Raw genomic sequence first — 105,237 nt, forward strand, 5'->3', positions numbered from 1 at the left:
GCCATAAGAACTCCTCTTTTACTCAGTATGCTGTTTCTTGGGCTTACCAACACAAAAATACTTCCATTTCTCTAGCTTTTCTCTTCTCTCCTCCTTTAGTAAGAGGCCACATAGGGCCCAGGTGCTGTGGCTCACACCTGAAATCCCAGCACTTTAGTAGGCTGAGGTAGGAGGATCATTTGAAGCCAGGAGTTCAAGACCAGCTTGGGCAACATAGCAAGACCCCGTATCTACAAAAAATAAAAAAATTAGCTGAGCATGGTGCTGTGTCTGTAGTCCCAGCTACTCAGGAGGCTGAGGCAAGAGGATCACTTGAGTCCAGGGGTTTGAGGCTGCAGTGAGCTATGATCCAGCCACTGCATTCCAGCCTGGGAGACAAAGTGAGACCCTGTCTCAACAACAACAACAACAAAGGTCACATATGGGCATGTGAGGGTGTCGTGTAGGTGATACGAGGTAGGAGACCTTCAATTATATATATATATATATATGTATGTTAATTTATCGTGGGAATTGCCTCATGCAATTATGGAGCTGAGAAGTCCCACAATATGCTGTCTGCAAGCTGGAGCCCCAGGAAAGCTAGTCTGAATGCCTGAGAACGGGGGGTGGGGGGTGCCCATTGGTGTAAATCCCGGAGTCTGAAGCCCCAAGAACTAGGAGTTCTAATGTTGTCCAAGGGGCAGGAGAGGATGGAGGTCCAGTTCAAAGACAGAGAGCATATTCACCCTTTCTTTGCCTTTTGTTCTATTGCAGTGGGCTCTCAACAGACTGGATGATGTCCACCCACATGGGTGAAGCTGGATCTTCTTTACTCAGTCTACTGATTCAAATGTTAATCTCTTCCAGAAACAGCCTCGCAGACACACCCAGAAATAATGATTTACCAGCTATTTGGGCATCCCTTAGCCCAGCCAAGTTGACACACAAAATTAGCTGTCTCACAACTTTTTTTTTTTTTTTCTTTTTTGAGACAGAGTCTCACTCTGTTGCCAGGGCTACAGTGAGTGCCATGGCATCAGCCTAGCTCACAGCAACCTCAAACTCCTGGGTTCAAGCAATCCTTCTGCCTCAGCCTCCCGAGTGGCTGGGACTATAGGCATGCGCCACCATGCCTGGCTAATTTTTTTTCTATATACATATTTTAGCTGTCCAGATCATTTCTTTCTATTTTTAGTAGAGACGGGGTCTCGCTTTTGCTCAGGCTGGTCTCAAACTCCTGACCTTGAGTGATCCGCCTGCCTCGGCCTCCCAGAGTGCTAGGATTACAGGCGTGAGCCACCTCGCCCAGCCTCACAACTAACTTTAAAACTTTGAAAACACAAGATGTTTTTAAGTTGGGAGGATGCCTGCTTATACTATTCATTATGGGAGAGGACGATAAGGAAAAATTACTTGTAATAGCATTATCTAGAGCCAAAGGTTGCCTATTTTTTTTTTACTCTACTCCATTTTCCATTAACTGCTTTTACTGTAGCTTCAGAAAGTTTTGAATAAAAATTAGCTAGCACATAAATATGTAGGCTGGTGATTCTAATTACTGGCTCCAGCTATGGCTGTACCTGATTGTTGCCAGGGTGTCAATAGTGGTCAGCTCATATCAACATAACACCTGTTATGCTCTAATGTTTGTGTCCCCTCCAAATTCATGTGTTTAAACCTCATCACCAATGTTAGGAGATGGGAACTTTGTGAGGTGATTAGGTCATGAAGGCTCTGCTCTCACGGATGGGATCAGTGCTCTTAAAAAAGAGGCAGTAATAGGAGCTGGGCCTTGTGGCCCTTGCCTGTAGTCCTAACTACTTAGAAGTCTGAGGCAGGAGGATCATTTGAGCCCAGGAGTTGGGGGCCAGCCAGGTAGCACGGCAATACCCCTGTCTTGAAAGATTAAAAAGAAAACACTAATAAAAGAGGCATCCTTTTACTGCTACAGCAAGAGTTATAGCGGATGGTCGCAAGGACAAACCGAGCTGCAAACGAAGAGTCGGAGAATCAAGGTTTATTTGCTGGCAGGCTCAGAGGGGTCTCACCACCAAATTGAGTCCCATCTAACCGATTTTTCGCGCTTTTATTAAGTTGGGGTGGTCCGAGGGGTGAGGTCTCAGGTGGCTAAGGTAATAGGTTAGTTGATGTGTCAGGTAATAGGTTAGTATTATGTTGATGCACCAGGTAATAAGTTTAGTGTTATGCTGATGCGCCAGGTAATAGATTAGTTGATGGGCCAGGGAATAGGTTAGTATTATGCTGATGCGGGTCTTCCGTGAGGGGTGGGGGTCTCAGGTGGCTGATTCGCCAAGTAATAGATGGGGGTTTTCCTTATCACTACTACCATGTGAGGACACAACTAAAGGCACCATCTATGAACTGAAAAGTGGGCCCTCACCAGGCCCTGAATCTGCTGGTACCTTCATCTTGGACTTCCCAGCCTTCAGAACTATGAGAAATTTCTGTTGTTTATAAGCTTCCCAGTGTAAGGTATTTTGTTACAGCAGTCCAAACTACAATAAAGACAACGCCTATACATGGCAAGTAATTGAAATGGACTGTAATTTATGTGGTTTGGATCTGTTCAGGCATAATTCCAGGTTTAATAGTTCTGAAAAAAATATCAGAAATGGGAGATTTCAAAGAATTTTTTTGACAAAAGGAAAATAAATATTATGGCAGATTATATTTTCCTGAAATGACTGCAACAATATCTTCATTCCTTCCACATGCTCTTCTTACAATGTGACTAACACTCCTCCCATTGAGAGGTGTGGTGTGTGTCCCCTTCCTTTAAATGTGGTGGTTTTGTGACTGCTTCAACAAATTGAGTACTGCGGGAATGATACTATGTCTGAGATTAGGTCTTACAAACCAAAGCAGGCTGGTCCGAGTGCAGCGGTGTTTATAACTAATTGATCACGACCAATTACAGATTTCTTTGTACTTTCTCCACTCCCATGGCTTCACTTGACTAACCTAAAAAAAAAGAAAGAAAGAAAAAAAAAAAAGTCAATGCAACTTCTGCTTTGTTCTCTTGGAACTCTGTCTCTCTTGGAATGCTCACTTTTGGAACATAGCTGCCAGGCTGTGGGAAGCCAAGCAGCCACATGGAAAGACCACATATATTAATAGATGTTCCAGCTCAGTTCCCAGACAGCAACCAGCATCGACTGCCAGATGTGTGAGTGAACAAGCCTTCAGATTCCAGACCCAGGTGGTGACTTTGAGCTACCCCAGCTGATAGCATGTAGAGTTGTCTGAGCCACTAAATTTGTGACGGTTTGTTATGCAGTGATAGATGACCAAACAGGTATAAATAACACTACTATAGACATTTAACATATATTTAAATCATGTCCAATATTTCACATCATGTATCAATCTTAAATTCTCTTGACTCATCCTTGTAATCAGTGCAAAATTCATATAGCACAAAGCCATAAGAATTATGCCACCCTATTCCTGTCCTTGGCCCTATATTTTCTGGAGGCAATCCTTCAAGTCTGAGAATTATGGTGACCTCAGCTGCTTAGGTTATTTCCCGATTCTATTAACCCTGTATACAAGTTAGTGGTATCTTTTCAGAATAGAAACATGAGAGAAGTTTCTCGCTTTTTTCACTCTTAACACTTGCAAAATTTGACTCTTTTTGACACCTTTATCCCAATCCTTACTGGTTATGAATAGGGGATGAAGGTGGGTAAAGGGGTATTTTTAGAACTTACCAAACAACTCTATTTACACATTCTTCTCTAACCCTTCCTAAAGGAGTGTGCTGGGTGTTGGTGAATCATTATTATAATTTTTTGTTTTATGATGATTATAGTGTAAGGGGTTTCATCTTGAAAACTATGCACTCCAGAACTACTGGAAATGACATTTTAAAGGAGGAAATACAGTTACTGTAATTAATTTTCCCTATCTTTTTTCGGGCTCCAAAATGTTTAAAATAACTGCTTAGATTACTATGTGCAGGTATTGTGAGAATCCAAAGATGCACCAGACATGTCCTTTAGCCCTTTCAAGGAAAGTAAGAAAGCGAAACTTGTCATATTGTAGCAGAATCATGCTTGGGGCAACCAAGAGATCACTTTGTAATTCTAATCAATCGGTTCTAGTCCTATCAATTAACATGTCAAAGCCCCGTACTTCACTTATTTAAAAAACACCAGTTTCCATAAAGTCAAACTTAGCAAATCTTTGGTCCTCTTTTCCCCAGATCCTCTTTCTGGATGCCGTACATTTTCCTGTCTCCCGTTTGGCTTCTCCTACTTGACCATTTCTTGTTTATTTGATGACCCCAGCTTCCCAACCTTTTCATGAGCCCGCAGGAAGCTGCTCCCTCCCAACTCGTCCTTCCCGGAATCCAGGCGCCTGCGTTATACTGTGTACATTATAGAAATGAGACTGAATACAAGGGCCCAGGGAACCACGCGCTGGGTTCTTATACTCCATCTTTCTCAAATGCTCCGGCTACACCCAAGGCTTGGCTGAGGGATGGCCTCGCCGCCCAGGTGGCAGCAACGAGTGACCGTAAGCCTGCCGGCAGCCCCTGCTGACTAGACGCAGCGCAGTGCCAACAGTAGTACGGGAAGCGAAGCTCGGGGAGGTGTCAGCCGCAGCCAGACGCCGAAGCTCTGCGCCTCCCACGCTCCCAGCCGAGGCAATCACGCTCCGCCGGGCCAAGATGGCGCCCTCCCCACGGCGGCCTTGGCGTGCGGGCGGGGCCGCGCGTGCCACGTGACCGTCCCCGCCGGCCGCGCGCCCCCGGCTGTCCCAGGCGCGCGCCGGGAGTCTGGCGGCGGGGTAGACGGTGCCCCTGCCACACTAGGGGCGTCCTCTACTTGTCTCCGGCCGGCCGCGAAGCTCTGTCCCGGCGGCCGAGGGCCGGAGTGGGAATACGAAAGGGGGCGCCCGGCCGTGCAGAGGCAAAAAGGGGCTGCGGAACAGGGTCCTTGCAGCCGGTGCCGAGGCGGGAGGTCGGAGCCCCCAGTGAGGCGCTGGGCCGGAGGAGACAGCCGGGCGTCTTGGCGGGCGGCCAGGCGCTCAGGGCTAGCCTGTTGGGGAGACTCAGGGCTTTCCGCACAAGCCATGGGCGCTGTCGGGGACTCGGGGGTCCCCTCGGGGCTCTGGCCACTCGGGTTGGGCATTTCATTGGTTTCACATCGCCATCCAGCCTCGAAGCCAGCAGGATTGAAAAATAGCGTCGGCCGAGCGTTCTCTTCCCTCTAAGGAGTGGGGCCGAGCCCGCAGCCCAGGGAATTGGGAGGGATACCCTGGCCCTCGGGGGGCGGAGGGATCCGAGGTTTAAGGGGGTGGCGGGAGCGGAGAGCACCCTCACTGACCAAATGCCTCCTCCTGTGTTTCATCGCTGCTGAGTGGGCTGGGCCACGCTGACCTCCCTGTAGGAGGGACAGACGACGCTCGGCGGGCTCTGACCGTGCCACCTTCATGTGGCTGCTGACGGGGACCCAGGAGGGAACAGGCATGGGACGCAGTCTCGCCTCCCTCCCTCCCAACCTCCCAGGCGCCGGGGTTGGCAAAGTGGAGACGTGAGGGGACCCGTCGGCTGCCCCGGCTTCTCCAGGACAGCGCCAGGCACCCGCGCGTCCCTCCGCGCCCCGAGAGGGACAGGCTTGTGCAGGGCTCCGAGGCGGGCGGGCGGCGAGCGCAGCGCAGCCCCAGCCTCGACATGGGCCATAACGGGAGCTGGATCTCCCGCAACACCAGCGAGCCGCCTACCGCGTCGGGCGCTGAGGCTGCGGGCGTGAACCGCAGCGCGCTCGGAGAGTTGGGCGAGGCGCAGCTGTACCGCCAGTTCACCACCACCGCGCAGATTGTCATCTTCATAGGCTCGCTGCTCGGTAAGCCACCGCGGGGCGCCTCCGGTCGCACTAGCCCAGGGCACGGCTCGCAGAGCCGGGATCGGGGGTCGCCGGAGCCGCCGTGGGTTTCGGGGTGCCTGGGAAAGTGCAGACAGATGGCTCTAGGAGGTTTAGGAATCCGTGAGTAACTGCAGTGAAGTTAAGCAGGGACGGTCGACTCCTGCCCCCAAGCTGGAGCAGAAGAGTTCGGATGGGGCTTTCTTTTGGACCGAGGATGGTGCTGGAGTCTGTCAGCCCCTCCACACCGCCCTTGGGGAACAGGACTGGATGCCGCGGCTGAGCGCTGGCTCCAGCTCTTGTTTACAAATGTTGAAGAACAAAGATTCTGGGGGAATTTGTTGCTGATGACTGCAAGGAATGTTACACACCGTGTTAAAGATGTGTTTTGCCTTCCCATCTTTTCTCTCCATATAAAATTGGTTTTCAAAGAGCCTTATTTTGTGCGTGTTTTATGGCTTGCTTCTTCGGAACACCGACCTCCTGGTAAACAACCCTGTGAAGTTAAACTCTATGTCGCCTTTAGATGTTTTTAAAACACAACAAAATCCACTTTACTTCCCCACATATGTTTTGTTTGAAGTACAGGATAAAGGCAGAATAAAACACACACACACACACATCAGATTTAGGTATGCTTGTTCAGGTAAGAAGAGATCAGTAAGTTGAAATGAGTGGCTAGTAAAACATTTGTCCACTAGTATGAGAATTACCTGTACTCACTGCTCTTAATTAAATATTACTCTTTATAGCTACTCTCCAAATGCTGAATGATACAATAAACATTCATTTCTATTGAGATTTGTTGAATGTGTTGCATACTACTAAATATCTGGTTTCTCTTGCAGTGTAAATTCTCTGATGTGGCATTTGTAAGGATGTAAAAAGATTGCTTATGATTATATGTGATATCATGGGCAAGACTAGTCTTAAAATTTCAAAGTAGGAATAGGTTACTTTCCTTAGACACTTGTGAATTTACAAGGAAACCAAGATAACTGACATAAAAAAGACTATTTTTTAGAAGAATTTTAAATCTTTGGAATTTCCTTTCATACTTTCTCTAATTGTCATCATTCCATTTCATACTGTCATAGTATTTATTTTCCATTTTTTGGTCACAAGGGTATTTTCAGGAGTAGACATAAATGTGGCTATGTCTAGTGTGTGTGTGTGTGTGTGTGTGTGTGTTAAGATGTGTTTTTATGAGTGAAATGTTAAATGCACATTAATAGAGCAAAAGGCTATGTTCCAAATACTTTCAACATTCATTTAACTAACACTTATTGAATACTTAGATATGTGGCATGATGCATTGTAGATTTTTGTGAGTTAGATTCCAGTATTGTCACACTTACTTAAAGTGTAGGTTATTGGAGTGGCAGTAGAAGTAGCTGTATTTTTATTTCTGTAGTTTTCCCCATGGGTAACTTTAACTCTGAAGAAAGATGATGTTGGGAGAAATTTTCCCATGGACTCTAAACATTTGAGTACTTAAACAGAAGGCAGGGCATATGTGTGTAAAAGACATAGCAAATAGTGGACATTTAATAAATATTACTTCTGCTGCCCTTGTCCTCTCTATTTTTGTAGCTTGCATTGCATTCAGGAATTTCTAGGTAAATTTTACCTTATTTCAGCTCTTTTCCATATGGCACTTGTGAGTGAGTGACATGCAAAACTGCTTTTATAGATGTCTCCAAAGAGATTGATTTCTGCTGGATCTTTGGTGCCTGACTTGACCTGGGGGGACATGTATTCCCCCTTCCACCTTACTTGGGTTCTCCTAAAAGAGAATTCCATTTGCTCCTTTCTATTTTCAGAAAAAGTATAAATATGGATAGCATTTTTGGTTGTTTTAAAAGTTTAGATGAATCATAACGTTGCCTTGTATACTTGTCACCAGTATTCTTGATTCTTAGTGCTCTAAGGATTTGACCCATTCACACGTATCTATCTGCATTTGACTTCTGCTAATGTCAGTTGAGGCTCAGAGCTTAAGTTCCAAAGCCATGTGCCATCACTTAAAAGGCAAGTAAACTTGGAAAGCGCAGTTTCGTAACTGTGCTTTCCAAATAGAGAAAATAGATAAAAATCATAGATTAGGAATAAAAGAAAAGGAATCTGGATGACTGAATAGTACATTGTGGGAGGATCAAATAGTATCTAGAATAAATTACTGATTAACTGATTTAATATACTTATTTTCACTGTTCACAAACATAGGCAATTGAGATTTTTCTTTTATTTTTTCCTTTAAAAAGGAAAAATAAAAAAAAGAATTCAAATTTCTTGTATTCTCTAAATAGTTTTATTTTAATAAGGGATATCCAGAGGCCCATTAGTGTATGAAAATAATTCATTTTTACCATTGATATCTTGCTCTTTTTGAAAAGTGTTTTCGTGCCCTATATTAGGAAAAATCCCTAACAACTTGGAATAACTGCAATATTCCAACCACGAGAAACATTTGCTGTGTTGAAAACGAACTCAAGATTTGTATATAATAGTATTCAAATAATATGCCTTTTGGGGTTTGTGTAAACTAATGTTTCTCAGCCTTCTTTATATTAATACAACATCTTGGGATATCTTTAGATATGCTGTAGATCTTGAAATACAGCCAAATAATTTAGAGTCCCCTTCAGTAAATAGATGGCACCCACCACTTTCAGTATAGTCAACAGTGTGAAATCAAAGACTCCAAAAGATTTGGAATCACCTTTGCTATGGATTGAACTCTACAGTGTTGATCTTTGTCTTTCTCCCACTCTCCTTGGATTCACAACCTGAATGCCTAGAGAGCTGGGCTCCTCTCTGGTGCTTTGAATTGAAAAGCTCAGTGGTTATGATCTGGCCTAGTACCTCTAAGCTTCTCCTGTACAAATTGGCTAGCATCTCTGTCTATCATCATTGGAGGCATAGGAGACTTTTGCAAGTGAGTTTGCTCTTATTTAAAGAAAACATGGTAGATAATACCTGATAAGTATGTATCCTACACTGCAATTTATTTTAAAATAGAGAAATCAGCTTTCCTTTCTCCTGCTAAACTGCCATATATATGGTTTTTGTTTTAAAGCTATACTCCCTTTCCTTACTGTTATGGACTGAGTGTTTATAACCCCCCAAATTCACATTTTGAAGGCCTAACCCCCAATGTGATGTATTAGGAGGTGGGAATGTTGGGAGATAATCAGGTTTAGATGAGATCATGAGGATGGGTTCCTTATCATGGGATTAGTACCTTTATAAGAAGAGACCAGAGTACTTGGTCTCTCTACCACATGAAGATATGGCAAGAAGGCAGCCATCTGCAAACCAGAAAGCGGGTCCTCCCCAGAACCTGACCATGCTGGCACCCTGATCTCAGGCTTCCCAGCTTCCAGAACTGAAAGAAATACATGTCGGTTTTTTTACCCAGTCTATGGTATTTTTTTTTTTGATAGCAGCTGGAGCAGACTAATACACTAACGAATGGTCTGTAGTGAACCAGTGTGAAAATGATGACACCAAGTAAAAGTGCAACTTGTCTGTGGCCTGATTCCATGAGACGGTTATTGAAGTATTCATTTCAAAGGAAAGGTGAGAAACTGGCTTATTGAATCTGTTCAACAGATGTTTGGATGAACACCAGTTTTGCTCATGCTTGTTTATAATCTTTCAGCAAAATCATATGGGACACCAGCAAGGTTCAGGGTACTTGTTTGATAGTGAAGTATACTTGTGCTTTTGATACTAATTGAAATTAACCAGATAATAGCTGGATAATTCTTGGAGTTCCTTAGTTAAATATTAATATTTGATTAGAAGGTGTGTTAACGCTAGTTTGTGCTTATAATTCATGATTACACAGGTGCGTGATTTTTAGATAACAATAATTATAGCCAATAATGATGTAGTGTCAGCAGCCTTCTACATGCTTTTTTCTGTCTTTGGTGTGCCTGAAAAGCTAGCAGACTACATCAAGAATAAGGTGTCCTGGCCGGGTGCGGTGCCTCACGCCTGTAATCCTAGCACTCTGGGAGGCCGAGGTGGGCGGATCGTTTGAGCTCAGGAGTTCGAGACCAGCCTGAGCAAGAGCGAGACCCCATCTCTACTAAAAATAGAAAGAAATTATATGGACAGCTAAAAATATATATAGAAAAAATTAGCCGGGCATGGTGGTGCATGCCTGTAGTCCCAGCTACTCGGGAGGCTGAGACAGGAGGATCGCTTGAGCCCAGGAGTTTGAGGTTGCTGTGAGCTAGGCTGACGCCACGGCACTCACTCTAGCCTGGGCAACAGAGTGAGACTCTGTCTCAAAAAAAAAAAAAAAAAAAAAAAAAAAAAAAAAGAATAAGGTGTCCTGAATTGACCTAAGGAGTAAGGAAATGGTGGGACAAATGGTTATCAGCCTGAGTAGGTGAACTCCTAATGTATTGAATCAAATTGCTTCACATTGTCTTTTATTTCTGTATGATAGACGCATTCCCAACACATTCTTTTATATGTTAGGCACAGAAAATCAATCTGACCTCCATCTGAATGAAATGCTCTTGGTAACCCTGTGTTTCTCCTTTGTTGGCTTTCAAATATTTACCTTTCTACTTTCCAATTGGTCCTGGAAATTAAATTCTCCTGTGAAAACTTTTAAAAAAATAGTGATTATTGAGATAAAATTCATATGCTATAGAATTCACCCAAAGTGTACAACTCAATAGTTTTTAGTATGTTAACAGAATATCGCAACCACCACCACAATGGAATTCCAGAACATTTTTATCACCCCACAGTGAAACCATGTGCTCTTTAGTAGTCACTGCTTATTTTCCCTCAATACCTCAGCTCTTAGGCAACCACTAATCTACTTTCTGTCTCTGTGGATTTGCCTGTTCTGGACAATTCAAATATATGGAGTCATACAATATGTGGTCTTTTGTGAATGGCTTCTTTCGTTTAGCATAATGTTTTCAGGGTTCATCCATGTTTTAACATATATCAGTAATCAGTACTTTATTTTTTTATTGCTGAATAATGTTCCATTGTATGGATATACTATATTTTGTTTATTCATTTATCATTTGACGGGCATTTGGGTTTTTACTTTTTGGCAATTATGAAAAATGCTGCTCTGAACATTTATGTACAAGTTTTTTGTGTGGACATATGTTTTCAGTTCCCCTGGGTTTATATCAGGAGTGGAATTGCTGGATCATATGGTAACTCAATGTTTATTTTTTTTTAGTAACTACCAGACTGTTTTCCAAAGTGGTGGCACCATTTTACATTCCTGCCAGCAGTGTACGAGGACTCTAATTTCTTCACATTCCCATTAACATTTGTTATTGTCTGTCATTTTTATAATAGCCATCCTAGTGGGTAGGTGGTATCTCATTGTGGCTTTGATTTACATTGCCCTAATGACTAATGATGTTGAGCATTTTTTTATGTGCTTATTGGCCATTTGTATATCTTCTTTGGAGAAATGTCTATTCAGATCCTTTGCCCATTTTTAACCTGGGTTATTTGTCTTTTAATTGTTGAATTGTAAGATTTCCTTATATATTCTGGATACTTGACCCCTATCAGATATATAATTTGCAAATATTTTCTCCTGTGGGTTGTTTTTTCACTTTCTTGTTGGTATACTTTGAAGCACAAAAGTTTTTAATGAAGTCCAATTTATCTTTGTTGTTGTTGCTTGTGCTTTTGGTGTCATATCTAAGAAACCATTGCCTAAGCCAAGAGTATAAAGACTTAGTCTTATGTTTTTTTCTAAGAAATGTATTGTGTTAAGTCTTTGTTCCATTTATGTTAATTTTTATTTATGTGTGAACTAGGGGTCATTCTTTTGCATGTGGTGTCCTAGCACTGTTTGTTGAAAGATAATTCTTTTCCCTTTGAATAGTCTGACACTATTGTTGATTCTTTGAAAACTTTTGATGGGATTTCCTCATTTTAGGATTTTCATAAACCTGTGACAAGGAATAAATAAAAGGAAAAGAAATCTTTTTTTTTTTCCTCCTAACAATTTATGTGCTTTAAAAGCGTGATCTAAAAATAGACTTTGTCAGAGTCACAGAGGAGATGAATGACCTATCTTGTGTGTTAGTAGAGACTTACTTGCAATAGAATCAGGCCATTGCTGCTTGCGACTTTCTGAGATTCTTTGACCTAGGCTAGCAAGTAGGCATTTTTCATGTGTGCTAATATACCTTGTCTCTGTTTGGGCCCAATCATTTGTATAATAACTGCTAGGATGGTAATCAATGAACCAGCTGCATCATAACTCTGCTATATTAATGTTTCTAACAGGAAATGCTGTTATTTAAAATAACAAACTTCAGAAATATTTAAAACAATCCCACCTTTACAAATGTTCTGACGGCTGTGAACTCATTGAAGCTGGACATATTTAAACTTTGGTCTACTGTCTTGCTTTCTCTTTACCTGGTCCTGTTTTGTTTTGGACCTTAGTCTGTGGTCCTGTGCTATTGAAATACAGAATCCTTTGCTTTAGGGTTAGAAAAGTGACCTTTGCAAGGATCTCCTTCCCCTGTTAGAGCAGTGTTTACATGGTGTTAAAATGTTCTTTTGTATGTTGATAGTTAAGGTATAGTAGTAGAACATTTTGATGCTGGTAGACAAAGCAACTTACTAGCTTACTGTCTGGATTTTTCATTTTTAGCTACTTTTTTTTTTTTGGTCTCAAAGTTTCAGCTCCAAATATCCCTGGTTCTACAAGGAGTATACTTTTACTTTATTAGGTAGGATTTTGTAGACTAGAAAGAAATTTGTCTCAAAATGGGGACAAATAGACATGGCTCTGGGGGTGTCGATGTCTCTAAAAGTCTCTCTTCCATAGAGTTTGCCAGAGAGTTTCCTCATATATCATGTATCTTAGTAAGCCATTTAGATTAAGTATTGACTGGGAGCTGTTGTGAAAACAGTTTTATTGTCAAGGAGCTTCCATGTTAGCTGAGTGGAAAATCTTTATTAGTCATATAGCACAAAAACATAGAGGTGTTTTTACCTGGACTGGAAGGTAAAATTTTGTATTAAGGATTTACCTTAGGCAAAACTTAAAAATAAGAAAACTTTATCTTCAAAGAATCAACCCTCATTTTCAGAGTTTTTATTCCATCTCTTCTCAGATACCTCTTGTTTTCTTGTTGTCCTTTTGGATGCCGATTACCTTATTCTGAGTTGCTTACCTGTCCTCTCTCTTCCAAACTTGACAGTTACTCTATTCCATTCCCTTAGTGGCATTTTAAATGTAGATGTTAATAGATGTTAGTGTATTGAAGAATTGACCTTTAAGGTTACTTCTTAAGAAGAAGTTTACTGTCTTAGGCAGAAAGGATGACCAACTTGAGCATTTCATATATTTAACGGGAAGTAGAAATGGGTTGGATGGATCTTTTAGGAACCTCCAAACACATCATATAGGCAAGCCTATAGCATGTAAAGCATTTGGGAAAGTTGAGGGTATGGGCACACACCTGACACATAAAGGAGCAGGAAGGCATCGGATAGATACTAGTCTCTTATTCTTTCTTTATGGTTTTAATTCCCCCTTTTATCTCTGTTTTAATCAACTTTTATAGCTTTTGTAATTGATGATTTGCCATCCATTAATCACAGGGCCAAACTAAGGATGAAAATTGTTTACATTTTCCCTGCAATCCAGCTTTCTCAGACTCCTGAAGATCATATTCCAAACCTTCCAACCACATTGTCCCAATGTCTGTGCTTTGCTTTCTGCTCGATAGGGACCACCCTTACCTACCTACTTCCCAACACTATAGTAGTAAAGGCATAGTCCCAGTCCTCCCCCCTGCCTTGGTATGTTGTGGTTTCGTGTGGCTCTGTGTGGCATGATGCAACTCTTGGTTCTGGGGAACTATGAGTAACAAATTTCATTAAGTGGCACTCAGTCTTACCTATAAATTAAATCCCAGGTACATTTTAAAATAATCTCTTTTATAATTTTAAATATACTATTTCAGGTTGTTACCTTGGGTTGCTTGTTGTGTCTGCTGACTCTTGCCTATATAGTGGATCATTTCCTTGTGCATTTCTAAGTTTTTGATTGTGAGCTCATCTCCTTTTCCTCAAGAGTTCTGTGAGATCTTGGCTGTAAAAGTTTCACATTTGCTCTTGCCAGGTGTCACAGGATTATCACCAGCCCAAGACCTCAACCACAGGAAAAGACAGATTTTCTTGTTATCTCTCTGAGGTGAAGGACAGTTTTTTAGCCTCTCTTTCACTGAGGTGGCTACTCTTTGAAGATTCTGGCTTTAGGAAGGGGTTTCCATTTTAACTGTCAGCCTTAGATGAGCCCACAGTTCAGTCCTTATGTGGGTATTTAAACCTGAAGTTAGCTGTAGGACCCACTTTCTGATCTGAAAATCACCCCTCGACTCAAGCATTCTGGTCTCTCCTTGTTTCATGCAACTGGGAATTTACTTTTATTTCTTGTAAGCTCAGCTATGAATTTAAAGATGTTTTGTTTTATCTAGCACTTTTAGGTGTTCATAGCAGTGTTCTGAGTTTGTAAAATATTGGAATATTTATGTTATACAAATTTGGGTTGGATGTGAAGAACCTCTGTCATTTGAGGGTTTCTGGAGGGAGTGAAGCATTTAGAGGTACAGTGAGAGTTTTGGAAAGAGGAGCATTTAAACCCATTTGTATCTAAGGACCTGTTTTTGATATATAATGTGGGACTTCAGTGAATTTTATTGAATGGATATATGAATAAAATTTGTGCTCCTCTTATTTTACACTCATAAAATATTAAAATTATTTCTCTTTCTTCTTAATCCCTTTAAGGGATGTTTCCTTTAATTCTTAATAGTTCCTGAGTGTCTGAAATGTGGCCCCTGGATCAAATGCAGAATCCACAATTGAGGGGCAAAGGGATGTGGGGAGGGACATACGTGAGACTTTTAGCCAAAATAGTTTTGAACCCAATTTTAGTCATTATAATTGAAGTAGTGCTGTGCCTATTGTATAACTTATTGTCTCCAGAACTCCTGTTCCTAGGCTTAGATCGATTAGTAATTGTAGAAATTAATTGTATGGTTTTGATTTGTACAAGTTTGATTTTACTAAGATTTTATCACGAAGCTAGGGAATTATAAAGGATTACTGACAAAAGGATACTAAGTACAAATAACTCCCCCCTTAACATACTGTAAATCATGACCAAAACTCAATAAGCTAAGTATGTAGCCCTGAACCCTCTGAATCATAATTATCAGTAACTGCAATACACAGAGATATTTCTTCATGGCCTCTAGTACTGAAAACTTTTGAATGCCGCTGCTCAGAAATTTGTTATTGTTATGGTTGTTTGCTTTTGCATTTGCAGGCAATTTCCAGAGACATGCTATCACGGACTTGAGCAATATTTTGATTTGTGGCCACATTTGGTTCTGAGGAGCCCTAGGAAACAACTCCTTCTGGCCTGTGCTGAAATTTTGCTTCATCATATCTGATACACTCTGAAAAACTTTCACATTCAGCCACAAGTGTCTAGGCACCTTGGCACTGCAAACAAGTTTCTAATAATGGTTTTTTATCAGTTTTAGAATTCATAGTTTGTTGGGTTTTTTTGGTTTTTTTTCTGAAGAAATTTCCTCCTTAGGGACAAAATTATAGAGTTTGAAGCAAAGCGTGAAACCTATCCAGTCTCTCTTTCTGGCTCCCTCACTTCTATTCTTTTGAGGGCTTTTAAAAATACAGGAAAAAATATTAAATTACTCTAAACCCACCATTCAGAAATGACAAATGTTAACATTTGTCATATTTGTTTCATATATTTTCTGTTTGATAAAAATAAAATGTTACAGGTACAACTGAATCTGCCCTTGTGCCTGTCTCCTCAACCCATTCTGTCCAAGTGATGGTCACTTAGGAAGACAATGTACATGGGGAATTTGGGAAATTCTTAGAGGGTCTCTGATGAAGACAGATAAGGAGGGTTTTGCTAATGGGAGATGAATGCTTCCTGGGTAATTTAGGTACCTTTGACGTACCTGCCAACATGGTAACTCCAAACCAAGAATATTACATTAGCCTTACTTTTATACTGGGCTTTATAGTTTATAGCATATACCACGTTATTTCATTCAATCATCATAATACCCTTGTGAAATAATGGAGGGGATATTTTCTGTTTTTATTTTCTCACCCCCTCTTCCTCCTAACAGCACAGCTCTGCTGCAACGACACGTGCATGTCCACTGGTGACCTTCCCTTCCTGTATTCCTCTGGGTTCTTAGTTGCAGACAACAGAGTCTACTGTTAAAAGAAGACACAGCCATAAAAACATTTAAAGAAACACATTTATTAATACTTGTGAAGATGGATTGTAAGGGAGTTCAGGCTTTAGAAGGACTGACTTGTCAAATATATAACTAGTATTTAAAAGAAAACCTCAAGATGACCGAGTTTACTATTATGTTCATTGTGAAAAAAGGTAGTTATTTTACATGAATGTTATAACCTGAAAGATTGTCATCTCTTCAGATTATCAGCATTGTAAAAGTCAATAAAGTTGCAAAACAATAAAGTTGTTTTTATTAGGAGTCAGTAACTTACAGAAAAGGCTTAAGACGTCATTTATTTTGAGAACCAGAACAAGTTAGAGTAATCTTGGTTTTTTTAAATGTATATCTTTTTGGGGGAGAGAGGAGGGGCTCAGATGCTAAGGGTTTTGCTTTTCTGTAGGGCATAATGTGCACGTTTGCATGATGCAGCAGGGCAAGGTGTTAGTTTTAATTCTACACCAAACTAGTCATTTTATGAAGAAAGAAATTTATTACAGGGTAAGTATTAGGTTGCTTTTAGAATTTATGGGAGGGTCTGGGAACCAAGCTTAGATGCCACAGAGCTAGGGACACAGTCAAGAAACATGCACTGTCATTCCAGTGGTTCTAGCAGGAGCCATGAATCTGTTGCCGTGCACCGCCTGTGGTGTGAGGGATTAGGCACAGAACCCTAGAACACAGCTGGCCCAGAAGACCCAAAGGCATCTGTCATCTCCCTGTACTTACAAAAAAAATCTGATGGCTCTGCATTCAGCACTACCCCATGTTCATGTTAATCATGTCCACTTTCCCTCGGGACATCTGCTGGGAAGAACCTGGATCATAAGCCTGCATCCTCACTGCAAGGCTGTCTGAAAAGTGGGGTTTTTAACCTTCCAGTCTCTGTAGCAGAGGCTGGCAGATGGCTGAAGGATTACAGAGGGAATATTGAGTGAACCCAAGTGTAGTATCTGCTGCTTTCTACTTTGTGTGGTTTCTTCTATGACCGCTCCTCACAACACTCTGAATAGTCCCTCTCCCACCCTGGGATACAAGGGTGGACACACATCCAGGCTCTGCTGATCCCACTGTCCCAGTCCTCTGTGATGATTAGAACAGGGGTGGTCATGGGATCCGAGTTTGATCAATCGAATCAGTTAAAGTCCTTGACATTGAGATGCCAGTAGAGAGGCCTTCCTTTTCCAAAGGGTTTGCCAAGCAGGGATAATGGAAGCCAGGAGCTGTCTGCTCATGAGAGAATGAGGACGGAGAGAGCAGCAGAGGTGAGGGGGAGACAGAGTCACAGGGAGTAGGGGAGAGATTGAATACTGATGATACTGTTTGTGTTCCGGGAGCCTAATTCCTTCATTTTCCAATTACATGAACCAAAAACCCCCAAATCTCCTTTTTTTAACTTGTTTGAGTTGGGTTTCTGTCACACACAACAGAAATGTCCTGACAGATACATGTAGTATTTTTGTCACTATGCATATCCTACATGTGGGTACACAAGTTCAGAGGGTTGGTGACTTGCTTAATAGCACATTCTCGCAGCCTGGCAGGACCTGATGCCATGGAGATCGGATACCGGGGAAGAACGGCAGCTGCAACCCAGAGCCTCGGGAATTGTGCAGGAGCTAGAAAGGCCAGGCAGCTGGAGGATGCTCCTAGACACTGAGCAGGACTGTAAGGTCTGGCAGTGGAAGAGGTCAGGAGTGGAAGGTCGTGCTCAGGCTCTGAGACCCCAGGCGTGTAAAGCCGGCTAGAAGCTGTGGGGCTGGCAAAGGCTCATAGGTGTGCAGAGGCAGAAGTCCAGAGGAGATTATACTGGACCAGGAAATACTTTGGCAACTATCCTGTATCAGCTCATAGCCTCTGATTCTTTTTCTCTCTTGGTTAAACATCTATTTTTTTGTTGTTGTTAAATTTTAGAGACATGCTTTTGTATGTCTCCTAGTCTGGCCTTGAACTCCTGGGCTCAAGCAATCCTCTCACCTCAGCCTCCCAAGTATCTGGGACTATAGGTGTGTCACTGTGCCAGGCTTAAACGTGTATTTTTAATCAACAGCTTTTTATAAATATTTATATAAATAGTTACTGGCAATTAATGTGAAAACTTAGTGGCAAGTGTTAGGACAGGGAGCTCCTGCCGTTGTTAGGTGTAGCTGCCCAGCAGAGGGTGTACTCCAGTCTCTGGGTCATAAGCTGGCTTCAGCTTTCCTGAGTGTTGGTGAGAACTTCCGGGAAGTCAGTGGCCAAGGCTGTGGGTGAGTCCTGGGAAACACAGCCCTCACGACGGTCAGCTGTGGGGTGCGGATGATGTCCTGGAAATCAGCACGTGTACGATTCGGGAAATGAGCTGCTCTGTGTTTTCTGCTCCGAGTGCAGCTCTCAGGGATGTCAGAACAGAACACTTCTGTGGGGGTGAAATGAGTGTCCTCAGCTGATCCACGCCCTGAGCTTCAAGGAGAGTGGGAGCTTTGTTAGCATAAGGTCCAGGCATCCAAGTGCAGATGAGAATCTGGGCCATAACAAGTGGGCATTGTCAAATTAAATTGACAAGGCAAAGGCAGAAGGCACCAAGCAGGTGGTGAAAGGTGGAGAGGAGGAGCAAAGCAGGGAGATCCCACACAGCCTGAGAACCACATTCCAGTTTGTTTAACACATCAGACAAGCTCAATACCTGAAAAGGCTGTTGACCTTACTGTTCTCTCTGCCCTGGAATGTTCTTCTCTAGACGCTTTCCATGGCTGACTTGTTTCTTTCTTTCTTTTTTTTTTTTTTTTGAGACAGAGTCTCACTCTGTTGCCCAGGCTAGAGTGAGTGCCGTGGCATCAGCCTAGCTCACAGCAACCTCAAACTCCTGAGCTCAAAGGATCCTCCTGCCTCAGCCTCCCGAGAAGCTGGGACTACAGGCATGCACCACCATGCCCGGCTAATTTTTTCTATATATATTTTTAGTTGTCCATATAATTTCTTTCTATTTTTAGTAGAGATGGGGTCTCGCTCTTGCTCAGGCTGGTCTCGAACTCCTGAGCTCAAACGATCTGCCCACCTCGGCCTCCCAGAGTGCTAGGATTACAGGCGTGAGCCACCGCGCCCGGCCTGGCTGACTTGTTTCCATCCTTTAAGTTGCAGTTCAAATGTCACCTCTAAGGGGGCTTCCCCAACCACTTCTATCACATCATGTTGTTTATTTCTTCTGTAGCAGTTATAACTCCATAAATTATCTTGTTTGTGTAGTGGTCTGTCCCCCTCTATTAGAATGCAGTGTTGTGAGCACAGGGACTTTGTTTTATGCACTGCTGTGTCCCCAACATCTAGAACAGTGCCTGGCACATAGGTGGTGCTCAGTGAGTAGTGATTGATTGAATGAAATGTTTGGAGACAATTAAATAGGACAATTAATTAAATAACTACTATCCTGATTTGCATGAAATGAATATGAATTTGGCCATAGCCAACATTCAGACACACGTGGCCACGTCCAGTGGACTGAAGCAGTGCTTACAAGAAAGACAGATATCTAGAGAGACAACAGGTTTCTTGATAGCAGATCCACAGCGACAGAAGTTAAATCCTGATTTAAATTAGAGTGAGCCTATGAAATAAGACAGGTAGCATTTTGATCCAGGCAGCATAATGTGTGTGGGGACATCTTTATCGTCTTTGGAGCCTTTTGGATCCTAGATAGGTCAAAAGTTTTGCCAGAAGCAGCTTGGGGGCATGACCCTTTCTATGGGAGAGTGGCTCAGAGGCACTGTTGTCATCAGGGAGCTACAGGTGACATTTGGCTGCTTCTGCTGACACACATGTCTCCCAGGAGTGTGGGATCAGAGTGGTGCCCTTGAGTTTCTGTCAAATGTTAGGACACCACCCCTTCCATCTATCTATTTGGGAAGGTCAGCAGTGGGAGTCGGGGTGTGGAGTAAAGGCTGAAAACCAGAGCATATTTTGACTCTAGCCAAGGTGGCCAGCAATTGTTAGGTTGAAAACCCTGATTTTTGCACGACTGAATACAGTGGGTTTTACAAATAAGTCAGACAAACTATCTTCTGCTGATAGAATGTGACTCAGTGAATAAAGGCTGGTCACTCATTCCATCCACTTGTGCACACACAGCCTTCAGCATCTCTATAGAATTAAACTGGTTTTACTTTCAGATAATTGTAGATTCACGTGCAGTTGTAAGAAATAATGGAGAGATGCCTGTACCCTTTATCCAGTTTCTCCCAGTGTTAATATCTTACAACACACAGATATGTGTATTGGTTTGTGTGTAAGGTGGGAATGATAACACAACCAGGATACTGGTGTTGATATTAATATTTCCATCACCACAAAGATTCCTCTTGCTTCACTTTTATAGCCATGCCCACTTCCTTCCCACCCCACCGCCTTCTTAACCCTTGGCAACCACTATCTGTTCTCCATTTCTGTAATCTTGTCATTTCTTTTTTTTTGTTTGCTTGTCTTTTTTTTTTTTTTTTTAAGAGATGGGGTCTCTAGGACAAATTAGGATGGAAAGAAAAAAATAAAAAAGACACAGGGTCTCTCCCTGTTGCTCAGGCTGGTGTCGAATGCCTGGCCTCAAGCTATCCTCCTGCCTTATCCTCTCAAAGTGCTGGGATTAGAGGCGTGAGCCACTGCGCCCTGCCAGTCTTGTCATTTCAGGAACATTATATAAATGGTATAATATGGTGTGTAACCTTTTGGGATTTTTTTTTCCCCACACAGTTCTCTGCAGATTCATCCAAATTGTTGCGTTTATCAATTGTTTGTTCCTTTTTATTTTGATTCGATTTATATGACCTTCTTGAATGAAAGCATGACAACTGCAATTTTTTGCTTATTCTTAAGCCACAAAGCACTCTCAATTTAGTACATAATATGTGCAGTCCACTGATGAAAGAGTCAATGCACCAAACTTGATTTAAAGTAAAGAATTCTCTCCTCCCCCAAATCTTTAGTCCAGGCCTGTTGCCTGGGAGAAGCCTGAAGTTTGGTGGTGGAGTCTGGTCTGCTTCCTGCCCCATCTTGAGCTCATGGCCGAGTTTTCCTGGCCTTCCAGGATTGGAGTTGGCCTGGGGTTGGTGTGTAGGGGGTGGAGGAGGGAGTTATATGAGGGGCAGAAAAGGGCTTATGTGACTGATGCTGTTGTAAGTGGCTTCACACTCTCTGGCCTGTTGCCTATTTCTTTGATGTGGTGATGCTGTCTTACATTCTGTCTTCAGCCCCCATGTCCTGACATGCCCCATGCCATTTGTTTGACACCTTGCCTGCCCTGTCACGTGGGACACACGCATGTCCTTTGCCCTGGTACGTTGTGGGAGTGCAGGCTGCCCCTCTGTAGCCTCTTCTTGAGCAGTGCATCAGCCCATCCCTTCCTCTTTAGGTTTCTCCGACAGGAGCCAGTCACAAATTCACTGTGAGTCCCAGTTGCTGAGGACACAAATCAAGCATCTGCATGAATGGGCTTGCTGAAAGCCCCTACCTAGGATTGAGGGGAGAGATGGGCACCCCCTCTCTTCCTTCCTGGGGGCGTAGGACTCACAGTGCACTCACAGCTGTCTGTCTGTTCTTTTATACCATCCAGGCTGGTGGAGATTTGAGTTTTATAACTCCTTGACCATGGCTTTGAAAAATTTGCATCTTGATCTGACATCTTGCTTTGGTATGCCGTGGCTATTGTGTCTTGATACTTTGGTAGAATTTTCTGATTCTAATGAAGATACTTTGCTAATTTAGAAATGCTTTTTTCCCTAAAATTCATGAAGCGATTTTGTTCAAAGACTGCATGTACCTCTTTGACATCAGTACCTGCTTTGGCTGGAAGCATTTTGGAGCCATCTTATAGTTTTTTGGGACTCATGATCATTACTTTAAGCTGTGTGAGTGAGACACCACACTTAAAAAAAAAAACTCATGAATGATGTGGTCACTAAAAATTTTACACTGAGCCACAAGTAACCATTTTTATTTTTTTTTAGGACAGTTTTTTTTTCTTTTCCCTATTTGTCTAGTTGCCATTCACAAACTCCATGTATGGCTTTTAAAATAGAGCTTATAAAATTTGCAATTGTGAACTCACACTCAGGAATGATGATATTGCATCTTTTTCTTTTTACTTTCATCCCATCAGATGACCTCTTCAGTAGGCCCAAATTAACATTGACTGAGGTAATTTTAGGTCATCTTGCCTTCTCCAAAGTTCCAAATAAAGTAAGTTATTACTTGTCCCTCCTTAACTTATGATGGAGTGTCCTGATAAACCCATTGCAAGTTGAAAACATAGTAAGTTGAAAATACATTTAATACATCTAACCTACATCACAGCTCAGCCTCACTTACCTTAAATGTGCTCAGAACACTTATATTAGTTGGGCAAAATCATCTAACACAAAGCCTGATTTATAATGCATTGTTGAATATCTCATGTAACTTCTTGAATATTGTACTGAAAGCACATCACTTTCACACCATGGTAAAGTAAAACAATTTTAAGTGAAATGAGCATAAGTTGGGGATCGTCTGCAACTGAGAGAAGTGCCTTGCATTAAGAGTGACTTTGTATTTTCTGAGCAAGAATGTTTGAGGATACCTCTGCCTTGTATCAAAGGGTATGTGATATTTTATGTGATATTTACTCCCTGGTTCCCTGGGCATCCCCGTGTGTGCTCATTTGCACCTTTAATTACAGCTACTTTTTCTTGGGGCTTCCTGTGCAGTTGCTTAGGGCAAGAAACAGTTTCAGAGGCTGCTAAATGGAAAAGAAAGAATTACTCTCCGAAGTCAACCTGAGTGTGAATTCAATTTCCAGGAACACAGAGTTCAAGCGAGACTCAAGCAGAGACAAAATAATCAAATTTCGGTTTCCAGACCCTCTCATTGATTAACGGGAATAGCACCTCTTGTGCTTGTCCCGTTTTTTCTGTGGCCTGCTCCCAAGGTTGCAGATCTTCAGCAACAGTGAATCTACAAATGATCATAAGCTCTAAAATGAAGCTTTCTGCCTCTGCCACATGAAAGGCAGGATTAGGGACTAGAGGGTTAACTGCCTATTTCTCTGCAGGGCGCTGTTATTGTTAAGATTGGATGGGACTTTTCTCAGAAGCGCGCCAAATCATTTTTCTTGTTAGTAACAAATGAACGAGCTTTAGCTGGTGAGGATCACACCAGGTGCTTGGGGCCGGTGAATTCTAGCCTGGCCCTGCTGCTGAGGGGTAACTGCTGGTAAATCACTTCGCCTCTCTTTGTAATTGTACTTGCAAGGCAGAGATTCTTAAACCTAGTGGGCATAAAAATCACTTGTTAAAAATGCAGATTCTTGAGTTCCACCAACAGAAATGATTTTTTGGTGGGTTTGACATGAGGTCGTGCAGTCGATATTTTTAGTGAACACTGTAGGTGATTTTAATGCAAGTGCTTCACATTGGAGCATTGATAAGGGATGGCCTGACCAACTTCTTAGTGTCTATGGAGATGACAGGCAGGCATCAGGGACGGTCCCAGGTCATAGCTGGGGAGTCAAACAGTGAGGGGAGGTGTCAGAAGGAAGGGAATTGAGAAAGCTGTTTATTTAAGATAAGTGAGCAGGTTATCAGAAGAGTTTTTATTTCATCCCAGGGGAGTAATGGCATTGCCTGCAGCTAACTTATTGTTGCAACCAGAATGGTTGAGATGGAGAGGAAGGAGGAATTTAACACATTGACTGCCACACTAGAAAAAATTTTTTTTCCTTGGGACCACAGTGTTTCATTATGAAAATATAATTAAAACTTTGAAAACAAAATGATCATTTCTAATTTAATGAAAAATTTGTTTTTTTATTGTTTTCTGTGCATGAGTTACGTGCAACTCATGCAGTGCTAGAACAATTTTTGCACTGCATGCCACTTGAGTTGTATGTGACTCATGACATACTTATTGAATTTGTTTCAGAGAATTTAGTCTTCATGTGCTTCATGAGGGCTCAAAACTATGGTGAGTTAAATACAACTCACATGGCAGGTAATGTGTTAATTTTGGGGTTATTGGTACCAGTTCTCCCCATCTTTTAATAACTAGTGGTGCTTAAGGTCTGAAGGTAATATGGAGAAAATAGAGACCCTAATATGATTAGGCAGGGCCACTTCTCAAATCTGACTTGAAGAAATTTACCTCAAAATTTTATGAATAAGATCATTGAATTTCCTACTTCTGCCTCTGCCAACCATTTCCATATCAATCCATATTCTAGAAGTAATAACTATATTATTTATTCAAAAAAGGCCAGAGGGGAATTCTGACATTTGCCTTTTGGGATATATCTTGTTATGGGGGCAGCTTGGGGTTATGTGCCTACTCCCGACGATCTCCGGGGGCTTGTTCTCTGCCTTGAAACCTAGTATCTCAGCATGGAAGACCAGCTGGAATACTCGGCTGTCAGAAACATGATAGAGCTGTCTGAAGCTACATAAATTGGAAAACACTAAGTCATTATTCTACTTGTTCTTGGCAGAATTTTTTTAAATTCACGAAATTTTCACTGAAATAGAAGTGAAAAGCTCAGGTAATGTGCACCATCTTGGGGGACCCATCATTCACCACTCCTAGCGTGTTGGGCTCCTCTCCCTTTTGGCCATTTCAGCCGTGCTGTGTTCTACCTTCTTCTAGGACTGTTGTCAAAGGTCATTTTCAGCTGGGCACAGAAGAAAACAGAGGGGCAAGTGGGTGATCAGAAGGAACAATTAAGGGCTATTTGGCTTTGGGGAGAATTGTAACTGATTTAGCATGCAAATCCCTTGTTAGAATAGGACAACAAGGGAGTATGTGGGCAGCTTTAAAAGTACACTCCACTTTGGTTTGTTCTGCTTATCAGGCCTTTTTACTGTTAATATCAGGCATCTTTAATTTTGACTAAATTTAATTTTAATGAACACTCTAGGTGATTTGAATGAACACGCTAGGTTGTTTGTATACTGTTTCAAGACATGAATACAAAAGCTAGTTTAAATCTCCACTGCCACCTTTTAATCTTAACATGAGTCCTGTGTTGTTGGGGAGTGAGCAATGTAGGTTTAACTGCATGCACATATTATCCTATTGACTTTGCGTTAACTTCATTATGTTGATTCATATTGAATTTAACCTTTACTAATGCTCCTAAGCCTTTATTTCGTGTACTGCTGTTATTACTTCTTTTTCACCATTCTTGTCTTTGTTCAATTTAGGGGCCCAGATTAGTGCTTTAACAGTATCATTTTAACTTATCTAAATTTTATCATTTTAATCTACCTAGATTTTACTAAAATGTTTTACTTTTTTGTATCAGCATGCTAATTTTGGGGGGACTTGATTTTATCATGTAATATTATTGCTCTCAGTGACACTACTTATGTATCTTTTAAATTTCATCTAAATTATCAATAAAAAAAGAGTTCAGTGGTCAGGAAGAGAAGGTTGGAGATCTTGCCACTGGAGTTACTCTAGGTTGATTTTAATTCACTAGTCAAAAGCATTTTGGGGCCGGGCGCGGTGGCTCACGCCTGTTATCCTAGCACTCTGGGAGGCCGAGGTGGGCGGATCGTTTGAGCTCAGGAGTTCGAGACCAGCCTGAGCAAGAGCGAGACCCCATCTCTACTAAAAATAGAAAGAAATTATATGGACAGCTAAAAATATATATACAAAAAATTAGCCGGGCATGGTGGTGCATGCCTGTAGTCCCAACTACTCGGGAGGCTGAGAGAGGAGGATCGCTTGAGCCCAGGAGTTTGAGGTTGCTGTGAGCTAGGCTGACGCCACGGCACTCACTCTAGCCTGGGCAACAGAGTGAGACTCTGTCTCAAAAAAAAAAAAAAAAAAAAAAAAAAGCATTTTGGAATAGTTGTTAAACCAATTATGAATGTGTTAAATAGACCTGTAATATCATCTAGCTCATATTTCTTTATCTTGATCGATCTTGTCAAAGTTTTGATATGTCTTGTCAGATACTTTAGTGAAAGCCAGATGCACTATGTTTACTGCATCTCTTAGGCTTACTGATATAAGACAATAAGGAGAATCTACATGATTTATTCTTAGTGCATCCATGCTGGGCTCCTAATGATTACTTCTTGCCTTCCTGTCAATAATTTATTCTAGCATCAGTTGACCTATAGGAATTTTGCTGTGTTTTTCTTCTTCCCCTTTTCTTTGTCTCCAGGCTTCCAGTTCCTTTCTTATTTCCTATAATTCCTTAAAGCTCTACTGAGCTGGTCCAGAATAGTGCTTCTCAAACTTCAATGTGCGAATGAATTTGCCATGGATCTTGTCACAATGCAGGTTCTGATTCAGGAGATCTGGGATGGACTCTGAGATTCTGCATTCCCAAAAAACTTCTAAGCTGATGTTGACACTGTTGGTCCACAGACTACCCTTTGACTAGCTAGGGACTAGAAGACCTGGTGTTCTAGATAGGAGATCTAGATTTGAGTGGTCCTCTAGAACAGGAAGGAGGTCTCTGGTGGGTAATAATCTCAAGTTCTTATTCCCACACTTAAAAACTCACCAGCATCCTTATCCTCCAATAGGTATCTCCCTCACTCTCTCATCTTTGTGGCTCCTCTGTGGTCCCTTTCCCCCACCCGCATAGTGCCTTTCTTCTTTCTTCCTTTCACAGTCATGCTTCTTGCAAGGACAGCCTTAAATTTTATGCTTCTACTGTATCCTCTCCCTTCCCCCCATTACTTTGCAGTCAACGACTCTGATCACGTGATTCTCCTGTTTGAAACCCTGCCCCGGCTCCCCATTCCCTCTTGCTCCTGGTAGTGACATCCTGACCAGCCTCCTGTTTCCCTCTCCAGCTCATCTCTATACGCTCCAGGAGTTCCAAAATACAGCTGGCTCCCAGGGCACACTATTCTCTTTCCAGTCTCCTTGCTTTAGCTTTAGCTATTCCTCTGTTCATAAAAGCTCTTCTCTGACTTATTCATCTGGCTAACTCCTTTTATTCTTCAGAAATTCCTTTTATTCTCTGTCTCCCCTTAGAAACCTATGTTCCTATCTTTGCTTATATTTATGTTTGCATAATTCTAGAATGATTGAAAGGAGGGGTACCAGAGCTTTCGGCTACAGTGTAACTATGGAAGTATTGTAAGGAGGTGTTATCTTGACATGGTGGTAGTCAATCTTATTGAAGGGTTTTATGGACATGAAGTTACTTGGCAAAGCTGCTGTAAATCTTGTTTGAAAAAAAAGGGAACTTAACCATCTTTCTGTAAATGAAGCGGAAGAAGAATATTTTTAATTACTTTATCATTGTATGAGTTAACCTAGCTGACCTATACAATATTCGTTGACATGATAGCTTCATGGGAATGAAGCAATAAAGTAAAGATAATGTTTTATTAGATGAAAATATTTTCACTAATGTGGCCCACAGAGCCGGTGAGGAATGGTAAGGTTTTCAGATGATAACTCAGAACTTTGACAACATTTTGCGTTGGCCACCTCTGGGGGAAGTGACAGACAGAGTCACTTGCTGGCTTAGAGAGTAGCTTCATGCAAATCACTGACCTAATTGGGTTTTTCTCAGCACTAATAGGGAACAGAGATGGAGAGCTTCCTGAAAAGATACAGACACTGAGGTCTTGTTGGATTATTAGCTGATTATTCAAGCTAAAGAGGCTCAGGACCTGCAGTAAATTAAATTAAGTTCAAAAGAAACTAGGCTATGGCCAAATAAAAAATTTTAATAAAATTTAAAGATATTTCTCATAGCTGTGGTCATGATCTCTCAGGCAACAAATGCAATTTGCTATCAGATGCATCATTGCTATGGCACTTGCAGATGGGAGAAGGGATGGTGAAAGGTGGAGACTTAAAACTTTATTCCCCTTAATGTGTGTGTTTCTGAGACAAGTCTTAATCTCTTGTACACAATAGATATTTTGTAAATGTGTATATAAATATAAATTATGTGAAATATGTAAAATTAAATGAAAGAGATACCTTTGCTTTTATCAAGGAACTATTCTTTTTAGTGTAGTTTTGTGCCTGCTGTTTCACGTTGTGGCCTAGATTCCTGTGGCTATAGAGAAAGTCTTGCAGAAGAGAACAAGAATTGTCAGCCTCATTAAAGATATAGCATTGATATAATTTCTTCTTCCCCAGGGACATGGAGCTGTTGCTGAATTATTTTCTAGCTGAATTGCCTGGAGTGGGAGCTCTGGCCTGTTTTCTTTTTACTGATTTCCTGGGCAAGCCTGTCTCTGGGTAATGACTCTCTCGGTTTGTGTTGCCTTTCAGTACATTTATTCAAACTGAACTCTGCCTCTGGTGGCTTGTACCAGAAAGCCAAGAACTCACAGCCAGAGATAGAAGCAATATCTTAAGTTGTGAAAGCTCATAGTCATAATAGTCTGTTTTGTGAAAAAATAGTTGATCATGCCAAACCTATTCCTCTTTTTGTTTTTTTAAGAGATGAGGAGGATTATCAGGGGGTGTCCCTATGTTGCCCAGGCTAGTGTCTAACTCCTGGGCTCAAGCAATCCTCCCACCTCAGCCTTCACAGTTGCTGGGATTACAGTCATGTGCCACTGTGCCTGGTTTATTCTACTTTTGAGTATAATGTTCCTGGGATAAAACACAACTTTACATAAGACCCCTGTGAGATAGTGGACCATAGGGATCCGGAATCAGATGGCTCTGGGTTTAAGTCCTGGTTCTGCCACTTGCTAGTATTTTGTCCTTGGACCAGCTTTTATTATTTTTAAAGTAATGTTTTTCTTACTGTAAAATAGTAGAGAATTTAGAAAACATAGAAAGTTACAAAGAAGAAAAGAATAAATATTCACATAATCCATGAGCATTTTCTCTTATCATTAAACATTCTTTACAAGTACCATTTCATACATTTATATGATTTTTTATTATTTAGCCATTTAACCATTCTTATATTTTTGAACATCAAGGGTATTTCTTGGTTACACAATGATAAATAGTGTTGTGATGAATATCTTTTAATTAAAAAAAATTATTTGTTCAAGGATAGTTTCCTAGGAAGGGTGTTAAAGTTTTGTTGGTACATTTTTAGCATTTGCTTTTGAAGCTCTTGATATCTGAGAGTTCTTCAGACTTTTCTTGGCGAGACAGGGTCTTGCTCTGTCCCCAGGCTGAAGTACAGAGATGTGATCATAGCTCACTGCAAACTCAAAGTCCTGGACTCAAGTGATCCTCCCACCTCAGCTTCCTGAGTACCTGGGACTATAGGCATGTTGCCGCCATACTGGGCTAATTTAAAAAAAATTTTTTTTTAGAAAGGGGGATCTTGCTGTGTTGCCCAGGATGGTCTTGAAATCCTGGCCTCAAGTTTTCCTCCCATCTCAGCTTCCCAAAGTGCTGGGATTACAGGTGTGAGCCACCATGCATGGCCCCAAAAGACTTTGATAGTTTGTAGTTTTATCGAGAATTGTAGAAGAGTAGAGGATAAGTAATTTAACTGAGCTTCACTTTTCTTATCTATTTGCATTATAATGTTGGGAGGATATGGGCTAACATAGAGCCCCTAGCACAGTGACTGGCAAATAATTTTAATGTCTTTAGTGTGTAATATATTCATTGTCCATAACATATCATGAAGTGCTCTGTCACTTCCATTATCCATTTAAAAAGAAAGGAAAAAGGAAAATAAACTTTTACAGAGTTATTGTATGTTCTGATGTAGAACTTGTATGTGTAGATATGTAGCCTAATGGTTTTTTTTTTTTTTAAAGCTGCCTCTTAAAATAAACATATGTATGAAAGTAAGAAGTAGAGGGAAAAGACAGTGTGGTATTTATTGAAAATATTTCTTTTGAATTAATAAACAAATTAAGCAGGAAATTATTGCAGTCCATTAAAAGCTTGGCCCAGCTAACCATTGAATTTATGCTGGTCTTAATATAGTATCAAAGCTTATAATTCACAACTGCTTGAATTTAATGTGTGTTTCCATTGTATGTGCGTTGACTGATGGGAGAAGCAAGAGAAGCAGAGAATGATCACTATTCTTGATACCTCAAATTGTCATTGTTAATTAATATAATTTGAGGACTGTGAGCCACCTCAAAAGAAGGCATAAAATGGTAATTTTAATAAATAAAACAGGAAATAACAAAACACGTATCTTGCTTTTTCCAATTCTACGAATTCTATAGCACACACCGTGACTGCATTTGCTTCCTAGGGCTGCTGTAACAAATCACCACAAAACAAATGACTTAAAACAACAGAAATTTAATGTCACAGTCCAAGAGGCCATAAGTCTGAAATCAAAGTACAGCAGGGTTGGTTCCTTCTGAAGGCTCTGGGGTGGGGAGAATCTGTTTCATGCCTCTGTCCTGACTTTTGATGGTTGCCTGAGATCCTTGGCCTTCCATGACTTATAGCTGAATCACTTCAGTCTCTGTCTCTGTGGTCACACAGCCTTCAACCATATGTCTCCATTGTCACTGTGTATCCTCTTCCCTTCCTATAAAGAAGGTCCCTCCCAAATCCAAAGTGACCTCATCTTGACTTGATTGCATCTGCAAAGACCATATTTCTAAATAAGGTCATATTCACAGCTGGCCAGGGGAGGTATGAAGTAGGGGAGGGGTTAGTACTTGAACATATCTTTTTGGAGGACAGTTCGACTCACTACAATGGCAAACTCACCAGGTTCAAATAGAAACTCATGATCCCTCCTTCCTCCTCATCCTTGGCTATCTTCTCTAACCTTAACTTACTGAGTCATATTACTTATCACTGACTTCCCATTGCCTACTATATTTGGTTTAAGTTTTTCTGCTTGGCTCTAACCTACTTATCCAAGATGAGTTCTTGTTGTAAGAACTTTTTCTTCCTAACCTTGAATCTTATTCTCTCTTTTTGCTTTCACCACTGGATACAAGGCCTTTTTTCTTCACCAAAGTAAATCTTATTCCTAAGGGCAGGATGCTTTATACTTTCTCTTTCTCCTATAGCATCTAGCACAGTGTATGCTCAATAAATATTTTAATTAATTTTCTGATAAAGTAGGAGGATATAGATTATGGATTGGAAAGAAAATTAATAATTATTTCATGTGCTTGAATCTCAAAACTCAAGTTGCTTGAGAATTGGTCTGTCTAGATAGCTTAAATTATTCAAATAGGCTAATGTTTTTTGTTTTAAAAATTTCAACCTGGAGTATCAACATTGTATTTTAGTCTCATTCTGGTGCTAGCCTATTTTGGCTCTAAAATAGCATGAGCAGATGCTCCTGGCATATCAGTTACTCTACAGGAAGTTTTTTGATTTATTGCCAATAAATCAAATCTTCGTGTCTGGAAGATAATTTCTTAGTGGCGTAATATCTAAAAGCATAGATGAAACCAGCTTTGTAGGTTTTCAAAAAAATCTTTATTATCATCATTGTTATTATACATAGCTGGAAAAGATTTAAGGGGTTTTTCTAATCCAGTCTTCTACCTCTTCAAAAAGAAGGAGTAAGGAAACACTGACTGCTTCCTCCCCCTTGGGTTCTGTCTCATTGTACGCAACTGCACAATTATAAATTTAAAGGGACATATACTGGGATGCCAGATTTAGTCTGTGGCCCTATGAAGGTCTAGTCAAGCCCAACTCATCCGTAGTCTGGTGGACTTCTGCTCCAATTCATGTTTCTCACCATTCATTTCCAGGCCCAGACCTGTTAACGGGGTGGTGAGAAGATTTATTTTTCTGGTTTTTCATGGGCGCAGGAGTAGGAGTCAGTAGAGTTTCTTTTGTCTGGGTGACATTGAACACTTGTGTATGTGTGGTGTTTGTAGCTAGAATGAGTAAATATTTGCCAAGCAAATAGACTGGCACCTAGTATATGCTATAAACCTGTTTGAAAATAAAATAAAAAGTTTAATTTGTAGTCCAAATCTAAGTATACGATTCCATACTGCTCAATTCAAAAGGGCTGCTCTAAGTATCTCCACAGGCTCTCAGTGGACGGGGCCTGGGGCTCATCTCAGTCTTCCATTCATCCCTGCTGCCAGACAGTTGTCTTTGCTCAGTTAATTTTCATTAACTGTAACTTCCGGCAAATGGAAAATGTCCTCACAGAGGAGCCCGTTCAGTTTTCGGCGCAGTCTTTTCTAGAGTGACCTGCAAAAAACCTGAATCAGAAAAATTGGTGTGAATTGATATTTTTACAAAATAAGTTGACAAATTCTACTTTATTTTCTAGATTGGAGCTACCAAAAGCCGAGCTTAATTGTTTCTTGCCTTTATGTTCATAGAAAAGAGATGTTTTGAGTCTTAAGGGCAGTGGTGTGTTGGTAAATGTCTAACAATGGGCTCTCTCTAAGAAAACAGCCCAGATTTGTATTGTTTGTGATTTTCAAAGTGGAGATACTTTCGTCATGGCCAATTTCAAGCTTCCAGTGTGACCTCCCTGCAGTGGAGTTGGGTAGGGATGTGGGAGCAGGCTCCAGCACGTGTCTGCAAGAGGCCTGGTTATGGTAGACAGAGGACAAGAGGGATGTACCTTGGGCCCAGCCCTTGGAGAGGCTGCGGAGATGCTGAGAATAGCTCTTCTTGGTGTTGTCATTTGTCCATTCATTCATTCTACAAATATTTATCAAGCACCTGCAATATGCCCAGCACTGCTCCAGGTACTGGGGATATAGTAGGGAACCAAATAAAGTCCTTGGCCTCAAGAAGCTTCCATCCCACTGAAAGGTATTGAGAAATTTCAAATCTCAGCTTCTTGGGAACTTAGCATTCTCATTTTGGGGGACAATTAGAGTCAAGGTCCCATAGCACTTTATTAAATGAAGAAAGTAGCATGGGCTCATTTTAGTTTTCCTGGATGTAAACCAGGGATTATGGAGGAGGAGGTAGAATTGCCCTCTGAATTGTCTCCCTCCTGGAGTCACAGAGACTGCACCCTTGCAGTGCCAGCAGCATTGGTAGTGTGCACACCTTGGGGTGGAAACTGAAGAGCAGAGAAGGGTTTTGCTTGGAGTTCTAGTTCCCTAACTAATGCTGAGGAGGTGACCGTTGGTTGCAAACCATTACCTGTCTCATTAAAAGTTATGACACCTGGATGCTTACAGAATGGATAAGCTTCTGAAACTGAAATCATGTCTGAGAATCATGGAAGTCACATCCTCAAAAGGGTAGCAAAGAGTTTAGTCAGGCTACTCTGATGTCAGAGCTCCAGAGAGAGGGGTGACTTATACATTGCAAGGGAGGAACAATACTTTTCTCTTTAACTTTCTGAGTTCTCAGCTGGGACCCCTATAACCAAAGACAGGTTAACAAGAGAAAACAAACAAGTTTATTAACCTGTACGTCTCATATATACATTGGAAATAACTAGAGAAATGAGTAAACCTCCAAGAGGTAGCTTAGTACTCTGACATAACACAGCATCTTCAACAAAGAACAATACATTTTTTAGAAAAGTGACAAGACAAAGGAAAAGGACCAGCAGTCTCTAGGGGCAGCAAATTGTGGGAAGGTACAAATACACAGGCAACTCACGGCAGATAAAGGATAGTTAGCAGGGGGAAAGGCGGTACATGGGCAATGTATGTAACCTGCAATTCTGTATCCCCCATAACAATAAGATGAAATAAAAAAAAAAAAAAAAAAAAAAAAAAGGATAGTTAGCAAAGTCTGCTGTGTAGATTCCTCTGGTGCCCTCTCCAGGCTTGATAAGGATCTAAAGTCAACTCCAGAGATCAGCCTTTGTCCTTCCCGGTAGAGAGGGGAGGAGGGACAATGTTAATTTACATCCTGCTTTTAGGCAAATAGCAGAGGGCAGAGAGCTTTCCCTGTATCTGTTGCTTCTCAGTTGGCTTCAACTCCAAATAATCCTTATGCCAAAGTGGCATATTTGGCATGGCATATTCTGCTACCCTTCAACACACTGCTTTGGAAGAGGATTTAGGATTCTCAGTGCGGAATCTCAGATCTTTCCTGATGAAAGTCACTGTGCCAGGCTTACTAATAGGTGGTGCAATTTGAGGGAATGAGATTTTCCTCTAGGGCGGTAGGTCCTCTGGAAACTCAAAAGCAGAGAGAAGACAGGTTTTTTTTTTTTTGAAATTAACTATTGGATGCTGCATAAGTCCTGGTCAGGGTTGCAGGCTCTCCAGGGCCCCTGCTCTGCTGTTTTTTTTACCTGCTGAGTGAATGATTCATTTGGACACAGTGTCTATGATGCTGCTGCCTTACTCAAGGTCACCATTCCAGTAAAGGTGGAAGATGGATCATTCACCTCTTTGAGTTTCTCTGCAATATGCATTGCTCCATTCATGCCCAGGCCACCTTGATCTTCCTTGGTAGCAAGGACACACATATTCGTCATGCTGATTTGGAATTAATTTCTTGAGGGTGCTGCTTTCAACCACATGAAGAAAACCTATGCCCCTTTCTGGTATTAAGATACCTCCCAGTTGCCTGGGAAAGGCCAGTGTGTCTCCAAGCATGGGTTTTGGGTTACCTGCACCAGAACCACCTTCCTGTGCTTGTTAAAAGTACCCATTCCTGGGATGGATTCCAAATCTAATGGACCAGAGCCTCTGCAGTGGGGCTTAGGAATTTGCATTTTTAATAAGTTTCTCAGATGATTCATAGGCACACAAAAATTTGAGGACCACTGCTTTAGACTCACAGAATATTAGAGAGAGAATAATCTCAGAGGTCCCCTGGGCTCCCCACCTGTTTCCCATTGGGACAAACGCAGCCTGCCTGATGGGGAAAGGTTTGTAGCCTAATTTTCCCATTTAAATAAGGATAGCCACATAATCTGGTAGGTCAGTAAGGACAAAGCCCCTTTCCAAAGGTCACCATTATGTGACACCTTGCTGCTAGCACGCCTGGGTCAATTAGTCATTACAGTTGAAAGTGAACATAATTAATTACTGGTATTTCATTTTTAGCTGCTAATGTTTGATTCTATTAACATTATAGTACGAAACCCCAGCATTCATAACAATTGAGCAAGGAGAACAGTATGAGTAGACACTTTCTGTGCCCTTGACCCATTCTTTGTCACTCTAATATTGTGTGCCAAGAGGGGTTCTCTCAAGTTATTAATCAAAATTTTAAAATCAGTCTCCACACTTAGATGTTTCTGAGCATTTGGCCCACTATTGAAGGAAAAGCAACAGCACAGATCTCTTTAACATGGTGCACTGCTGTAATTTTATAGATGGGACAATCAAGATGGGATGAAGTGACTTGTGCAGACATGTCAGGGCTGGAACAAGGCTCCAGGTCTTTCTGCCTGCAGGTGAATGTTCTTTCCTTCACTGAGCTGCCATGCGACAGGAGGGAAGCGTCCCTGTAAAATTCCCTGTTGAGTCTTACAGTTCTTAGCAGACAAAATCCAATATTCTCATTTCCAAAGATGCATATTGTTTAGTGTTCCCCTGTGAAAGCAGGGAAATCGTGTTGAATTGTCTATTCAGTATGAGATTTGGAGAAATTGTGTCTTCTTCTCCGTGTCTTGTTCTACATCACTTTTTGGAGAGGGACAGAGCATGGCTGGAACAATCTAGGCCGAGGGACTGCCCTCAGTGCCTGTGAGGGCAGATGTGCTGTAATTATCAAGTCCTGTGATAATTGTGCCACAGTTAATTAATTGGAAGACTTGTCTCTAATTTACTTTGGAGACCTGCAGGTGATCTAATTAATGGGTTGGAGCAAGGAGGTAGGCGATGGGTTTGTTTCTATTTTGCATTCCCATTCTTCCTTCTTACATGCACACTCTCTACCTGATTTGTTTTGGAGATCATCCTGGCCTTTAAAAAGAGCACAGACGGGCCGGGCGTGGTGGCTCATGCCGGTAATCCTAGCACTTTGGGAGGCCCAGGCAGGCAGATCGTTTGAGACCAGCCTGAGCAAGAGCAAGACCCCGTCTCTACTAAAAAAATAGAAAGAAATTAGCTGGACAACTAAAAATATATATAAAAAATTAGCCGGGCATGGTGGTGCATGCCTGTAGTCCCAGCTACTTGGGAGGCTGAGGCAGAAGGATTGCTTGAGCCCCGGAGTTTGAGGTTGCTGTGAGCTAGGCTGACACCATGGCACTCTAGCCCGGGCAACAGAGTGAGACTGTCTCAAAAAAATAAAAAATAAAAAAATAAAAAGAGCACAGACATATTTCTTACTGTGGAATCAGCAGGAAGAACATTCTATCAAACACAGCAGTGCTAGAGGGTTTGCTTGGTTCCCTCAGAGGATGCTGATGAGCTGGCAGATCTCTATGTCTTCTTTTCAAATGGTCTTTGTGATTGTTGCTAAAGTAATGTTTTCTAGAGTGTGCAGTCAATCCTTCAGGGGGGCAGGAACAACAGATGTCAGTGGTGGAGAGTAAGTTTGATGGTAAAGGATCAGGAACTTAGAGCTATTTCTTAGAGGGAACAAAAAAACCTGATGTTGGTAGACAGTTTGAGGTTTGAGTCGATGGTTTTTGACTTGTGGGACTTGAGCAAAAACTTAAAATGTCCTCGTAGGCAGCCACTGCTCGTTGCCTATTCAATATCCATGCTTTTATTCCTTATTAGAGGACACTGATTTTGTTCAGGGCAGTAGTGTGCCCAGACAAAAATACCTTCCAGACTTCTTTGCAGGTAGGGGTGGCTGTGTCACTCTTGTCTGACCTGTGAGTTGTAAGTGGAAGTTTGCTGGGTGGAGCTCTGGAATGCCATTTTTCCTGGTAAAAAGGAAAACCTTGGGCATGCCTTTTGCCCTTGCCCTTGATCCTTCCCCTTTCTGTGTGGCAAACGGATGCAACATGTAGGGATTGAATAACCACCCTGCAACTATGAGAACACAAACTATGTGCTAAGAATGGCAGAGTAGGAAGTTAGAAGTCTGGGTCCTTGCCGTAAGGACTTCTTTGAGCAGCTGCCCCAGCCCTCTTCTGGAATTTGGGTTACATGAGATAAACAACCTTTATTAGTTTAAGCCATTGTAGTTAGATTTCTGATACATAAAGTTAAATACAAACTTGGCAAATTGCTAGTGAGGTGGTCCTTATGCAAGGTGTATGTAATTATAGTATATTCCAGTGGACAGTTCAACTTATTATATAGAGTTGGAAATTTTACATATAGAGAGATTCTCGTATCTGTTAGGCTTGCTTTGTTGGAAATTATAGGACACCAAGATACAGAAACTTGCAAAACGTTCTACCTACGGCAGTGCAAAATCAGGTGTTATCGGCATTGTTTGCAGCCCTTCACTGACAGATGATTATGTCAAAAGTCAGAGCACTCAGGAGCCAACAATTTAGTGTGACTCCCTTGTTTTGAGGGAATGGGTCCAGAGGGATTTGCCTACATCCCATGAAGAAGCTCTGTGCATACGACCTGGTGACTGCTTCCAAGAGAAAGTGTTGGACCTCTTTTCCTCCTGGGGCAGAGATACTGGTCCGGGATCATGTCCAGCCATCGATCCGTTATCTTATTTGAGGCAGTTCCATTGAGCAGGCTTTCTCTAATGGATTCATTAAGCAGCAAATAACCATATTTCCAAACAAAGATTTATCATAGGAATTTTGCAACCATTACATGTTCTCTTTTTTTGTTGCTATGTGTATAATATATCTTCTGGATCTTACTGTTACTTATATAAGAAAAATAGATAATAATAGATTGCTAATTCCATTTGCTTATGAGAAGAAAGGAAAATAATCACATGGTGAATGTTTCAGGACGTTTAGGCCCATGAGGAGGAAAATTGCCCAAGGATCACATAGAATATTGTAGACAGTGTTCATTTATAAGCCATCCTGGTGTTTCTCAAACGTTTAGCAACTACAGACCACCTAGAGGGTGCTTCATGTATGAGTAGATCATAATTTGAGGTAAATATAAAAAATTAAAAAAAATTGATAATGAAAAACATGTTTGATAATGGGGCTAGGATATGTTTATGTCTTTCCTTGATGGTGATGATGGTTTCACTCTGAATTGTGTACATTCAATATGTGCAGCTTTTTTCATGTCACTCATACCTCAACAAAGTGTTTTTATTAAAAAGCATGCATGAAAAATTAACATAAATGTTTCTCATATCAGTTGAAAGAAATATTAATTACAATTTCTAAATAAAATATCTAATATTTAGCTAGATATTGGGTTCCATATCCAATGTTTCTTTTCTTCTTCATTATTTTACTAAAATAGAAAATACTTCATAATTAGAGTCTGTCAGGAATGGCAGTAAATATGTGATGACTCCATCAGTTTGGGAAGTTTGGATAATTCAGATTGAAGCTGTGTCTAAAAACAATAGCAAGATTGTCATCTAAAGACCAGAGTCAGGGTTTCATCAGATACTAAGTCTATGAGCACATCTCCCTCAAACTCACTGTCCAGTCTTCTCAAAGAATCTCCGTACTTATCCTCAATGTTCAGCATAAACATATATTGGTCCCACATGAGAGGATCAGGAATATCAAGATACTGCATTGCTGACATTTGCCACTTGAAACCACAGAACAGTCCCTTCCTGACATTATCTTTGCAAAATAGAAACGCTTTAGTCTTATTCCTCATTTCCAAAGTTTGCATGAACATTCTTGACAGCCAGGGTACTTCTCATCAGTCTAACACCCTCTGGCCATTTCTTTGCAGAACATTCTGAGAACACAGATACTTAGTAGCTGTGATTTGATTATATTCACATTTTAAACTATTTTCTACAATGTTGCATTAGGATTAGGAGCCATATTGTTGTGTGTCATCTGTTTAGGTTAATAAAGAAATGAGGGTTTTGGCATAAAGGTAAAACTTTTATTTGTGTAGCGCCCTCCTTCCTTGCTGCAAACGTAGCTGGTTATTCCATCAGTATTGATCCTAAGGCACCATTTCCAATTTATATGATTGCTTAAAAAATAAATGTTGACTAAATGAAAAATCTCTTCTATAGATGAGTTTTTGGTGATAGAACCAAGAATTTTCAAGTACTTCTTTCTCAAATATGTTCCACTCTTATGCTAATTGATATACATACTCTGCATTTCATTGATTTCACCTAACTGTAAAGCAAAATACAGGCCAGTGTACATATGTGATTGTATTAGTCATTCCTTTTCCATGTTGCATGCCATTGATATGTGATGTTCAATAGAGCCATTGATAATTTTGTTAGTACTTGCATAGTCTGGACATATTATTTGACGTTAACTTTGTGACTGGCTTTATTAGTTTCTTGGAAATAGAGTAATCTTTATCTATTTTGTCTGAGGAATGTATCTTTGTGTAATGCTTCAGTAGTTTTAGTCTCTTTTCTGTCCTTAGTGACAAAATGAGTCAATTTTGTACTGGAAAGCGTTATTTTGTACTTGTTTTGGAAAAACTTGGGAAGTTTAATAGGGAGGTTGCTATGCAATTTTTCAAATGCAGTTTGAAAATATTGTGAAACCTTTGACTGCTTCACGTTGCTCTTTGGTATGGGTTTGTGACAGAAACACACTGGCAAATGGAATAATTGTCCAGTGTATTCCTTGGCAGTTGCTGGGACCTCCTTCACTTGTGTGAAATCATCCCAGTTATGTATTCACGTTCTCTACTTGTACTCGATTAAGATTCACTGTTTATATTTAAAACATTACCATGAGGTTTAGTATTTTTGCCACTATTTTCATTATAAAGTTTATGCCATAATGAGCACTTCTGAACCATCCATTCATTTGTATGAACTGGGGATAAAATACATCAGTAGCAGTGAAAAATGCAAATTTTATTAACAAAGAGTAACACACAAAGATATTAAAATATGTTAGCAGGGGCCAGCTGCACCTAGTACTGCTTTTAAGAGTGTGGTGAGTGTGGTGATTATTAAGAACATAACAGATTGTTGTGAAAAATTCTAATCAGTTTTGCATTTCAAATGTTAAGGCTTATGGGACTAAAACAATTTCTCCCAAACTGCCAAATCCCCACTGGACCACTTGACTGATTGAATGCTTGAGAACTCTCTACTGTTAGGTCCTTTAATGACATAGTAGGTTATAAAGTCATGCCTTTTAATGGGAAGTTTCTAAATTTACCCATTCATTCATCAACATTAATTGAGTGCTAACTATATGTCAACCACTTGGTTAGATCAAATAATGAATAAGATGTAGTTGCTCCCCCTAGGGAGCCAGCTCATGGTCTATTGGGGAAGACAGAAATATAAACAAATAGTTATAATTCATTGTGCTAAGTGCAGTGCTGGAGACATGCCAGCGAGAGCGCAGCTTGGTACATGGAGATCACAGACAGTTCAGAGTGGCGGGAGCACAAATTATGATGTAGAGTGTCATGAAAGGTGAGGCTGGGGGGGTTGGGCAGAAGTCAGATCCCACAAAGCTGAACACGCCTGGTTAGGGAGCTTGGAGTTTGTCCTCTGGGCTGCAGGGAGCCATGGAGTGGTTTTAAACAGGAAGTGACAAGCACAGATTTATGTTTTAGTAAGATCATTTTGTGGGCTATGTGAAGGCTGGACTTGAAGGAGGCAAGCTTGGAAACAGGGAGACCAATTAGGAGGTTGTGAATTCTAGGTAAGATCTAATGAGGGCACAGACAAGGGCACGGCAGCAGGGGTGAGCAGATGGTGACAAGTTGAAGAAGTATAGGAGATAAAATTGACTTGGTGATTGACCAGATATTGGGTGGAGGTTGGGTTAAGGTGGAGTGAAGGACAATGTTTAGTTCTCTAGATTGGGTTTCTAGGGTGGTGCTGTCAACACAGAGAGGGAGAGTAAGTCCAGGAGAAGCAGGTAGGGGTGAAGTGTGTGTATGGGAATAAAGTATTAAGTTTGGTACATGTTGAATTTGTGGTACCTGTGGAATATCCAGTTAGAAGAATCTAAAACTCGAGCGTATAAATGTGGAAGTCATCAGAATGGGTGGTAGCTCAAACCCTGAGAGTGGATGAGTCCACTTGAGTGAGCATTTTAGAAAGCAGCTGGAAGAAGAGAGGTCCCATGAAGGAGACCTTGAAGGAATGGTCACGGAGGTGGGAGAGCTCTGGTATCCAGAGCAAAGGGAGCAGAGGGTTTCCAGGAGGGAGTGAGCAATGGCATCAAACACAACAGGGAAAGACCAATGTCCATTGGATGCAAAGAGGAATTCACGATGAGAGAGAGAGAACTGCTTCAAGAATGGTGGGCGTAGATTGCTATGGTTTTAAAATTGAGTGGAAGGTGAAAAATTGGAGAGTTAGTGAATTTCTTCCTTTTAAGCCGTTGTGTCAGAGCTTAAGATTTCCTAGCCAGAAGAATTTCTCAGTGCTGGGAAGGTTGAGGGTGTGGGTGAGTAAAGAAAAGGTCAAGTTCATTGGAATTGACAAGTGCAGGAGTTTTGGGTCTGGTTGCCCACATGACACTTTGAAATTATCCTACATAATGGCAAGGTCTGGCGAGGACAGAGGCTATGAGACAGGTGCTAAAATCTTCAGCAAATGAGAAGGAGTTGCCTGGAGGCGGGCAGGTTACAAAAAGAAAGAGGGAGTAAAAAGAGATGTAGCCAGATGACAGGAGCTTTACAGGAGCCAGGGTTTTATATAGATATGGAAGGGCCATGAATCAGATGTAGGAATGGGGAAGGAGGAATCTGATGACCCTGTTCCCAAGCCCAAAGTGGAGTGCATGGGAGACTGCACGGCATCCCCTGGGGAAGCAGGGCCCTTGGGTTTCAGTTAAGGCCCAAGGCTTCAGGGAATGGTCTGTGAAGTAGGCAGGATATTGCTAAGTGTTGTCCCTAATCATGGACCAGTTCCAGTGGGTATGGTGAGAGGCTGGAGAGGAACGAGAGTAAAGGAGAGCAGGGCCAGGGAAAGGCAGCCCTGAGCAGTGTGGGGATGAGAGGGCAAGAGTGTGCAGTTTGGGATAGATGCCCAGGTGTGATGTGTGGTGGGATTAACTAGCCTCGAGATTTCAATAGCTCTTTAGGATATAGTTGCTGTAGGGTTTCTACAGGCATCTAAAAATCCTCTGATGACCACTGATTGGTGCCAGTCAAGGATGAGTGGATCCTGGGAGCATGTTCTTTCAACATTACAGAATGAGGGTAGGTGGGCTTCCTTGAAGCAACTACTGTAATTGGTCCAGTTTTCAGCCTTGGCAACTGGACTTCAGTCCTAACTCAGCCTCTAACCTGCTCGATGGACTTGGGCACATCACTTAACCTTTTAAGGCCTCATTTTCTTCATTTTTTCTCATTTGTTCCCTAGTTTACTTCTATTACTTGTCTTGTTTATGGTGCCATTACAGTGTCATTACACCACTCAATGACCTCTCACTCTAATCTCCCCTGAGATGCACCACTGTTCAGGCCCAGCCACAAGCACATACATCCAGCAGTGCCTGCTTTCCTCTCACCCCATCTAGGACGTTCAGGAAGGACCATGTCCTCGGTGCCTAAACACGTACGGGTTTCTTGAATGTTCTGCTCTCTTGACTTCAAAGGATGGCCCTTTGGCCAACCAACCCTCCCTTGACTGTCATTTCTGGTCATTCACTTTTTTTGTCTCGTTCTCTTCCTTGGTATAACAGTGAACTTCCTCATCCAAAGAGCTTCAAAGTGGTTTCACAACTAAGGGCAGGGACCCTTGTACACTGGTATGAATGTAAATTAATTGGTACAAATGTATGGAAAACAGTATAGAGGTTCTTCAAAAAATTAAAAATAGAAATACCATATAACCCAGCAATCCACTTCTGGGTATATATCCAAAGGAAATGAAATCAGTGTCTCAAGGAGATACCTGCATTCCTATATGTTCATTGCAGCATTATTCACAATAGCCAAGATATGGAACCAACCTAAATGTCCACTGATGGATGAATGGATAAGGAAAATGTGCCTTCTCTCTTTCTCTCAAATATTATTCAGTCTTAAAAAAGAAGGGAATCCTGCCATTTTTGACAACATGGATGAACCTGGAGGGCATTATGCTAAGTGAAATAAGACAGTAACAAAGAGACAAATATTGTATGATCTCATTTATATGTGGAATCTAAAAACGTTGAACTCATAAAGCAGAGAGTAGAATGATGGTTGCTAGGGCTGGAGAATGGGAGAAATGGGGAGATGTTGGTCAAAGGATAAAAAGTTTCAGTTGTACAGGATGAATAGGTTCTGGGGATCTGATGTACAATGTGGTGATTATAGTTAATAATATTGTATTGTACACTTGAAATTTGCTAAGAGAGTAGATCTTAAATGTTCTCACCACACACACACACACACACACACACAAAGAGGAAACCATGTGGGGTGGGGGATATGTTAATTAGCTTGATTGTGGTAATCATTTCATAATGTACATGTATATCAAAACATCATATTGTGCACCTCAAATATATACAATTTTGATTTTCAATTATACCTCAAAAAAGCTGGGGAAAAAAAAAGAAGTGCTTATAGTGAAGGAAAATGTGACTGTGTCATTGTTTTGCACATCCCTATCAGGAAATACTGCATGTGTAATGAAAAGAGTGTGGAGTTGGGAGCAAGGAGGCCTGGGCTTAGCACACCTGTGGCCTAGTGGGAGTCATAGGTGGATGCTAATTTGATAAAGGGCAAGAAAATATTTAGAAAAGTATTTGCTCACATTTGATGGAACATCTGTTGTGTTTACATTTGGATTTGGGTGAGTCTGAGTGAATATGACAGTGACTGTGTTCAGGGTTCTGCCCTTGAACATGTGTGTGTAGCTGAGGATGGGAGAGAGGATAAATTCATTCTCCTCTTAGATGTTCTTCTCCATCTTGTTCTTATGTTTCCTGGCAACAGTGACTTTGGTAAAAACAGATCTCCCCAAGCCTAATGAGACAACAAGCTAAAGAATAAACAAAGGGAATATAAATAGCACTGGGGACCAACATGGATTTTCGTTAGGTGTTCTTAGAGCTGCTAGACTCAGTAATTGGGTCTATGAGACTTTTAATTGCTTTATTAAGAAAAATAGGATAAAATAAAATTGAAAAAATAAGGCGGCCAAGCTCTTTTTTTTTTTTTTTTTTGAGACAGAGTCTCACTTTGTTGCCCGGGCTAGAGTGAGTGCCATGGCGTCAGCCTAGCTCACAGCAACCTCAAACTCCTGGGCTCAAGCGATCCTACTGCCTCAGCCTCCCGAGTAGCTGGGACTACAGGCATGCGCCACCATGCCCGGCTAATTTTTTCTATATATATTTTAGTTATCCATATAATTTTTTTCTATTTTTAGTAGAGACGGGGTCTTGCTCTTGCTCAGGCTGGTCTCGAACTCCTGACCTTGAGCGATCCACCCACCTCGGCCTCCCAGAGTGCTAGGATTACAGGCGTGAGCCACCGCGCCCGGCCTCGGCCAAGCTCTTGAACTAGAAAGAAGTCTCTATTTTTGAGTTGAAGAAGTAAACTTTTCTCCCCCATGATTCTAAGACCACCTTGAGGGGACAGAAGATACTGTAGGCTCCCTGTTCTTAGAGCAGGTACCTGGACACTGTAAAAATTTCCCACCAGAAAATAAGCTAAGAAAAATGATCGTTTTCAAGAGATACCGGCTAGGCCATTCCATAATAGTAGGTATAGAAATTAAAATATAAACATTAACATAAACATCATTAACATTATACCTCTCATACTGGAAGTGGCAGAGCACCACTTTGAGAACTAGCTCGTACTGATCGTGTATTCAAGAAGATGAGAGACAAGGTGCATGTAAATCTAATTTTATTGGGCCCAAATTAACTGTGTACAATAGGGTGCTAGCAATGGGATCTCTTAAGTTCAAAGGGAGAAGAGAGTCCAGAAATTCTCCCTTAATGTAATGTGGCATCATTTATTTATTTTATATGGTTAATATTAATTTTAAATGTTTGTTAGTAGGACCAGCAAAGGGATTATATATATCTGAAACTTAAGCACTTATTTTATTCCATTTCCCAATTCTCTTCTTCTTTCTAAAGAGTTAAACTTTGGGAAAAATGTAAAATAAATTCAGGTATCTGCAAAAAACACACACCAGATAAATCAGATGATGACAGGTGATGGTAAGTGTGTGTGTAAGAAACTTCTTTGAGTTAAGCAAGATGATAATGAAACTATTTAAAATTTTTGTCATACTTCATGCTTTTACAAACATTTTCATGTTATCTACTTTTCTCAACAGACCCATTAGGTAAAGAGAATTGACATTATAACTCCATTTTTATATGTGAAGAAATTGAGTCGGGATTTGACAAAGCTCATAGAACTGAGTGGCAGCTTGGATGAGAATCTTGTTGCTGACTTTTGATCCAGTGGACTTCCTAATACTCTCTAGTGTCTATAAATATTTAGCATTGAAAAGCTCAATATTTATAAATGAGTAAACTTTGTTTGTATGTGAGAACATATGCATTTCTCCAGGAATGCTTTAAAATGTCAGCTCCAAGAGTGATATGAACATATTTGTCCATCTAGCGTGGATTCTGCAAAGACAAATATTTGTCTGAGAACACATCTAACCAAACAAATTATGGCTACCTTTGTAGTTGAAGAAATAGTTGAAATTGAAATTTGTATTGCCATGGTTATCTAAGATGTTTTCAGAGATGGTTGCTTTTACTTTTACCAGGCTCCAAAAGAGAGACAGTGGCTCCTATAATTAGGAATTTTAAAAGTACTAACTTTGATGGGTAGAAACAAAGCCACAGTCCCAAACAAAAGTGGATCAGCCCTTCTTGGCACCAACAGATGGCAGTATTGGTGGTGTGCTGGCTTCCATTTTCTGTTCTCTGTGGTAGACTTATGTTAGCTGGGCTTGTACTTAATTTTGGGGGGTTTTATGAACACTATTAACCTCATGTAATGTCTATGAAAGTGCTGATAAGAAGCAGCTTTCTATTACTCCAATTCTTCTTGGCTCTTAAGAAAGTAAATATGATAAAATTTGAAGTGACAACGATGATTTCTGTAAGTACGCAAGAGATGAATCATTTGACACCAGAATGTTTCTAAGGACAAACTACAAATCATGGAACACATGCAAACTACTGTCCCGATGCAGTTCACAATACATGGCAAGAATGAAGGAAAAGTGATTGAGGAAGTGGAATAACTTTGGAATTTGTTACTCCAGAAGGGTCAGTCACTATCAAAAATAGATGCCACTTAGCCTAATATTAATTTAGGAGACGGTGAGGGGAAGGTTTGTTCTGGTGAAAGTAGATGGTTTCAGAGGATTTAGGATTGTCCTCATCAGCAAATCACACTTGAGGAGTCACTGGTGATCCCGATGTAACTCCTGAGGGGTTGTCAACTCTTGGGGCGAGGGGTCACTGAGGAGGGGGTTTGTTACTCATTACTACAGGTTTGTTTTGGAAGAAGATGCCCAATTCTAAGGGAAATCAATGAAAAGAGGAGGAAGATGACTGATGTTGAAGCTCTGAAGTATCATCACCCACCTATTTGGTGGAAACACATATAGAGGCTACAAACTGAAGTCACTTGGGACTTAGGAATGGCTTCTTGATAACTAACCTTTATACAATAAATTTCAAGCTCCTCATGTTGTTACATTTTAGGAAAAAACCTGTTGATTGCATAGATTTCATTTTGCCCAGTAATTTTAACTTCTGCCCTTGAAAACGTTTAATCAGAAACACTAACGGGGAAAATTTTGTCACTTTGAATTTCACCATCTGGCTGTGTGCTTTTCTGCTTGGTAATAAATATGTGTTTAATGGATAGATTGGCCAACAGGAGAACCAAAAAGAGAATAAGATGAAAAGTAAATGACCTGAACGGCAATCGTGGGGGTTGGCGGGCTGCCGGTGGTGGTGCAGGTGCAGGGAACACACAGGTGTCAGAGCCTCCCACTTGGTTGGTGTCCTGGGAGGCCACTTCATCTTCCACTGAATATCATCCGTTAATGAGAAAAACTTTAGCCCATGGCTGGTTAGCTTCTCATAGAATGGAGTGCCAATGTATGAGCCAAGGTCACCCATGAGATTCCCAGACTTAGCAGCTCTGCATTTGCTGCAGCCAGTCTTAGAGCGTTCAGTCCTATTCCATCCTCTTGGCCTGCAACATCCTTACCTGCAGACCCCTGGGCCCGAAATCTTTTAGTTTTATTTGATTTCTCTCTCTTCCCCATTCCCAAATCTAATCTGCCACCAAGTCCAATTGAGTCTAGCCCTGATATGTTTCCTGTATCACCTGCCACTGCCCAGACCTTGTCACTTCAGAAACAGTGTAGTAAAAACTTGGGCTTAGGAGCCAGACCTGATTTAGGAACCTGTTCCAGCCACCCACTAGCTTTATGACCTTGGACAAGCTGCTTAGCTTCTCTAAGCCTTCGTTTTCTCAGGCAGAAAATGAAGTTAATAATAGTACCTACCTTGTGAGGTTGTCTTGAAGATTAAATAAGACAATACAAGCAAAGTGCTTAGTGTTTAATAAGTGTCATCTATCAGAACCTGCATTATTTTAATGGACTCCTGTTTTTCACTTCTGAAATCTTTTGCTTCTACAAACCATTTTTCTACTGCTGTCACAGTCACTTTCTTAAAGCACTGTTTAGATTCTGTTACTCTCCTGATTACACACACACACACACACACACACACACACCCCCCACAATAGCAGCAGCAACACCACCCACCACAATGAAAGTCCTTTCTGGCATCTCATTCCCTATAGGATAAAATTGGCCGATTATGATCTCTTACAGGGTCCCATCCTGCCTTTCCACCTTGTGCCCTGTTGTGCCCAGTTGTCAGCCTGCGCTCCTCGTCTCACACTCCTCAACCTCTCTGCACACATCATGCATGTTTCGCTTTTTCCTCACCTTTGTATTCTCCTCCCATTTGGAAGGAATAATCCCATCCGCCCTCACCCACTCATTCTTCAAGGCACCAAGTCAGACTTCCTATCTTCTCCTTTCCCCCACGATACTGTTTGTATCTCTATTATACAACTTACTTCTTCCTGCCTTAAAAGAGTTCATTGAGTTTTCGCCACCAGCATATCCTAACCTTGGGAATGTACAGAACTTATTTTAGGAATCTTTGTATTCTCCATAGAGCCTAACTCAGTGGGTTGCATATTTGCAAGGGCTCAGGAAATAAATGCTGAAATGGATAAAATAATTATAGCTTCATTAGCCTTTGCCCATTTAACAGCAGTCTCATTTGCTAATCCAAGGCTTATTTCTGAATCTTTCCATTTTAGCTTTTAGGTCACTCAGTAGGGATCAGTACATGGCATGTTGTTGACATTGGATGAATGTATGTGCTTTGAATTCAAAGCCTGATTGGTTAGATTCCCAGGCAGTTTGACTTTTTTGGTTGCCAGGAAATCATGTAATAAAAACGTGTTACTCCAGCAGTCATTGGTCACCTGAATGGGTGGGAAAAAATTTGTGCAGATACTCTTGAGATGAAGGGAGAGGACTTTGAGTTCATTCGGGGAAGGGGAAAGGGTTTTGAAGCATTTATCCATGCAGCGGTGAGGAACCAAAGCAGAGTGTTAGGTAAAGGGGCAGGAGTCCAGGTGACAACCGAGGAAGGCAGCTTTAGCAGGTGGTGGGCCCTGCCTGTTGTGCACTGGGACTGTTAAAGGCAGTGAGCCCTGCCCTAGGGGAGGGAGGCTGTGCTATAATTCACTCTGCAGAAACAGTTTGCAATGAAATATACTCCTAAGTCTTCACTCTCCACCTTGCCCTGTGTGATAAGAGATAGGAGGATATTAACAAACAATGGTTTATTCGTCCCCACTTTTTCTGTATAGACTCTTTGATATCATGCCAGATTGGCACCTCAAAAGAAACATCTCAAAAGGTTAGCTTTTGACTGCTCTATTAGACTCCTAAGTTAATGTTCTTCATCTATTGTGGGCCACTGGCCTGTGAGGATATGATCCAAGTTGTGGACCCATTCCTTAGTTAAATGCACATGTTTATGGGTGCTCTTAAGATTTTCATATAACTTCACATAGTTTAGTTTATTGACCCTCCCAGAGTCTATTCATGTAACTCCCTGTCCAAATTCTATGCTTGCCAACTGTATTAGTTTTCTATTACTGCGTAACAACTTATCACAAACTTAGTGGCATAAAACAACACAAATTTACTATCTCACAATTCCCATGGGCCAGGATTCTGGTATGGGCTTAGCTGGGTCCTCTGCTCAGAGTCTCACCAGGCTGAAATCAAAGTGGCAGCTGGGGCTGTGATCTCATCTGAGGCCACCACACCTGAGGTTTTCTCCCAAGCTCATTCAGGTTGTTGGCAGAATTTATTTCCTTGCAGTTCTAGGATGGGGTCCTTGTTTTCTTGCTGGCTATTACCTGGGAGTCACCTCAGCTCCTAGAAACCTACCCTCAGGTAGTAGTGGCAGGGCCCTCTCATAACCTGGCACCTTACTTCAAAGTCAGCAGGAGAATTTCAGTCCAGTTTGCTCTGACAGAGTCTTGTGAAGTCAAGGGAGTGACACTTCATAATATTCACAGGTCCCACCCACTGTCAAGGGGAGAGGGTTATACGGGTACGTAGACCAGGGGTTGGGAATCTTGGGGGCCATCTTAGACTTATGCCTACCATACCAGCTCTCCAATAGGTTAGTTTTATGGCTTTCATGTTATGATACACTGATAAGTTGAGATAAATTGTGAGACGTCACAAATAATATATTATCAATAAGGTACTGGATTTACCATTTTCTTCTAATAAGAGGAGATTCATGTCATCTCTGACATAATGTCACTCCCCTGCACTGACTCTTGAAAGGAATAGAAATGGATGGATGTCCTTTAGCACCCTGTAGTAGGTTGAGTAGTGGCCCCCATGATACTCACATCCTAATTCCTGGAACCTGTGGGTTACTTTATATGGCAAAAGGGATTTTGAAGATGTGATTAAATTAAGGATTTTGAGATGGAGGGATTTTCCTGAATTATTTGGGGGGGGACCCTAAATGTAATCACATAAATGTTCTTATGAGAGAGGCGGAGGGAGATCTGACTACAGAAGGAGGAGCTGTGACAGTGGAAGCAGGAGGTTGGAATGACATGAGGAAGGGGTCACGAGCCAGAGCATGCAGGTGACCTTCAGCAGCTCAGATGGCAAGGAGGCAGGCTCTCCCCTGAAGCTTCCAAAGGAACCCACCCTGCTGACATCTTCAGAACTGGGAGAGAATGAATTTGTGTTGTTTTAAGCCACTACATCTATTGTAACTTGTTACAGCAGTCCTTAATAACTTATTACCCCTTAATAACTGCACATAATTCTAGATGTACCAGTGGGACATTATCACCCCACATCTATGATGTTGATTTTTTCTTTTTTTTGCAATGCACTGAGACTATTTGGGGCTAACGTTGGAAAAGGTCAAACTAGATGGGGAGTATCTCTAAGGATCAAATGTGATTGGGGTAAAGGATTAATATTGTGCTATTGCAGGGAGGCAGCAGGCCTTTGAACAAGAGTTCAAAAGAAATAACAGAAATGAAGATGAAGGGAAGAGAGAAGAAAAAAAATGAGACACCAGGAAGTACAATTTGGCTGTAAATTGTACCTCTTGTAAAATGCTCTGTAGACAGCTCGTGACAGGTGGCTTCTGTTTGGGACGATTGATGGCTCAGGGCTGGATCTCTGGGACCTGCCAGAGGTCGACATCGTGACAGAGCTGTTCCCTCTCCACAGCTCGGCAGAGGTGCCACCTGAGCGGTTTGCTGCTGCCTCTCATGGCTTCGACTGCTGTGTCTTGGACTCCAGATCCAAGAAGCTCCACTCTCCTTTGAAAACAATCCTATGAGGAAAAGATACAGAGTATTTTTTATTTCACCAAACCTAAGTACTTTTCAAAATAGTCATGATGGAATCTTTTGGAAAGTATAATTATGAAGCCTGAAACTGCAAAATAACAAGCTCACCAAAGGGTTCTTTCCCTTTTTTGCCCCCAGAATAAACAGTTGTAGGGAATGAATGGCAGTGCTGCTACTTGGACAGAATGCAAAGGGGAATGAGTGTGCACAGTGTTTGTGGAACCTTAGATGCCTCAGAAAACGCTTTGCGGGGGCTCAGGTGTTTATTTGGGGAACTTCAGTAGCAAGCCCGTTCCCCATGTCCAGTGACCTCAGACCCTTTTACGAAGCTGGACCTGTTACCTTGTTGAAGACAGGTGATTCAGGTGAAGGTCAAGTGTCTGGACAGGGAGGACCCTGGCCTGGCTCTTGCTCCTTCCTGCGGGCACAGGCACCGTCCAGGCAGCCCCGCGCTCCATGTGGTGCGCTGCAGGGAGGACTGGCAGCTGATGGGCTACTGAGAGTTGGGTCTATCCCCACGTTTAATTGTAACTGCTGGGTTAATGGGCTAATGTTAGCACTAATTAAAGATGTCTGTCTTAAATAAAGCCTTTTTCTTGAGAGTTCTTAAAAATCCAATTAAAAAAACCACAGCAAGCCTTTTGGAAAAGTAGTTTTTAAAATTACCGCGTGCATAAAGCCTTACTCTGTCTTTGAGTGACCTCCTTGACTGCCCTACTTACAATGCTTAGCAATGTGCCAGTTCTGGGGAAGTGCCTGAGTTGCTAATTCCTACTTTGTATCTCACTTGTATGTCCTACTAAAATCTTCTGACCCCTCCCTTCTGCCCTGCTTTTACTTAGAAGCTCCTCTGTACCCACGGTTGACATTGGGGGCCTGCTTGTTCATAGGCTGGTTTATGGGCTGTCTTTGCTGAGACAAACCACCCTAAGCCTGTGTTCTGATTACTTCACTGATCACTCCCAACCAACAGTCAAATTTGTCAAAAAGTGACAAAGACTCTGAGAGCCTGAAGAAACCAATTGGTAAGTGGCTGTTCATCATCCCAAACATTTTCTGCTGGTAGCTTCCCACTCCAACTTTCTCCTTGGGTCTGTGTAAACCTGAATTCATTAATTCCCTGTGCCCTTTGCACTTAGCCATCTCTTATGGAGGGTAGAAGGTCCTCCCAGCCCCACCCCACTTCTCTAGAGAGATGTCATTTATTGACTCAGGGGGTGGCATCATGACCTAGGTTTTGGTTGAATCAACCTGAGTAAATAGTAATAGCTAAAATTTGGTTAATATTAAGCTTGGAAGAGACTTCAAAAGTCATGCAAAATCTTGCCCTCCCCTGCCCCCAACTGTCTCCTATTCCAGAAAGACTTGAGCCCAAATGCAGCAGTTCCCTTCACTCATCCTAGACGGCTCTGAGCTGTCTAGGTGGTGGTCAGGATGCTCCAGGCTCCTCCTGTCTTAGCTCTAATTCCACTTTGCACATGACTGTTCCCTCCTGTCAATTCGACCTCATAAATATGCCTCCAGGATCTGTTCTCTCTCCACTGCTTAGTCATCTCTCAAGTAGGGGTGCTAACTAGGTTTCTGTCCCTGCTGTCCCCTTCTCCTCCAGCCCTTCTGAAATCCCTAGCTGATGGTTTCACTCAGCTGCCTAAAATCCTCCCTCCACCTTGCGTAGTAGACTTCAGGATGAAGTTCAAATTCTGAGGCCTTTGAGACCTTTTCTAGCTGGCCCACCTCTCACCTAGCTCTGGCCGGCTGTGACTCTGGCCAGTCTCCTAGCGACCATGCATTTCCAGACCTCCCCACCTTTGCATGTGCTGACACACTCAGCAGAGGCCCCTCCTCTGCTGAACTCATTCGCAGCCTCCACATTTGGAGCCGGAGGCCCCAGCTCGAGTCCAGTGCCCCTTTTTTGCAGTCCCATTGCACCTTGTAGCAGAGCCCTTAAATCACACACAGTGGTGTGCTGGTGGTAGGGGCACTCGGCTTTGTCCCCCACCAGATGCCTACCCATATATTATAGGACCGACTGCAGTCAGCCAGCATGAACACCTGCAAATAAGTTTTGCACTTTATATCTTCCCCTTAGGACATCATCTGCTGCTCTCCTGTTTTCTCAGAGTAAGAACCATCTTCCTAAAATTAATCCTTTCCCTGGATTCTGGACTCCTCGTGACTGTGTTCCACATGTTATTTATACCTCATGTGTGTTCTCTTTCTCCTCTCTGCCCCGCCCATACTTCTGTCCTTTCCATCTCTCCGTGTCCCTCGCCTAGTCCTGCTGCTCCTTCTCATTCCCTCGGCTTTAAAACATGGGCGCCGCTACCCACTGCGCTTCCCTGCTTTGTAATGCTTTACAATCTGACTTCTGCACTTTCCACCTTCCTCAAATGTTTCAATTATTTATTTCTTTACACGTTTATGGCATCATTGAAAATAGTACATTTTTGAAAAATAAAATGTTTTCAGAATCAGAATCACAGTTCTGATTTGATAGTTCTATTTTATATTTTTTCTTTTTCTCTTTCTCAGAATATTTTGGTTCGTAAAACATTAATATGCTCACTTTTTTATCCTATGATATACTTAAATTCATTTCAAAATTACTACTAACAAAAACCTACTAGTGAAGTTTGAGATTTCTTGTGGTTCTTTTTGTCTTTAGACTATATATGGACAAGGATGTACAGAGTAGTGTGTCCAAAAAAGTTCCTTGAAGTTATTCTTTCCCTGTGTGGTCATGCTATTAATTTGAGACATGATTACATTTACTTGTTTCTGTTTTATTAGATTATAGGGTTTGTTTCCCCTTTTTAATTTAATGTTAGTTAAATATGTTAAACATTTACCTGATTCAAAATTGAGAAATACATAAGGAAGGATAATTAGAAAAGCCCATCCCTGTCCTTTCCACATCATGCCTCTCCACTTCTTTCTTTCTGTTTTTTAGGTGGACAACACATTCAGTTCATTTCCATCAAATCATAACACTTTCTTTTCCATCTGCTGCAAAGTGCATCTACAATTTTTTTTTATTACAGATCCACTTTACAAAGTTTTCCTGTGACATTATGGCATGCCTCTTTTTCAAACAGAGGAATAATCCCAAATTCTTCCTCAAATAAAAATAAAAACTGCATTCCAATAAGTGGTAAAATACATGAAATTACAGTAAGCCAGACACTTAAAAGGACACCTGAGGAGTCTTCCAGCAGTTTATTAGAAAGAATATAAACATTTAAAAAAATCCTCACTGCCATGAACATAAATTGAGGTTTTCAGCCCTGGTATAAACTGAATCAAAAGAAAAGAAATAAAAAAATCCAATAGTATATTAAGATTTTTTTTACTCATTTGCCATACTGACAGTGCAAATACAAATGCGGTCTAAATGTACAGATTATCAAGTAACAATGTACAGCTTTCTTCATTCTCCATGCTGCTAAGAGATGTAAAAGCTTAAGGGCCAAATAATACCAAATGTATAGGCTTCAAAAACCATCTAAGTTCGGACATGCACCAGCTGTAGTAGCTAAGATATATCTGGAAACTGACAAGTGATCACTTACATACAATAATGAGGAGTAAATATTTTGAAAAATAAATGTTAGTGGAACAACCTTGGAAGAGACACCAGAGGAGCAGCTGGTTACCAGTTTAAGGTGTTAGCCACTTTTGAGTCCATGTTCTAAAAATCTAAAATTTAGTTATCTTTCCCTAAGCTGAGAAATTCCTATCATGTTGGTATCTATGTTATGAAGAAAAGGAGACTTAGGTGAAACATTTTTATTTATCACAACCACTGTATCAATTGCCCAGGATCTCAACAGCTGCACAGAAGTCTCAGAAATGTTAATGCATAAAGTTATTGCCTTAGTGGATTAAAATTGCCCCATGCAGTGTTATGTATCTACCCTTAGTGAAGCCTTTAACAAGCAAACAGTTTGAAAAATGGGTTAAAGGAGGCCAATACAGCTTCTGCCTTTACAGCTATCAACTCAGGAATTCTCTCCATTAGGAAATCTTGGAGAGAAGTTACTTGTCTTTCTCAAAATCCGAGTGACGACAATATTTCTTACTCCAGATCTGGCATTTTTTCATCATCGCTGTCTTGTGAATCATCATCTGCTCCATCCACTTCTGGTAAATCCACATGCTCATCACCACCCACATTGTTCACTGTCTCAGAGAAACCGTCAAAATTAGACATGTCTTCATCTGAATCATGTTCCCAGTCTTTGCCATGATTGAAGTCCACACTAAGTCAGTTAAGCTTTGCCCTTTCTTGTGTTAAACTTGGCCGTGACTGGCCAGATTCTCCTTTTCGTAGACAGCGTAAAATTGATCTGTCTGTTCTTGTATACTTGGAATCATTTGGATCAGCACAGTGAAGAAGATCAATTTCATTTAAATGTTTAAAATGATCACTTCCTCCAAGACAACTGAATGTAAGTTTGGATTTTTCAAAATTTACATTAACATTTTTACTGTCTTCACAAAATTCAAAGAAGACGGACCACTTTGCAGAAGCAGGCTGCATTGTGAATGGGCAGGGGGCAGGCAGGCTTCTCTGGCTGCCTGCTAAGGAGCCGGCTCCTCTATCTCCCTGGCCTGGGCCTCTTGTTGCTGTGCTCAGGGTCCAGGGGTAGCAGCAACCGGCTGTACCTGAATGCACCATGCTGAGTGGCTCCTCCGGTTGGGGAGAAGAGGAAAATGTAGGAAAAAGGGCGCAAGGATGGAGAATGCCCCTCCACTTCTTATAAATATTCATTTTCATAAGTTTTGCTTTATCCTTCTAGTATTTCTTTTGCAAATATGTAGCATATACATTTTTATTTTCCATCTTTTCTTATACAAAAGATAGCATACTCTATATACTCTTCTATGCTTTGCTTTTTCATTTAACAATATATCTTGGAAGAAATCCATTCATATCTACTTACAGAGCTCTCTCTCTTCCCTTTTTATGATTCACAGAACTCCACTGTGTGAACATAATTTATTTAACTGGTTCCGTATTGGTGGACATTTATTTTGTTTCCAGTCTTTTACTATTACAAGTAATGCTGCAAGGAGTGACTGTTTCATTTGTTGTTTTATATTTGTAGAAGTGTATCTTCTGAGGGGATGGGGGTATGCCTACACAATGAGTGCATTGCGCACCGTTTGGGGAGTCGTAACACTTGAAGGTGCTGACTCGGGAAAGGGGGGGTGGGGAAAAAATATGAAACTATTGTTTTTAACTTGCAAAAAAAAAAAAAAAAAGAAGTGTATCTTCTGGATAGATTCATAGAAGTGGGATTGCTGGGTCACAGGGTAAATGCATATGTAATTTTGTTAGATGTTGCCAATACATATGTAAATTTGTTAGATATTCCTTCCATAGGGTGTAAAGCAATTGGTGGCAGCTGGCATTTTGATACTGCCCTTTTGATGTGTTGACATTTAAGTAATGATCTATCAAATTTTCAACTGTAAAAAAGTATTGTCAATGAATGTGTGAAACACACATTTATTGGTTCATCTGAGCCTTATTCCATCGCTGATCCCCATGGTGGAGAGATCAGGAGGAAGGGGCCTCATGGTGGGTGGAGGTGAGAAAGGGGGTCAAATCAGGTGGTGTCTGGCAGGAAACCACCCTGTGTAATACAGAGTCACAAGTTTACCACGCTTGTTCACCCCAGTAGGGGTTGTTGTGTATACCCGCTTATTTCCCGAGACTTCAAAGAATACTTGAGGTAAAGAATATTTGGACTGTGACATGAGCCTATATTCTCAACACCACACTGCAGTGGTAATCTGACTCTCAGTAATACGCATACCTCATATTCAATATATAGTCATGCCTCGATTAACGATGGGGATACATTCTGAGAAATGTGTCCTGAGGTGATTTTGTCATTGTGGGAACATCACAGAGTGCACTTACACAAACCTAGATGGTGTAGCCTCCTGCACACCTAGGCTAGATGGTGTAGCCTATTGCTCCTGGGCTAAAAAAACCTATACAGCATGTTACTGTATTGACTACTGTAGGCAATCGGAACACAATGGTAAGTATTTATATATCTAAACATATCTAAAGATAGAAAAGGTACAGTAAAATACGGTATAAAAGATTTAAAGCTGGCACACCTGTATAAGACATTTACCATAAATGGAGCTTGCAGGACTGGAAGCTGCTGTGGGTGAGTCAGTGAGAGGCGAGTAGATGCACTACCGCAGACTTTATAAATACTGTACACTTGGGCTGCGCTAAATTTATCAAAAAAATAGTTTTCTTTATTTAATAATAAATTAACCATAGCTTACTGTAACTTTTTCACTTTATAAACTTTTAATTTTTTAACTTTCTTGTAATAACACATAGCTTAAAATACAAACACGTATAGCTATACAAAAATATTTTCATTCTTTTATTCTATAAGCTTTTTTTCATTTTTAAATTTTAAATTTTTTTGTTAAAAACTGAGATTCAAACACACAGTACTATACAGGGTCAGGACCATTAATATCACCGTCTTCCACCTCCACATCTTGTGCCACTGGAAGGTCTTCAAGGGTAGTAACACCCATGGAGCTGTCTGTCATCTCCTAGGATGACAATGCCTTTTTCTGGAATACCTCCCGAAGGACCTGCCTCAGGGCTGTTTTACATTAACCTTTTCTTTTTTTAAAGTAGAATGAATACATTCTAACAATAAAAAGTATAGTGAACACACAAACCAGTAACAGTCTTTTTTGTCATTATCAAGTACTATGTACTGTACATAATTGTATGTGCTAGACTTTTATACCACTGGCAGTTTGTTTGTTTGTTTGTTTACACCACTCAAGATCTAGAACAGTCAGCTTAAGGTTTGATATTCAGTTACTGCTTCCTTTGTAAAACACATCTTTAACTTTTTTTTAATGAGAAACTTCTGAATTAAATACTAGAAGCTCTCCAGCTGACAGCCAACTGATGTCTCTTTGATGTGAACTGATGTCAGATTTTCTGCCAGGCACACCGTTTATCTCACTCATAAAGGGCACAGAATGTTAAATGGGGATTGTCACAAATCTTAAAAAAAGAGAGGGAGAGATTTCTTTTCGCAAAGCCTTGTTAAAAGGTATAGTTTCTTAGACATGTTGACACTGAAACATGGTTTTATAATTAAATTATTTCAAACATCCTTCATATTATAGGTAAAGTAGTTCCAGAAAATAATTACTGCTATGGCTGCATTATATCATGGTTGATAAAATGTGCTAGCTGTCATGATTGTGTGGAATTTTTTTCTTAGATAAGGAGGGTATTTGGAAGCTTTCCACATAGAGTTTGTTGACGTCATTCAGTCACAGTTTGTTTAGACACTGGACTTCTAGGAAATGTCGGGGATTTATTGGGGCCATGTTGGACAGAATGCTTATAACCAGGACTATTTCAGAATCCCCCTTAGGAATGTTGCTCTTCTACAAGGTAGCTGGTGCTAATTCCTTTGGCTTTTCCACCTGGTACCTGCTTCCCAAATGGAGCCAATTGCTGGGTATTTCAAGGTGCCCGGCACTGTAATAATTACAAATGAAACTTATGTTTCATTTTCAGGTGGGGCCTTAGCATTGGGAAAGTTGTAAAAACCAGATTGTAAATACTTACAGAAGAACAAAGTCCACCAGGCTCTTTATGACTGGTTTTAGTATCATCCTAAACTCCCCATGGGCAAGCAGATCTAAGTTAGCTTCTCTTATCCATACGGGGGCAAGTCTGTGTTATGAGCCCTCAGGTCTCTTTTTACTGCCCTGATTTAGCCAACCACAGGAGGGATAGTCAAATGACTGAAAAATGATTAGAAACTAAGGCATTTTCTTAACAGACATTCCAAAATTACAGATAACACAGAGGGTAGAATATGGAGGAAAAAACACGAGATTGGGAATATTTGCACTTGACCCTGTGTGTGATGCAAGCAGGCCATTTACCTCCCCTGTGACTTAATTTCTCCCCTAGAAACAGGAAGCAATCAGCCTTGCTTCTGTTCTTCTTGACAGGAGACATGGGGGATGCACAAAAGGCCTGCCATTCAAGCGCTCTGGGCAGGGAGGAATGTGGGAGAAACGGCTTGTTGGCTAAGTGCAGCCTGAAGCTCACCAGCCCGAAGCCCTGCCTTTACCAGGACTTGAAGCTTTTGTTTCAAAATCCTCTGTCTGCATCCTTTGCATTGCCTGTCCTTTTATCCACAAATAAAAAGAATGTATTCACTCCATTGTTTATTCATTTATATTTATCATTGGGTGGATTTTTTTTTTTTTACTCTAGTGTTGTTTTATTCACCTTGAAGTCTGAGGGCCAAAGAATGAATAAAAATGGCCTGTGCATTCAGTTCTAATAATTTCTGTAATTAGAATAAATGACAATAGCTTTTTTTGGATTTAAAGCTTTTTTATTATGGCAAAAAACACATACCATGTGTTTACCATCTTAACCATTTTTGAGTGTGCAGTTCAGTGGTGTTAACTATAGGCACATGGTTGTACAATCATTCTCCAGAACTCTTTCATCTTGCAAAACTGAAACTCTTCACTCGTTAACTCCCTTCTTCCTCCTTCCCCCAGCCTCTGACAGCCATCATTCTACTTTCTGTCTCTATGAATTTGACAACTTTACAGACCTCATATAAGTGGAATCATGCTGTATTTATATTTATGTGACTGGCTTATTTCACTTTGTATAATGTCTTTAAGGTTCATTCACATTGTAGTATATGTCAGAATTTCTTTCCTTTTTAAGTCTGAATAATATCCCATTGTTATATATGTATATATACCACATTTTCTTTATCCATTCACCTGCTGATGAACATTTAGGTTGCTTCTCCCCTTGGCCACAGTGAATAATATTGCAATGAACGTGGAAGTGTAAATATCTCTTTAATATACTGATTTCATTTCCATTAGGTATATACCCAGTAATGGGATTGCTGGATCATATGGTAGTTCTACTTTTAACTTTTTGAGGAACTCCCATACTATTTTCCATATCAGCTTGCACCATTTTACATTCTCACCAACGGTGCACAAGCGTTCCAATTTTTTTATTTCTTTGTCAATAGTTGTTATTTTTTTGTTCCTTTGACAGTGGCCATCCTAATAGGCATGAGGTGATATCTCATTGTGGTTTTGATTTGCATTTCCCTGATGATTAATGATGCTGAGCATCTTTTCATATGCTTTTTGGCTATTTGTATATCTTCTTTGCTGAAATGTCTATTTGAGTCTTTTTCCCATTTTTTAATCAGGTTATTTTTCTTGTCGAGTTGAAGGTTCTTGATATATTCTGGATATACATATATATGCATTTAGGCTTTTTCCTCAAATATCCCTTTTGTTAGTGTCTTTTCATATCTTATTATTCTATTCCTTCTTAAACATCTTTGATCATTTTAAACATGTAAATTTATAATCTTTTTAAAGATTGTTCTATTAATTCTAGCTTTGGGGTGCCAGTTTTCACATTTCTTGTGTCTGCTGATTCTACATCATGGCATCTTTTTTTTCTATTAATTCTAGCTTTGGGGTGCCAGTTTTCACATTTCTTGTGTCTGCTGATTCTACATCATGGCATCTTTTTTTCTCACAAAATTTGTAGGCTTTTGTTTTTATTGTTGAGTTATCCTTCAATGGTATTTTTTCCTGTGGGAATTTTGTGCATTCTGGGTTGTAATATTTCCCTATAGACCGGGTTCCACTTGTTCAGGACTAGGTTTTATATTTAATTTCCCGATTTGGGATTCCCATACCTATGCTTGGTGCAATCTTGGGCTTTAGTTCCAACAGGATAATTTTTTTCCCTACCCAAGCCTTCTATCTGACAGTAAACTTTCTTCTTTTTCCTATTCCCTTTTTTAGATTGGTCAACCTTGTGTGGGTCCCAGCTTTATCCAGGCGTCTCATTTCCAGCTCCAGGACTTGCCCATTCTCCATATGAGCACTGAGGCCCTGTGGGTTCTGAGGAGCTGGAGATTTTAGCACCAGCGTAGTTTCCTTTTTGAGGCTTTCATATTTTTTTTTCTTTCAGGCTTGAAAGTTTATTATTGTTATTTTAAATGTGTTATTTCTATATGTTTGTAGTAGGGGAGGGTGGGTTACTGAGTCTGCCATGCTACCAGGTCAGGAAGCCAACGTAAATTCTCTCTCTGAACACCCATAAACTTTGGCATTCAACAAGATTCGGTCCAGTGCCCTGTAATACCTACCTTTTCTTGGATGATCTCGTGTACTCCCATGGCTTTTGTTACTTTTATATACTGCTTATTCCACATCTATATAAACTATATACGGACAGCTTCAAAACTGTCTTGAATGACTACTCTGTACCAAGAACTTCTAGATATTGCAGAGATAACAATGAACAAGTCCAGTGTTTGGTAGCCAGCTTCCAAGATGGCTTCCAGTGCTCCGTTCCCCCACCCCATCCCTGCCGCCATATTCATTCATTGAATGTGACTGGACTTACTGACTCACTTCTAGTGAATAAAATAAGGCAGTGCGTGACTTGGAGATCAGGTCTTTAAAGAAATTGTGGCATCACTATCTTGTTCTCCCTTGGATCAGTCACTCTGGGAGAAGCCAGCTGCCATGTCTGCAGACAGCCCTGTGAAGAAGTTCACATAGCAGGGAACTGAGGTGTCTTGCTGACAGGCATCTGGGTGAGCTGCCTCAGAGGAGAATCCTCCAGCCCCTGTTAACCTTCAGATGGCTGCAGCCCTGGCCCACAGCTTGATTGTAGCTTCCTGAGAGACCCTTTAGAATCACGCAGCTCATCTATTTTCATATTCCTGACTCCTTAGAGGATATGTGGTTGTTTTAAGCTGCCAAGTTTTGGGGTTGTTTGTTATGTAGCAATAGAGAACTAATATACCATGTAAAGATTGCATTTGTGTGAGAGACAGTAACAAATAAAGGATATAACTGAAGAAAGTAATAAGCGCTATGAAGAAAACAAAGCAGCATAAAACGATGTGGTAAAGGTGTGTGGCTATATTAGACAAGATAGTCCAAGGATGTGCTTTGTTTAGTCTGCACAGTGTGTTTTAAGCAACTTGGATTTCACACCCTTTAGATGGGGCATGCCTCCGATGTCTCAGACCTTGACAGAGAGGTGACATATTGCACTGGTTTAGGGCATGGTTCTGGGGTCAGATTGCCTGGGTTTGCGTCTTGTTTCCCTCACTTACTGGCTAGGTGCTCTTGGTCAAGTGATAAACCTCTTTGGATGTTTCCTCACCTTTCACATGGGATTAGTAATCCTATCCGCTTGCTATGAGGTTTAAATGAATTTACATATGTAAGGAGTTGAAAACACAGCCTGTGGCATATTTGTTTAGTAACTGTTAGTTATTGTGTGGATACTGATTTCCTGGATAATTCAGGTACTGCCTCCTCAAATTAAACTGCCTTTATTTGGCAAGTGTTCTTGGTTGCAAACAGCAGAATCCACTTTACCCAGCTGAGGTATTCATTAGAGGCTGTTTGACAACTCACAGAATCTTGGAGATGGCCAGCGAACTCAGCTTGGTTACTAAACAGAAACCATGCGGCCAAGGGCAGTGCACCTGGAAAATCCTCAGCCACACTGTTCTAGAGGTCTGGGTAGTGCCAGGGCTTGGATGCCAGAAATTCTGCCACAGCTGCTTGCATAGAACCAAAGTTTGTGCCCTGCGCTTGCCAGAGGCTCCACTCTGCCCACACGTGCTGCTGTTTTTTGTCACTCAAGCCCCTGACACAGGTCGCATAGGTGTCTTCTTGGTGGAACTGAAATCACACCTCTGTACACTAGTGCAGGAGACACCTGAGAACTACATGATCTCTAATCTCTACAATTATCTGGAAAGGTAGTGTGCATCTTGGGCGGGCTATGAATTGACGAGGAGAGCTCCTTGATGAGTTAGCATGGTGGGTCCCTTTGGGGCTAGAGTCAAGGTTTCCAAGAAGAGGACGATTTGCTTCTGAGTGGGAGGGGAATCCAAATGCCATGGTGGGGGATTGCCAGGGATTGCTCTGTGTGACTGACTTCTGTGCTCCCCACCAAGATTTCAGAGGAGCCTCCCCAAATCACAAAACTCTTGGTTTTATTTTATTTTAGTGGAAATCAGTGACAAGAAACTTAGACTATGTTGGGGGCAGTATAGAAAAAGCACAAATGGCTATAGACCCTTGAGATTCTAAATTCATAGTATGTAATTCACAGAAATCTTAGGTGATACCTTTGGATTTCCTACATCATAAAATGAAGGGGTTCAAGGAAATTCCCACTGCTTATAATATAGTATTAGAGAGGCCCTGGACACCATCTTGGTTATACAATCATCTAAAAGGAACTGATCCAAACACCAAAAGAATGGCTTAAACTTTGGAAAGAGACACTAGAATGGCCCAATTTGGGAAGACATCTGAGATTTTCTTTTGAGCTAGAACCTGTACCACGCATTTTGATCACCTTGGGAGAGCCTTATTATTTTGGGGAATGAGTCTCTAGCAACTCAGGAAAGTCTTGATCTGGAAAGCCCTCTGAGACTGGGTTAGCCAAGTAGCATCAGAAACTTTTGAATGTTTTATAGATTCTCTCTCTCAGAAGTTTTCTGATGACAAATGTGGAAGGATATGCAGTAGATTGTCATTTTGCAGGTGACTTGACCTCAGTTTACTGTGTCAAATGCAAGTCAAGGAAATAAAGACTTCTCAGTCTTATCCCAGAGTGAAATAATAATAAGAATGATTATGATGGTAATAATAAGGGGTGAACATTTTTTGAGGCCCCAAGCTATGCATTTTATATGGAAAATCTTCTGGAACAGTAAGCTCTTGAGCAGGATTTATCAACCTGATACTAGTGACATTTTGGGCTGGATAACTCTTTGTTGGGGAGGGCGAGGGAGGGGGGCTGTCCTGTGTTTTGTAGCATGTTTAACAGCATCCCTGGCCTCTGTCCACTAGATGCCAGCAGCACCCACACCCCTAGGCATGGGAACCAAAAATGTCTCCTTACATTGCCAAATGTCTCCTGGGGGACAAAATCACTCGTGGTTGAGAGCCACTACTCTAGAGGAGGAAAGAAATATTTCTGTTCATTGATTTAAATATTTTTAAAACTTGTGGTAAAATACACATAAAATTTACTATCATGACCATTTTTAAGTGTGCAGTTCAGTTGACTATATACACGTTGTCATGCAATCTCTGGAACTTTTTCATCGTGCAAAACTGAAACTCTATATCCATTAAAACACAACTCCCCTTTTCCCCCTCCCCCCAGCCCCTGGCAACCACCAGTCTACTGTCTGTCTCTATGAATTTGACTACTTTAGATACCTCTTATTAATGTAGGTGGTAGCATATAGTATTTGCTTGTTTTGTGACTGGCTTATTTCACTTGGTATAATGCCAACAAGGTTCATCCATGTTGTAGTTTGTATCAGAATTTCCTTCATTTTTTTTTTTTTTTTTGAGACAGAGTCTCACTTTGTTGCCCAGGCTAGAGTGAGTGCCATGGCGTCAGCTTGGCTCACAGCAACCTCAGACTCCTGGGCTCAAGCGATCCTCCTGCCTCAGCCTCCCGAGTAGCTGGGACTACAGGCATGTGCCACCATGCCCGGCTAATTTTTTCTATATATATTTTTAGCTGTCCATATAATTTCTTTCTATTTTTTAGTAGAGATGGGGTCTGGCTCTTGCTCGGGCTGGTCTCGAACTCCTGAGCTCAAACGATCTGCCCACCTCGGCCTCCCAGAGTGCTAGGATTACAGGCGTGAGCCACCGCGCCCGGCCATGAATTTCCTTCATTTTTAAGGCTGAACAATATTTCCTTATATATCTATCTATCTATCTATCTCACATTTTCTTTATCCATCCGTCAATGAACATTTAGGTTGCTTCCCCCTCTCGGCTATTGTGAAGAATGCTTGCAGTGAACGTGGAAGTGCAGGTACCGCTTCGAGGGTCTGTTTTCAATTCTTTTGTGTATATATCCAGCAGTGGGATTGCTGGATCATATGGTGATTCTATTTTTCATTTTTTTGAGGAATCTGCGTACTGTTTTCCATAGTGGCTGCACTATTTTACAGTCTGCACAAGGGTGCATTTACAGAATGCACAAGGGTTCCAATTTTTCCGTATCCTCACTTTGTTATTTTCTAATTGTTTGTTTTTTATGGTATTAATAGTTATCCTAATGGATGTGAGGGTAAAAGGTACTTTTTGAGTGCCTACTGTGTGTCAGGTATGAGTGTAGACATTGTGGAGACAATGGTAAATAAGACACACAAATTATGTCCCAGATGGGCTTGTATTTAAATATGTGCTTCTAGTTACTTTTCCATTGGTAATGATAGCTATTAATGCACATACACACTTTTATTTTAATCTGATACTTAAAAAATATCTGATATAGCATATACTTGTAACATAGCTGGTTAGAATTAAGAATACAGTCTGTTTGGTCAAGAGAGAAAAGCTAACAGGCCCATGTGGGTGGGAGTCCCCTGTGACTTTGTTTGCATTGGCATCATATTTTAACTGAGTTGATAGGTGTGGACTAGTTCACTTTGCAAGTGAGTTACCCAGACTAGTTTTCAGATTGTTTTGCAAAAATTAGCTCTTGTGTTAGGATGACTTTTTGATGACTACTGTCAAACAGAATGCTAGATTTGACATTTTGAAACATTGGCTAAGACTCTAGTCCCCAGGTGGCAAATAGGTCTCAATGCCCTTGCCTGGAATACAGTGCTGAGAAGGATTCTGAGGTCTTGTAACTGGGCTCAGAGGGAAAGAGGGCTGGAGTGAATTTACAGTTTTTGTCATGGATGAGAGGGGGAGTGGTAGTATATGTGCTTTGTATGTACTCCAGAGCCATTTGGGTTTCTTAAACAAGAAACCATTGCCTTCATGATTCTTTCCCCATTTTTCATAATACTATAGTTGAGCAATGTTATTTCTTTTTCTTCTCTGGGCCTGCAGGAAACACTAGACCATGAGAATAAAAGAGCATGAAATAAATCAATAAAATATGTACTTTCTTTCCTTCAGGATATCAGGAGATTACTGTTGTATGGTGGGCTGAATCTGATCCCATGTCCTTATGATACCCCTGGGCCACAATACCAAAAGGAGACTGTTCAGGAGCAGATAGCGGCCAAGGGAGCACTTACAATCAAAAGTCTAATTAAGGGACAAAGCTGGAAATCCTTTTTTGCTCTTGGTCTTCAGTCATCATGACATTTTAGAAACAAAACATATCTGAGACAAAAGAGACAACTGGAAATGGCACCAAATCCTTCATGTGCTAAAATATATGTTCAAAAAGAAAAAAAAAGTGCTACTCTAAGTCTGTGTTCTGAGAAAACCATTTTGGTGTGTGAAACTGCAGTTGCTATGACAACCAGGGGCTATAGCCCACTGACTTGTGCTTATAAGGAAAACAAGAGTTGATGTTAATGGATAAAAACCAAGCATTGCCTTAAAGAAAAAGACTGAGCCCTGGATGTGTTCTTGAAAGTGCCAGGCCCTCATATTGTGTCTCAGAGGAAGTAGGTTCTCTAATACCTAGTGATCATCTGCCTTTTGGTTTAGGTCACTCAATTATCTTTAATTAGGTGAAGTATCCTTTTCTGACACCAGGAAGAAAACACCTAAACAAAAACATCAGTTTGAATGGAAAAGAATATTTTCAGTAGACAGTTTGTTTGCAACTTCAGAGTAAGCTACCCTGCCTTGCTCTGGTATTCAAATTCTTGAACAAATTATGGAATCAAGCAAGGGTTTCTGACTTAGCCGTGCTTTCTTGTTTTTGATCTTTCTATGCTTGTGTTTTCTTCGTTGATTTTATTCAAAGTACCATAGCCTGTATTAAATCATGGAAGCTCTTTATGTGTAGGGGCAATTATTTACATCCAAATTTTGAATGTTTTTAAAGAAGAGAATAAAATAATCTAACAATGGTCTCCAATCTCAAACGTTGCTATAGAACAGGATGGCCCTCATCTCAGTAAATGACACCATTATCTGTCTAGTTGTTCAAGAAACCTAGGAGTGAGTCATTTTTGACTTCTTCTTTCAAACTCCATAGCTAATCCATCAACAAATACTATGGATTCTGCCTCTATAGTATATCCCATATCTACCCACTTCTCCCTATTTCAACTTCTACCCTGTCAGTTCTAGCACGGTCGTCTCTTGCCTGGATGACTTCACATTTTTCTAACTGGTCTCTCTTGTGCCAGTCCTGTTTTTTATCATTCATTCTCCCCACTGCTGACAAGATGAGCTTTATTTTTAAATTAAATATTTTATTTTGAGGTACCTGTAGATTGACATGCAGATGTAAGAAATAACACAGAGATCCCATGTGTCCTTAACCCAGTTTCCCCCATGGTAGCATGTTGCATTATTATAGTACAATATCACAACCCAGGATATTGGCATAGATACATCAAGATACAGATGTTTCCATCACCACAAGGATCCCTCTGTTGCCCTTTTATAACCACACCTACTTCCCTCTCACTCACCCTCTGCTTAACTCCCAGAAACCACTAATCTGTTTTCCATTTCTATGATTTTTGTCTTTTCAAGAATGTTATATAGATGGAATTATGAAGTACATATGTATAGAACTTCTCGCATTATTTTGAAAAGGAGTGTTGACAATGGACATCCCTGAATTGTTCCCAGTCCTAGGTGGGAAACATTCAGTCTTTCACCATTAAGTACAGTCATGCACTGCATAACGATGTTTTGGCCAACAATGGACCGCGTGTATTACTATCACAGTGGTCCCATAAGGTTATAATGGAGCTGAAAAATTCCTACCCCCTAGTGATGTTGTAGTTATTATAACATTGTAGTACAATAACTTTACTTTAAAATAAATTTAGAGTAGCCTAAGTGTACAATGTCTAGAAAATCTGCAGTAGGGTACAGTGATGTGCTTGGCCAACACATTCATTCACTACTCACTCACTGACTTAACCCAGAGCAACTTCCAGTCCTACAAGCCCCTTCATGGTAAGTTGTGTTTAGATACACAAATATTTACCATTGTGTAACAACTGCATACAGTATTCAGGACAGTAACGTACTGTACGGGTTTGTAGCCTAGGAGCAATAGGCTACACCATAAACCTAGGTGTGCAGTAGGCTACCATCTAGGTTTGTGTAAGTACACTCTATGATGTTCACACATTGACAAAATTGCCTAACAAAACGTTTCTTAGAATTTATCCCTGTTGTTAACTGATGTGTGACTGTATAATGTTAGCTGTGGGTGTTTTGTTAATATTCTTTATCAAGTTGAGGAAGTTTCCCTCTATTTCTATTTTTCTGAGTGTTTTTATATGAATGGGTGTTGAAATTTGTTGCATGCTTTTTCTGCATTGATATAATAGTGATTTTCTTCTTTAATGTGTTAATACAGTAGATTATTGATTGATTTTCAAATGTTGAACTAGGCGTAGAAATGGGGTGACAGAGTGAGACTCTGTCACAAAAAAAAAAAAAAAGAAAAGAAAAAAGAAATGGCGGCTCCCCCACGTGTGCTATCCTGCCATGTCTACTTTTCCATCTGTTGCCACATGCCTTTCTCCCCTTTGCTCACTTTGCTTCAGGTACATTGGCCTTTTCAGAAATTAATTTTCTCAATAAATACATATTAATCCTCTATTATGTTCTAGGCACTGGTCTAGGCCTCATGTTGTGGGCACAAAGTCCTCGTCCTCTGCAGCCTATGTTGTTTCTGTTCCCAGAACACCAAGCTCATTTCTGCTTTGGGGACTTGTAGTTTCTGGAATGCTCTTTCCCCAGCTCCCTCCTGTTTACTAAGGTCTCAGCTCAAATGTCTCCTTCTCAGAGATGTTCCCTTTCCACTTGAAGCACGAGTTTTCCACCTTGGTTATATGTTGGGATCACTGGGGCAGTGTTAAAAGATCCCAAAACCCAGTTTCAGTTTCACCCCGAACTGGTTAAATCCAAGTCTCTGAGTATGGCCCAGGCATCAATGTTTTTAAAGCTATATAAGCCCCTCAAGATCATTTAGTAGCATCTCCCTTTCTCCTCTCTATCTCTGCATATCACTCTCTGAAATTATCTTCTTTATTTGTTAACGTCATAGTTTCTATCTTCCAGATTTTATCAAGAAAAGTGAGTTTAATGTACTTGAATGGGAAACTCGATGCGTTACTTGCAAAAATTGGGTTCCTGCTTTAGATTCTGGATACTGGGTCTTACGTGACAGCGAGGACCCCTTGTGAATTGACCTCTATGAGCTCTTGGTTTAAAAGCAGACCTCAGGGGCTGAGTTTTCTACTTTTAAACCAGAACTTATGGACGTGGGACTAGCCTGGTAATGGCCTCTCAGTGAGTGGTGTCCTGGCCAGAATTCCTCCTCCTCCGAGAGCGCTTTGCCCAGCCCAGCTGCCACCTCTGTCTGAGGTACCCATAGTGTTGCCTTCTTGGCGCTGATCATATCCATGCTCCAAGTTGCTGGCCCTAGAGGTACGGTTAGAATCGGAGAGAATAGGGGACCGTTTTATCTTGGTTTGCCCAGGATTTTCTTATTTCAGCCCTGAAAGTCCCATATCCCACAATCTCCCTCAGTCCTGGGCAAACCAGGATGGTTGGTCACTCTGGGAGAGTTTGAGAGTCACCTCAGCACCTTTCCTGGCTGGATCTCAGGAGGGAAGAGATTGAGAGGATGTCACAGTGGTTTGAGATCAGTGCTGGGCTGTCTAGGTTTGATTCTTCAAAGCTTTGTACTATCAAGGCCGTGTTAGAATATGTCCTCTGTAAGGCAGCAAACCTAGGAAAAGTATGGGCACATCTATGTAGCCCATAGGTTCTTACCCCAAATTCTCACCTGATCTATTTTTTTAGTAGGGGTGAGGGTTAGGGGGTATTTGGGGTGGAGGGCTCCCATTAGGTCACCTGCAACAGTTTGAAAAAAGATTTCTTGATTTCTTTTCATCGGTCCCCTTGTCTGATCCCGTGACTATGGTGAGAACCATGGAGCATTGTCTAGTTGTGGTTTGGATACTGGGGTAGGTTAATAGCTAACCTGACAGCTATATAATGTGGGTTGAGGTTAAATACACATTTTGTAGCACTGCTCCCCAATGTGTGGTCTGAAACTACCTTTTTCAAGATCACCTGGGGGCTTGCTCAATACAGAGTCCTAGGCCCAAGCCCACAGACTGTGAATCAGCAGGTTTGGGCTGGAGACCAGAAAACTGTACTTTAATAAGCACCCTATGTAATATTCACAAATTCTGACATTTGGGGACCACTGTTCTTGTGACGTCCAGAGAATATTAGGAGAAATATGCATCTGATTTTACATTTTTTTGAAAGGGACATAAAAAATATATGGGACATTGAGAGGTTTTATTACATGTTATCATTCTGCTAATTGTGTGGGTGAAATTTAGAACACTAGTAGCAATCCTCCCAGCACTTTACAAGGGCTACTTTTTCTACCTTTAGCAGTGGAAAGAGAACTTCAGTGGAAAGTGACAGAACAATGTCTTCATGGTGGTTTAACAGCTTTTTCTCTCAGCTTTACAGGCCTCCCCTAGGATTGAAGGGAAAATTAAATGAGGGAAGTTATAGAAAAGAAGATAGCACTTGCTGCCCTGTGTTCTGAAACTGGGCTAAATTCCCAGGAGATCTGTAAGCTATATTTTGTTGAAGTCATCACTTTTTCCCTGTTAACTGCACCTGCTGTCATCAAATGTCTAGCATTTTTCTAGAGAGAGATTTATTGCATTATAGATCTAGATGACATCTGAGCTGGGAATTTGGCTTTCTTTCCTACCTTAGGCAGAGCTATTCTTGTGTAATAATCTTTTGTACTAGCTGGGAGTGCTATCGATCTGTCAATCAACTGGTATGTTCAAACTCCAGATGTGGGCTTACTTGCAAATTGTGATTCTGCGAGTGGCTACTGGAGTCGCTGTAACTGGGGCTGATCTGGGGCTCTTTTGAAGGGTCTGTTTCAGTTGATAGCAACTTTCGTGGAGTGGTGGAGAATGGGGGTGTGAGGAGCTGGTTAGTAGGTCTGCTGGATAGTAAAAACAATGATTTAGAAGTATGTTTTTTCTTGACTATGAGTTACCTTTGGAATACACACAATTGAGGCCATTTTGTGCTGGCTTTTGTGCCCTACTGGCAGGACACCAACTCTCTTCAGATTCCCCTCCCGACCCCAAGTTTTTCTGGGATTTGCATGGGGGTGTTACACATAGGCTCTCAAAAGTCTGGATGTCCACATGACAGTCACACTTATTTCCTGTTGCATTTCAGCCATCAGGCTGTGGGTCCATGTCTGCTTGCCACCGTGACTCCTCCCTCCTGCCCGGTACTCACACACAAAGTGCAGAAGAAAGCCCCTCTCTGTTTTTGTGTGTTATGCTTTGATAGTGTGAGTGCAGTGCTGTTTTCAGAGTTGTTGGTGACAGCCCCTTCCCCTTGGGCATGATTCTAAGGACTTGCTGACCTGGGGATGAGACCCACAGGCTGACAGCTTTCTGTATTCAGGATCCAGGGCTTTATTCCTGGATATTTGGTAAATATTAAAATGCTCTTACCCAATCAAATTCCTCATGGGCTCGTGTAAAACTCCATCTTTTATTAGCAATAACTGCTTCTCTAGTTGGAGAAAAAGTATTTCATTCTTTGGACTAATTAAGAATCAAGAAGCCTGCCAGGCATGGTGGCTCACGCCTGTAATCCTAGCGCTCTGGGAGGCTGAGGTGAGTGGATCGTTTGAGCTCAGGAGTTCAAGACCAGCCTGAGCAAGAGCAAGACCCCGTCTCTACTAAAAAAAAATAGAAAGAAATTGTATGGACAACTAAAAAATATACATATATAAAAATTAGCCAGGCATGATGGCGCATGCCTGTAGTCCCAGCTACTCGGGAGGTTGAGACAGAAGGATGGCTTGAGCCCGGGAGTTTGAGGTTGCTGTGAGCTAGGCTAACGTCACGGCACTCTAGTCTCAGGGCAACAGAGTGAGACTCTGTCTCAAAAAATAAATAAATAAATAAATAAATCAATCAATCAAGAAGCCATTTAAGAATTTAAAAAGTTGAAAATATTTTTTTCTTCTTCTTTTAGTTTACAATAAGAAGAAGACTAAGCAGCAAAATACAATGGAATGTTTTAAGTTTTACCCACATTTGACTTGAGCAAATGGGGCATTTATTTTCAGGGAGCCTCAGAAGATAAAGTTGAAAAAGTCAGATTCCTTAGAAATTAATTTTTGGCTTTATAGATTTAATTCTATAGAGCATCCTAAGTTTAAATTGTTGCTTTATTGAAAAACCTGACATATTTATCTATGAAGAAAAAAATATTCAAAATGCATAAACTTAATTACATATAACAACCTAATTTCATTATGTGATTCATGTGGTGATTTAATGAACAAGCATGTATTAATCAGCTACCATGAGCCTAGTGCTGTGTTATACTCTAAGAATAAAAACACAAATACTATCCTTATCCTTGAAGAGTCTGTGAGCTTTCTAGGGGAGTTAGACATATAAATGAGGGTGTTAATAGTCCTGCCTCATGAGGTTGTAGGTGAGGATTAAATGAGTTAATGTATGTAAGGTGCCTGGCTCAATAAATGTTAGCTACGACTACTACTGTCACCACTACTACTATCATCACTGCTATGCTAAGTGCTGTAGTATTAGTGTAAACAAAGTATAATAGAGAAACAGAAGATGAAGTTTGCATGGCTTTTGAGAAATCAAAGAGGTCTTCATCAAGGAGGTGACACTGGAAATGGTTCCTTGATGTTTGAATGGGATTTTCCAAGCATGTAAGAGAGGCAAGCGAATTCCTACAGGGAGGAAAGGATCAAGCAGAGACACGGAGGAGTGGAAGTGACTGGCACACGCCGGGAGTGGGAAGTGAGCCAGGGGCTCTACCCAACCACTGCCCCTTGTGGTGGGCAGTGGACAGAGATGATCTGGGGACTGCTTGTTAGGCACTTTGGGTACTGTGCTAAGGAGCTGGCATTTTATTATGTGAATAGAGGACATCCATTGAAGGGTTTTTTTTTTTTTTAGAGGACTGAAAAGATGAGGTCTGGCCTTTGAAAGATGACTGGCAGCAATGGGAAGGTTTGGAAGAGGAGAGACTGGAGACAGGCCTCTCAGTAGGTGTGTCCTTCCCTAGACTGAGAACTCAGCTTTTCCCTATAATCAGTTTGAATAGTCTTCAACATTTCCTTGAGAAATGACTTTACCTCTGTGGCACCTTCAGTTAATTACCCTCTGTGTATGGTTGTTTCTGGGTTTAGATGTCCCCAGCTACAGGATCAGAAGAATATCTAGAATGCATAACGTCATTAAAGGTGATACTTTATTAGCGTTATTTTTCATTAATGCAGTTGCTCATTGACAAACATTTATTAAGAATTTTCTTTTGCCAGGTACTGTTTTTGACTCAAGGAACAGGGAGATTTTCAGAACTAATTTTGTTGGTTAACAGGCTAAAGGGGACTCTGAGTAAGGGATTTTCCCTTTCTCCTTCGTGTAGGGCAAATTTGGGTTAACTTTATAGCCTTGTCCCCACAGGAAGTCTAATGACAGCTGTGATATTAGGCAGCCTTGTTGATGACAAAGTAACTCTTGATTGGTAAACTGCATCTGGGCCAGGGTATATTAGTACCGGGTGGGAAGCCATGGCCTTGGGCCTCCCAAAGTAACTAGGCTCATCCCCCTCAGGGAACCTGAAAGCTGTGCCCTCGGGGCACAAGTATTGACTCCTATTTGGGACATGAGCTTTCTAAGCTGAGGTGGTTGCTACACTCACTGATGTGTTCTCACCTCCTTGCACCTAAGCTATCACCGGGGCTGCCAAAGGAGAGTAATGGTCGGAGGCAGGGGATGGCAAAGAAGACTGATGGCTGGATTACTACAGGAATCCTGCCAAGAGACGTGCCAGATGCCTCCCTGTTGGCATGAGATTTCTTATGTTGGACCCTTCTGAGTTAATCGGATGTCTAGCGAGGCCTGTGGAAATTGGGTGCAACTCCATGGCTGGTGGAGCCCACAGACCCCCTGACAGTGGGCACTTCAGGGACAAAGCCACCTTTAACCCAGCTCAGCCCAAGGCTCATTTTGCCTCCCTGACAGCCCTGGTGCATCCCGGGCCCCTTGCTCTCCATCTTTTCTCATGGCCTCCGTCTCAGCCCAGGCACAGGAATATCTGCCTTCTTGATTTAAACTGGATCTCCTGTGTACTTTCTTCTAGCCTGAGATTACCTCTTCTTCCCCCAAATTCCCAGACATTTGCCGCTTTTCATCTCCCCGTGTTCAAGACACTTTCTCGTAACATTTCTGAATTTTTCTTTCTTGAACAAAGGGACCTGGGTAGGGGCCATGGGACTGGAGTCCTCTTTTAACAGGTCCTATATAATATGGTGAGTCAGGAGTGCCATCTCCCAGTCAGAAAATCAGGGTGTGAACTCAGACGTAGCGATGGCTGTGACAACGTGGGGCGGGGGGGGGGGGGGGGGGGCCGGGGAACAATGTGTTTTGGAGGCCTCTGACCTGGTGGGGAGCTGCTGGTTCTGATCACCACCCTCCAACACAGGACAGCAGACGGTGCCTGCATCGTCAGCATTTCTCTGCGGAATTAGGATGACCTCCTACGTATGTGAGTCAAATAACTTTGGCAAATAGCTAAATGATAATCTTCTCATGGAATAGTTGCACAGTTACTGTTTAGGTATGACTATATATCATTAATAGTTTCTAAAAATGAAATCTGTATTTGTTTTTGGTATCAAGTATTTATATCGTTAGTGTTCATTATATCTTAATTCATCTTAAGATACAATAAGTATCAAGAAAGCATTTTATACATTATTTAGAACAGCTTAATTTAAACTAAATCAAACTCATCCAAACCCTGCAGAGGTCATAAAAAGTCCACTTTCTGCACTGTACCCGAGTCTTAGCCTACTCAGGTAATTGTAGATGAAGGCAAATCCTCTGGGAGCTCGGGTTCTACCCACGGAGTTAGGCTGGGATCCACCAGATTCAGCAAAGGAACTCATTAAGTGGTTGTTTGACGTCACACATGGACTGCCTCAGGTGTGCCTTAAGTGTAAGGACATGTTGGCACTAAGGATTTTTTATTTATTTGTTTGTTTGCTTATTTATTTATTTTTATAGTTTTGTTTATTAATTGTGTACCCTGTACTTATTTGATAAGATTCTGGATATTGTTGGGTTGGGATCATTACATCCTTTCCCAAACCTAAAGCAGAAGAATGAAGGTAAAAATTTACCCAAAAGTGTAGAGAATAGGGAGGCACTTCTGAGTGTACGACGTATGAAAAATCCCTCTTTTTGTCTCTCTCAGTCTCTTTATAAGTTCTATTTTAAAAAAAGTGCCTTCTGAAGGGTCTGACTAAAGTAAAGAGATGAGTATTGATGATGATGGTAGAGACCATAGCATGTTTTCCAATATCCTTTCTCACTTTTTCCAGAACAATAGAAACCCTGAATTTTAGGTGGGCACATGGCTGCCCAGAATAAAGACAGACTCCATGGCAACTAGTATGGTCATGTGACTGATGCAGAGTGTCACATGATAGCTTCCTGGGCTGTTCCTTAAAGACAGTTGACACTGGCTGCCCTTTCCCCAGCTTCCTCATCCTTCTTCCACACTGGTGCCTGAAATACAGATGTGTTTGCTGGAGCTCTAGCTGCCATCTTAGACTATGAGGATGGGGCCTGGTATTTGAGATGGTGGCACTGTGAGCTAGAAAGACGCTGAGGATTTTGTGGGGCAGAACCCACAGAACCAGCCCTGGACTGTCTGTCTCTTAGATTTTTATATGAGACTGAAAGACATCTTTGTCTTCCTTAAGCTATTGTTTTGTTATTCAGTCAGATCTAATCTCAAGTGATACAATGATACTATGCTTTAGGAAGGGAGAATTCATAACCTTTCCTGGAAGCTCATTATAGAGCCTGCTCATCCTTAAGGACAAAATATTCCTTTTTATTTTTTTAAGAAAAATACCTTTGGCCGGGCGTGGTGGCTCACGCCTGTAATCCTAGCACTCTGGGAGGCCGAGGTGGGCGGATCGTTTGAGCTCAGGAGTTCGAGACCAGCCTGAGCAAGAGCGAGACCCCATCTCTACTAAAAATAGAAAGAAATTATATGGACAGCTAAAAATATATATAGAAAAAATTAGCCGGGCATGGTGGTGCATGCCTGTAGTCCCAGCTACTTGGGAGGCTGAGACAGGAGGATCGCTCAAGCTCAGGAGTTTGAGGTTGCTGTGAGCTAGGCTGATGCCACGGCACTCACTCTAGCCTGGGCAACAGAGTGAGACTCTGTCTCAAAAAAAAAAAAAAAAAAAAAAGAAAAATACCTTTGATGCAATCTAGTTCTATTGTCTCTTGTCCAAGTTTCTGAAAATTGATTGGCTTCTTCCTTGTCATAAGTCTTTGTGGAATATAAGATTTTTGTTTTGCTCTAATTTTATAACTTTTTGTCAGTCAGTGGATTTAAAACTTTAAATCATTATTTTATGTTGTGAAAAATATTCATAGCTAGGTTCTTTTTAAAGTAAGAGTATTGGCTATGCTCAGTTTGGGTTCTAATTATGCCCGTGATTTGTTGTTGGGAATTACAACAAGCTTGCTCTTAGTGAAATCAATAAGCTGTTTGCTGAACTGTGAAAGGAGGAGACAGAGAGAGAGTGTACTTTATACTAAAATAACTGGGGAGAATTAGCAGAAAAGGGGCTTTCTATCTGTGTGTGTGAGAGGGAGAGAGAGAGAGAGAAAGGAAAAGATAGAATATGTTTCGAAGCAAAGCACTTCATATGTTTAATTGCTGCCCTGTTTCAGGGCTGCGTGGGGAGCAGGAGGCACATCCCAGTGGGAGAGCCATGTCGATTCCTCCGATGTGTGAAATTGGGGCTGGTGTCTGAGATGTCAGACACATTTCTGTGCCAGCTGTCTTTATACCCTGACTTATTTGGGAGACTACATTCCCTGCAAAACAGTCACTAAAAGCAACCTTTAAGGGAAATAGAATTGAATAAGTATTAGGACTTTCCTCATTTTTGTGCTCCACACCTTCAGAAACATACTGACTCACCTACTGAGATGTAATTCACTTACCATACAAATCACCCCTTTACAGTGCACAATTCAGTGATTTTTAGCACATTCACAGAGTTGTGCAACCATCACTACAATCAATTGAGAACATTTTCATTACTCCAGAAAGAAACCCTGTACTCATTAGCATCCCCATTTCCCCCAATCCCTTTACCCCCCCGGCCCTAGGCAAACACTAATCTACTTTCTGCCTCTAAGGATTTGGCTAATCTGGACATAAACAAATGAAATTGTACAGTATGTGGTCTTTTGTTACTGGCTTCTTCACTTAGCCTAATGTGTTTGAGGTTGATCCACACTGCAGTATCAGCACTTCATTTCTTTTTATGGGTAAATAATATTCCATTGTATGGATATACCACATTGTTTTTGTTCATCAGCTGATGAACATTTGGGTAGTTTCTACTTTTTGGCTGTTTGAATAGTGCTGCTATGGACATTCTTATACAAGTTTCTTTGTGGACATAAGTTTTCATTTCTCTTGTGTACATATACCTAAGAGTAGAATTGCTGGGTGTGGTAAGTAGCAGAATAATGCCTGCTGCCCCACTGTTCCCCAAAGATGTCCATTCCCTAATCCTTGGAACCTGTGAATATGTTATGTCCATGGTAATTGGACATGGAATTATGTATGCAGATGGAATTAAGGTTGCACATCAGCTTACCTTAAAATAGGGAGATTATTCTGGATCATCTAAGTGGGCCCAGTGTAATCCAAAGGTTCCTTAAAAGATGAAAGAGGCAGAGTGATGCAATGCAAGAAATACTTCACCGGCTATTGCTGGCTTTGAGGATGGAAGGGGCCACAAGCCAAGGAATATGGACAGCTTCTAGAAGGTTTCCTTAGAAGCAGGGAAATGGATTTTCCTGCTCCAGGAAGAACATACCCCTGGTGAGACCTTGACTTTAGACTCACTTTGGACTTTTGACTTCCAGAACCGTAAAATAATAATTTTGTGTTGTTTTAAGCCACCAAGTTTGTAGTAATTTGTTAAAACAGCAATAGAAAACAGATATACTGGATCATATGGTAACTCTATGCTTTTGAGGAACTGCCAGAATGTTTCCTAAAGCAGCTGCACCATTTAACATTCCTACCAGCAGTGTATGAGAGTTCTTATTTCTCTACATGCTCACCAACACTTGTTATTATCTGTCTTTTTGATTATAGCCATCCTAGTGGGTATGAAATGGTTTATAATCATGGTTTCGATTTGCATTTCTCTGATGGCTAATGATGTTGAACATCTTTTAATGCGCTTCTTGGCCATTTGTTTATCTTCTTTGGAGAAGATCCTTTGTCCATTTTAAAAATTGGGTTATTCAGCTTTTTATTATTAAATTGTTAGTGTTCTTTGTATATTCTAGATACAGGTTCTTTATCAGATATAAAACTGCAAATATTTTCTCCTTGGAAATATTTTGTGGCCTGTCTTTTCACTTTGTTGATGGTATCCTTTGAAGAAGAAAAGATTTTAATTTGGAAGAAGTCCAATATATCTATTAGTTTTTTGTTGCTTGTGCTTTTGGTGTCATATCTAAGAAACCATTGCCTAATGTAAAATCATGAAGATTGAGGCTTAATCGGACCGACATTTAGAGGGCTTCTTTATATGCCCTAGGCACTGTGGAAGGGACTGGGAGTGTGCAGGTGAAAGGCTCAGTTCCTGCCCAAGAACCCCCGACCCTAGTGGTGTGGACAAAAAGGCAAAGAGACCACTACATGGTATGGAAGGCTGTGGATGCCCTGATACAGTGAAGCAGAGAGACTGCTGTAGCTCAGAGAGAGAAACCTTAGATCTGCCTGGGAGAGTCAAGGAAAGCTTCACAGAAAGGATGAGTCTTTTTTTTTTTTTTTTTTGGAGACAGAGTCTTGCTCTGTTGCCCCGGGTAGAGTGCAGTGGTATCACCATAACTGACTGCAACCTCAAACTCCTGGGCTCAAGCGATCCTCCTGCCTCACCCTCTCAAGTAGCTGGAACTATAGGTGTGCACCACTACGCCAGGCTAATTTCTTTATTTTTAGTAGAGATGGGATCTTGTTCTTGCTCAGGCTGGTCTTGAACTCCTAAGCTCAAGTGATCCTCCTCCCTTGGCTTCCCAGAGTGCTAGGATTACAGGCATGAGCCACTGTACCCAGCTAAAAGGGTGAGTTTTGAATCTTAAAGGATGAGAAGGAGTTTGAACAGGTAAAGTGGGGTGGGGGGAGTGAATTCCAGAGAGACCAAAGAATTTCCCCCTTAAATGAGTGGAACATGACGTGTGTGTGTGTGTGTGTGTGTGTGTGTTTGTGTGTATGATGTTAGAAGGAGAGGACCAGTTCAGTGGCAGTTCATGAAATGTCTTGTATGCTATGCACAGGGATTTGGGATAAAATGCTAAGGGTGATAAGGGAAGTCAATGAAGGATATAAAGCCAGGTGGCATCCTGACCAAATTTGTATTTCCGGAAGCATCCTGAGTAGCCAGTGGAGGACCTGTTGGGGGCTGGCGGAGGGAGACCAGTAGTGGCTGAGAGCTACTGGGCCGCTGCAGTGATGCAATCAAGAAATGACGAGTGTCAAAACAAGGGCAGTGGCAGTAGGGCAGAGGAGAGCTGATGGACGGAAGAGAGTTAGGGGAGATAATCAAGTCTGCAGAGCTTGGTTGGATGTGGGGACTTAGGAGAAAAAGCAGCTTGAGAAAATCCTAGATATCTGGTTTGGGTTATTGAGTGGAGGAAGGGGCTATTTGTGGGCATAGTGAACCCTGGAGCGGAATGTTTGGGTGCAGGTAGGAAAGCAACAGTAGCTTTAAACATGTTGACTTTGAGTTGCCTGCGAGACATCCACGTGGGAATGGGTGGCTGGACACCTGAGTCTGGAGCTCAGGGGAGGGGTCTGGGCTGCACAAATGTGGGCATCAATAGCAGGTAGGTTTAGCTGGAGCTGTGCCTGTGGCCAAGATTAGCTGGGGAGAACCGAGTTAGCACTTACTTCAGTGGTCTCCAGAATGGTTCTCCATCCCAGACTTAAGCTGAAAACGATTTCGATTTTTAATGTCTCTAAATTAGCTTAATCAATTTAAAAGGTTCTTTCACCTTGAAATGCTTGAAAACTAGCCTATAAACGTGGAGCATAGCAGAGGCTTTTACTTACACTGGTGTTGACTCTGGGGTCCACTTTTATTAGCTCTCTGTTTATATTCTGGGTGAGGCCTTCTGGCAGTTCATGTTCTTCTAGCAGTTTCACTGTCTAACATTTCTTAACTTGGGACTTACATGTTACAATCAAGGTGTTATTGAAATCAATGAGGTATCCTAGAATTGAGAAAACAGAGCACTAACATTGAAATCTCATGTCATTTGTGGACATTTCTGGTGTTTCTATTTTGCAGGGCTACAGCGATTGACATTTAGCACACGGAGTGGAGTCACTTTTTAATTGGCACCTCATCTGCTGACTCTAACTTTGTTTCCTCAAAGTCATTCTGTCCTCTGGCCTCACTAGACTCCTTGCTGTTGCCATATTCATCTGTGCAACCTGCCTGCGTGCCTGGACTGCCCCCTCTTCCCGTGCCGCGCGCCCCCGACCCCCGTCCACCTGAGCCCCATCCTCTCGGCTCCAGTGCATCCCTCTCTGTTGTTCCCCTTCCCACCCCAGGCAGCTGGGTCCTCCTTACTCTCTGCTCCTGAAGGGCCCAGATATTCCTCCAGCATATGTTTGCTAACTCCTGCTCCATCGGTATGTCCAACTCATTTGTCTGATCCTTGAGGTTTTGTCTTGTTTATTTTGGTAAACCCGGTACTTAGATCAGAGTCTGGCATTCTAATAAATTAAGCATTTGTTGAATAAGTAAACTTTTTTTTTGCTATTATTTTACACATGTAATAGTTTATTGATTGTTTAATATCGAGGGGCAATAGTTTGTAACTCTTAATTAAAAGTCAGAAAAATGAACAAATAATGATAATATGTTCTCAGCAACACCTTGGGATTTTATTCATGCTACTTGTCTTATGATACAGAATACAAGTGGTGATTTGAATTCCATGAATTATTAACAGATTTATTTATTTTCCTGTTTAGGAGTGTGTATACATATATATAAATAAAATTATATAATGATAACAACAATGGTATTTATTAAGAAGATACAAAGTTATTTGAGTAGTTCTAGACAGAAAAAAATAAAATCTACTCCCTAATGAATATTTATTAAAACCTGCCCTTGTATGAAAGTTGCAGACCTAGGTACTATAAGAGCTTAGAGAAAGAAACTAGTCAGTCAAGCAGCTCACATTCTGCCAGCTCAGGCAGAGGCTGTCCTGTCTGGGGCAGGCCTCCTTCTGTTTCCCTGCTCGGAAAGGAGACAGGGACCGAGTGAGCCCTGTCCTTGTGGGGGTATCTAAAGTCTCCATATGGGAGCTGTAAAGCCAGGTAGCCAGGTTTTCAGGCGGGGTGGGGACAGTGCTAGTGGTAAAGTCACAGGTCTGCATACTATGAGGGGGAGGGGAAGGCAGTTTTGCAGAGCTCTATGATCATTCAAGCCAAAGAGCCTCTGCCCTTAGGTTGAAATCGTGAAGCAGTATTTTGTTTCCAGTGCTTTGCCTGTGGGGCATGCCAATGTCTCCTTAAACTCCTTATTGATCCTCTTGGTACTTTAAAACAAGGGCAGGAGTTTTATTTTATCGGAGCAGAGGAAAATCACACTTTTCTGATTACTTATCCTGCTCCCCGAGTTAATTGCAAGAAACCGTGTCTGGCGCCTTCGATCCCTGATGGTAAGGTTACTCTCTCAGCTGAGGATGCTAAATCCTTGACCCCTTTGTGGTCCCGTTGGCCGCCCTTCCAGCCAGCAGAGGGCCAGCTCAGTGCTGTGCTAGCCCCAGACAACCAGGGAGAAGACAGCTCAGTGCTGTGCCGGCCCCAGAGAAGGAAGGAGACAGCACAGTACACAGGCAGCACTGGCCTCGGGCAAGGGCAGGCGCCAGGGAATGTCTGTGCCCGCAGCCCCTCCATTCAGTGGCTTTTCCTCCTTTCCAGACAGGAGTTAATGTCAACAAGATGCGAGTCAGGCAAGCTGTGAGCCTGGGCCTTTCCTCCCACTTTCCTGACATCACAGTGAAACACAACCAAAACATTATCTCCCCCAGCCCTAGGTATTAAAGGCCAAAAACCAACTCCAGGAATATTTGTATTTTAACAACAGACTTTTAGAAATAGAAAAAATAACCCCTAAAGGTGACATTTTCAGCATCCTACAAGACTGGCTGCAAGTGGACAGTTGTTTAGTTTATAAACAAATTAAGTCCCACATTTATTATGCCATCTCCCAATTCCACTTTTTTTTTTTTTTTTTTTGAGATAGAGTCTCACTCTGTTGCCCAGGCTAGAGTGCCGTGGCATCAGCCTAGCTCACAGCAACCTCAAACTCCTGGGCTCAACCAATCCAACTGCCTCAGCCTCCCGAGTAGCTGGGACTACAGGCATGCGCCACCATGCCCGGCTAATTTTTCCTATATATATTTTTAGTTGTCCAGATAATTTCTTTCTATTTTTAGTAGACAGGGTCTCGCTGTTGCTCAGGCTGGTCTCGAACTCCTGACCTTCAGCGATCCTCCCACCTCGGTCTCCCACAGTGCTAGGATTACAGGCGTGTCCCAATTCCACTTTAGTTGAGATATTCAATGTTGGCAGGCTGGGATGTAGCCTTCCACATATTTCTCTACATCCCTATAGGGACATGCCACCATTTATCCTAATGATGGACATTCAGGTTGTTTTCATTTGGGGGGGATCACTGTCAATAATCCTTCAACAAACACATTTGAACATACAACCTTATATATTGATTGTTTTATTTGTGGGATAGTTTCACAAAAGTAGTACTGCTCAAGGTATGTGCATTTGATAGATACAGCTGGGTTACTTTCCAGATATCTATAGCAATCTCCTGGCCTACCCACAGCAGATAGGGAAGCTTATGTCTCCATCCCCTTTAACGCTGGATAGTATCAATTTTTTTTTTTTTTTTTGCTTTTTGCCAAGGAATGGTGGAAAATGGTTCTTCCTTTTTGTTTTAATTTTCATTTTTCCATTCCCTTAGGATGCACTGTGTCAGTGGTCAGGGTTCTTTCTTGGATGCTGACCCTGATGGCATCTTTGGGACTATTTTCAGGCCCCCCACTGGCTTCTGTTTTCTTCAGGCAAGAGCTGAACAAACAGTTTCAATGAGCAGGATGGATTGTGATCATAGAAGCTGATGTGTGCTCTATGAATTTAAAACCATCAAAAAGATGGATTTCAAGCAAATGCCATTTGGAAAGGTTACAGGGACAAGGAGGAAAGAATAGCTAATGTGCGCATGCAGTTGCTGGGGGTGTTTTGGCTTTACCCAGCTCTGCAGTGATCACCCTGCTGTCTGCTGTGGCTGCAGAACCTGCAGGAGCCCCAAGTAGGAGGGGAGGACTTTATACTCAGGCTTGAATGTTGAACGTGGAGACAGAAGACTCCTCAGAGCTGAGCAGCTTCCTGACATTTCTCCCACCCGCCCTTCTAAAACAGGGTTAGGTCCATATTCCTGTGTGGTCCCCCTTTCCTGACGTTTTATGGCTTTTAGGCCATAAAGGTCCCCCTTTCCTGACGTTTTATGGCTTTTAGGCACCCTGGAGTCCTGTCTTTACTCCAGAGGGAAACCTCCCAGCCCTGTTCTGGAAGAGCACCACCCTTAGTGCCCGTTGCTGAGTTGTGAATGGGTTTGTCTAGAAATGACTTTCCACCGCTGCTTCTAGCCTGCAGCCTCAATTCTGTCATCTGCTGCCCTGCTCCGGCTTGCCCAGATCGCACGTCTCTTGGATCAGGTGGTTGCACAATCCTGGGCACTTGTCTGTTGTGGATTGTAGCTTTTCTCTGAGGCATAAGGGTTCCCTCTTTTTCCCTCTCCTACCGTATTGCCCTCTTCCTCATCCAGCGTGCTATGAGTAGGCACCCCAGAGCAATGCATGCTAACACTCTCTTGGGGGTGCCTCCCCCAATAAAGGCAGTGAATATGATCTAGGAGACAGAGATCTGAGGTAGGAGGGTCTGCCTGACCCACTTAGGCCTGTTGCTGAGCTTAGGGGTGGGCTGAGAGCAGCATCCAGTCCCGAACTGGCTGGGTTACTTTCCAAAAATGTTATAGGAGTCCAGCTGGAAGAGTATATGCCCTGCAAATGATGCCTTGTCTGTGAAGCACAGGGCACTGGGCGCAGGGCCTGCTCTCTCTGGGTCCCGATATAACTTCTCACCCACTGATTGGCAGAAATCCGTGGGAGGTGATAGCACCTGCTGCAGGCAGGAAAGTGATAGCACCTGCCACAGGGGGAAAGGTTCTATACACGTTGCTGGTGGAAATGAGAAGTCAATAGCACAGAAATAGAAACACCAGAAAACAGGCAAATGTATATACACAATGGTATTTATTGCAGTATTGTTTATAATGGCAAAAACCCATAAACCAAGGGAATGCCCATTTGTGGGACACAGGCAGAATAAATGGATTAGGGAGATTTCCCCAGTATGTATTGCATATATATAAAAGGAAATTATATTTTTACAAAATAAATAATGACAATGGTACCATGTAGTCTGTAAATATAATGTAAATGTTCGTAAATGATTAAATAACGAGAATGGAGAAAGGTATGTTCACATTGTTTACTTAAGAAGATCAGGTCCATAAAGAATAGAATGTGCAGAAAGAAATTCCATTTACATAAAATTTTGTATATATGTGTATATATTCATAAAGAGGTATGAAAATATGATGATAGAATATTTATCATGCTTAAGGGAGTGGGGATTTCAGGTGATTTTTCTTTCTTCCTATACTTTTCTGAACCATTTGAATTTATAACAGTGAATATGTGTTAGTTTAAAAAAAATTCAGAATAAACTAAAACAATTTTTATTGTGAAAAAGCAGAGAAGTAGAGGGAAGAAGTGCTGAGCTTGTGATATGTAGGTCAAAGTCTTATTTCTGAGCTCCCCTCAAACTTGTAGTCCAGAGGGGTTCCTACGTGACTAGGATGCATGGAGCTAGTGAAATATACTTCCCTATGTTCATTCATTTTTCCATTTTTTTAGTTGACAACTATATATTTAGTATTCATGATTACCAGGTACTGGTCTAGGCATTTGGGCTGTAGTGGTAAAAATATCTGATGCTGTCCCTGCCCTCACAGAGCTTATGATTTAGTGGCAGCTGGCGCAGATGGTTAACTACTCCCGGTGTAATGAGTGCTGCAGACAAGAAGTAATCCTCGTGACAAGAGCTGATGCAGGAAGCCTGATTTGGATCGGTGGTGGTGGTGGTGATGGTCAGGGAAGGTTTCTTTGAGGAAGACCTGCAAAGCGAGGTGAACTTGGTGAGGATGGGGTAGAGGGCAGAGGGAAAGGGTTACATGGGGTCCGGAAAGGCCCCCCAGGCAGAGGACAGCTTTGAAGTTTTAGGGATTCAAGCAAAGGCCCATACTGACTGCTACATCCCCTTGTCCACAGCATAGCAATACTCCAGGGGGAACCACTCACGTTCAAAGTCATAGACCTGTAATGTGTCATAGTTAACAGATGGCAGCGAAGGGGCAGCTTCTCTAACTCTCACAGTCTAGTGGTGGGGCAGGCTAGACTTTTGGATTTTGTCTTTACAAAGGGAAGCAATGGAAGTTTCAAGAAGGGGGATGAGTGATGTTCCTAATTGCTTCTAAAATTGGTCAGTCTGGTTGCTGTGTGGAGAATGGATTAGATGGGCAGGAGGAGGAGGGTGGGGAGACCAGCTGAGAGGCTGCGGCAGCAGTTGAGGTGAGGGGTGAAAGGCCGAGTGGCGCTGCTGGTGATGGCGAGAAGCAGATGCATCCCGAATTTATTTTGCGGGTAGAGATGACAGGACTAATTTGGACTGGATGTGGGGCTGTGAGATAAGATGTCAAGAATGATTCCCAGGTTTCTGACAGGAACAACCAGGGGGAGGGAAGTGCCATTTTCTGAGATGGATAATGCTGGAGGAGGAGGCGATTTGGGAAAGAAGGTCGAATGTTCAGGTTGGACATGTTAAGTTCAAGACGCTTGTGAGAGTCCGAAGTAGAGCTGTCGCCTGGGCGTATGGATATCTTGTTGGCATGTGGATGGTTGGGTCTGTGGCTCAGATAAGAGCAAGGTGAAGCAATAAACATGGGAGTCATTAAAATTTCACCTGGCATAGTCTGGGGGAGAGGACAGCAGGAGAAGGGCCAAGACTGAGCCCTGATGAAGGAAGAGAAGCCAGAAAAAGACACTGAGAAGTGGCCAAAGTAGCAGGAAAACGACTAGAACATACTCTGGACATAGTGTTACTGGGAGTTTCTAATGTCCACCTGGGACCAGCACCAAGGCCTTGGAATGATCTGGTTAAGGTTCTCCCCAGGTGAAGCAGATGCTGCCACCCATCGGGTTCTTGCTGCCATCCCACATGACTGGCCGCAGCGCTAGTGGCCCATGTGCCTTCGCGGTGGCTTTTGTGCTCTTTCCAACAGCCACTTCTCAGGACAAAACACATTTTGCCAGTTGAATAGCTATATTTTCTGATTTCATTAATCTTACTGTTGATGGAAAGAAGTCAGGCTGATGAACTTATTTTAAGGACGATGAATTGTTTGGGTTTTGGTGTTCATTATACTTCTGAGAAAGTCAAAGAGAATAAACAGATTTACTCTCAACAGTTAACAGACATGGGTCTAGGAGAACAGTTTAAAGGACCTTAATTTTTTTTCTGAAGAGAAGGGTACATGAAATCTACCACTCTGAAGAAACATTATTTGATGGTTGCTCAGTGAGTGCTTGATGCCTTTTATGACTTATAGAAATAGGTCTCCTTAGTTTGTAGTTACATGATGATCAGTAAGAGAAAGTTTACAAATAATGATGCTCACATAACATTACAGTTATTTAACACTTACCGGGGGTGAGGCAGTGTTTGGCACTTTTTATGTTATCTCATTTAATACAACAGCTTTGCAAGGTAAATTTTATTCCCGTTCTGTAGATGAGAGAAGTAAGAGAGTACGCGATGTGTCTAAGTGGCATACCTCAACACATGGCAGCTTAACGCCACAAACATTTGTTCTCTCTCATGGTCTCTGTAGATCAGAAATTTGGGAGCATCTTGGCTGGGTATTTCTGGCTCCAGGTTTCCCATAAGGTTGCAGTCAAAACATTGGCCAGAGCTGCAGTCACCTGAATGAAGTCTTGAGTGGGGCTGGCATCTGCTTCCGAGCTGGTCACTCACGTGGCTGCTGGCAGGAGGCCTCAGTTCCTCACCACACGGGCCTCTTGATGGACGGCTTGGGTTTCTTCAAGGTGTGTCAATTGGCTTTCCCCAGAGCAAGCGATTCAAAAGAGATTAAGACAGAAGTGGTGATGTCTTTTATGACATAGCCTTGGAAGTCCCACTGCCACTTCTGCCATGTCCTTCTGTTTACATGGTTGGCTCCATTCACTGTGGGAGGGGCCCATACAGGGATGTGAATACCAGGAGGTGGAGACCACTGACCCTCTTAAAGCCTGATTACCAAGGTGGGGGGCGGGGAGGACTTAGGATATTGCTTTTGCCAGACATCTTAATAATTAGCAAAAATATCTTTTCTCTCTATAAGACTTACATAATCTTATCTGGAAATAAAGAAGTGTAGATGACTCTTCCAGATTCCTTCTATTCTATACTATTTATATGAGTATATAAAATCTATTTGGTGTTGTAGATTACCTTCTTACTCCTGTTAAAGAATTTCAGATTTCTGTATTGGAAAGATAATTTTGAAAGTTGTAGCATGTCACTGATCTTTGCATATGTGCTCTCTTTTATTTCCTTAGTTGGGGTAATATTAAAATTTGTTGGCTCATATTTATTAGCTAGTGATCTGTCTTCAGCTGTGGCATTTGCATACGTAGACCTTTATGAGAATAATGTCAAGAACAAGACCAGTGGAAACCGTGGCTTAATGAAAGTGAACAGATTTTATATTTTACCTTATTTGCTTCATCTACATTGAATCATTGACATTCATTGCACAGTGAAAACCAGTATTTTACAAACCCACAAAGTGGAAAATCAATATCTCACAGGATAGAAAATTCTTTCCTCCTGCCTTTTGTTTTATAATGGGAAAATAAGAGGTCACATCTCCTCATTGATCTTAGTGCTTTAAACAGGCTAAGAGCATTTTGTGCTGATTTTATTTTGAACCAGTAGGAAAATTACATGGTAAATAACTCAGTGTTATTCAAATGAACTCATATTAGAGGAAAAATGCAGGAGTCAGAAGCTGATTATTCATGAACTGCTAAAATGTTAGGCGAATTCTCCTTCTGTTTATCTGTGTCACCGTGGCCATGATCATCATTATCATGAATCCTGGATTCCTAGAAAATGATACAAAGCAAAGAAACCTTTTGTCCGGTTTTCAGCAATGTGACTAATGGAAGTCTCTGTTGTTTTAAAAAGTCTCTGGGAAATAGGCATACAAAATAGAGCTTAGCATGGAGAGATACATGGAACTGAAACGATTCTCCCTATTGTTTTTCTTCTGATTTTTTCCCCTCTTCTCTTCCTCTCTCTCCATCTTCTGTTACTATCTGAGGGAGGGCAGAAGAGGAAAAGAGAGAAAGAAAAGTGTTAGGATTTGCTTTCCAAAAGGTGTTGTTTCTGCTCACCTGCCTGCGCTTCATTACGGATAAGTATTAATATTTCCCAAATCATGTTACGTCTGCAAGGCCCTTAAACACAACTTAATGGCTTAGTTCTTGCCTCAAAAGGAACCATATCTAAGTTCTGGGTCTAGACCAAAGTGTGTCAGTTATCAAGCTCCTTTCGTGTTATCCACGTGCCAGTCCATTATTTTGCTTACTTTGCCCCCCACCTCCTTCCTGCAGAGCTCCTGGCTCCTAGTATTCTGTCTGGTCATTTATTCCATTCTCTTATTTTGTCAGTTGGCCTTCATGGGCTGTGTGCTGTAACTCGCCCTTTCAATGCCTCTGTGTTCTACTCTTGACCTTGCTCGGACCTTCAGATCCTTCGCTTCCTTCCAGAGCCTTCCCTGCCTTGGCCATCTGTCTCTGGCCCTGTCCTCGATCTGGCCACCTCCAGCTCTCGCCCCATCTGCTGCTCTGACTCTCCCAGATCCTCACTCTACAAACTCCCTTCTCCTGCTTGCCTTCGCCTTCCTTGCAGGGACAGGAGAAGGTGGTGAAGGACACACAGGAGCTCTGCTCTAGAGAAACGTAACCTTCCCAGTAGTGGGAGAGTGGCCCAGAATCTGTTAGAAGAATTGGAATGCCATTCCTAGCTTTGTACCCATCAGCCCCTCCTGTCCCTCTGGCTTTTCTTCCTAAACTCAGCGATAGAAAAAGGAATGAAATTTTCAACTTTTAATTAATGTCCTTGTTACGTTGTGTCCCATCATAAGGAATAAGAGGCTCTCATTCCCGAACCTTATTCCTCCAACTCACATCAGCCATGCTGGGTCCCAGTGGACTGAAGCTCACTTTAATTCCTCAGTCCTCTAATTATCTTACCCTTGTGGTTTTTGGAAATATTTCCAGCATGGTTTTTCCTTTCAGACTGCATAATTCCAGTTACGGGAACAGAGGAAGTGGGAGAATACAGTGCATGGGTATTCCATGTATGTTCACTAGACTATTTATAGAACAGCGTGATGCATCATTGTTGAATGTGTCTCTCTTAAGCTGCTCTGACACTGTGTGTTGGCATCAGGGAGAGAGTAAACATTCAGCTTATTGGTCAAAGGCAGTTGCCATCAATAGGTGTACCTGTAGAACTGAGTGCACAGAAAAAAATTCTGATGATTTTGATAAAGTTATATTAAAGTTCAAGTTTTTATTTATTCATCTATTTAAGTCTTTATGAAGCAACTCCTAGAGATAAAACCATGTTTGGTGCTAATGAGGGTTGACAGAATTTTCAGATAAGGTTCTTTTCAGGCTTGATAATCTTACAATATATTAAGGGAGAAATAACCCCTCTAGGCTAAATGCAATACGACTGGCACAGAAGATATGGACTCTGCTTCCATGGGTTCAAAGACTGCACGAGCCATTTAATATAGGCAAGGACCTCTTAATGAAGTGGCCTGTGTAGCAGACATTCAGGGCAGTGAACTATCTCACCTCCACTCAATCAAGCGTGGTTCATTTGGATGCTGTCCAAGGGGAGCATGCTTAACAACGGAGAGAATTAGATCACTCTTCCCCTCCTTCTCTCTGGAACTTTCCTCCATATTGAGAGGAAAGTGGAATCTGTGCTTATTAAAGGATTTCACTCCCGTCACAGTTAAGTGGGGCCAATGATTTCAAGACTCTTGCCATGCCTTTTCAGGGAATAATATGCTTTTCATGGAGATGAAACCATGATAACTTTCTAGTTGATTTATATGGAAAAAATTAAAGTCATCAAAGAAAGAAGAAGTTATCAACTTCAGATTCCAACTGTGTCTCCTCTTACCTTATGTGTCTGTAGGTGTCTTGCTGTGTGTTGAGAGACATGAGGGAGTAATTTCAGGGACTTTCTGACTTCCATGAGAGAGCCCCAAGGACGGGGTAGATTTGGCTCTGGTTGCTGAAATCTTTTTGTCTTGACTGTGCCGTACAGTTTGCCTTACCTTCTGGGATACTATTATTTCTAAAAGATGTGTACATTTGTTATAGGCTCACCTAAAATCCTTTGTGTGACCTCATAGGAACTGACTAGTCGAGGCTATTGTTGGAGTCTCTTTATATATCCTTATGTATTACAGAAGTGAAGCGTGCTAATGTTTTATCTAAATCATTCACTGGGAACAAGTATTCTAAGGAGAAAATGTCCAAGGTTAGATTGGGGATGTATATTTCATAAGATGCTTTTCATTCAAAGTAATTATTTAAAATTCACCATGAATTTTAATGAATGCACTACATAGCTTCTCCTGTTAATTCAATTCCTGCTTAGTTTGAACTTCCTGTATAATTTCAGAAAAAAACTTCTGGAATCAAATTAATTGTAGCTAAAATAACATAATTTCCTCCTGCTAATAGCAATCAGCTTAAACAGAGTTGGGCAAGTATTAGATAGTTTAATCACAGGTTACAGCAAATTGACACTTCATTAGTGAGGAAGAGGCCCAAACTTCTAGATTGGGAGGAGGAAGAGCAAATTGTATTGAAAACCACCAGGCACACCCCTCTGGCTACAAGTGGATTTTCCCTACATTCTTGTTTGTGGTCATAATTCTTCTGATACCAGTGGCAAAAAAAAAAAACAAAAAACAAAAAACAAAAAAACTACCCGCAAACTAAAAACTACTTCCCTCCTTAGCCAGTGCTGACTCTCTGGGTCACTGGGAAATTTATCTACATAGATTAAAGAAAGATTTTTTTAAAAATCAGAATAAGATAGAATCTTTTGAGAACTATTTAAACTTTTCTTTGGAAGCATAGCTTTGAAACTCTGCTATTTAATGTTGGCCCTTCTCCCTTGCTTTCCTTCTGCCAGGTCCATAGAGCTTAATGGTGTCTTTTTGAACTCTCCAGCTCTCCAGGTACCATTTACCTTCTCTATACTGGGGAGTCCTTTTTTTTTTTTTTTTTTGAAACAAAGTATAACTCTGTTGCCTGGGCTACAGTGCAGTGGTGTCATCATAGTTCACTGCAGCCTCCAACTCCTGGGCTCGTGTGATCCTCCTGCCTCAGCCTCCTGAGTAGCTGGGTGCGCACCACCACACCCTGCTAACTTTTTTATTTTTTATGGAAATGGAGTCTTGCTATGTTAACAGCTCAGGCTTGTCTTGAACTCCTGGGCTCAAGTGATCCTCCTGCCTAGGCCTTCCAAAGTGCTAGGATTACAGGCGTGAGCCGCTGTGCCCAGCCTAGGTTCAGGTCCTGAATAACAAAAAGGATTAGGCTCTAGATGCTGCCTAGAGTCTTATGAATAGATGGAGATAAAATGTGATTATAGCAGTTTCAGGTTTTTCAATAATAACTTATCGAAAACAACTTTCCTCATTCTTGAGTGTATATACTAATAAATTGTTCATTTTATTACCAATATGGTTCCCAAGATGATGTATCTGATACCGTATTCTACAGCCAGAATATTTAGACCTCAAATTGTTACTTTATTATAATACATGTACTGCTAAAGTATGATTTAAAAAAAACAACAAAAAATCATGCCTGACATAATAGGGAGGGAGAGGGATGGATGGGAAGGAGTATGAGAGGAATGATGGAAATTAGTTTCAGTTAAGTTTAAAAAGAATCTATTATATGGATGAGAGATTCTGGCCCATAGCCTTCCCCCCCCTTTGCGATGAATTTTCCTGTTCATTCTATTACTCAAGGCATTTTATTCAGCATAACCTACCAAACTACGATGACTAACAATGACGAGAGAAAAAGAAAATCCTCAAGGTCTTGACTTACAACCAGAAAGGACTGTATTTGTGGACCCCCCCTCAGGGGACTGCAGACACCCTGATTTTGACGACTGCAGATACCGTGATGTGTACACTCTCTTTGTGGCGGATTTCTTCAAGTGGGCCGTTTCATTATTAAATGTTTGCCAGACTGAAAGACCTGTCTGTGAAACTTAAGCAAGGAAAGGTGCTTCAGCCAGAACTTAATCTGTGCTTCAGTGGTGAAAAGACCAGAAAAAAAAAAAAAAAAAAATCCCGAATCAATGGAGCTTCACGTACATCATTATTGTTCAGCTTATCACTTGGTGACGGGAAAGCTCGCGGGGTGGGGGGAGGGAGGGGGGGGCTGAGGTGGTATCAGTCCAAACAACGTTCTCATTGAATAAATGTGCATATATATACACACTGCTGGTTTCACCTCACCCAGTCCCCATACTAATATGAAGGAAGCTTGGTAGAGAATTTCCTGGAAGCAGCTGGCCTACATACCTGAACACAGTGGCTGTTTTTCCTACCGTGTCTGGCAGATAGCAGATAGCTGCAGAATATCGTGTTTGAAGAGAGACTCTCGACACTAAGTTATGTCCACATCTGAGGTGCTGGGACAGCTCCTTGCGGTGGCCATGGCTGAGCCTGAGCTCTGCTCTCCCCTTGCCCTGCCCCGTGAATCTCCCTCAGAATGTGTGTGGCTCAGTTGTCAGTTGAGTTCACCAGAAGGCATTCTCTGAGCATGTGCCCAGGAGGTGGCAGTGTCCTTGGATCATGACTGATTGACTGAATGGACCTGGCTCTCTCGCTTGGTCAAAGTCCACCAGTAGAGTAGCTGCCCGGCATACCTGAAGACTGGGCCCTGTGAGACTCTGGGGGCAGGGCTGTGGACTCGGTCTAAAAGCCGTCTCAACGAAACTTTAGTCTGGGAGCCAACTGTACTGAGGTGCTTGTTGCAAAAGCAGGTTCCCAGTTCTGCACCTGGGAGCTGTGGTTCAGTGTATCTGGTGCAGGCATTCTGAGGCATAGTGAGGTTTGGGAACTACTGACTTAGAACATCCTTACGTGACATGCCTACACAAAACAGGTTCTCTCACTGCAGGGAGTTTTGATTACCGTTTCCTTATTTTAAAAATTCATTTATTCAACAAATATTTATCAAATGCCTACAGTGTGCCAGACATTGAGCTAGGTATAGAGTTATAACAGAGAACAAGTTTGACATGGTTTTTGTCTTGATGAAATGGAGAAAAAACAAATAAACAAATTAATAGCTACAATAGGAACTATGAAGGACATAACAGGATACTATAATAGAGTATAAAGGATGGAGAAGCAGTAAGTATTTAAAATAAAAAGATGGTTAGAGAAGGCCTTTTTGAGAAGGCAGCCTTTAAACTAAGACCTGGATTAAAAGGAACTAGGCATATGAGGAGCATGCTAAGCAGTATATAAAACTTGTGCAAAGGCACTGAGGCAGGATTGACCTTAATGTGTTTCAAGAACAGAAAAAAGGCCAGAGTGGCTGTGCCCAGCAAGTCAGGGGAAGAGAGGTATGCGATTAGGCAGGTGGGTGCCAGATTGTGTAAGCCCCCGGACTATGGTGAGGATTGAGAGGGGGTGGGGAATTAGAAGTTTAATTGGAAATAGGAGTCTGGAGTTGAGAGGAGGGGCCTCCTTTGGGACGTGAATTTGGGAGTTATCAGCATTTTGATGGAAAGCCACGGGAATGGGCAGTCTAACCTAGGGAGAGGCTGGAGAGAGAGAGTAGGAGAGGGCCTACTAAAAGAAGACTCAAAGCAGCCAGGGCTTGGCGGAGGTGGGAGGGTAGGAGGCAAACCAGGAGCTTTAGGCCTGTGGAAGCCACAAGAGGAGCGTGCTCAAAGAGAGACTGTTGGTTGCCTCATTTCTGCTGAAAAGTCTAGCACAGTGCTGTCAACTAGCTGCCTGCATGTGGCTGTGGAGCACTTGGAAGGTGACTACAGCAAACCGAGATGTGTCGTGAGTGTAAAAGAAAATGCACACTGGATTTCAAAGACTCGGTATAAAAATGAGAATGAAAATTATTTCATTAATAATTTTTAAGTAATAATTACATGTTGAGATTATATTTGGGATTTACTGGGTTAAATACAATATACTATGAAAATTTCACCTGCTTCTCTTTACCGTTTTAAGGTATGGCTACCAGAAAATTTAAAATTACACGTGTGGCTTGCATTGTGTTTCTATTGCAGAATTTGACAACATGGAGATTATTAGGAAACTTGGTAAGAGTAGACTGCCTGAGATTAAGTACTAGCCACCACATTGTTTATCCACCAATGAGATGGAACCATCTTCATAATAATGCTGTTTTGCCTAAAATTAGATAATGAAATTCACTGCTAAAATTTCTTCCAAATTTTTTTGATATGTGTGTGATTTAATAATTTTGCATAAATTGAGAATATAATATGTATTTAAATTAAACCCTTTGCAGTCAACTCTCAAATGTGATTTAACAAGTTTTTTTAACCTGAATTTTTCTTTCTTTCCTTTTTTTTTTTTTGTCTTTTTTTCATATCTGGCCAGGAAACTTCATGGTGTTATGGTCAACTTGCCGCACAACTGTGTTCAAATCTGTCACCAACAGGTTCATTAAAAACCTGGCCTGCTCGGGGATTTGTGCCAGCCTGGTCTGCGTGCCCTTCGACATCATCCTCAGCACCAGTCCTCACTGCTGCTGGTGGATCTACACCATGCTCTTCTGCAAGGTCGTCAAATTTTTGCACAAAGTCTTCTGCTCTGTGACTATCCTCAGCTTCCCTGCCATTGCTTTGGACAGGTAAGATCAGGTAGCCAGGGACTGAATTTTTTTTTTTTTAATGTGAATTGAAAAATTAACATCATGAAGCAAACAATGACTAGTCCATGTTCCATACACTGCCTTTTTGTCTGCTTGTGATCAACAGAAAGAGAATGAATGTCCCAAACAGATGCCTCCCAAAGGACAGGTTGATTTAACAGCAGCCATGGAAAATAGAACCATTGAGAAAAGACCTGGGGGTGACAGTGACATTGTGAGGCTGCTGGGGCCGAGCTACTGGATCATGATGTCACTTCAGCTTGGTTGGAATTGGGGGTATTTACATTGCAATTTGCAGTAGATTGTTCATTTCCTTGATAAATTTGTATTTAGGGCTTTTTGATGCAAGATAAGACATTTTTGGAAGAACAAGGGAATGATTCAGTGGTTATTTAACAAATGATAAGATGGTCCAGTTGGATCTGGCCAGGTAACACCAGAATTCCTCGGGAAGATTTATTTCCAAGGTTTCATATAGTGGTGGTTATTTTCTCTTCCCAGCCTCTTTAGAAAGATGTTCATTTGGAAATGAATCTTATATCTCAGTTGCTGCCATCATACATATCATACCCAATTTGATCAAATGTATCAAAGTGTAAAGATCTCAGTAATCAACAGCTTCCTGCCTTTTTCCTTTGTTGCTAGCACTTCATCAGTACAGTTTAGATAATAATACATTCTAGAGTAGAATTAAGTAAGCAAACAAGAATTGAAAAGTATTTTGCATCCATCAGTACTTTCGATTCCAAGATTAACAGAGAGGAAAAGTTGCCGAAGGGAAAGTGCTGGCTATCCTGGCTTCATACCCTATGTTAAATTTTAACTTCATTTAGATGAATTTGAAATTTTAACACTCTTTGTCCATTTGAAACATACTTAATATCTTAATGACCTGTGAGGGTATTGATTGCAGCACTGATTTGTGGAGTCACTTCAGCCTCTGGCCTGGAACCCTGATTCAGCTGCCTGATGTGGGCTGCATGGGGGGACAGAGTCACACAAAGCCCCCAACCTACTGAGAGAAGTCATTGCCCTTCGACACTGTGGTTAAGAGTGTGGACTCTAGAGCCAGAAGTCTGGGTTTGAGTCCTGCCTTCGCTGCTCCGAGCTTTACTGCTTTCTAGTGAGGTGGCTTTGGGCAAAGTTGCTTAACTTTTTTGATCCTCAGTTTCCTTGGTGATAAGAAGAATTAAGTGAATTATTTCTGTCATGTGTTTGAATAGGCTGCACCAATATTTGCTTGTCTTTCTCTAGGTTTCCCTTCTGATTGGCACATTCTTCTTTAGGTGTGTTGTCTGCAGTTATTTTACCATCAGATCTTGCTGGGATCTACTCCAGCTCTTTAGAAGGGACCAGAATCTCACCATACACAGGGCCAGACAAGGCAGGTGACAAAGTCAGGTGACACCAGGTCAGAATGAGATTGTGGCACATGGAAAGTGTGTCCACATTCCTGTTCGTAGGGGTCAGCCACTCAGTAGTTGCAGCTAATAATTGCTTTGCAGGTATCTAGACTCAGAGTGCAGGACTTTTTATTTTTAGAAGAGAAATTTCAAAAACCCAGATTTCTATCATTCTTAAATGTTGGCGATTAATTTTCATTCAAAAAATATTATGTGGGCCTTCAGGATCCCTTCAGCAAGATGCATGTGCCCTGCGAGATGCCAGTTCGCCGTGCCTCCTTTACGGTGACTTTGCATGGCTCTTCCGGGGTTCAACAAGAGAGATCTTTGACTATCTGGAGAGCGCCATTGCACTTTGGAATACAAAAGTGAAAAGTCAGAGTCTTTTCTCAAGTTTCCATCCCGGCAGGTGCTCTAATGCGTTTTGTGTTGAAACGTTATGTGTTCATGGCAGGTGTCCTTCTGCCCGCCCCTCGCAGCACACTTTCACATCCAGGACGCTTCTTTCCATGTTATAAAATTCACCCATTTAAAGCATACAGGCCAGTGAATTTTAGTATACTCAAGGGGTTGTACAGCCATTACTGCAGTCTAACGTTAGCACGTTGCCATCACCCCACATAGAAACCTTGTGCCCATTTAGAGTCACTCCCCGTTCCCATCCCCAGCCCTAGGCAACCACTGATCTACGTCTGTCTTTATATGTTTGTTTTTTTCGGACATTTCGTATAAGTAGAATCATACAATATATATTCTTTTTTGTCTGGCTTCTTTCACTTAGCATGTTTTCAAGGGTCACCTATATTGTAACGTGTATCAGGACTTCATTTCTATGGCTGAATAATATTCCACAGTAGGGGTATACCACATTGTATTTCTCTATTTCCTAGTTGATGGACATTTGGGTTGTTTCTGTTTTTTGGCTATTGGGGATAATGCTGCTATGAATCCTGAAAGTTTTTTAAGAATAGGATCAACAAGAGGGGGAAAACATTATTCTGAACAGTTTGCTGTTGTACCTGGAAGCAATGCAATGATCCATCCCTGTGGGTTATTTCTGGGCCCTTGGTCTTAGACAAGGAAATATACAAACAATAAGAAATTCTTGTTTTTGTTCCAGCAGAAAAACTATTGTAATTTTACCATCACTAAAAAAAAAAAAAAGAAAAAAAAAAGAAAAAAAAAAAGTAAAAGAAGTTCTTTTAGTAGAAAAACAAGGCTGGTAAATTCTTATTTTATTATTCAGAGATGCAAATTGCTTGCACGCATCAGTACAATGCACATGAAGAAGGGAAGACAGTCCTTTCTTCTCACTTCTTTCACAGCTATTTGTTTCATGGCACTAAGTTAGCGAGTTAATTGGGAGGCCACCTACACTACCTGCATTGTTTTGTAGAGCTGTACACACTAAGACAATTATTCGTAATAAGCCTCTGTGCTTATGTTGTGGTCTGTTTCCCAACACACAAGGGGAGTGGAAATTGATGGGAGGCTGAGTTTGTTGCATGTCAGGGAGCCGATGGGAATCAGAGCCGTGTGCTCCTAGGCACGGATTCATGTGTGGGGTGGGGCCATCACGAATTTGTAGAGCTGTGATTAGAAAAGTTGTCTATAATCAGAGAAAAATAATGTTAAGAGCATGTATCTCTTATGCACTTCTTTCTCTTTTTTTTCCCTCTCTCAGAAAGAAATCTAGAACACACTTCACTATGCTCCATCCTCCCCCGATCATCCATGGTCACTGTTGTGTTTGCATCCCATCTCCCTCAGCCTGGAACATCCTCCCTCAGCTTGTCCTCCTGCCAGACTCCACCACAGTGCCTCCTTCTCTTTGATATTTTGCCAGGTAGCTTTAGGTGCTCCGTGTCCTGTACCTCCTTTGTGCCTGCCTGCAGTAGAGCCGTCATCTCCTTGTTTACAACTGTTAGTGTGCATGTCTTTTTTCCCACTGAGTTTAGAGACGTTCCTATGTGTCTTTTCATCTTTGTAGCCTGCCTGGCCCAGGACCTGGCACATAGGTGGTGCTCAGAAATACTTGTTATGGGAAGGCTTGCATGCTTACCTGGTCTCATCAGTGGATGAATGTCACTAAGGTTGTAAGGTCAACCCCAGCATTAGCTTAGCTGAGCCACGTGTCTGTAGTCAGCTAATGCAAAGAAACTTTTCATATCTCTGATGGCTAGTGGCAGCCCTTTTATGACAGATCATCGTTCTAGGGTCTGAAGAATTACTTAGTTTCTCCAAATCAATGATGTTATTGAAACAAAGAGGCTTTGGAATTCTGTTTAGGTGGTTACAGAATGATGAAGTTAAATCTCAGAAGAAAAAGAAAAGTCTCATCTGATTTTAACAAAACTCTAATTGTGCCAGCATTTTAGATGTACTAATTGCTCTTAGGGTTACTGAGTGATTGTCATGGGGACAATGGCTATTGAGTAGGCATAACTTTTGTCAGCTGAATTGATTTTGTGGAAGGACTTTCTCGGAGTCCATCCTTCATACTGAGTTGTTCTGTTCTGAGCAGCTTTAAGTGCTAATGACATCCAGTGCATAGACTGTGGCATGAGCCTGCTTTGGATATGTGTGTAGTGGACAAACTGCTTACTGTCAGTGGCTTTGAAAATGGCCCTAAAGCTTCTCTAGCTCATGTAAAATTTTTACTAGTTACCCTTTACCCTTAAATTGCAAAGCAGATGTCTTTACAGCAGATGAAGACATCCTTTATACCGAGGGCCCTCTTTGAGGTTTAATCCTGGTGGCAATTAATTATAAAGCTAGATATGAATTGAAATTATTTATTTGTTTTCCTGATGGAGAAAGAGGCTTGGAAGTCTTGTGAAGCCAGGGCTTTTCTCTGTTCCTTTGGAGAGGTTGTGGGGTTTTTTGTCTAGTGATATTTCTCATTGTACTGCAAAGTCCTCAGAATTTAAGGTCCAGCTTCTTGGATTCCTCCAGTAGTTCTCTGCGTCTTAGGCCAAATAAAAGAATTTGATTCTTTTCCCCCTCCCACTTACTTTTGCTAATATAGATTCCCCTAATTTAAACAGTATCTTCTGTGAAATTAATTTTGTTTGTGTATCTGGCAGGTACTACTCAGTCCTCTATCCACTGGAGAGAAAAATATCTGATGCCAAGTCCCGTGAACTGGTGATGTACATCTGGGCCCATGCAGTGATAGCCAGTGTCCCTGTGTTTGCAGTGACCAATGTGGCCGACATCTATGCCATGTCCACCTGCACGGAAGTCTGGAGCAACTCCTTGGGCCACCTGGTGTACGTTCTGGTCTATAACATCACCACGGTCATTGTGCCTGTGGCTGTGGTGTTCTTCTTCTTGATACTGATCCGACGGGCTCTGAGTGCCAGCCAAAAGAAGAAGGTCATCATAGCAGCACTCCGGACCCCGCAGAACACCATCTCTATCCCCTATGCCTCCCAGCGGGAGGCTGAGCTGCACGCCACCCTGCTCTCCATGGTGATGGTCTTCATCTTATGTAGTGTGCCCTACGCCACCCTGGTCGTTTACCAGACTGTGCTCAATGTCCCTGACACCTCTGTCTTCTTGCTGCTCACTGCCATTTGGCTGCCTAAAGTCTCTCTGCTGGCAAACCCTGTTCTCTTTCTTACTGTGAACAAATCTGTCCGCAAGTGCTTGATAGGGACCTTGGTGCAACTGCACCACCGGTACAGTCGCCGTAATGTGGTTAGCACAGGGAGTGGGATGGCTGATGCCAGCCTGGAGCCCAGCATGCGCTCGGGCAGCCAGCTCCTGGAGATGTTCCACATTGGGCAGCAGCAGATCTTTAAGCCCACAGAGGATGAGGAAGAGAGTGAGGCCAAGTACGTTGGCTCAGCTGATTTCCAGGCCAAGGAGATACTCACCCCTTGCCTAGAGGGAGGGCAGGGGCCACAGCTTGCACCCCCTGCACCACCCCCAGGCACAGTGGACTCTATATCCCAGGTGGCACCAGCAGCTCCTATGGAACCTGAGACATTCCCTGATAAGTATTCCCTGCAATTTGGCTTTGGGCCTTTCGAGTTGCCCCCTCAGTGGCTCTCAGAGACCCGAAACAGCAAGAAGCGGCTGCTTCCCCCCTTGGGTAACACCCCAGAAGAGCTGATCCAGACAAAGATGCCCAAGGTAGGCAGGGTGGAGCGGAAGATGAGCAGGAACAATAAAGTGAGCATTTTCCCAAAGGTGGATTCCTAGCAAGGATTGTCAATTCCCGGAAGCGACAGGGAGGGTCCACATGCCCACCCTTCCTTCACTCTGACCGTGTGATCTCATTGCAACTCAATATGAGTTGATTCCTTCTGTATGAGCCAAATGCTTTTGAATGCTATGGAAGTCTATACAAAATCAAGTGTCCTCTTTATTGAGGGAGTATATACATCTATCTCTGTGATCTATGTCCTTAGTGAAGTCCACATTGTTCTCTGTGGGCATGAAAGCCAGGCAGTTTTGAATGGGTCTTGAGGTGGGTACTCCATGTGCATCCTCTGGGGACCACCCCCTCCCCCGAGCTCAGCAGAGCACACACAGAGAGAAGACCGTCCACGAGCTCTAAGGGAGCAAGGGCATTCTAAGGGAATCCCAAGATAATTATGGAGCAGAGAAAAATGCCTATTTGATTAATTTAAACATGACAAATAGGGAGACCTTTTAAGAAGACAGAGACTTGGCATCTGACACTGTTTCCTTGGAAGCCCCCATTGTATGACTCATGGTTTCTCCCAATACCCTCCATCCCTTTCCCTGGAATAGAGGCAAAGGATGACCATTCCAACCCTATTTGATAGACCTGGAAGTAGATGTGCCTGGGGGTAAGGGAGGTAATTTATCTCTGATTATCCTGACATTCTCTTGGCATCACCAAGGTCTCAGAAAGATGCACCTGCACCCTCCAGTCATGGTCAGTGTTGCCTGGAAAACACTGCAAACTCTTCACTATGTCTTTTCCCTTAAAGTGTGTTTTCTCAACAAACGAGAGACAAGCTTATAGGTGGAGCAGACAGGCTGCGAGATGCCCATGGCACCATAGGCTTTTCTCTTCCCCATGATCTCACATGAAGGGTGCTATGTAATAATTGGTATGAGTTAAAGTATATGGAAAAACCATCTTATGCAAACTTTTGAAATTAGAAGGTAATTTAAAAATGCAGTGTTAGGGTAAGCTGGGTCTTTTGGAAGTGCCAAGCTAAAAATACATCATTAGGAAGGGTGATTCTGCCCAAAAGACTGCCAAGAGTCTGACAGAGAGGGTTCTGTGCTGATGAGGACTCCAGAACTCAAGCATGGCCAGTCTCATTTGCAGTCTGTACAACTGTGATTCTCCCTTCATTTTGGACACGGAGGAGGAAAAGAACAGGAAGAAATAATTAATCATTGTAAAATGCCAAGGCAATACCTAGCCCAGGTGAGCTGTCCACTTCCTCCTTCCCAGTGAAGTTTTTGTAGGGAGCCAGCGTGGGTAGAAGAGGGAGGCAGTGTCCTCAACTGATCAGTCTCACAAGCAATTCAGGCCCCCTCTGGGGTGGATTCCACCAGGCTGAATTTGAACCACAGCTGACACTTCACTCTTAGTGAGGACAAACCAAGTGCCAGCTCTACTTTACTCTTTAGGTGTCTTTTTCTTGCTAATGGCACTTGGGGGAACCAATCTTGTGCCTTGAGCAGGCTTGGTAGGCAGTGGGTGTCCTCACTGGCAAACTTCCACATCCCCAACGCAGTGGTCCTGACACATTCCCTCCTTTAACCACACTGGCTCCTTGTCTTCAGAGGGAGCTCAGGCGATGTGTAGGGAGTTTCCTTTTCCTCTCTTCTCTTGGGTGTGGTGTCTTGTGAATCCTGAATGTGAACCCAAAGACCCTGCCCCTGGAGAGGGTTTGCCTTCCTCTTTGTCTTGGCCTCCTTGCAGCGTCATTTGCTCACCGCAGACACAGGGGACTGCCACATCCTCCTGTGCGCCCCTGCCTCCTGGCCCCTGTGTGCATGCCATCTGTAGCTCCTGGCCCTGGTAGTTCATGTTGTGGTCCTCCAAGCTTATCTTCCAAAACTTTCACAATTGTTCTATCTTTTATCAAGGGAAAAAATAATCTGTCAGAAAATTGTGTCTACTTTAGAAGAACCTGTTGAATGTAGCCACTTTGCTGTTGTCCTGATAGTATATTGTATATGTACAACTTAATAAATTCTGGCGAGGCGGAATTTGGTTGGGTATATTTCTTATGTATGTTTGAAGCAGATGGTTGACTTCTAACAAGTCATTGCCAGGTATATTTCTATACTCTTTGAAGAATAACATTTTAATAAAAAATTGAAAAGCAGTTTCTGAACTCAAAAAAAGTTGTGTGGGCTATATTTTTCCCTGTTCTTGTCCCTCTCAAGTGGCATACTGTCTGAACCTCTCTCTTCCTACGTGGTTTCAAATGAAAGATACTCATCTTTCTTCCATAAATGCAGAGGCAGCATTGCAGTAGCATTTTCTTGTTTTGTTACAACTAAAAGAAAATAAATTCCCAAAGGAGAAAATGCAGCATTTGAATAAATGTCGCAAAGATGGGTTCCAAATTGAATTGGTGGATGGACTGCCCAAATTGCCTTTTTTTCTTTTTTTTTTTTTTGAGACAGAGTATAGCTCTGTTGCCCAGGCTAGAGTGCTGTGGCGTCACCCTAGCTCACAGCAACCTCAAACTCCTGGGCTCAAGTGATCCTCCTACCTCAGCCTCCCCAGTAGCTGGGACTACAGGCATGTGCCACCATGCCCGGCTATTTTTTTCTATTTTTAGTAGAGATGGGGTCTTGCTCTTGCTCAGGCTGGTCTCGAACTCCTGGGCTCAAGCAATCCTCCTGCCTTGGCCTCGCAGAGTGCCAGGGACTGCCCAAAGCTTTACACAAGGGAAGAGTGGAGCGCAGCCATCCCCATCCCTTCCCATGTGGGAGGGTCAATAGCACAGCAATTAGGGCCTCAAGCTCTGTGGTCAGATGGCCCATGCTCGAATCCTGGCCCTACCACTGACTAGCCTTGTGCAGGTGAGGTAACCTCCATGTATCTCAGTTTCCTTTCTGTAAAATGGGGTCATAATAACTATATCAGGAGCTTCTGCGGTGTCTGCAGTGGGCCATTGCTGGCTGCGTCCACTCACTTCCCTGCCAGCAGTCAAGGCCTGGCTTCTCTGCTTTCTGTCCTGGGAGAGCCCCCGTCTCTGAAGGTGACCCTTGACATGAGGGTCATGGGAACCAGTGGATAAATACCCCAGCTTCCTGCCTTTTTGCTGGACAGTTGTGGAGGCCTCTGTCCAGTTCTCAGGAGGTCAAGCACAGTTAAGTCCCAGAGGCCCACATGGTGCCTAAATCATGCATCCTTATGTTGGCTCTTCCTTCTTTGTTTTCTCCAGCCCTCATTCATGCCCTCCAAGATCACCTCCCAAATATACTATTAATGCCTGCACAGAGCCCTTGTCTCAAGCTCTGTTTTCAGAGGAATCCAAATGAAACAATGATATACCCTGGGGCACTTGGGAGTATTAAACGAGATGATCAGTTTAACACAATGTCACAGAGTACAGCTATATTAATATTAGTGGTTACATGCTATAAAAATTTGCTCAGGAAACAATTCTTAGTTTAAAAAAAAGAGAATGTTAAAAGAATGTTCAACTTTGTTGCAAACTGGTAAGTCATATCTGAATATAAATGCACATAATTTATTATGTCAATGAAGTAAGAATAGAGCAGATTATAGAATATCACAGGGTGGACATACAAATCCAAAGTGGTCCCATCCATAGAAAAGGAACTGTAAACGAGTCTCTTGGCAAACTAAATGAACATCTGGAATTCAAGCACCTGGAGAGAAAAGTCACTGCTCCAGCCCAGCTCTGTAACGCCGAGCTTTTGGCAGACCCGCACCTGGGGTGAGGTGGCTCTGCAAGCACACAGCTGCTGCCACACATCAGGTCTGAGATGCTCAGCGGAAAGAGAAAGCTTATTTTAGGCCGAATTTTGGTGGAAGGGAAGGGTTAATGCTTTCATAGTGTAGTCTACCAATATCTCAACATACCATGTAAATAATACCAAAACATAGTGATTAATTTCCCTGAAATAGTTGTAAAAATTTAGCAGGTTTATGTCACAACTAATGTGACATAATATTAGAGTTCTGTAGCAAAAAGAAAAATGAATCATGGACACTGACCTGAGAATATGTGAATAAAACAGAAATGAAAATCAGTACCAATGCCCAGGGCAGCATCAAAAGATGTTTTGTGGGAGGCTTTTAAATTAAATTGAAATGATCTTAGATTCTCCATACATGTGGTTTCAGAAGATAAAATATCTCCCCTTCTCTTAGCCTCAGGTTCAACCAGTGTTTTTCTCCACTTGTGCCACAGGGATACATTAGTTAATCGGCAGAATAAAGGCTTAGAAGCTTTTAT

General features: G+C 41.7%; 1 protein-coding gene and 1 pseudogene across 2 annotated transcripts; one reads left to right on the top strand and one right to left on the bottom strand.

The window, feature by feature from the left end:
* The first annotated feature begins 5,440 nt into the window (after nt 1–5,440).
* Nucleotides 5,441–103,139, top strand: GPR176 (G protein-coupled receptor 176). Of its 2 annotated transcripts, XM_069461712.1 has the most exons (4): nt 5,441–5,852; nt 94,786–94,843; nt 95,184–95,375; nt 99,886–103,139. In XM_069461712.1, exons 1-4 carry the CDS (start codon nt 5,681–5,683, stop codon nt 101,006–101,008), a joined length of 1,545 nt encoding a protein of 514 aa, XP_069317813.1. In that variant the 5' UTR covers nt 5,441–5,680; the 3' UTR covers nt 101,009–103,139. The 2 variants fall into 2 exon arrangements, with proteins under 2 accessions (XP_069317813.1, XP_069317803.1); XM_069461702.1 differs by lacking the exon at nt 94,786–94,843 and having other exon boundaries at nt 95,123–95,375.
* On the bottom strand, nt 54,917–55,456 carry LOC138377037 (prostaglandin E synthase 3-like; annotated as a pseudogene).
* Nucleotides 103,140–105,237: the final 2,098 nt, after the last annotated feature.

Source organism: Eulemur rufifrons, chromosome 2 (genome assembly GCF_041146395.1).
Source record: "Eulemur rufifrons isolate Redbay chromosome 2, OSU_ERuf_1, whole genome shotgun sequence".
Classification (NCBI taxonomy): Eukaryota; Metazoa; Chordata; class Mammalia; order Primates; family Lemuridae; genus Eulemur; species Eulemur rufifrons.

Excerpts from the sequence above, each read along its gene's own strand:
- GPR176 (XM_069461702.1), top strand. The coding sequence starts at position 5,681 with ATGGGCCATAACGGGAGCTGGATCTCCCGCAACACCAGCGAGCCGCCT. Across the intron at positions 5,853-95,122 it reads CTTCATAGGCTCGCTGCTCG|GAAACTTCATGGTGTTATGG; the intron begins GTAAGCCACCGC and ends ATATCTGGCCAG. Across the intron at positions 95,376-99,885 it reads CCTGCCATTGCTTTGGACAG|GTACTACTCAGTCCTCTATC; the intron begins GTAAGATCAGGT and ends TGTATCTGGCAG.